This window comes from Falco cherrug, chromosome 12 (genome assembly GCF_023634085.1).
Source record: "Falco cherrug isolate bFalChe1 chromosome 12, bFalChe1.pri, whole genome shotgun sequence".
NCBI lineage: Eukaryota > Metazoa > Chordata > Aves > Falconiformes > Falconidae > Falco > Falco cherrug.
The window spans coordinates 8,200,070-8,330,245 of record NC_073708.1 but is presented as its reverse complement, the minus strand read 5'-3'; the positions used below and the strand labels follow the sequence as shown (position 1 = coordinate 8,330,245).

Below are 130,176 nucleotides of genomic sequence, written 5' to 3'. Positions count from 1 at the left end.
ATGGAATTCCTGTGATATGCCACTGGTAAGCTCAGCTGTCCGCTCCGCATGGGAGAAGGCTGAGAACAGGTATAACATTCATTATTATGTTGTTAGGTTGTTGTGATGTGCTCGTTTTTTCTTTACGAGGTTAGGGGGAGAGCTCCGAGGCAGCAGGAGAGGCGCTGGGGCTGCCTGCATGGGTGGTGGGAGGCAGCACGTGGGGCATGCAGTTCGCAGGTGGCATTTGCAACCAGTCAGGTCTAGAAACCCACTTGAATATTCAAGAACATGGGCTTTTCTGGAGTTGGTATATTGGCATTCCTGCCCCCTCAAAAGAGAAACATACTTCTCTTTATTAAGAAATAAGAGCACTTGAGAAACATCCTCAGCAGCAAAAGGCGGCTGTGGTGTAGTTGTAACTAACACGACGATGCAGCAGGAGGGCATCACTGGAACAGTTATCGACTGCAGTTCGGGCGGTGCTGGGAGCATCACCCCAGCCCCATCTCTTCTGCTTTTCCAAAGGCCCTGTGGCCTAGAAGAGGAAGAGCTGGGGAACATTCCTGCAGTGCAGACAGCGACTGCACCGGAGGCAGCTGGATCGTGCACCCCGGCTGTGCTTTTAGACCTTACAGGCTCTGTTCCATAGGCGTGCCTTTTGCTCCATCCTCTTCGAGAGTTACCAGCTGTCTCTCCACTAAGCCAATCTTTTCTTGCCCAATCAACTCAAATAACCAGCTACAACTCACCCAAGAGCTCTGTAATCCTGCTAGTTCCCCATCTACTCTGACTCCTTCTGCCCTTGGAAGAGAAGGAAGGGGGTTCACACCTACTTCATTAGGTCCCAAGCTGCTCTCTGGAGGAGCCTACGCTGGGCTGTTCTCAGGAAAGGCAAACCACACAGTCTGAAGGACAGAAGCGCGGCACACGTGTTTGTGCAGCACCTAGCACAGCAGGGCCCCGAGCAGGGTGTGCGCCTCGGGACCTCTTTGGTTTGTACAAAATGATGGACTCGTGTGGGAAAAGCAGCGAAAGGAGTGCTTTTCCACAGAGGCCATCCAGCAAAGTACATACACCGTAAATGATGCAGAGCAGCCAAAGTTTGGGGTTTTTTTTTCCTGAGAGCCACATGAATTACACCACAGCCTGAAGCTGGAGCCAAGTGCTGTGAGTAGAAATTGGTTGTTGCTTATTATGAATTTTTTGTCTTTACCTGCAGTTGTTCAGGTCTTCCAAACTTCTGCCTTTCCCCAGCCACAGACATACACACATGCAACGTACAAATGCGTGCTTAGGCCCCTGAGTAAGCTGCGATGAGGCATGTCCACATTTCCCCTTGTTTTGCGCTTTGGGCCTGGGATCTGTTGGCACAACTGTGCCATTTGGGCCAAAGACTTAAGATCTTTCCTACCACTGAAAGGGAGGTGGCACACCTGAGCTTAATTTTAGTATCTGTTCCTGTATGCATGATGTTACCCCATAATGTGTGACACACTTTGCCTCACACACCGTGTATGACCCATACTACTTTCCTGCACCTTCCTCCTCCCATCATCTCTCTGCTTTACTTCAGAAGACCCAGGTCATCCAGCTGCCAATATATCCCTCTGCCAGAGCAGCGGACTTTTCTTTTTAAAAGTTAACTCCTAGCACTCTTCCCCTTTGTTAACCCTGACGTGCCAGCTTACAGAACTCACCGTGTGCAGATGTAGAAGAAAGCCTTCCTCTTTGCTTGCTTAAAGAGACCATGAGGCTCAACTGAATGGAGTTTGCATGTGCATCTGAGAGGATCCCTTTTTCTGTCCAGATACGTGTCGTTTTGTTGTGCTGAAGGGACTCCAGCCTCAACAAGCCACTGGCCAGCAGCCCTGTGTCTCTGGGAGTACCTGCACTGGGCAGGGACTGGGAGGCTTTGCTAGAAAGCAGGGGGAAAGCATATCGCTAAAGAATACGCTCTACAAAGTTCACGTGACATGTGATGGCCCAGAATTTAATGCAGGCTAAACTGGTGGGAGTTTAGTCACTAAAGAAAACCAAGGAGTTAGCATGGCTTAGACCACCTTTGTTAAACACGCTGCCATTGCTATTAAATCTTTGTCTAGACAAGGCCGCGGGTATGGGGTGTGCTGCTGCACCCTGCTCACGCAAAGTGTTCGGTTCAAAATGATTTGAGCAAACCACATCCTCACGCCCTGGCGCTGCATGAAACTGGAATAACACTGGCGATATGAAAATAGCGTGTGAAAAGCCCAGACCTCCCACCGCACTGTAGTAATTCCTTTCAACATTCGTTCCGCTGTCCAAAATACTCACATGAAATCTCTCCCCAGAGTCACTTTACTCTGCAGTGCAGAGAGCAATTAGTTTTAACGGCATTTCAATAGGTGGCCTTACGAGGCACATGTCACCTCAGCACATGTCACCTCAGCGTGGCGATGGCGTGGGGCAGCGCTGGACGGACCCCCGGCCTCACCGCTCGCCCCGTGTCGGGGCTGGATGGGGCGGCACGGCCAGGTGCCCCAGGGCAGGGGTGCGGGGAGCCCGCCCCAGGCACTGCGCGCAGCCGGGGGACAGGGGGCCGCGCTGTGCTGGAGGGAGGGAGGGAGGGAGGGAGGCCATAACTCAGGGGCGGCACGGCTCGTTTCCACGCCGCCACCGAGGCTGAGGTGAGGGGCCGGCCTGGCCCCCGCGCCTGAGGCGCCCAGGGGCGGAAAGGGGGCGGCCGGGCGGCCCCCAGCACAGAGGTGGGCTGCGGTCCGCTCGGTGCTCGGCCGCCATCCCTGAGGGCCGGGGCGCGCCGCCGAGGGCGGGCCGTGAGGAGACTCGCCCACAGCCAAAATGGCGGCCGGCGCCGCTCGGCGGGCCGCGCCCCTCAGGCAGCACAGCGCCCGCCGGCCGCCAGGGGGCGCGCGAGGCAGGGGGCGGTGCCCGGTCCCGCCCATCGCCGGTGCCGGAAGCGGGAGCGGGCGGCCGCGCCGTGAGGGAGGGAGCGGCCGGCGGGGCCGAGGCGGCACCCCCTGCCCGGGCCGGCGGGGAGCAGGTGGGCGCCGGCCTTCCCGGGGGGCGGCGGGCACTGATGGCGGAGGCGGGCGGTGGCAAGTGGCGGGGGGCTTATGGCGGCCGTCACCGGGCGGCTGGCGGGGCTGGGAGCGGGGCGGCGGGGGCCTCCGCACCTCAGCCCTGGCGGCCCCGGGGAGCTGGGCAGGGCGCTGCCGGCGCCCGGCTGCGGGACGTTGGCGCCGCAGGGCCGGGGCGCTGCGCCCCTCCGGGCCTGGGCCGCGGCGGTGTCCGGGGCCTGGCTCGGGCCGGGTGCTGCCAGCCCGGCGGGCTGCGGCCTCCCTGGGCGCGGGTGCCCGCCCCGGGGCTGGGGTCGGGGCAGCCGGTGCCGCGTTGGTGCCTGGCGCTGAGCTGCGTGCCTGGCGCAGCCGGTGGCTCCCGGCAGCCGGTGCCTCTCGGGGCTCCCCGCGTTAACCCGTGCTCCGTGCCCCCGCCTGCTGCCCGGGTGACCGCCCTGCGGAAGGTGCCCAGCACCGCGGTTCCCGGCCCGGAGCGGCGGTTGCCTGCTGCTGCCCGCCTGCCTGCGTGCCCGGCGCTGCCCCTGCAAGGTGCCCGGCCGACGGGTGTTGGGAAACCCCATTTTGGGGGAGCAAAGCTGCCATTGCCCCTGACAGCGGCTTCCAGGAGGCTCTGTCGGCATGGGGGGTGGCAGGGCCAGCGGAAAGCTGGGAGCTGCCTCGCTCTTAGCTGTGGAGTGGTGGGGCTTAGCGTACGTGTTTCATGTGGCTGCCTTGCACGCAGAGTGTTATCGCTCCACAAAGAAGCTAAATTGAAATTCCAACACTTAATGCCGTTTATGGTAGCAAACCCAAATTGTTCTTAACTACCAGTCCCTCTGGCTTTCCCTGCTGGGCTCCTCTCCATCTCACGGTGCGCTGTGTGTTTACAGTTTATTGGAAATATGATATTAAAATGTTGTAAAGTGGGCAGCCACCTAAAACATACACCTAAGGCATACACCTTTGCAAATGCTTTTGCCTGCTGGAGTTTCAATAGCTGACATGTCTTGGAGTGCCGTGAAAAAGAAAAGAAACCAAGAGGTAGTTTTGTGAAGCTGACATGCTCCTGAAAAGTACGGCTCGTGGTTCCACGGGCTGCTGTTGCCGCTCGGTTATTCAAAGCTGCTCACTTAAGGCGCTCAGCTGCTGGTCCTGAGAGCTCCTGAGAGGCGGTTACCTGGAGTCGGGGAAGTTTGTTTGGAGCTGGCTGTCATACAGTGGCACTCAAGTAGATCGCAGTTATTTCAATGAAGCTGAGGTTACAATATTTCTGAACTGCAGGCATCTCTGAAGCTGAGTTTGTAACCGGTGAATGAATACGTACATCCATATGTATTTGGAGGAGTGGGAGACACTGGGTCACCGCAGAGACTTTCAGCTGTCATATGCACAGTCTGACTGAAAAATCATTAAAGTCGAGCTAGCAAACAAAGCAAAGCTGGAAGGAGCAGAGGATACAGATAAATGCACTGAGCTGTGCCCAAGAGGAGCAGCCGGTGCCAATGCACATGGGTGGAACATTAACTTGGGGTGAGCCAGGGCAGAGCTTCCGTGGGCCGGCTGGAGGGGAAGCCCGTCCATCTCAGGGCAGTGTGAGGCCTTCTGTGCCAAGGAGTTTACAAGAAAAGTCCTTTTTAGAAACGTGTAACTGCTGCATCATGTTTCCTTTTCACCTGTTGGCCCCTCTGTGTAGTGCTGGGAAGCTGCAGTTCAAACTTCCATGGCTTTTCCTTTATTTCTTAAAGGTCACGTTAAAGGAATTGGCATTAAAAAGGTGCAGATCCATCCCTGACACTAGAGGGGAGAGAATGATAGGAGGTTGCGTGTTCTGTGGTTAATTCAGTGTTAGATTTTAGGTGGATCAGGACACAGAAGCTTAATTTTTAAAAAAACCACAACATAATTTCAAGCTGTGGTGGTTATTGTACACTCACTTGGTATGCTCTGGAGGGTTAAGGTCTGTTCGCATCCGAGTTAAGAGCTGTAAGGTGTCCTGGTTCCCGTATCTAATGTGTTCATAGGGTTCATTCCTCCTAGCGAGAAGCACATCTGGAGTTGTAGCTACTTGTTTGTTACAGAAGAGTTGGCTAACAAAGGCAATTAAACGATGCGTGAGCAAGGATTTGTATGAAGCCTATTAGAAAGGGAGCATTCTGCTCCTTCCCGGTGCTCTTGTTGACTAGTGGGTTGTGCAGTTGGCATCTTTACATTTAATAAAAACATCAGATCATAACACATTTAAATATAGGATACTTTGGGGAAAGTGTTGGGCAATCATTTAGCTAACTAATTCTTAATTGAGGCTGTAAAAAGAAGCCAGGACACTGTTAACAGACCAGCTGTCCTTCCGAAAGGCCCCAGCGCCGCTGACCTTGGAGCTCCTGGAGGGCATGAACTAGAGACACCAGCAAGGAGCAGAACCACAGCTTTGCTGGAGCAGCCCTGTCAGGGAGCTGAGACTCCCGTGTCTTTGCCCTCCAATCCCATGTCGTTGCCCTCCTGCAGCCCCAGGTCATGGCTGGAAACAACCATCATAAAGCAGTTCTCCAGTTGCAAAACCACACTTGGGGGGTGGGCAGTTCTTTTCCCCACTTTTCCTGAAAACTGAGGTTTTGCACTCTCCTCCTTTCATTACTAAAGATCGTTCGCTAACTTCTGTATACAGACCGATATTCTGGGTCTCACCCTTAGCCTGTGATCACAAGCCTGATCCCAGAGCATATGTATGCTCTGTCAGTGTTTTCTAGAAGAGCCTCTGCAATCAGCATGTTTGTTTTACCAGTTTTGTGTGTGAGGAAGCAGCACAAAAGTCCGTGTTGGTCTCTTCCTGACAGAGGCTGTGGGAGGAAGAGCTGGCAGGCAGATGGAGTATTTGTCAGATGGAGAGAAGGCAGTCGGGGGGTGGTGATGGGGAAGCATGCCGCTGGCGGAGGTTACCTGACTGTAGCTTCACTGAAATCCTCTGCGGCTTGTGGAACAGGAATGGCTGTTTTTACGAAGGCCAGGGGCTCCTTGTGCCCTGAGGTGGTGGCAGTCACGGTTCCGAACTGCTGACCGTGCTGAATTGGAATTAAACCTCTGGAGTAGGTGTCTGCATGACTGGGGGTATTGGTGGATCCCGGTTTTGGTGGATTCTCGGTTTGGTAGCCAGTCAAAGACTAACTGTGGATGCTGTACTGTTTGTTCATCTGTGTGTCGGAACTGGTGATGACTGATGGTGATGCCGACACAGATACCAGCACACTCCTAGATCCACAGCTGGAATGCTGCTCGCCTGTTGATCTGAACCCTTTTGTGGACATTTGGTTTCCTTTACAAAAGAAATTACGGGGATTTTTTGAAGGTTCTTCATGGCTGTTCCTTGTTTTGCAGAAAATGCTCTGAAGGAGAACTGTACAGCACCTGCCGGAGCGAAATCTCTCTGGAAAAAATAATCCTTCACCCAAAGGCCTGTTTGTCATCAAGGGGGAAGCTCTACAACGGCCAGACTCTGCAAGTGATGGGCTCGGAGAACAGCGCTTTAAAGAGCTATGCACTAGAAGAGCCGTCCTTCACGCTGCCAACTGGACACACGATTTATCCGGCTGTGCTACAAGATGGCAAACTCGCTTCGGTTTTTGTCTACAAGCGAGAGAATGAAGATAAAGTTAATAAAGCTGCCAAGGTACCGTAGAGAGCGTGCCTGGGACAGACTTGTCAGAGCTGTCCCTCCTTTTTCTTGGCAGGGTAGGAATCAGTTAATGAGGGTCAAACCCTTGGGGAGTAAGGGCAGGAGAAAAGGTGGAAGTTGACCCTGGCTGCCGTGCAGGGGGGAAGAAGGGGGTCAGCAGCTGCGAAACTCATCGTGCGCCACGTGGCGCGAGTGGCGGCAGGCAGTGATGTTCAGGTAGCGATACCTGCATTACTGTGCAAAGTACTGGTCTCTTCCTGCAGGCAGAAGTCAGGGAGGTGGATCCTACCCAAAATACTATGTGTATTCTGTGTAAGACTTTGTATCTAGATGTATTATAAGAAGTTTTGCAATGAGTGAGTGTGCCCAGTGCTTGGTGAGGAGCAGGGATGGGCTGTCTAAATTCAAGCCAAAAACTTGGCTAAAAGTACAAGGCTAAGCTCTGCAGCCAAAAGAGATGCCTTGGAGGAGATTTAACGCACATCTTTGTTTCTGGAAGCACCTGAAAACCTTGCGCCACCCTTGCCTTCTGCGCTTCCTCTCTTGCACTGTGGAAGCAAATGGGATCCACCTGGTTACTGAACGTGTGAAGCCTTTGGAGATGGTCCTGGAGACGCTCTCTTCCGCAGAAGTCTGTGCAGGGATCTACGATGTGTTGCTGGCGCTCATCTTCCTCCATGACAGGGTGGGTATCACTGGCAATAGTTATCGGGCTTTGGTGGGAGCCAGATGAATGTGACAGGAGAGCGTTGTACCTGGGCTTGCCTGGATGACCGTCTCGTTCATGATTCCTCACAGACACTCACCCCACAGTTCTTTTAGGCTGAAATTGCTAAAATCATTGGCTGCTTTGTAGGAGGAAAGGTAACTGAAAACGCTGTGGGTTTTTGAAGTAAGGGAGCAGTTCTCCATTCATGAAGTGACATCTGCTTGTAGTGCTGCTTACTTTGGGGAGATGGGATTGCTTGGCCGTGGCATTTATTTACAGCTCTTGCCACGTGTCAGAGATTGGTGTCACTGCTCCCGTTTTGGCACCGTGTGTTTGTCCAGGACTGCAGTTCAATCCCAGCTCAGACTGTAGCTTTTGGGCCTTGTGTTCATAGTCAGAGGTCTCCTCTGGATTTACGGTAACACTGCAAGGGCTGTGACAATTAGAGCTTTGTCTGCTCTAAAACCCCAGCCCTTCTGCCTGATACCTGCTAGTCGCCAGCATCCCGAAAGGCCTTTAGAATTGTGTGCTTTTTCACAGCTTTTCCTCAGCTCCTCACAGCACCTAATTAACGCTGATTAAGATTTTAGGTCTTCACCTATACCCAAGTCTGTTATCCTTTTCTTTTTTTTTCTTTATGTTTTAGGGAAACCTAACGCATAACAATGTCTGTTTATCATCCGTGTTTGTAAGTGAGGATGGGCACTGGAAGCTGGGAGGAATGGAAACCGTCTGTAACTTCAATGAAGCCACCCCAGAGGTAAGTGCCAAGCGGAGTGCAGGCTCATGGCCTGCTGCAGCTGGCCATCTGTGGATGTGAATGCCCAAGTCCTTCTAGGTGTCTGAATTTACTATTAAGTGTGTTGGCTCACTTCCAGCTCTGATCTGAATCTGTGCTGTAAGGATGCCGTAACTGTACACTACAATGTCTACACAGACAGAAGCTAACTCCCCATTAGGCAAAAGGCAGCTGCTTTGCTAAGGGAGACTGCTGGCTGGAGGGTCGGTTAAGACTGAAGAGAGGGAGAAATCTTTGCTTCCTTGGACTGATTTAAAAACAAACTTGAAAAAAAAAACCAGCTTTAGTGTGACACAGGAAGATCCAGATTGAAATGAATCAATCAAGAAAATAATGTAAATGATTCCTTTGCTTCTGCTGCTGGCATCTTTGCTTGTTACTGGTATTAGCAGAAAAATTCCTGGTTTGGTTTCTGCTGCATGCTGTGCAGAGTCATTGCTGCAGCCTGGCACTGTGTCGTAAATACATACTGCCTTTTCTCGAGGAGGATCTACAAATCCTTCATGAACTGTACCGAGTGTCCCTGGTGTGTATCACCTTTCAGAAGGGATCAGGCAGACATATGCAGCTGGTGTGTGTGGTGGTGCACAACAATGCAAAGAGCACAGCAGTAAAACCGGACTGATAAAGCTCATGAAATCCTTTCCCTGTCCAGACAGATCATGCGGGATGATAGGATGGAGGACTACAAGGGATGAGCTGGCTGTGATGCCCTGAAGTTGCTTTTTGTCAGCTTGGTGCTTCACACCTGGCCCGTTTGTTGCTTCCCCCTCTGGGCAAAGCAAAGTGCAGCTTGCCCTGGGTGCCAGCTGAAGGGACCTCCTGCCACACGCTCGGCCCTGGCCGGCGAGGAGAGCCTGCTCGGGCTGCTTGGCACAGATAAGCCATTGAGGCAGTTTATGTCTCCCTTCTTCTCCTTCCAGTTCCTCTGTCATGTTAAGTCGGTACGAGACCAGTCATGCATCCCTTGTGAGGAGATGGTGAGTAACGTCACTTGCTGGAGGAACCTTGTGCTGGCAACAAAAGTGTGATGTTCAGGAAATAAATTTTCATTCACATGATTTGTTTTCTTATGCCTGAATGGGAGGAAGTGGCTATTGGGTAATATCTGAAGTTCACTCTCTTCCTTTTTGCCCCCTTCTGTCCCATCCCTGGTTTGGGAATGGTGCTGGGCACAGGGAACTGAAATTCTGAATGAGGAACGATGGGACAGCAGGTTCTCATACTATTTTTCAAACGCTTTGTGCTGCAGCTTTAATGCTTCAAAATCACCAAAGCTTTGCAAAAATTACAGAGTAGTTGCTGAGATTGCCCAGATCGCTGTGGTCACATGGTTGTGTAGCTCTTGTAACAGCCTTTTTCTCACTTGTTAGTCACCTCCCAGACATTAAGCATCCTCTGAGTTGCTTATGCTAAAGGAGTGTTCCTTCTCTCTCTAATTATCACCTGTTTCCATAGAAATGCTGACAGCTGTTGACCTGCAGTTGCTGCATGCATTCATCAGCGAATTGTTTCATCATGATGTAGTTGCTCCTTTGGGTTATAAAGTCCCTGGTGGAGGGTTTTTTTAGTATAATATTCTGTTTGTACTAGAAAGTTCTAGGGTACTTAGTGGAGCTTTGAGGCTACGAAAAGAACTGGAGAGTGTATAGGGCGGGAACAGAGACTCATGGAGACTACCAGGTATTTCATAAACTCCTGCTTTGCCAATGTTTTTGGTTTTATTTTCAGTCTGCAGATTTCAAAATTCTGCCCAACAGCTACGGACACGCGAGGGATGCCTATGCGTTTGGAACAACAGTTGAAAATCTCCTGACAGTCCTAAATGATCAGGGTGAGGAATGACACGTTTATTTTGCTATTGACAGGCCTCTGCAGCTTCTTTGTGCACGTTGAGCTGTTTGCCTTTTGTTGCAGCTGGCAGATGTGCTACGGGTTCAGTGGCCATTGTCCTTCATGTTTGCCAAGTTAAAATGCAAACCAGCTCCTCTGTATTCCCTTTTTCCTGCATTTGAACATTGTCAGATGTGGCTGGAGGTCACCAGCCCGGGTAACCCAAGCACTCCCAAATCTGCGCTGTCAGGGGTTCGCTCAGTCCTGCCCCACCAGCCGCTTCATCGGGGTTATGGGTGCAGGTGCGTGGGTGCTGTGTTCCGCGGCTGAGCAGGTCTCCTGCCTTCTAGCAGAGAGGGAGCAGGAAGCTTCTTGGAAGGACAGTAGCACTCCTTGGTGCCCCAACAGCCAAGCAGCTTATGAAGAGAAATGGAAATGCTGTTTTCCCTTCCTTTAGGGACAGTTATGAGCAATTTTGTTGTTTAACAGAGCTAAAAATTAAGTTTTGGGGAGGGTGGAGGACTCCTGAACATAGCTTGTTTGGTGTTGAGAGAGAAGGCTAACTGTAGGCGCTCTGGCTTTCAGTTTCAGTGGACATTCTCTCCAGCTTTCAGCAAACCTTGCACTGTACGCTACTAAATCCAGATCCAAAGTGTCGTCCACCACTGTCCAGCTTACTGTCTCACGAGTTCTTCAGGTAAGGAAAGGAAGATCCTGCCTCTCTTGGTATGTCTTGATACCGCTTATTTCTGTGTTGCAACTGTGTTACTTACCAGATGGGAAGTGCAGACTCCCTGCCTCTTACAGGGATCTTTGACAAAGAGACTCATAAAATTAAGCAAGCATGATCAGCCTTCCAAATGAGGTGCTGAGCTGGCAGTGCTGACAGAAGCGTGTCCCTTAGTCACACCCAGTCAGCTGGATCTCCCCCTGCTCGTGGGAGGTGGTAGGAAATGCTCTAGAAAATAAAGTCATTAGTGATACCATTGGAGCAAAGCAGGCTGCAAGACAATGCCCACAGAGCTGCGTCTGCTGTCACCTGAGTGCTTTTCTGGGTGGTGGCATTAGTGTAGGGCAGCACTTTGTTCTCCTCATTGCCCTGGTAAGGTGGTGAGAGGTGGCTGATGCCACGTTGCCTGGGGTCTTCCTCTGGCACTGCATGGGGAAGTGGTCACACCTCCACACTGGCTGTTCTTGGTCTGCCAGTGTTTGACTTGTTTCCCTCTGTCTAGTTCTCTCTGCTAAATAAAGGCAGGAATTTGCAATCTCTTAGTTGTGGGTGGTTTAAGCATCAATAAGGATCACAGTTTGATAGCATACGTTTTTGTGCTTAGGAATGATTTTCTGGAAGTTGTGAATTTTCTGAAGACCTTAACACTAAAGTCTGAGGAGGAAAAAACTGAATTTTTCAAGTAAGTGAAGAAAGTATAATCTGGAAGCTTCTTATTTCAGAAATACTTCTGCCAAACGGGACTGTGGGGGCACCTGGGAAGGCTAGTGGCCAGAGAGGTAGTTCCTCAGGCGGCAGGCTACGATTGCTTTAGCGGAACACTGTTTGCTCTGTAGTATTTTGGGCACTACAGCCAAAGTAGTGATCGCATCCAAGAGGAAATTTCACTCCTTCCTTTCCCATTTTCTTGTGAGTGGTTTGGCACTCGGGAGTAGTACCTGCTGGGCTCTGCCTCATTCACACACTCACAGCACAGGAGTGACGCTGTGCACGGCTGTGTGGGCAGCGGTGTCTGTACCTGTCACAGACCAATTGCTGTCGCTGAAGAATCAGTCAGAAACCGGACTGTGGTGACATGTGTCACTTCAGGTGTGCTTTTCTGAATCCTGTCTGCTTGCTAGCAGCTGGATTGAGCTCCTGCAGGGCCAAGAACAGAAGCTTTCCCAGAAGCACAGGGTTATGAAAAGGAAAGAATTTTTCCATTGTCCACATTCTAATTGAGTTAATGCACTTTGTGGGGCGTAATGCTGCTGTTATGAACAGAAGTTAAATTATTCAGGTTCTCTTCCCCCTCCCACTGCACCACAGCTAAGCAGGAATTATTTGAAAAGCCTTTCATGTGCTGTAGTATTGCAGTAGAGGTGGGAGCATGGCCTGTAACAGCGGCTTGAGCTTTGGTGAACAGTTCCTCACTGGAGCTGTGCCGGGGTCCTGGTTTTTTACACGAGAGCTATCTGCTTGCCCAGTTGCAAAATACTCTGAATTATCAGAGACCTATTAACGTGTTGGAAAAAAGAGTCTTTCCCTTGCCTCAGTCTTAGAAGTAGCTTTATTTTAGATGTGGGTTTGCAGAAAAAGGAAATCTAGCACCAAGCACCTGTTGAGGCTGAAATTTTTTTCCATTTAGGCAGATCTTCTAAACTGCTGAGAGTTTTTTCAATAAAACATGTTGGGTGAGTTACTCTTGTGGAACCAGCCCTGTGTGGGTAAAGCTGCTGTCTGTAGCAGATGTCTTGACTGCAGTAGTGCAGCATCTGCAGGAAAACCTATTGTCATGGCCCCCAAGAAGTGTTCTGTAAGGGAAGCTTCCGTGTAGTCATGGCATTATCCGGGCCTGAAAGAGGGAGAAGCCATAAAAGAGCCTGGATGTTCTTACAGAGCTCTTTTCCGGCCTGTTTTATACTGCTGTGGGTCACCATTGGCTGTAATACGAGTTTGATTTCACTAGCTTGACACAAAGTTGAGGAAATAAGAGGGGAAAGGGGATCTCAGCAGCAGCATTCAGAATTGTTCCCACTGTCTCTGTAACAGCAGTGTTCCTGAGGGAGGGAATGAATACTTCACTTAAAGATAAGGCAGTGTTGCCCCTTTATTAGGCTGAGAGGCTTTCACAGCATGTGCATTATTGCCCTTAGTCTCCTCCAAGCCTAGAGAAAAGCCATACCTGTTACTGCCATTTTTAAAATGAAAATCCTACAGGGAAGAGCAGTTGCACGAAATCAAACTCTGGGAGTTAAAAAATAAACCAACCCAACCCATGCTCTGTCGGCCACCTCTAAAATGTTAGATGGAAATGGCTTCAAAATGGGATTCCCTTTTTGCCCAGGGAACTTCCCTTGTGTGGTGAGTAGAACAGCCTTTTCTCAAGCAGTAGGAAAATTCATTTTCGATGCACCGGGTTGTGGGGCAAGAGGACAACTCTTTCCTGCAGTTTTGTTGCTGTAGCACTTCATGGGAGATACCAGCTCAGAGACAGTTTGATGCCACGGTCTTCATGTGCCAGCTGCAGGTGCGGTGGTGCTCCTGGATGTGCTCGTGACAACCTGTGATCTGCGTGTGGGGTTTTACAGGATGCGTCTGTGGCTCCTGTTCTGCGTTATCTTTGCCCAAAAGCCTCGGGCAGCAGCAGAGCCTTGTCCTGCTAGGCTGAGCGCACACAGCGTGAGGGGCTGCGACAGACACTGTAGGAAAGAAGGCATTCACAGCAAGAGGGGAAACTGGGATGAAGGGGAACAGTTGCAAATGCATGGAAGGCTGCCTTGTTACTAACTGCTCTCTGTTGGAACACAGATTCCTGCTGGACAGGGTGGCCGGCTTGTCAGAGGAGCTGATAGCATCGCGGCTGGTGCCTCTTCTACTCAATCAGCTCGTGTTTGCAGAACCTGTAGCTGTCAAGAGTTTTCTTCCTCATCTGCTGGGGCCAAAGAAAGGTGACCTTTAAATACCTTCTCTCGTCACAATTATTACTGACGAGTTTGGGATGAACTCAGAGTGGTCATTGCATTGAATCAAGGGAGTAGTGTTGTTTATTTAACCAGAACAAATACTGTAACATGCGGTAAAAGGGAGTTAGATGTGCTTCTCCCTTTGCAGTACTTTCCACTGCTCCGGGAGAACTAGGAATCACCTGGGCTCTTTCCCAGGTTTATGTGTCACCCTACCCTCCCACCCCAGCCTTTCCCAGTGGCTCACTGTATATCCCTCGTCTCGCTTTTCCCCTGCCCTGCTTGCCCTTTTGTCTTCTTATTCTTTTGTAAAGAGTGCTCAGTCTCTTCTCCTTCCCTCTGTAAGAGGTGCTCAGCCTGACTTGCTGGATCCCCAGCCATCTCTGTCCCTGCTGTTTGCCTCCTTTCTCTCAAAGTTCTTCCTAAATAGCTACTGGTGTTTCAGCCAAGCAATACCCGCCTTGAGGCTGTTGGACCCTTTGGTGTTCAAAGCTGTTGCTGTCGAGCAATGGACAGTGGCAGTGCTGCCTCTCCTCCCTCCCGTCTCTGACATCCCAAGCAGGCCGTGTTGGCAGGTGACAAAGAGTCAGACCTGGCAGTGGGGTGACACTGTAAATCTCAGCTGTGACTGTTTCCTGTCGAGTAGCTTTTGGGTGAGCTGTCTTGTTGTTGAGCAGCCTTTTCCCATCTTCACCTCTCTTCCCTAGAGCAAACTGGAGAAAGCCAGACCAGCTGCCTCCTGTCGCCAGCCTTGTTCCAGACGCACGTCATTCCGGTGCTGCTGAAGCTATTTGAGGTTCACGAGGAGCATGTCCGAATGGTGTTGCTGTCTCACATTCATGCCTACGCAGAACTGTTCTCTCGGGAAGAGTTGAAAAACATCATACTGCCACAGGTTAAGGACAGGAAAACAATATGCGGTATATCCTAGAATATGGGATTTCTACTGTTTGGGTTGGTTCTTAGCTTAAAGTTAGGATCTCAGAGCACTGGCCACAAACAGTTTGTAACCTCCGTTCTGTGCAAGCCCTAACCCTCACACCCCATCCTCATCTGGAGTTCTGGTTTTGTTAAACCTGATGCCATCATGCACACCACTTGGGCTGATACCCGTCACAAGAAACTGTTTCTATTTCACACCACAGCTGCCAAGAATGGAGGAGTGACTGGTCTAAGCTCAGGGTGCCCTGGCGTTATGGTCCAGCGCTCCTCAGGCACTAGGATCAGCCACCCTCTTTAGCTTGCAACACAAACTGGAAGGCTGATTTTGATGCTACAAAGTAACATCCAGTACCCACTGAGAGTTGCGGGAGATCATAGAAATGAAATGTGCTGCAATACAACATTTCAAGGGGAAAGAAGTGAAAAAGCAGAATTTTCTGCCCTTGGTAACATGATTATGTTCTTTGCATAGGTATTGCTGGGCCTTCGGGATACCAGTGACTCTATTGTTGCGATAACGCTGCACAGCTTAGCAGTTCTCGTCTCGCTGCTTGGGCCTGAAGTAGTTGTAGGTGGAGAAAGGACAAAGATTTTCAAAAGCTCCGCACCAAGCTTCATGAAGACTGCTGATCTCTCCCCAGAAGGTAAATGATATGGTCAGAGTGCTCTCGGGATTCTTGCCCCTTCTGTCCAAGCAACATAGGCAGAACCTCTTGGATGATTAATGTGTTGCTGTTGACAGGTTAATTGACAAAAAAGCTAATGTGCAGCTAACCTTCAATTCTAAATTAGCTGCTGTTAGCAGATACAGAATTGATACTAGAAGAAAAGTTTTATAAAAATATTTTACATGTAGGAAATACATGGGGAAAAATTTAAATCTCTTCTTCATTTAAGAATCTCTGTAAGCAAAGATTGTTAAATGTGTGTGTCTGGTGGAAAATCATACTGTCCTTCTAAAGGACTTATGTACTTAATCCAGATAGTTGTTTAATGTTCCCTCTGTCCCTCATGTTTTTAAAAATAGTAAATCTCATCCTCTTCCCCTAATTTCTATTCATAGATTGGAAAAAGAATACGAACTTCCCTATTTTCTCAGCTCTCAGGAGGCTTTTCAGCTAATCCAGATGAAGACAGTAGTCCCTGCACCTGCTAGATAACTTGGAACCAAGTGTACTATGGGAAAGTTTTTCTGGATATTGAAACTAAGAATGCTTATAACTGGAGGGAAGAATCTGCATTTGCTCTACTTTAGATATATAGATACCAAGTGAGATCAATTTAAGTATCAATGTTTTCTTCCTGATTATGTGTGTACTGACAGCTGCCACCCTTTATTAAAATCTGTGGATGGCTCATTGCATTATTTTTCTTTACATTATTTTAGTAGACTATAGTAAATAAATCCCTTTGGATTGCATGCCAAGGCCAGACTTATTTTTCAGAATACGTTTAAAATTAGACATGATTAACTGCTGACAAACAACAAAAAGACCACCTTTGTCCTCACTAGCGAGTGACAGCCTGCAAAAAAGTGCTAGAGGCTGAACGCGTGAGGCTTAATAAGCTGTTTGCTTAAGCCCCTAAAAGGATCTATCGAGGATGCTCTGGGGTGGGGGTGGGTTCTGTCATTAAGGGCAGACCTTTCCAATGCCACAGCCGAGGCAGGCGCAGCACTGGAGCACAGGTAAGCCACGTGGAAGCGGATGCTGTGCTGGGGTGGTGGCAACAGAGCTTTGTGCAGCCAAGGCCAATGCTGGTGAATCGCCGCCACCACTGATGGTACACTGCAACTCCCAAAAGCAAACTGAATTAGGCACTTGCCAAGCCACTGTCACTGGCTCAGGGAAACAAACCTGCCTTTTGCAGCTTCAGAGCGTGGCCCTGACTGGGGTCCCTTGACACGAGGGAGGCTGTCACACAGCCTTCGGGGTAGAGGCCTGTGTTCCTGCAAGCAGTTTTGCTCATGCCCTCGCATGAGTTTGCTTATCCTCTGAATTGCTGCGACTCTCAGTGCTGTGCTTTTGCACGAGAGGCAGGTAACAGGGAACGGGTGATGCCATGCAGTACAGAAGCTGGGATTTTGGATCCAGCCAGGTGTCACACAGCATTTTTGAAGCGTCTGTTCTGATGACAATCAGTTTGTTCATTGTGTATTTCATGAAAGAACCTATCAGCAAAACCTGACCATTTACAGTTGCCTGAACTTTGTGCTGGCAAGAGCTGCAGATGGCAGGGACAGAGGAGTGTTGTGTTATATACAGATTGAGAGGTGCAGCTGGAGGATTGCTGTGCCAGTCTTCATCCAGTATTGCTCGTCAGCGCTGTAAATAAGAACGTTCCAGTGCTGCAGGCAATTTCAACTAAGACTGTCAACACACCTTGTGGACCTGGTGTCCTTTCTTTTATCCCTGCAGACTCCCCCAGTCACGTTGTAAGCAATCAGAGAAATCAAACCTCCCTGCTCTTGAAGAACAATTCTAGTGTGTTCCCTGTCTCTGGAAATGTACCTGTCAAGAAGCTTTCTGTGCGACGAGACAATCCACTGGCTTCAAAGACAGGTAAAACTTAGCCCTGGCTCTTCCTTTTTAGAAAGCAAGTGTTCTACAAATGTGTTGCTTGAAAAGATGTTCATTTCTCCCCATGTACTGATCTGAAACCTTCACTGAACGAAGGAAGGTAACAGTGAAGGAAGGAGAGCGTGACCCTTGACTTCCTAGGGAATAGTTATTTGAGAGTCTGATAGAGGCTGCTGGCTGGCCTTGAATTTCTGTTTCCTTACAGCAGGTTCTCTGCTATGCTTCTTCACCCCTGCCACAGCCTGGTAGATCTACAGGTAGGCCTCAGGAGCTGACTCAGTTTACTTTCATGGCCTTTTTTCTGCCACCTGTAGCTTATCAGCAGTCAGCTTTTATTGCCCCAAAGTTTCGAGATTAATACCCCTCCTTTGCACGCAGAAAGGTGGCTGTGCTTTCTTAGAACAAGAGGAGCTTAGCACGGAATCATCTTTCCAGTTGGCATTACTGGCTTATTTCCATGCCAGGTGCTACCTATGATGTCAAGGAGTTTCAGGCACATGTAACACCTTTGTCTTCCACAGGTGAGCAAGACACTCAGTCTCCCTTGAATGGAATTCCTGGAAGCATTAATACACTAGGGAGCAGCAGGAACTCTTTGACTACCTCTGAAAAGCCAGCAGAGGAGTGGCCAGACTGGAGCGAGCCAGAGGAGACAGATGCTGAGAAAACTGTGAACATTCAGATTCAGCCCCGAGAGCCACGGGGCAGTGTGGGACCTCATTTTGCTGAACATGATGTTGATGAGAAGCCTTGGGATGACTTTGAGCCCAGGAGCCCTAGTCCTGAACTGTCCTCAGGAAATTGCCTCACTGTGACACAAGCTGATGCAGTTGAAATGCCAAGGCCTCTGTCAGGTACCCATCAACTGAGCAAAGAATTCAAAAGCCTCAGACTGAGTCCCCCCAAAACGTCCTGCCCTGGGAACAGCTGGAGCAAGGACAAGTGGAACCATCCAGAGCAACTCGGAGAAACTGTGCTGCCAAAACCAACCTTTAAGGAAAGGTTGAAGTCTTCACTGGAGTCTGGCCTAGGAGAAGAATTCACGATCAAAGTGAAAAGGAAACCTGTGCAAGACCCTGAGCTGGACTGGTTTGCTGACATGATCCCAGACATTAAACCTTCTTCAGCTATCTTGATTTTACCTGAAGCGAGGACAGAAGCAGTTGTTCCCAGTCACTCTGGTGTAGTATCCAGCAGAGAAGGTGCCTCCCAGAATGTGCTGTTTTCATCCAAATTTGCAGCAGCTGATGTTATTGAGGTAAGAGGCTATAGGCAGTGGGGTTTAAGTGACTGCACGCTTGAGAGGATCCTAAAGCATGTACATACCACAACACAGTTGTAGCAGCAGCTGGCTCCTTAATCAGATGGTGGGTAACCTGAGGAAGCAGCAGCAGCATACAACCGTACAGTTGAGTCTTTACCTGTGAATACAAGATGCTGAGCTTCGAATGATGCATCTTAAACCAGGCACCAGGTAATTTAGTGGGCGGTTACTACAGTACCAAGGGAGCTGTGTTAAGAAATAAGGAATGGACTCCTACACTGCTAAAGACACTGACTGAGGAGTTTTATCTCCATCTTGTAATTTATGCTGCTGTATCCTGGATGCAAGGATCCTCCACGAGGTTAGGGAGCGTCTTGCTTTGTCAAGAGAGGTAAAACAAGGCTGAATTTCTGTCTGTTGAAACAGCCCCACACACAGATGGAAGAGAGCTTTCAAGCACAGAGGATGCTCAGGACTTGGTGTTGCTCCTGGCTCTTCTGGGAAAACCTAATAGCACTGTAAATAAAGAGCCAGGAAACCAGAACCTCTGGACTACAAAGTAAAGCTTTTTGGGTGCTTTGTTTTCATGAAAGAATAGCAGAAACATTTCTCCATTTCAGAGAACTAGGAGTTCTCAAGTAAGCAGGTAAATCCCTGTAGCCCCATCACAGCGACTGCTGTGGTTTCCTAGGAGAGGAGGGAGCACTCCCAACACCACCACCTGAACACCTAACTCCATTAGGGAATAGGTGTTGATTTCAAGTTGTTTCGCTAATTCAGCCTCAAGAGTGCTAGCACAGGGGTAGCAGGTAGCATGGGGAGAGGAGCCTTGGATGTAAACTGAAGTTGTTTATTTGAAAATAAACTCTGTCATCACATCAACCCCATGAGGCAGGGGAAAAGTATCACACACTATAGTGCAGTCACGACTGTCAGTGGATGGGTGAGATCAAACTCATAGTGTTAGAATACAGCAGGACAACAGCTGTTTCCTGGGAGAAAGGAATGTAGTTTATAGCATCCAGTTCTTAATGTAAAGTGGGTTTGGGATAAACAGTTCTTGCTTTAATTTTAGTGGGTGGGAAAAACCCAACCCGCTCTCCCCAGTAGCTTGCTCTTATCTTTAAACTGTTCCCTTTTGTATTTAGAAGTTCTTTAGGACAGAAAGCTGCAAAGACGGGCACTTCTTTTTTGGTCTTATGAGGGGCTTTTAGCATACTGGATAAATGTCCTGCTCTGCCATCACAAGCCACGCAGGCTCCTGTGGCTGTGCTCAGTACAGTACACGTGCCTTAGTGCTGATAATTTTATGTCATTCTAGGCCGAGGCTGCAGGCTGGGGTGAAGAAGAGGAGTTGAACTGGGAAGATGATACTAACTGGTAATGGGACGGAAAGAGACAAAGGCAATCTGTGGTGTGTTGGATTCTGTAAGAGAAGTCGCTGCTTCCGCAATACAACAGTTAAGTACCTCAGCACTGCTTTTGCCAGAAGGCAGGCACTTGCTGCAGCAGCCAGCAAGATCCCGTGGGGCCTGAGCCCTTGCAATGGATGCTCCTTTCCAGTCTGTGCCAAAAACTGCAGGAGTGAGGCCTGCACTCGAGCAATATGCCCAGCTGTGATGTGCACCACTGCTACCGGAAAGAGGAACAGCATGATGGTGCTGACGTGCTACTGGAGGCAGAGTGGTATACGCCACTGGTCCAGAACTCATCCCTGCTCTGAAAAACTGATGACAATAAATGAAAGTCACACCGAGTTCCTTGGTTAATGTGCCTTTTTTTTTTTTCCCCAGAAAAGTAAAGCCCTTAGAAATGGCTCATTTTAACTTTGTAGCTAAGAGATGACTTTAAGATGAATGTACAGTTTACTCAACTTATTTATTTCTGTTCATATAGTTCTGTCAGTGGATGGCACAAGAGGTGCTAGGAACCATACAGTGAAGGACCACTGAACACAAACTGCTTAAGCATTCTTTCTGCTCTTAACTGTGACCAATAAAGATTATTTTTTAAAAAAGATGACCATAGTGTGGAGTAGAACCCAGCGGCAGAGGTATGTTCAGAGAACAGTACAGAGCCTTAAACTGTTATTCTTGTGTATTTTAAAATTAAGATAAAAACACCTAGTGCCTGGTCACCTGTACATGAGGGGAACAAAGGTAACTGTTACATTCACAACAGATTCAAACATCTTAGTATTCAAAACAATCTCATGACATGTTTATCACCATACAGTAGCTTAGAAGAGCAAGCTATACATCAGCAACATACAAAATGACAGCTCAGGTGCACAATAGTGTCCATTAAAATAGATCAGTCCTTCCAGCCAGTTATTAAGAAAGTATCTCACACCTCAGTTCATTTTGGCACAGAGCATCGCCCCGTGGCAGTTTTTTCTTCTCCAGTAATCACAGCTACAAAGGCATCTCTTCCCTCAGAGCAGGGAGCTGAGCTGGTTTATTGTTCTAAAACCTGTTGAGCACCTTACCGTACACTGTCTCTGAGGTCAGCTACAGCTGTATGTAGAGTCTCCAGTTTTACCGCAAGCCAAGCAGGGGGTGACCCTTTCCGGAGCAGCAGCTTCACAGCCTCCACTGCCCCCTCCATCGTGCCTACTGCTGATTTATACTCCTCCTCAGAGGGCGAGTGACACGCTTTTTTTGCCAGAGGCTGCAGATTTAAGTTAACAGGAGACATCATTTATAATGCTCTACATAAGCGATCAGTCTTCATCCAAATGCAAAAAAAAACCTTAGAAGGAAGAAGAGCTGCAAGTGACTCCCCTTGCCTTGTGAGAGTTTTGCAGCTGGCAGGCAAAACAGAGCATTCAGGTTATAATACTAAGGGCCAGGTGTGCACACAACCATGGCAGGCAGCAAGACCATCTTGAACCTCTTTAGAGACTTCCCAGAACTGACAGCAATTGAGTGGAGCCCAGATAGGTTAAAGAAGTGCACATACCTCTCCTGTTGACTCCAGTTTTCCATCCATTTTCATGAACTGTGCACTGCAGGTAAGCCTTTCTTGCTTCATGCGTTCTGTTCGTGCTTCTGTTGTCTCTTCTACTTGCCTTGTCTAGGGGGAAAGCCACAGGAGAGGTACTAAACCAAGGTAGCATTACCGGCCTTTGCAGGCTCAATTTATATGCCACAAAGGGGAGGGAGCGAGACAGGGATCTTAACATGCAGTTCAAGATTAATCTGACTTCTCGCGCACTCTTCTGAGCAGGAGACTGAAGTTATCTACAGCTTTAGTGTAGCATCACTGGCAGCTATCAGTTCTTTTGCTAATTATCTGTTTGTCAAAAACGGTTCATGCAGGTAGCCCTGCCTTAGGTTACACAATGACAACCACCTCCTCTTTCCCACTGTTTATGTTCTGCCTGAACAGCCATCTGCTCCTAAGAGAATTTTTTATAACATGCAAAAAGGGACTAAGATGCTTCGTACATGTTCATCTAGCTTTCAGAAACTGACCCAAGAGAACCAGGGAAGGAAATCACACAAACTGAATATGAAGTCACTGTCTTTTTAACAGAGAACATCTCTGCTTACAACAATATGCAATTTAATCTTTTTGTTGTTGTTCAAGAAGGGAAAAATCAGAAGTTCAGAAGTACTGGCAGAGCAACATGTACAGGAATGGCAGTTGTTAATTCTGCTGATTAAAGCAAGTAGAAAAGTTCAACCAGATCCCAGTTAACAGAACAATTAATTTTAAATTTACTTATTTAATCACCATGCAGACAACGCAGTTATAGACACAGGCCGTGTACTGCTTACTATGGATGTGTACAACATCAAGTAAGAAAGCAGTAAAATGGTTCAAACATACATACCTTAGCCAGAAAACTAACAACTTTGTTCTTAATTTCTTCAGAATTAAGGCACTGAGGAACAACATCTTCATGGCTTGTTTCCTGCCAAAAATGTTGAGTAATAGTTTAGTACATTTGTATTTACAAAGGAACAAAGTAAAAAATGTTTCTGTGACAGTCTCTTCTCTGGTGTAACCAATCCGTGCTTCATCTTCCTTCACTTCCAGCTCCATGAGCCCTCATTACAGATGCTATGGCACATCAAAAGTAATACTAAGATCCAGATGGGTTAGTGAAGAGCAGCAAACGTTTAAGACAGAAGAATTTTTGTACAACAAAAGTTAACAGAGCCAAATACAGGCATCCAGAGCTCTTCTATGCTTACCTCTGCAAAATGTGTGAATGCCTCTAATGCGTGCTGATGAATCAGCCAGGTCTGGTCAGCTAGCAGAGAAGCAAACAAACACGACAACTGGGGTACAACTTGCCTCTGAAAGAGGAACAGATATCTATCAGTTCCAAAGAGTTAGTTGTGCATATCTTACCATAATGATCAATTATTAAAGATTCACTCTAAGGTCAAGGCACAGGTTTGTGAAACAGGAGAGTGCTACTGCCCTGTCTGACAAAAACAACACCATGAGGGAGGTGACATGTTCTATTCTTTCTTCTTGGAGGTTCAAACATCAGTCCGAATAACTGGTGAGAAGCAACAAGCAAATGAATAAACCAAGCATCTGACATGCGCTCAGCAAGTCTGGATGAAAAATAAAACTGCTCTAGACCATTAACAAGTTTCCCAGATGATTAAGCCCTGGCACTCCTGTATGTATTTAATGAAATTGATCCATTAACTTTATATTTAAGTAAATAGCATATCTTGTCATCAAAAGACAAGATTATTTCACTAACGCCACAATTATATTTACCTGTGCTTCTTGTGGTATAAACACCTTTCCCATAGAAGAGAGAAAATCCACCATTGCTAGGCGAACATGATCTGGGGGATCCAACTGGAAAAGGGAAGACTGCAGTGCAAATACCTGCAGAAAACAAACTCCAGTGAAGCTCCATTGAACAGACTGCAGGTGAAAACCATCTCACCCTTAAATCTCAGGACACTGAGTTTAGAAAACTGGACTGAAAACAGGAGGGGGTATGCTACACCTTGAATAAAACTGGCTAGTATAAAGCTGCAGTGTGCATTTTAGAAAGCAATGAGCATTCTCTACAGCACATCCGTATGTCTCAATTACCTTAGAGAGTAACGGGAGTCTCAGAAGCAAAGTGCCATATACTTGGTTTAAAGACCAGGAAAGTAATCAAGGAAGAAATAAAATTAGGAACCTCCATGTGTTAAAGAGAAGGCCAGACCATGAAATAACTCATTTGAGATTTCAGTAAATCACAAAGAACTTGGTTTTCATGCAGTAAATTATTCCTAATCTGTAAGGTTTTGTTTTGTGGGTTTTTTTTTTTTTTTTACCTGAGTAATTGGTTGCGCATCTAATGCTTGGACAAAGAATTCCAAAAGGTGAAGTAGTAAACACAGTGTCTGCTGGAGACATGGCTCATCCGAGACCTTCAATAGATCACAAGATGTTAGTAACACTGCATTTTAGCTTATGGAATAACTGCTTAAGAAAGAATTTAAAGTTACAGTAGTGTTCCAAAATTCTTAGCTTAACTTCACACACCTAAAACACCACATCGTAAGCAGCAGCAAATATTAAAACAGTCATATAAATACTTCTAGGTAGTCATATTTTACAACACCCTTTTCTTTGATTTTTATTAAAAATACTTCTTATTCCTTATCTCCTTCTTCCACTCACTAATATAAGCAGCTAAAGGTTATCTGAACTATTTCTTTTCACTGATCATTTGCCAAATGTCTCCACAGAATGGCTGAGGTTGGAAGAGACTTCTGAAGGGGCACATTGTTGGCTCTTCTTCACCCCCACTCAGACTTTCTTTTTTAATCCAGAGTATGAACCATGACAATCCTTTTCTTCTTTACTGCAACTGCAGCCATGAACAGGTATACAGTCGCCAGGGCATCGTCTTACCCCCTTGTTCTCAAATACAGGAGGAAGGTTACTAGCTCTATGGGTTTTCATGTGCTAACAAGCTATGTTCTAATTAGATCACCATGAGTTTTGTTCACATGCTAATGAACATTTAAAATAAGCCACATTTGTAACTGGTATGAATCAGAATAAGGTATTTCAGACTTCTTGTTAAGCAAGTCTGAATCTGACACCAAGTAACAGAGTAAGAAGGTGCCAATATATTTAACATTCAGGAAAATTCAAACTCCACTTCCCAGAGCAGGCACCTGCCTAATACACAAACCAGCTGACAGCACATGGGAAGCACAGTTACACTGTGCTTTACACAAATGGTCCAATCCAAGTAAAACAACTTAGTAACAAACACATGATGATACAGCACCAGCCTCCCAGAGACCTCGTGCTTTCATCATTGGAGCAGCAAATTCTCTTACCTGCTTAGCCTGCAGAAAAGTCCAGAACTGACCAAGCACTTCCAAGACAGATGCCTGAAGTTCTGCCTCCAGAGTGTCATCAGCAAAACTGCATGCAGCCAACAGGACAGAAAGGGCAGTATTCTAGTAGGAAAAAATGTATTAGTAAGACCAAAAAAAATTACATTTAAAACAAACCAAACCCCCAGGCTCATATCAAACATTTAAAATGATACAAGATGGCAAGAAGCCCAATGTGCTGCATCAGCTGTACAGTACAGCTAATCCACCAGGCCACTGGCCAATAAAGCTTCCAAAGCAAGGAAACCATCCGTTACTTCTGTGAGTTTCACACAGCGCTGTAGTGAAATTACACTACATTAGCAGGCGAAAGCTGGCAGCAGATACTTCATGTGGAAGTCTCTGGTTTCTCACACTCCTTTGCCCAGGAGACCAGTGAGCATCTTTCAGATTTAATGCTGCATAAAACCAGCCAGGACTCCAAAACTTAAAAATAATTGTATGACGTAATATAAATCAGAATTTCTAAAGAAAAATACATTTACTCACCCAGAGAGCTAACAACTAGAATAACTAATAAACCACAAGACCTTTACTGACACCCTCAGACTAGAGGGTCCTAAGGTGTTGTGTACTAGGAGAAAACATTAAAATGAGAGTTCTTGCTCAGGCATATGCCAATTAAGCATGGAAAAAAGCTGCGCAACACACAGAAAAACAGAACTGAGGTGGCAGGAACAGAATCCTTATAGTTTGGAAATCCAGAGTTCACATGTTTTTTTACAAAAAGAATGACATCTCCTTTACCACAGATTGAAGCTCTCCCAGAATGCGGCTGCTATTCAGCCATCGCCTGCACTGTGCGAGCCCTGCCACACAGAGCTGACATGCCACTTGTTTCCTCAGATCAGGATTCAGGGCCTTGAGGGATAAGTGCTGCCACACAGGCAAGTTCTCCACCTCTTCTGGAAGAAACTTATGAGCAAATTCTACCTGCAAACAGAAGTTAACAAGAATTAAACAGACTGGAAGACAATTTGATAATCTGTTAGAAAGTTGAGCAACCAAAATGTACTACCAGTTACCTTTTCAAATATTACATGAGAATAAAGTTGTGTAAAACCTTTAATTTAAATAAAATAAAACTTCTTATATAAAAACCTTCTAGAACTGCTACCTCCACCATCACATATAGGACATCAGAATGACTAAGCAACTTACTCTTTCAGCTGCTTGAAGCAATGCCCCTAGCAACCAGAAGAAAGAGCTTTAGCCCCTCCAAGGGAAATAGAGAGGCACTAACAGGAAAGGATACTACTCTGTATCTGATGACATGAGAACACTGATGAACGCCAGCTGCAGATGCAAGGACAGGACATACAGTCTCAGCAAATCTGGGAGATGTGCTGTTTTCATACTTGGTCAAAAAAATGACTTCTTCACCACTTCGTAAGACCACTCTTACAAAAGGTGTATGTGCCTCTTATTTTAAAAAGCACACCTGCACAAATTGGGATCTGCTGTGACAAAGTAGCAACAAGTACAATATCAAGTACAGCAAGCAAGCACTCAACACCTTGTCATTTCTGAAGAACTGAAAGAGGGTATTTTAACACAGGCCACTGATTCAAATCTCTTCTATTAAGGACAGAAGATGCTGGTGCTATACTTGCCTGATGATCTGGAGCCATTAAGAACAGCATACGCCTCAGCAGAACACCCAAGGCAGAGACCTGGTAACAGTCACTGGGCCAAGACTTTATCTGAATTAGGATAAAATTAAAATAAAAGATAATGAATCTAATTAAATTAAGGAAAAAATCACCACTCAGCAAATGAATTCTATACAGAACGTTCCGAGAGCTGCTACGTGGGATCACAGCAGTAACAGTCTAAATAAAACAATGCAGGACATGCTGGAAATCCTCAGCATATTGTTTTGTATTTTCACAGTACTGCTATTGCTAATTATTAACCCAAACGCAGTTTGGATTTGGAAAAAAAATGAAATACCTGTCTTTGCTCATTTAGAAAGTTTGCTAGTAGGACTAGGATTAAAACTGGTGCCAAATTGCAAACATCCTTGTAGTTCTTACCAAGTGGGCGATCACAACAACGTGGTGAGCACACAGTTCAGCTGTTCCATATCTAGAATGTGAGAGATGGAAGCTTGTGAGTCTGTACTTCCTGCTCTTTTACAGACTAAATATCATAAATCTTGTCTGAGAGATGGCCATTTCCTTTAACATATTTAAACTTTATATGCACAGACACAATTTACTTGTGAGAACCATTCCAAAAACCAATTATTAAATAATAGAAAAGGTATGTCCCCCTTGCGTGCATGAATGTAAAAATAGCTAAGCCATTTCTGCTTCTAATTTTCAAACTATGCTCTATATCTGAAAAGAATCCAATTATGGGACAATTTTGTCTTTAAAAAAACTCCTCAAGGAATTATATACAACAGAACTAACTGGATCTCTGGAAATCCTGCTTGACCTGTAACAAAAAAAATCTTACCGGGCAAGGAAGCACCATGAGTCCATTGCCAGCAGAGATGTGATCATACTAGAACCCAGCACAGCATCCAGCAGAGCATACTCCTGAGGAGAAAGTATGTATGTAAATTCACGCAGAAACAGACTGCAGGCCTACTATTACTTTTACTCCACTAATTATCAAAAAACCTAGCAGGATTTTCAGCTTATCCAAATCTAAAACGTTTTAAGAACTCATTTTCACACTCTGTCTTCAGCTACACCATCAAGCAAGCAGCTACACCTTTAGTTTTGCATACTTCGATGCATACTATGTACATCCATTTCAGTGGGCTGAGAATCCTTCATTTTTCAAAACATTCCATCATGTGCATCCCTTCTTCACAAGGCAACTCTATGGGTTTGTTGTTTTTATTTTAAAAGCAATGTATTGCCAATGTCCTTGCCAGCTTTATTAGCAGTTTACTGAAAACCAAATAAAACTTGTCCCTCTTTTCGGAACACAAATTTTATCTGAAAGAGGAATGTAGCATTCAGAAAAAGAAAAACTAAATTAGAGCTATAGTTTTTGTGACTGCTCTTAATTTTACAAAGGTTAACATTTATCTAGAGGTTCTTTTGTCTATGTGCAGTAAAAAGTGAAAAACTTCTAAAACATTATATAACCTTAATCAAAGCCCTGAATACTCCTCTGAAGTAAAAAAATATACTACTTATTATTTTATGGCATGTTATTAGCTGGAATACAACAACATAATCTATTTATTTTTATGTAATTAACATATATCTATTTAATATGTATTTATTTAGTATTTAAATATTAAATGTCACTTTATTACTTCACAGTATAGACTAAAAAATCCAGGTAAATTTAATACAAGTTGAATACTGCAGAAAAGAAGGCGCTGAACTTTTATAACAACTTGAGCTCCCCTCCTCCCAAAAAGAACAAAAATTTCCAACGCCACAGAGGTTCTCAAGAACTTATATGAAGCTTTATTTTCCCCTTTCCCACAAGTGACATTTGCTTTATAATTGAACGCCAGTCATGTAACTGTATCCCAGCTCCTTTCTACAGAACTTCATACCTAAGCATCTCTTCAGAGCTAGATCATTAGAAAGAACTCCTTTTTTAAACAGTATCTATGCATCACAACAGCTGAGAAGGTGATAAGCAAAAAAAAAAATATCTTACCAGCTGAGGAAAGTGTGATGGGAGTGTGGAAGCAATGAAGGAGCACAGGTGGACACAGACATAGTGATAGAGGGTGATGGGAACTGCTGGCTGTCCTGTACTGATCACCTCTGGCAAACAAACAGGGAGAGAAAGCTCGGCAGAACATTGCTGGAAACTGAAGAAGAGAGCTGAAAACAAAGACAGGCTACAAGGGTAAAAGAAAAAAAAGAAGGTGGGGTTTGGTGGAGAAACACAGCTGGGTTACAGATTTGCAAATCCCAAATCCTGCAAGCAACATCTGAAGTACAGAATCTTTGTCTTTGACCAGAAACAATGGCAGTAACTTCAGTGCTTTTACATGAAATTTCCATTCCTATCTTCCTCTTTTACAAATTCAGGTGATTATTAAGAGAGTTTAGGCATAAAAATGCAAGACGAAGTATCAACAAATTACATACATCTCTCTCTTCCTACCATGGATGTACTCTAAATACCATTCCTTTCCTGAAAAAACAAAGACATTTATGGTTCTGTATCCTTCACTGCTGAATCACTGAACATCAGATCCTGTTTTTCACAGCACAAGGATACGAATCCATAGAGTAAGACATGTTACTATACAGTTGCAAGGGAAACCCCAGCAGCTGAGCCACTCTGTTTGCTCATATAGGCTGATTACTGTAATGAAGAGGTGAAGAACTACAAGGAAAACCTTTTTAGTACCTTTTTCCTGTGTTCCAGAGAGTTTGCACTTCTTCAGGCTGAGTGGACAGCTTGTCCATTATGGTAATCAGGATGAGACACTGGGGGAGCTGCTGCTCAGGAGGGAGACCTGTAGAAGTTTTAAAAAGTGATGCTAGTTGCCTTGGTTGTGTGTAAACTGGCTTTTAAACAAATGACAAAAGTTCCTAGTAAAACAATCAAAAAAATCACAGACAGCTGGGAAAAAAGGAACATTTCATCATGAACACTCTGTTTGAAGTGAAAAATAAATGCAATATACTGAATCAGGCAAAATCTAAAATATTCCAGTTTTACACTGTCACTGCAAGATGCTGCAAAAGAGTTACAATCTAGATGCCTTATGCATCCAGTCTCCTTGAAAGCATGGGATGTCTCAAACACTGAAAACACAAAGTTTTCTTCTAAGTGTGTTAGGATAACCACAAGGCCAGGGTATGCATACGGGAGAGAAGCAAGTCTGCTATCTCAGAATTCTGACACACTGGTCAGGGCAGAAATTGGGGAGGGGGGCGTGTTGTAACAAAAAGATGATCATTTCCCAGTTTGAAGGCATTCTACTTTTCACAGAAAATAATTTAGGAAAAAATAGCTGTCTTCCCCCCACCAACAGAAGAGCAGAAAAATTTCAGCTTACTTTGAAAGTTTGTGACAAACGTGGACTGAAATTACACAAAGCAGCAGAATTGATAGGATTTTTATTAACCAGATTGATAATGAAGTTATTGTAAGTACTTTGGAAAAGATGCATTCAACAGGAACTATTGGTTATAAAATTAATCTGAGCTAGCACACAAGTGATTATATCATAGCACTTTCAAAACAATCAGAGCCAAGCAAATCAGAATACAACTGATAGTCCATAAAGTCAAAATATCAGCCCTGATCCCTCAGACGCTTACATAGTACTATAGCAGCAGTAGCTGTATTTTAAACCCACCTAACTTTTCACTTAACACTTGCTCCATAAAAGGGCTAAAGGGAAGCAGCTGGTTGATGAGAGGGTCCAGAGCCACAAGAAAAACCCGGGATATTTCATCTCGATGAACTTCTAAGATGTTTGGAGCATAGAGACTGGGAGGAAATTTGCTAAGGGGGGCCAGAAAAAAAAAGTTACAATAGCATTCTCAGTAACGTTTTTCAAAAGAACTACAAAAAGGCAAATTCATTATTTCCTTGTTATTGTGAAATAAAAGGCTCCCCATTTTAGAGTATGTATTGTAGCCTGAGAGTTACAACTCTGCATTCACTCATTAAACTAAACACCATAATCAAGTATTTTATGAAACATTGAAAGAAAATCTTACAGGCTCATGGAAAATACATGTAAAATACATAACACACCTAAGAAGAACTACACTGAATCACAAACAAGTCAAGCAATGAAAAAACAAGAAAACACCTGTATACACAATTTGATGGTCATAAATGTGATAGCACTGATCTAACACATGACACTAATAAAAGTGTACCAAAATTTCTTTGAAGAGAAAAAAGACCCTGAGCAATAGAAGAAAAAAAGGAGTATAAAACAAAGGAATTCATTAAATGAAAACCTCTCTTACAACTTACTGACTGTAAAAATGCTTCCTACTCAAAAATCCTGCTCAGTTTTGCTGAGTGAATAAAATTTCACAACCTTCCACTTGAAAAAGATCTACAATGTAAGTAAAGTTAGAAAAGGAAACTCATAAAAAAAATCCACCTGACCTTGCAGTGAAACACGTAGTGAACTCATGTGCACATCTCACCACAGAACCTGGTTTCAATTCCAAAAGAATGACTGAAATCAGCCCTCGATTATCAAGTCCACTTTCCACTATTCTTCCCCACTGTTGCAGCAAAAACAACAAAACTTTCGAAAGAAAAACAGTCAGCCACTTGCAGACTGTTAGGCTTCACAAGCATAATGTTTAAGTGCTTGCTTACGAGAGAACCACAGAGTCCTTTCGTGAAATTTCACAAGATTATAAACACAACAGTAAAGCTATGAAAAATTTCAGAATGCTCTGTTTCTGATGCTCTCTCCCTTCAGGATAAATGTTTCTGTACTTTGTCTTAGAGATTGAAAACAATCTGTTTCAAACTGGAAGGTACACTGCTGGGTTGCTCAGTTTTAACCCTGCCTAATTGCTTCATTTCAAGGTGACTAAAGGGCAAATCCTACCTTGGGGAATTTTGACTTCAGGAACAAGAATTTTCAACTTGCATAAATAGACCCAGTGCCCAAGATAATCTGCATATTCTGCACATAAATTGTTAAGAAATGTTGACGTAAGGTATTGCAACAAAGTCAGTGGTTTGTCAATACTGGACACTCATCAAAAACGGGGTTAAGGTAATTAGTATCACACAAAAATGCCCAATTTATTAAAAATATATTTTAGTTTTCCGTACATGAAAAAAGGAAGGTAACAGCTCTAGAACAAGAATTGTATTTTTACATCTCAAAAACTAAGAATGAAGGATGGAAATGTTAAGATACTATCAATAATCAATTATTTGTACTTCACTTACCTGTATATCTGAAGAAAGAGCTGATGTAATTGAGAACACAAATCAGAGAAGAAAGAAAGAAATTCCTGCAAAAATTATTAGTTTTGAATGGTACTTTTAATATAAAATACATGATTAAGTACACTCCCTTTCCATTTTACTATACTGGTGTGCAAACTACTATACTGCAAAAATTGCTTAAGTTCTAACAATCCACAGCACAAAACAAGTGCAAAGCAAACAATAAAGAAAGTGCTCCGAAGACTAATTACACTACATGTATATATATTGTAGGTGAACTGGCTAAATTTAGAGGCATGTTTAAAAAAATTGGTAAGTACATTTGTAATAGTCAGAGAGCCACAGAAATCTGAAGTGGTCTCATACACGCTGTAAGGCTGCTTTATCATGTCACAGCGCTATTTGTTTTGTGCAGAAGAAAAAAAAAACACAACAAAAAAAATCACCCCCCTGCTTTTATCCCATGGAACACAACAGATGCAGAATGTACCATCAGTGCTATTCCTAAAGAGCAAAAGTTTTTCACATCCATTCTTAAAACGGGTAGATTTACAGCATGTCTTCTAATAATGAGAAAAAGAGAACACAGCAACAAAGTGAAAGGGCCAGGAAAAGAGCAAGAAATCAGTGTCAGAGCTAACAAGAGTAAGTGCACGGACACTTCTTCTTACTAACGCCACATCGTTTTCGGTTGCTGAAACAAGCAACTGAAACAACCTGGCAACAGGTTTCATCTGCTTAATGCTTCCAGATAGTTTCTGCTGCACTGTCTCAAGGCTGCCTGTAAAGACTGGACCCCACTCCTCAGTGACACTGCTTGTAACAGCTTATTAATGCTGTCTGCTTTTCCGTTGAATCACAGCAGTAATCCTGCTTAGGCTTCTGAGTATATACAGGTGGAAGAACTACAAGCAGGTTACGCGTGGATGTTAATTATACCACCCATACGGTATAGTTATAAATTGTTAAGATACAATGCAGTACAAAATTATTCCATTTGCAGACCAGAGGCTTTAGTTTAATACTAACATAGAATTAAAGTATTAAAACCTACCTTGGTGTAGTGTGCAAGGGAATTAGCAAAGAATCTACACAGTTTGACCGTCTTCTGGAACAGCCTGAGGTCAGCACCATCCTGCCCAAAAAAAGCAGCTCTAAAACTTCACATACAGAGTAATACAAGAAAAAAATGAAGTTAAATTGCTAACAATGTTTAAAACCTATTTCAAACTTGATTCTCTACAGACTCCACAGCTATGAGAGAAAAACTGTAAAAATCTTCAGTAGGCCTCAACATTTTTGTGGCAATATTCAGAATTGCAATGTTATCTTTTGATTGACCTTAGGATGTTGTCAGTTTAGGAAATAAAAGACATTTCCATAGAGTATGGTGGAAACTTTTTTTCAGTGCCTTGCTAAAACATCCCCAATCTAAACAAAGTTACGTTTTTTCACTTGGTTTCAAAAGGACTACATACTCTGCCTACTACAGGAAGTGAAAAAAACCCAATAAACCAAACCCAAACCACTCCAAGCAATAATACAGAACAAAGAATTTATCCTCCTCAAGTTTGATGGCAGCTTTGGGAGCTTTTTGATTCACCTGTATCTCTGACATCTTCATTTGCTCAGCCAGCTGCAAACAGGAGTGAAAAGAAAATAGAGTGTCCTTGCACAGGCCACCAAGGATGTCACTGTGTTTCAGATGGTGCTGCAGCAGAGAATGATGCTTCAGGCTTTGCCTAAAAAAGTAGGAATATAATCAGGTATTTAATTGTCAGAAGCCAGCATGCAATGAGTTAGTACAAATCCAAACAACTAATTCTTCAATTTAGGCTTTTATGTAACACTAATTGATGCAACATCAATGTACACTGAAATCAGAAATTTAGAGAACAACCCTCTTCATAGCCACAAGTAAAACACAGAGGAAAGGCAGGATGAAAGTGCAAGACAGCACAACTCAAGTCAAAAACTCTTACAAAACTGTAGGTCAGGCCTCTTAAGATTATTTATTCAGATGATGGTGTTTCAGATTTTCTTCTGCATTGTAATCCAAAAGACAAGCTTCTATTACTTTTCATGCACAATTCCTAACTACCTTCAGGGCCTTTAATACTATACTAGCTAAGTACCTAAATTAAATTTCTAAATGTACTTATCAGCTAAATAGCTAAACTGAAATCTCTAATTTCAATTTTATTTGAAACTCTGAACGTAAAGCTATTGAAACACTGGTTATTTAAGATTACAGTCTGTTTATATTACAATAAAATCCAAAGAGTTCAGTGACATACTTGACTATGAACTTCCACGTATTGGCATGAAGAGCATGGTCCATATCAGAAATGACAGCGCATATCTCCAGCACAGTGTGGATTACTACAGAGGAATTAATAACAGCAACAACTGAGTGAAGTCTGTTTCATGAGTTCACAGCTACGCTGCTCCTAGGAAAACAGCAGCAACCACAAGCACTAAGAAAATACCATCACACTAACACAGAATCAGGAAACTTGGCCGAGTGCTTAGATGCTGCCCGTTTCCTACAAACCTACACAGCATGCCCCACCCCACAGAGAAAGTTTCAGGAGAAAAACTGAAATATTTCAAGCTTTAACACAGTGCTGTCTGAAAGGCTGGTCAGGATGTCAGCATGCCCAGAACCCTGTTTTAAAAATTCAAACATACCTCTCTATAAGAAAAAAAAAAAAAAAAAAGACTGAGCAATACTAAAAAAATGTTAGATGCACATATACCTGACACCATATCTGTGACGTTATCTTCAGTAGAGGCAGAGCCCATGGAAATCATATCAAGTAGTTCCATCAGCTGCTTCTGAAGAGAGTAAGTTTCCTTGAACATAGCTTGTAGGAGGTCAGAAATCAAGTGCAGATGCCCACAGTACAATGATTCACTGTCCTGTAGGAAACAGGGAAGAAGACGTTTATAAAAACCAGTTCAGGAATCACAGTCTGATGTTTCACATGCTGAAAATACCGACAGCTTTGTCACACATTTCACTGGAAAAAAGAACAAGGCACGGACATACCTACTTCAATACACAGCCCAATCTGTAGCTTCTGCTGCTGACTCCTGTTTGCTAAACATAAAATGCTATTCACCTGCAGCTTCATCAACTAATGAAGTCTGCCTGGCTCTAGGGAGTTTAGCAGGCTTTGTGTTAGGCCTCAATATATGAGCCTAAGATCGTATTTCTGAACAAAACAGTCCAATGTTAGCAACAAAGGAAGCAGCATTCCAAATCTTAACCTTTGGATAAAGGTATGGCACCTGCATTTGACTCCTGACATGGAAAACTGATGTAAATGTTCCCATAGGAAAGACAAACTGAAAAGTGAAAATGAAGGCCAACCAAAAGCTATTGTGTCCTTATGATGAGCTTGTTTTATTTTTACTGCTCTAGAGGGAATTACTGTTGCATCTGCAAATCCAGACATGAAACCTGATAAGACATTACTCATCATAACCAACATAAACATCCTAACCTCAACTTTCAATCCACTGTGGAACTTGCATAGGAATAAAGTAAGTAGCACCATTTTGGTAACCATTTGTAGCTCTGAAAATATCGCAGCTATCAGAAGTGCACAGGTATCACAGAGAGCCTACATTCATAAACACAACGTTCAACTGATATTGATGCAAAATACAGAAATAGCGCAGTCTGGGCCTTTCACTACCCAGTCAGACAGCTGAAAATAATCTTGTACTTGGGCACTGAATAAAAAATTTAAGAACTAAATTTAAATTGAAAAAAATAATGCCACAACAGTATTACTTCAAAATACGATGTTCTTACAAAGTGAGTGTTTCCTAAAAGCCAGCCAGCGTAAGAATTTTTCTCCTTCTAACACAGCCCTACCTTGCAGTGTGTAAATGTGTTCTTTATTATATGAAGAACCGAGGATGGAAGGGTGCGGATACTCTCCAGAGGCACGCACTCTTGAAGTGTGCAGATGTATCGTACACAACCGGTCAGAGTTTCCAAGAGCTGCACCATAGTCTTAAAGCAAGAATAAACAACAACGTTTTTCACCCCTGCAATGATTTCAAAAGCCTGTTTTCTTAGATGAATTGCACCTAGATTTTTATAGCTTTTAAAGTTCACTGTTCTTTGCATATAAAGATGAATGAAGCACCATAACATATCAAGCAATTCCAGAGTTTTTCTCTGATACCATATATTTTTTGAAAGCTTCATTATTTCTTTTGACTACTCTTCTCAACTTACAAAAATTTTAAAACTCAGAATTAAGTGACTGTATAACCAGGTGCCAGGTTCACTCTTTAAGCAGGGAGAATCACAATACATTTGCATTAGGAAATTAAGCAGAATTTGAGATTTTTTTTTTTTAATTATGATTAGCATCACATGCTAGATGTTATCAAATCATTCACAAAATGTTAATTGAGTTTCAACTGCAAAGGAACATCAAATAACATTTTAGCCATCTAGTTAGTAGGTGGTAAAAATATTCTAAAAAACTTGTAATTTTAGGTAAAAATCAAAGAATAATGTAAACACTCCTTTGGCAGCTTATTTCATGGGACTTGCCTGCAGAAGATTCCTTACAGTACTGCATAACTCTGTATTCTGGCTGGTTAATCCTTTTGCCTCGGTGGATAATTCATACATCAAGTTATCAAATAACTGTAGAGTCTGTCACAACAAAACAAAACTTAAACATTTTATTTATAAACATACACATGCAAATAGTAACACTATTCTCTTAACTGCTTGCTTCCTTGGCATGGAGTCACCGGCTACTGCGATAACTCACAGGAGAAAATCATGTCTTCTAGCATTTGAATCATAAAATGTGATATATGAAGAAGCCATCTTAGGGTTTTCCCAAATTATAGACAGAAGCTATACTAGCTGCTATCTTTCCTAAAAATCTGTTAGTAAAACAAACTTCTCAGCTAATTTACTTGAAATATATATACCTCATTCTACCAAAGATTTTTTTACACATTGTTTTAAAAAGGATTTTTATTTAGTCTCAGAAAATTTGTGGTTTTGTTGAGAATGATCACTAACATTTTGAATACATTAAAAAAATGAAGTCTATGACCTACAAACAACAATAATTTAGTTGAGGTCCCTGGATATTTGACAAGTGTTACTGCTGAGACCGCAAAAGACAGTGAGGTGCTTCCAGGCACGTGCAGGATACAACATAAATAGGTATGGTACGGCAATCCTTGTTCAGCACAGGCTTGTTAGGAGCCATTTTTCTTGTAACCTCCAAGATCTGCTGCAGGACATAAAATAAGCGAAATGGAAATCAAGTGGCCATTTTTATTGGCTTCTTAAAATACACAAGCTGAGCCTTGAAACTTAGATCAGTAACTTGGCTTTGCTCTACTTCATTTAAAATGTAAACACTGAAGAATTTTCATACAACTATAGCACAAAATTCTCCATCATTTAATCAAAAAAAAAAAGAATTTATCTTAGGTCAGTATGGTCTAAAAGTTTTTCACTATATTATTAACATATTTCACAACATTTATTCATGATATCTGAGCATTGAGTTCTTCAGCATTTTTGTCCTGGGAGGCTACCTCACATAAAAATTCTCCACCATGGTCATTTCACAAAAAGCTCAATCTTCTCAAAAAGAAATAAAAACCAGTTCTACCACTGAATGGAGAAACTATTACATTGCACATTCAATCCTCTCCCCACTGTAAAGAATGGTAACAATCTCAGAAACAACCCAAAACAAAATCGATAAAACTGTTAAAGGGTAAAATTTTAATTTCAAGTATCGTACCCAAACCAATAATTATATTGTGTGACCTCAAAAAAGAATCTCTGTGTTCTAAGCAGGTTTTAGCACTGGACCAACTGAAAATTCCACATTTAATTGAAGCTGTCATACCTTTGGTAATACTTTTGAGAAAAAAGTTTCTTCCAAATCTGCAAGGCTGATATGGGGCAAAAACATTTCAGTCAGGATCCTCAGAACACCTGCAAAGCAAAGCATTTAAATGCTATAGAAGAACAATGTGTCATTATCAGAAATACGCAGCAACCTATCAGATGAAACAAAGAACTGCACCAAGCAGAAACAGATCAGGTATTTGATTTTGAAAGCAGCAACACAACATTTGCCACACATTTATTATACAAAAAATCAAGTAACAGTAACGTCTCTTACATGTATAAACCCATCAATAATATCATCACACCTGACTGACTACTCAGCTGAAGACTGAGCACAATTGTTTGCCCATGGAACTAGAACATTCCAAACTGCAAATAGTCGCACATTTAATGTGCTGGCTGGCACTAATATTCAACTTTATTACATACCAGCCTCATTTTCTTACCACTATCAAGTATTACAAGAGTTTTTCCACCTATAAGATAATGGCCAAAAAGACAATAAAATACATGATGAAAAAGAACCCTTCTTTGAAGTGTCTAATAATCAGTAGCGGGAAGGAAAAAGCAGCCTTGCATGCATAACTTCTTCATGGACTTTCTTCAAACTTATTCAACATGCAATTTGTGTAACATGCAAGGTCCAGCAAGATTGCTGATGACCATGAAACTCACAAGTTATAGCATAAGTATTTTTAAATAACACAGAATTTATAATGCAATTGCAATACAACAACCCATAGGAAGAGGCACTTCTTGGTCACTACTTACGAATATGCTCAGTCCAGTCTTCAGACTCTTGATACATAGAGTAAAAAACGTTAAAGAAACTCAAACTCATTTTGCTGTAACAGTTGCATCTTTAAAACATCTGCAGCTGTCACCGTGGCTTCTCTCTCACTGTCCCACATACGCTTCACCCATCACATGAAATAGGCAGGGATGCTTCATAACCGATGCAGGCTCATGTACCTCAGTACTCACGCCATCAGCACGAATATTTCTAGCGTATTGGTGAGTACATCTTGGGGTGGTTTTTTGATTGGTTTTATGTCGGTTTTTTGTTTTGTTTGGGGAGGAGCTACCTACAGTGCTAAATGAAAACCACTATTTTCTACCGTGAATCTTTTATTTCAATGAAGGACCGTTCTTATTTCCAGTAAAACGCCCAGCATCTAGCTTTTCTGCCCTGTGTCTGCCCCTTACAAAGACTGCACCGCTTTCCCCCCCCACGGATGTCTTCGCTCTAACTATGCAAGGCTGCAGGAGGCACGCCCCCACAACCCCCCCGCCGTTTCGGGATGCTTCCCCACAACCACCCAGCAGCCCAACCACCCGCCCAGGAAGGATATAAGAAGCCTGGGAAGAACGGTGGGCATCTCTCGGCGGCAGAGATCCCAATCCCAACCTCCCAGCTCTTGCAAGAGCAGCTCGCGATCTGTCTGGGACATAGCGCTGACTCCACACACCTCACGGGAGGACAGCGGCGGCGGGAAAAAGTTACCTCCGCAATCCCAGCAGCCCCAGCAGCCGCCCCGCCCCGCCCCTTTCCCGCCCGCGGGGGCTGCTGGGATAGCGGAAGGGGCAGCCGCTCCACGTGGGAGAAGCGGATGGTGCTGCCGGTATCCAGCAACCGGGGGTTGGTACGGGCACGAGGTGGGCTCAGCCGGGATCGGATCGCTTTGCCCGGCTTGCATGCTTCAGCTGGGGCTGTAAGGGAGGGATGCTGGGCCTTAACAGCCTCTGTGCGCTTTGGTTTGGCGTGGCTTGAAAGACTGAAGGTTGAAACGGGGAGTTTTACCGTAATAAGCAGTTCCTCTTATTTTTTCCAGTCTCTATCTACGTTACATGAGAGATGTCACTTGTCATGCAGTCTTTTCATAAATTTAAATGCTTATAAGATGGGGTTTTTCCATTTAAAATTGTATTTAAATGAATTTAACCTAAAAAAATAGGAGGCAGCGATTAGTCGGCTTGTTTGTGCTAATACTTAAAACTAATGCCTGTGCTAATACGTAGAACTTGTTTATTCTATTTCCAGAAGTAACTCACCTGGTTTGTTGGCCAAATATCTGCTATTCTACCTGCAAAGCGCTCTTCCCCATAGCAATAACTACATAAAAACATCCTCTATAAAAAACAAGAAAAAAGTTGTGTTAGTATTGCTCTTAGACGAGTGTTTCTGGCTGTAATAAATTAAACTTTTTTTTGTTTACTGTTATTCCTGAAAATGGATTTCCGATTTAATTTTTTTATTGACAAAAATGAGAACGATGAACCAGACGCTCTGGGTAAGGTGGACTTAGAGTTGCACTCACCAAAACACAAGCAAGAATCCACAGGAAAGAAGCAGCAAACTGCTGCTACTGCGGCAGGTGCCAGCCTGAAGCTGGGTGCTGATGCACAGCAAGATGAGACACCGTCAAAGTTCTTTAAAGCTGCCAAGGAGCACAGTATACCTGAAGATCCCAACAAAATATTGGAAAATAAAGTAATGGAAATTACATCAGGCTTGTATTCGGTGAATGTGTCTGTAGTGGAAACTATGTGTTTGGATGGTGTGGATGCAGAAGGCATCATATCTAAAAGTGTTTCTTCTCGCTCTGATCTCATCCCGGGAGTCTATGAAGGAGGGCTGAAGATCTGGGAATGCACCTTTGATCTCATAGACTACTTTTCCGAGGCTGAAATACAGTTTACCAACAAGGCTGTGTTGGATCTTGGCTGTGGGGCAGGACTGCTGGGAATCGTTGCTTTAAAGGGTAAAGCTGGAAAAGTCCATTTTCAGGACTACAACAGCACAGTGATTGATGAAATAACCTTGCCTAACGTGGTGGCTAATTGTACAAGCAAAGGCAGCAGGCTGGACGGTAGGGACAACAGAAGAACCAACAAGCCTCCTTCAAAGAGGCCCAGGAAAGCAGAGTGCTTGCCTGATATGCTCACCAAATGCAGATTTTTTTCTGGGGCATGGTCTGAAGTCAGCCAGCTCCTGCGAAGCAGCAACAGCTCCTTTTCAAAGTATGACATAATTCTCACATCTGAGACCATCTATAATCCCGAGTACTACAGTGCTTTGCACAATACACTGGCTGAGCTCTTGGATAAAAATGGACGCGTGTATTTGGGAAGCAAAGTACATTATTTTGGTGTTGGTGGTGGTATCTCCCTCTTTGAAACATTCATTGAAGAAAGGAATGTGTTTAGGACCAGCATAGTTAAAACAATTGATGAAGGACTACAGCGATGTATTATGGAAATAGCCTTTAAAGATTCCATTTAAAATGCAACCACCGGTCCTTCAAAAATATCAAAGACAAAATATTTTAATCCTCGCATCTCTGCTTTTTCCTCTGTTGTGTTATTCTGGTTTGACAAATTAAAGATGCTTGTTAGAAATGCTTGACAAATTCTGATGTCTGAGAACTGAAGGACTTCTGATTCTGGTTTTGCATAGAAAAATGGAGTTCTGCTTAAACCAGCATCTGTTTATGCCAAGTAATTGTCATTTATATGTATTTAAAAGTAAAGTAAGTCGCTGTCCCCAGTCCCCCTCTCACATTCTTTGGCAGTGCTAGAACCGTAAGTCACCGTAAGTAAATGAGATCATTTAACATCCCAATACAGTGCAAGCAGCGGTTCTCAAGGGTGAGAAGAGTTTTAACTGCTGCAGCAGATTTCAGAATCATCTGCGTATCTGTGTGCCCGGCTGCTTTGCCACCAGAGGGGGTTGGATTTATTACTTGGGTTCTATTCTGCTAGCAGTCTCGCAAGTCATTGTAATGTTTCCACATGTAATGCACACGACTTTTATTCATGCCTTTGAAAAAGTATACCAGAGAATATGCACTACCGTGGTCTCTGAATTTTTACATTCAGATTTTGATGTATCACTTCAGAAATTGTCAGCAAGTAACTGGGAAAAGCTATACTGGTTTTAGAAATTAGTAAAATGTTTCTGTTAGTGGCTCATATGCTATGACCCATTTTCAACACTTGCTGGGGGGGTACTATTGAATGCTCACACCTCTTAAATCTTTTCAGCAGTTTGGCTGGGCAGCAAGCATTCAGAAAAGCTGTACAAGTCACTCCTTTGTCCTAGGCTGAAGAAATTACCTTACTAAAAATGCAAACAAACCCAAAGAACGACAAAACCTGGTCCCGAGTGCTTAGCATCACCCACAATTCACACAAAAAAATCCATTGCATGTTTTGTTTAACCAAAACTGGGCAAAAAGCTATTACACAACTCCTAATGTGTGCATCAAAGCTACTGCTTATCATGCACTGCTTTATTGGGTGCCTTTGCAAAAATATAGATAGCCAACCACTGCAGTAAACTGCATGCAAGGATACTCAGTGTAGGGAGGACAATAGCCTAAGGGGATGGAAAGAAACTTCTGACAGTGGTGACCTAAGTCACTTTATTACATAAAGATCCTGTAGCTGAAGATTTTTGTCTTCACAGTGCAAGACACCCAAGTCAGAGGATTTCCCGTACTTTACAGAAGAGCCTTAACAACTACTATTGTTTCAAAAACAATTGTAAGTAGACTATTTTAAAGGGATGCTTTGGAAACTACTGAAGTTGCTCTTTTACAGGAGAGAGAGAACAAAAGCAGTCAGTTGTGTCACGGCTGTGATTGCGCTATGGAATTTTTCTGCATCAACTCTGAAACTTAGTGATGATAGCAAACTGCTGACTATAGATTGAGGAACAAAGGGAAGTTTAGCTTTGGCAGATCAATAAAGTACTGTTAACAGTTCTTTTTTGTCACAACTGAGAAGCTGAAAGCAAACTGACTACCGCTTGCCATTTTTCAAGCCTCAGTCATAAGACAAATTGTGGCTTGTACATAGTGACTGAATAGCGTGTTCTACACTTACTAGGTCTACTGCTCTTTCAGAGAATGGTACCTGAAGCAATAAGAAATGTTGACCACTATGACAGTGAATGTGGTTAGGAACAAGAATCTTAGGTATTTTTGTATGAATAAATGAAGGTGGCACTCACTGTCTTGGGTTTAATATACTACTCCTTTCCTCAGTATCCTTTTATTCTTGGATTGCTGAAATATGGCTCTGTTTTCATGCAAGTACGAAATCGGATTTTTTTGGACTTTGAAGTGAAGACTGCTAGAGAGCTACAATCTCATAGTGACTGCACACCTGCAAAACAGGAAAGCCAACAGTGTAATTAAGTTCCCGTTTCAGAATTAAAGATGCGAATAAAGGATGCTTTTCTCAGGTGAAATCAGCAAAATCAGCATTGGCTTTTCCATAATTCCAGATGAGTTCTATTCTGTTCTTGAAATTCAGCAGATGGATGCTGAGAGGGAGCAAAATTAATACATTTGGGTTTAAAGGCTGGTGGTTCTGTTGGTGTTTCAACATCAAATATTACTATTTTCCCTAATCTACATTAAGGCTTTCTCTACCTGCCAAATCATCACCACCCTGGTGACCAGTTTCCTGCTTCTCCTCATGATCTGGAATAAAAATATCTCACTCACTTGTTATACTTATGTAATTACTTAATAGCCAAAGAAATCAGCATTTCTCCAAATGACATTGCAATAGAAAATAACAGAAGTGGGAGGACCATCAAAAGTATTTTTTGATGACTCAAACCCTTACACCAGGCCCAATTTCTTGTATGAGGAAACAAAGGTAGAGATCAGCTGGTAACTCAGTTTACCAGCTTGTTCCAAATTACCACCACTCTTCTCCCCTTGACCCACCCCCTCACTTTTGGAAAGAGTCATCACAATAAGAAGTCCAGTCTAAATTATGTCTTTCCCGTAAGTATTGTGGAAAGAAAGATTAAAATCAGTCATAAAATGTCTCAGGAAACTAAATTAAAAAGCTTGTTTGTTTTAGCAGACACTATCCTTAACTGATGACTTCCCTTTGAAGACTATTTGCTAGTTTTGGGAAATGAGGCTAAAAAAAAATGGGCTTTCTGTACTGGCAATTACAGGTATTTTACTAAAGCTTAGGGGAAAAAACCCATGAGGAAAATCAGAGTGGGAAGTGGCCAATTTGCAAATTATTGACCTGTATGCTATTCTTGGTTACTAGGTACACAGACATTTCATCATGTTTTGGAATCAAAATCTTAAGAAAAATCAAACCTTCAGTCAATGTTATCACAGCATTTGAAGTGGTGCAGGCAGAAGACCAGTGCACAAGAGCATAATGAGAAGCACAAACAGCAGATGCAGAAGTGCATAGGGGTGCTGGAGAGGAAAGTCCAGGCTGCATGGTGGGGGAAGCAGGTGCCAACTAAGAGACCTGCAGCACCAGGTTCAAGAGATCCCACTCCCAGGTGATAACTGGAACTCTTCTAATGAGGAATGGGCTGAAAGGTTTGAGGACAGGAAAAGGAAATTCCTCTCTGCCCAAGCAATTAAATCAAAGACACAGAAGGGTGACATCAGATGGATAATTAGCATAATAAGGTAGTAACAATGGGATTTTTTGTGATGGAAACTGGACTAAAGCCTCTCAAATTTCACAGTTTGTACTTTAAGAGTCATATACACATTGAAAAGGAAAAGCCACTCCATACTGCCAGATAGTAGTAGATCAGTGCAGTAGGAACCACAGCAAAGGGAAGAACCAGGATTTATATGCAAATACCTCTTGAAGACTGCAGGTCAACAACGTAAGCTTAAGACCAAAAGGAACTCCCTTGAAATCCACAACAGCATTAAAGAAAGACTTGCAGGAAACATAAGTTGCAATTCTAAGAAGTAAGTTAATAAATGAAGGACAAAATCTTGCCACAACAGGAGGATGCAGGTGCTGTAAGTTAATTCAGACACTGCCTAGGTGTGCTGGGTCTGGCCAGGAGGTCGTTAACTAGAACATAATTATTGCTATAAAAAAAGGGAAAAGCATCATTATACTCATGGGGAATAAAAGAAGTACAGGAGAATCAGAGCAAAAGAAGGGTTGTCACAATTTGACAGTGCCATCAGTCTGCTAAAGGTAAGGATTTTACAAGAACACAAAAGATCTCGATCATTAGTCATGTGGAACATAAATACTGAATTTTCAATACCATGGAGTAAATCAGAGATTTAGGTGAAGAAGTGTAACAGCCAACCCTCCTCCCTTCTTCCCCAGGTTTTGTAAATCTGGTAAAGTTGGAAAGCCTAAAGAACAATACAAAATAAAGGAAAGAGAAAACACTATGGTCAAAAGACCAGGTAATAGGTTTGGTACTGTGGTGCATAAATTGATGGCAAAATCCTAAAGGTATCTACAGTAGATCAGTGAGACAGCACTGGATGAAGACAAACGGGAAGGTAAGATGTGGGAATGTTTAATTAGATGGCATGTCAAAAGGAGAGGAAGAAGGCTTAGAACCGCAGATTCTGCACAAAGGAATGATCTGAAAAATAAGATCTATCTGGGGATACTAACCATATTATGAATTACAGCAGAGTCCAGTTTCTCCAGGTTTATGGTAACGTACATAGAATACACATTCAATTTTATTTGTCAAAGTACAGCTCACAGTTTCCAGTTTTTAAATGCCTGTTTTGCTTGAAAGTAGGCAATTTATTTCTTGTCATCTGACCATGTAATTTCATAATCTGTATACACTTTTTTCAGTATCTCTACAGTCACCGAATGATCTGCTTTTCCATAGCCCTGCAAGAAAGAACAAATACTTATTAGGCACGTACAGAAATTAAGTCCACAGAACCATTCAGTTCTTGTCAACACAAATTATCCAGTTATGATTTGGTACTTTAAGTAGTTCATGTGCAAATCAAATACAGGCACTAAAAGAGTTATTCTTACAGTATCATGTTTTATTTTTCTGTTGGCGTCTTCAATTCACCCCAACGCCAAGTTGTAGAAAATAAATGAGATGGGGTCAAGTAATAGAGGATGCATTTTCCACATCATTTCTCCAGCAGAAGGCTCGTTTTAAAATGTTCCCAACCCCTTAGCCACCATATTTATTGAGTGTTCTTTTAAACCACAGAGATTTCATTGACCCACCCTAATGTATGAGTATGCAAACATCTGATCTGGCTCAGCTGAAGAAAAAAGGAATAAGCCACCACACATGAGAACATTTGAGTACTATTCTAGCCACTAAAGAAATCACAGTCTTCATGTTTTATTTATTTGCAATCTTGCCTTAGCTGGTAATGGCAGAATTTTAAGTATCTGTGGTCTTCAGCCACTGCAACTTCTAACACTGACCTAAGGCAATGTCAGATGACCCACATGATTTTTAACCCTCATTTACATCACTGATCAGTGTTGCTCTTTCACTGAAACTTAAGACAGCTGCGCTAGAAAGTGCCTTTCCTTTACTGATGTAACTGGAGTTATTATCTTGATTTCTTATTTCAGAACTACAAGTAAGTTTTTTCCTGTCAAAAAGCCTTTACTGCACAGTAGTCTAGTCTACTGATAAAACCCTGTGATTTACAGATTACTTTCTTTTTCCAGTAACATTTCACGTGAAACTTAACTTGGGAGATTGAAAAAACAGCTCAAAATTGTATTATCAAACAAAATATGTACTCTTACTCATCACTGACTCTGCCCCAAGAGGAACAGCTTATGTAAACCACCATTTAAACCATGCAGGTTAAAACTGATGCATCATAAAATACAAACTTTTTAAAAATACTAGATAATATGGTTATGTCAGAAATACCACACCCAGCATTTTTAATGGCAAATAAAGATCACACAGTAGCTGGACCAAGGCCCTGCGGCTAGAGATGCGCTATTCCTGCTCTAGCAGCAAGACTAAAAAATTCTGAGCCAAGATATGCTAACTTCCATTTCTAGTCTTGAATATAACTTAATGCTGGTATTATGCAGTGTTAAGTTATTTATTACTTTTGGTCTCCTGCCCTTAAAACTATTGTCTTTCTAATCTATCTCACAAGTGAGCCAGGCAAGTTTTCTCATTAATGTTTACACTGGGATTCAAATAGCCAAAAGCCACCATACTATAAACAAAAATCCCGGAACATCAAAGACTAAAGGATTTGAAGGAATACAAGAGATTCACTTACAGTAGAGAGCCCGAATACCCTTATTTTCTTGTCTTTGCTATTATGCTCAATTTTCCCTCCTCCAAGGCACTTGCACTCATATCCCAGCTTTTCCATCTCAGGATTTACTTTTTCAAATATATGATCTGCACAAGAAGAATGGTTAGAGACATTAGAATACACAGGAGGCACCAAATGCTCTAGAACTATTCTTTTCAGCTGTTTTCCACTCATTTTCCTCCAGTGCCCTTCTTTCACCTGTGAGAGGTTTCTCTTGCCAGACATAGAAAAGCTGTTTCATTAAAGTTCGCTAGGTCAGACTTTACTTAGTTAAACAACTCGTTCTCCTAAATGAGGTTTATCAGGGTTGGCAATGGCACCTGACAGAGGTATTGGCCCACTTTTCATATTCACACCTATAAAGGGGAAAAAAGAGGCTCCTCAGTGTCCGCTGACAGCGCCCACCGCAGGCTGGCTCCCCCTCCGCCTCACATTCACTTGGGAACCGGCAGCCACGTCCCGCACGGTTTTGTACTAAGCTATTTATTATTTTTAGTTATATGAGAGTTGCCGCCGGGGAAGGGGGCCGGCTAACGGCCGCGGGGGGCTGTCACCCCCACCCCACCCCCCAACACCCCCACCCCACCCCCCAACACCCCCACCCGCGGCCTGTCACGCACTGTGGAACTCGGCCGCCTTGGTGCCGCGGACGATATCGCGCCGCTCCTCGCCGCCCGGGCGCTGCAGGCGCACCAGGATGTACTTGAACGTGCCCTCGGGATCGATCTCCACGTCCCGCACCGCCGCCATGGCGGTGAGGTGAGGCGAAGCGGGCCGCTGCCGCGCGCGGGGGCGGGCGCTTGGCGGGAAGGCGCTGCTCGCGCCCGGGGGCGGGGCAGCAGCTGCCGCTCGTCGTGAGGGAAGCCGCCGGGCGGCATGGCCTCACAGGGGCGGAAGGGGCGCGTTACCCGTTAACATCGGCCGTCCAGGCCTCAGGGGTGACCTGGGTCATGTTTCCCTTCCTTGGCTGCCGTGCCTCCTCTCCCCCGCATCTTGGAGCTGGGGCCTTGCAGCGGGTACCTGCCATTTGGAGGGCAAGGCGTCTATACTGGGGGGGGAGGGGGGGGCGAGGAATGGAGAAGGTCGTGGAGATGCAGGTAGCTTAATGCCCCAGCGTTTTGTAGCTTACATTTTAAGTAAGAGACACAAATTTACCTCATGTTTGCCTTTATGGGTGCCACTCCAGTTGGGCAAGAATCACACATTCAGCATGAGATCACATATGTCAAGAATTACAAAGATGCACCGATTCACTGCAGATTGAATCGATGGTATTTAAAAGAAGAAAAAATTGTTTCATTGCAGTGCTGAAGTAAGAGCATGGTCTTGTATTGAGTATTAGTGCTTACTCCAAAAAGAGAGAGTCCCTACATTTTAAAGACTAGAAGTTTTTTTAAAAAACTTAATGTCTCCCAAACTAGTTTCAATATAGCTGTATCTTTTAAGTGCTATACTGTAGTTCACTTTTAACTGAACTACTTTATTCTTTTAATACGTACAAGAGTAAATCATTGTTGACATGAGTTTCTCCATCTGTAGTAGTTTTACAGTATAAAAACAGTGCTTGAACACAGTGTACTATTAGTTTTTAATGCATTACACCTTCTATAAAGAAGAGTACATATCTAAATACAGCATTTAGAGATACTTAACAAGTATAACTTTTGGATTAGAATTTGTTTTCTGATTTATTACTTCACAACTAAGTTATTTAGTAAACTATTAGCTGTCTTAAGCCTATAAAAAAGTTATTTCAGATGCTATTGTCAGTTACTTTTTTCTGGGCACAGAGCAGTACCAACATGATGAGGAAAACAACCAGAGCCCTTGTAAAGTAAACTAAATCCTTATTAGTTAAATCTTAGGAGCTGAAGGGGTGAGAAGGGCTTTAAGTAGAAACCAAGCCTACTGTCTCAGCTGTTCTGGATTTGCCAAGGCAGACAGGGAAAGTGATAAAATCTGTGTCTGGATGAGATGCCCTTTGGGATTAGGGTTCAAGCATCACTTCCTCTAAAAAAAGCTCAAAATTAATGTATTCCCTTGAGTAGGAAATTGAGTAAAGGAGGTAGGAGACCGTATGGATGAGTAAGGGGCTTCTGACAAACATCCATCAGAAGGAAGAAGTTTATGGGATCTGGCAAAAGGGACAGGACACTTAGCAGGAATATAGGGGTGTGGTCAGAATGTGTAGGGAGACAATGAGGAAGGTTGAGGCCTGTTTAGAATGAAATCTGTCAAGGACAACAAGAAGGGCTTCTTCAAGTACCTGGACAGGAAAAGTATGATTAGGGGAAATGTGGGCCTGCTGCTGAATGAGGTGGGTGCTATGGTGATAAAGGGCACAGAGAAGGCAGAGATACTGAATGCCTTCTCTGCTTCAGTCTTCACTGCTAAGACTGGCCTTCTGGTTTCCCAGACCTCGGAGGCAAGAAAGGAAGTCTGGAGAAAGGAGGACTTTCCCTTGATTGAGGAGGATCATGTTAGAGGTCACTTAAGCAAACCTGATACCCACAAATCCATGGGCCCTGATGGGATGCATCCCCAAGTGTTAAGGAAGCTGGCAGATGTTATTGTCAAGCCATTCCCCATTGTCTTTGAAAGGTTATGGAGAACAGGAGAGGTGCCTGCGGTCTGGAGAAAAGCCAGTGTTACTCTGTCTTCAAAAAGGGCGAGAAGGGGGACCCAGGCAACTACACACTGGTCAGTCACACCTCCATCCCTGGAAAGGTGATGGAACAGCTCATCCTAGAGGTCATATTGAAGCCTGTGGAGGAAAAGAAGGTCATGAAGAATAGTCAACATGGATTCACCAAGAGGAAATCGCGCCTCACCAACCTGATAGCCTTCTATGATGGAATGACTGGCAGGGTAGATGAGGAGAGAGCAGTGAGTGTTGTCTACTTTGACCTCAGCAAGGCTTTCAATACTGCTTCCCATAACATTCTCATAGGTAAGCTCAGGAAGGGTGGGTGAGATGAGTGGGCTAAGAACAAGCTGAACAGCGGAGCTCAGGGGGCTGTGATCAGCAGCGCAGAGCCTAGCTGGAGGCTTGCAGCCAGTGGTGTTCCCCAGGGTCAGCACTGGGTCCTGTCTTGTTCAACTTATTTATCAATGACCTGGATGAAGGGGCAGAGACACCTCAGCCGGGTGCCTGGGGATACGGCACCCGGAGGAGTGGCTGGAGCCCCAGGCGGCTGCGCTGCCGTTCAGCGAGACCAGGGCAGGGTGGAGAGCTGGGCGCAGAGGGACCCAGAGAAGTTCAGCCAAGGCGAGTGTGAGGTCCCGCGCCTGGCGGGGAGCAGCCCCATGCACCGGTACGTTCTGGGGGCTGGCCTGCTGGAAGGCAGCTCTGCGGGGAAGGGCCTGGGAGTGCTGGTGGGCAGCAAGTTGCCCATGGGCCAGCAGTGTGCCTGTGTGGGCCAGCAGGCCTGTGGGATCCTGGGGTGCGTGAGGAGGAGCATGGCCAGCAGGTCAAGGGAGGTGAGCCTCCCGCTCTGCTCTGCCCTGCTGAGGCCGCGCCTGGACCGCTCTGTGCAGTTCTGGGCAGCGCTCTTCACAGTTCAAGAGAGACAGGGAACTACTGGAGAGGGTCCAGCGGAGGGATATGAAGCTCAGGAGGGAACTAGAGCATCTGTCTTAGAAGGAAAGACTGGGGGAGCTGGACCTGTTTAGCCTGGAGAAGAGGAGGCTGAGCGGGGATCTTACCAATGTCTACAAAGATCTTAAGGATGAATGTCAGGAGGACAGGGCCAGGCTCTTGTTCTGTCTCTGGGTGCTGCTGAAAAGGGGCAACGGGCACAAACTGAAACACAAGAAGATCCTCCTGAATATGAGGAAGACCAGCTTCACCTTGAGGATGACAGCACTGGAACAGGCTGTCTGGAGTGGCTGTGGAGTCTCTGACTCTAGAGACATCAAAACCCTCCTGGATGCAATCCTTTGCAACCTGCTCTAGGGGAACCTTGCTTTAGCAGGGGGTTGGACTGGATGTTCTCCAGGGGTCCCTTCCATCCCTGACCATGCTGTGATTATAAAGCTGAGAGAGTCCTATGAAGCTGGGGTTGTTGCTTGAGCTTGCTTTATTCAGTTCAGTAGTAAAGGCCTGTAGGGCTATTGCAGTGTTAGTTCTTTTAAGTTTCTTTCAAGCAATCTAGAAGATCTGTTTTTGTTTTGATTGTGAATATAGCTTGTTCCTTGATTATTTTGTTTACCCATTTAGCCTAATATCTGATGTTCTTGTTTATTTCTTGTTAGAGCTATAGCATTAAGAAGGTTTTATGGAGCTTGTTTGTTTGAATGAACCTTGCCTTTTTATTTTTCACTGGAATAGGATACTTCATTTCCTTAAGCATAGAAGTCTGTTGTGTAGCTGTGGAAAACTTTATTGTGCCATTTCAGTTATGATGCACGGAAGGAACTACCAACAAACAATGGTAGCACTGATGAGCAAGGGCAAGGATGGCAAAGGAAATACTTATGCCATACCTCAGAAGCTAAACTTCAGGGGAATTTGTCCTCAGCAAGGAGAGCAGGCATCTGACATGATCCCGAGTAGGTAAGTTTGTAACTTAGTAATAAGCAAAGCAGAACTTTGTCCTGTTCTTCTCAATGCTTTCCCAAACACCCACCTTATCCAAAAGTAGCTTCTTATGCTGTGCTGAGGTATAGGAGCTTCCTGTCAGTATTTAGGCTGAAGACAAAAATCCCCTGCTGTTCGTGGTAATTGTTAGCGCGTCACTTTGTGAGCCTCAGGGGTACGAAGAGGATGGCATGGGGCAACAGGGGTCTCAAACCAGACACAGCCTGCCTCCAACAAAATTGCGTGGAGGGACTTTCCTTTTGTAATGGGCTTACTCATACCTAACTGTGGCAGTGTGTTTAGTGCTAATTTCTGAAAAATTAAGGTTTTTTTCTATTTATTTGGCCAAGTTACATCTCTTGACAGTGGTGTCCTAAAAATCATTGTTCTGAGGAGAAGCATTTGTAAATATCTCAAATTAGGAAACAGTGAATACAATGCAATGATAATTAAGATAGGATAGTGGGTATTTTCCTTGAGTAATTACAGCCAGATCATAAGGGTAAGTATAGCCAGCATGTTTTTTCCTCTTCTATGTTATATATGGGGCTTGTTTTCATTATAGTGTGCAGGTTTTGGGCTGGACCCAAATGACTATAAAGTTACACTGTTGTTGTTTATGCCCCTCCTGTCGTCAGATTGTTTTAATCCACGTGGCCTTGCAAAATTCACCTATCCTTATATTGGCTTGGGTTGTGCCAATATTGCAATCTGTGTTGCAGTGCTTTAAAATGTTGGTGTAACAACATTTGTTTGTTTGTATAACAGAATGTGTGGTTAGGCTGGATCTGGGATATGTCAGCCAATTTACTGGTTGAGCTAGTGCATTTGAACTTGGTCAAGCTTCTCTTCATACTCTAGCAATCAGAGATTAAAAAGGCAACAGGCAAGAAAAGCTGCGGTTCACGTGACGTGGTGTGATGGCTGGGTATAACTATTATAGCTACCCCAGTTCATTTTCATACAGGGATGAGATGTCCTGGTATCTGTCATACTTTTACCTTTTAAAAGTACTTCCTGCGTGTCTTGAGAGGGATAAAGCAGGTAATAATAGCCTTGTGTTCTCTACTGCATCCCTCATAAGAGGGTCCTGTGACTATGCTTTTTCCGTTTAACAACTCTGAAAATGCTAATAAATATCAACTCAATTTGAGATAGTGATAGAGATATCAGTGTTACTATGTACCTACAGGTTTGTTGAAAATAGATGGAGAACAGAGATGCTGTGAATGTTCCTGCTGAGAGAATGGGTTTATATTGGGTGTATCTGTATTGGATGAAATACCTGAGTGACAGAAGATGGCTGATAGGGGACAAATACATTAGTGCAGTCACACTTAACTGCATTTCTACTGGGCTTTGTGGTGGCATTAAGGCTGTGATATTTGTATCTTTTAAAAGTAACTTTCTAGAAAAATTTTTGTTCCCTGTTATGTGCCTCCAGCCCCTGAGAAAAATTGCTCTTTTCAGGAAGTGTATAAGGTTTCTGAGCATGCTTTTTGAATCTTTTTCCTAGAGTTTCATATTTTTTTGGCTACTGAGGTGGACAAATGGTCTTCAAATAATCTTGGAGGAGGCTTCCACTTACGAATGTAGTGCCCCCTAAAAATTAGCTCTGGAGTGTTTACTAGCTGTAAGCAGTAGCTTGACACATCAAAATACAAGCTACTTTATCTTAAGTCTTTATATCTTCTAGCCTTCCTACCATTCAGTAGCTCAAACTGCAATTCAGATTAGTACTTTCTTCTGAAAAAAAATGGAAACTGTGGCTTTAAGTACATAATTGTTTACATGAGTATGTTAAATGCTAGTTTTTCAACAAATACAGGTTCTGAATGTAGTTTAAGGAATCCAGTTATATGCCAGTGTCAAACCTAACAGCAGAGGAATGTGCTAAAGGCTTGTTATTTTTTTAAAAAAAATAATCAAATCAGTAGCTTAAATGCATTATGAGCAAAGCACAAGTGGGTGATGTAAAGGCAGCTGCATTTTCTTCCTATGTATTTACAGTCCAGCGAGAGCATGTGTAGAATATCTGCAATAAAACAGATACAATACTGTAGTTGTGTCAGGCGATAGTTTACAGATACAATACTGTAGTTGTGTCAGGCGATAGTTTCCTAGGAGTTCCTGAGGCACAGGTGCTAGCAGAGCAAGGGTGGTGGTGTTTCTTCTGAAGGATTTTCAGAGCAGTTCTGCCTAGTTATCCCTTTCTTCTGTTTGACCTGTCTTTCCCTTCTCTTCTTCCTGTGAATATACCTGACGTGGTTGTTGTAGGACTCCCATCTGCAAACTGGATTCCTAAAACCTTTGCCATAAAAGCAGAAAGGTCTTCTCTTTAAGTATCACTGAAAAAGCTTGCATGTATAAAGCAGGGCAAATCGCTGGAGGTTCTCAGGATGTGATTGGACAGGGTGCTAGATAATCTTATCTAGGCTCCCTTTCTCACAAAGGATTGGACCAGATGATCTTTTGAGGTCCCTTCCAACATGGGCTGTTCTGTGAAATTAAAGTGCTAAGATTACTGAAAAAGCAGTGAAAAATGATTTTTTGGGTTTGTTGTTTTTCAGGGGGGTGTGCTTACAAATGTGTAAATGGGCTTCCCACTTAAATGTTTTCATGCATGCAAAGATTAGATCTTCACCAAAGAGAATCCTTGTGGATAGAAGATTCATAGCTTCTCCCCCCCATTTCTCCAGATCAGTTCTGTGTAGTCAGTATCAGTATTTTTCAATCCGACTTGAGTCAGGAACCTACTTTAAACATTCAGGCAAAGCATGACATACAGCATTTCAACTCCTCTCCTGGTCTGAATGTCAGGATTCCAGCTTTGAAACAAAATTACATTTTGACTTACACTGGAATATTCAGACAGGTTGAGTACCTGAGGTGACTCCTTTCCCCTGTGCTATGTTCTGTGTTTTATAGCCTTCAGCTAAAGTCGCTAAGTGGAAATGTTTAGTACACAGTAGCTGATGGTTGCAAAGAAAACACACTGGCTTCCCTTTCAGAGCAACCCAGTAACGGAAAGGATCTGTGAAAAAGCCTGGGTTGAAAGCCTAGATGGGTTAGCCCTTGTGCATGAGGCTTACGAGATTTTCTGATGTGTAGTTAAAAGCTAAATTGGCCTTGAGTGGAATTTTTGAGAAATTGTTGTTGACTACTGACAGCTGTCACTTGTTTTATCAATTTGGATTGAAATGAAGGATGGGGAAGAGAAGATGAGGCTGTACTGCAGCTGTATATGGAGGTATCAAAGCCAGTTGTAATCAAACAAGTTCAGTAACAGAAGTCATCTGGCTGCAGAAACACAGAGTTCAGATCTGATCAGCTTATACTGCCAAAATCCAGTATCAATTTACTGTGCAGGTCTCAGACCTGCTATTTCTAGCTTGCTTTCAGTGCCCAGACTACACTAGTTTGCTTGCAAGACATCTTAAAAGGAAGAAACTGGATTGCAGTTCAAGATCAAAAGTAAATTTTTCATTTGAGAATAGGAAAAAAACCTGAGTCAGGAGTATCTTAATGTCAAAACATCCTTATATTTATTTTGCTACTTAGCCCCTGAACAGCAAATGACTAGAAAAGGAATATTAGTATTATCTAAATGTGTTAAATACATGTTGTGCTGCAGTGGAGCTCATCATGGGATTGTCTCAGGCCATTAGGCAAATCCAGGTTACTAGAATCAGGAAAAGGGAAACAATCAGTTTAAAGTCCAGCTGTATAAATTTTTCCTTTTATTGAGTTCTTTGACAGCAGAGCACAAGATGTAAGGATATGTTTGGCCCACTCTTGTATTACAGGAAAATATTAAGAAAGTATTTTTTAAATAGGTAATTTCCATTGCATGGAACTCTCAGAAGAAGGAAAATAAAATGAGGGTACTTGCTGAGCTGTACTTGCAAATTTATTTCTTTTGTCCCAGAGTGAGAGTATACCCTTGAGTTGAGCAGAAGAATGCCTAATACACTGGTGCAAATGAAATACACTGTTGTATATTGGGACTTAAGGTGGCCATCAAAGATCACAGGACTGCTTTGCTGCTTGGCCTGCTCATTGTAATAGGCTTTGAAGAAGGATTTTTCTTGAACAGCTGTTGATTAGCAGCTCCTCAGATTTGCAGAGAAGCCAGAACAAGTGCAGGATAATAACATTATCTCTCCTGGTATTAACATCTTTTGGATCTGCGTATGAATAGGCAGTTCAGAAGCTAGAGGCTTGATTTGTGCACTGAAGGTTAAGAATCTAAGCCAACCTTCAGTATGCAGGAGTGTAAAGAAGGGCTGCTGGGTCCTTTATACCTTGCTTTCATGAAAAACGCTCTCATGTGATCCCTTTTAGAAACTGAAAAAGATCTGCATGAAAACAAAGTTTTTTGATCTGCTACTTGTAGAAGTCAGTTTTATAACCTTGTTGCTTTGATGGCTAGAAACTCCCTCCTAATTTCCAGTCTACATTTATTCACAGATGATTTGTATCAGTTTGGTTTTTTGTACCAGCTTCATCCTTTTATATACAGAAAACTTCTGATCACCTCTTTACTTTCCCGATACTTATAAAGAGTGCAGGACATCCTATCTGAGCCTTCCTAGCTGCTTCCTTTTCTCCAGACTTCAACACAAATTTCTATTAGGCACCCAGGAAGATATTTCTTTAGAGGGGACCTCATGGACTATTTCTATCTTTGAACAATCTATAGAGTTTCCTACTTGGAGGTGTCATTCTCCTAGGTCCCCTTCTGAATGACCATAAATACTGTCTGCCTGTCACTGGATTGCTAGTCTTTGAAGTACTGACCACATGCTCCCCCCTAGAATCCCCTTGATCAGTGAAACTAGTCTGCTAGGTTTGTTTTCAGGGCTCTGCTGTCCTTTGGTTGTCCTTCCCTGCCCTTAGTGTCCATGCCTTACAGCGTATGTTGGGGGCAGGATGAAAGCATGGTGTGCAGGTGATGATTCCAGAGTCCCAGCTGTTGCTGTGTGGTCTGTAGAGACAAATAGTGTGAATGAGTTGTTTAACTGATCTGAGTTCATTTATGGGGAAAATGTGACATCCTGAATATAAGGGCCTTCCAGATGCAGCTGCTTTTCTCCAGAAATATCTCTGCTCCATGAATGCAAATGCATGAGTTCAAGGGTATTCTGAGTGGTGGTTTTAGGGCTGGAGATACCCAGCAGGGAAACAGTGTCTGTCCTTAGTCGTGGTGCTGGGATTGCAGCTCCCTACGAAAAAAACAGAATGAAGAAAAAAGATGGGTGGATAACATCATACTAGAAGAATTCTGGATATAGATTGAAGGAAAAAGGTAGATAATTTTTATTTCTTGAGATAGTGATCTACTACTGTTTGTGTCTGTAGGCTGGTTTAGCTAATAGCAATAATTCTTCTCTAAGAGAAGGGACATGGCATGCAGAGCAGGAAAATGAAGAGCTGCTCTCCCAAGTGCTGGTATTCAAGGAGTGCCAAGGTCAGAGAGCAGCGTCTGGTATACATAGGAACATATTTTTGTTACTCCGTGTTACTAAATTACATACCCTAGTAAGTGAGGGAAGTGCTTTTAAAAGGGCATGTACACTGTTTATTTCAGGGGGAGAAAACTGAACCCCACATTAGAGGATAGAAGCAAATCCCTAGAGCCAGTGGTTTAACTTTTAATTTGTATTTCCGATAGCTAACAGTACAACCTAAATAAGAGATGAAGAATTACAATACTGCCAATTTTGTTCTGAATTCTTTTCCCATGGCTGTAAGCATCTAAGCAAATTTATTTGCTCTCAATTTTTCTTCATAGAGAGAAAGGATCTCCTTTGACTTAACCTTTAGGTAAACCTTTGTCTTTGACTCTAGAGGGTATAAAGCAAATGCACTCCTAATTTACTTACCTTCAAGTGGGCATAAATCTGGATCTTTCATTCTATTTTGATAGTAGGGTAGCTTCTCCTCTGTAGTTTATGTACCCAGTCTAACATCATGGGGATTTTGTTGCTTAGAAGTACAAATAAACTTAACTCTTAACTGCTTCAAATAGGAATGTTGCATGCAGGCCCAGTATTATTTTATAGATGAGAAATTACAATCTCTTCACTTCCTGCTGATCTAATAACTGTTATGAAAGTAATCTTAGCTGATTATTACTCCTGTGGTCTAAATAACCAGACTCTGCTACTGATTGCAGTCATGTGTGACTACAAAGGATGAGTAAATGCCTCTTGATAAATGAGAGGGGAAAGAACCCAACTACTATGCACCAGGAAAGACAAATATAGAAGTCCACCACTAAGCCATGTCCCTAAGCACCTAAATATCCCCAGGGTTGGTGACTCAACCACTTCTCTGGACAGCCTGTTCCAGTGCTTGACCACCCTTTTGGTGAAGGGTTGTCATGGGGTGTTGTGGGGTGGGATTCATGCTTTGCATCTGAGAAAAATGACATTGTGGACTGCTTTATAGGCTCAAATATGAAAGTGTAGCAATTTCAGGGTAGGTGACAGAATCTCCCTTCCTGATGAGTCAAGATATCTAGAAGTGGCAGAAAAGCAAAATCTTCACTGGAAAGTTAAAGTGGTGTTTTCGGGCCCAGGAAATAAGGAAAGTTCTAATGATCCTGACACCGGTTAACTGGAACTGTAAAAAGCCTTGTGCTGCTGGTTTTTGTCCAGGAAATGTTAGAACTGAGCAATTTAATGGAATGGCTTTCAGTGTTATTGACGAATTTTTGTTCTTGAAACAACTACAATATGCATCAGTTGAAGTACCCTCCACTAATAATACTAAGTTAAACATGCCTGTCCTAAAAAGCAATTACTTATCCAGCTGATAGAAATAAACTTTCTTGAGAAGGGATGGTGTGGTTGTGGCGAACTTGTGGAAGAGTGTCTAGAATGCTCCTGGAAGACTACTTAATTCAAAAACTTCTCTCATGGTCTGCAGACTGAGAAAAGTCATGAGTAGTATGAATGATAGGCCTTTGCCAGCTGTTCATGGGTCAGGTTTTACTTCTCAGTGCTGTGCAGTTGTTCCTTGTACTTTGGCCTTCTGCTTTGAAGATTTCAGACATCAAGTGTTAAGGATCTCATTCTACAGAATGCTAGTACCTTTGGTGATGGACCTTTCTGCTGCTTGGTTTTATAAATGGCATCAGACAGCGATGATAGTTTCTGGGGCTTGGCTTTAAATATGAAGGTCAGTATCACCCAAAAAAGCACCTTTTAGGTATGTAATCCAAAACTTCTAGATTCTTCAGAAATGTTGCTCTCTAGTTTATGATCTGCTGCAGATAACGCTTGGAGAGTTTGTTTTCTGCTTGTTTACCAGTAAAAAAATTAAGGACTGGAATATCTGTGCTGGCCTTCTCTGAAGCTTGCTTAGCAGATATTCCTTCCTAGAGCAGCACAGCTCTGGGGGTGGGCAATTTGGGCTGAAAACTTAAGGAGAAACCCAAGAAATTACAATATTGAAGTTATCAGGTGCTGTATTTAATGGTTAAGCAATCATTGTTGAACATAGCTTTAGTTATGGAATCAAACACATTAAATACTGTGTCCATTGATGTATAAAAATTATTTACCTGAAACTGACTGAAGCACTGAAAAGAACAAACCTGAAGCTTGGAGTTCATCAACTAATGGTGAGATATATTAGTAAGGAAGTGAAGCTACTGCCCTCTTAATCCTTTCTCATAGTCTCTGCCTCATAATACTGCAATTGGAGAATGGAAGGTCATGTCAGCCCTCCGGTGCTACTGATAGTTCACATGCTATCTGACAAGTCAAAACAGTGTTTTCTAGGAACAGAGCTAGGCAGAAGCTATGCAAAGAATTTGCAAAACAAAAAACATTTCTCATGATGACCACTTTTACAGACCCAACCACCAATTTAATCTCCTAATACTGAAATTTCCTCTCACTCCTCTCATTTGCCAAATACTGTAACTGTTCTCTTCCTCAGAGCCAGAATTCCCATGTCACATCTGGGACATCTCACCTGCTGAGACTGTGGGACTATGGAACAGACCTGGGCAGTAAAATAATCGGTGCTGGGTTAGTGCACGGGTTATTATTAAGTTATTCTTTCTTACATGTACATGAAGGATGGCAAGGCTCCAAGAACTCGTCTGCCATAGTTTCCAACAGTAGAATTAGAAATAATTGAGTTCTGCGTGGGACCAGTTCCACCTGCAACTGCAGGTAGCCAGGTATGTGTGATGTTAAGAGCAGCCCTGCTTTTATCTTAAGGTGTGAGTTGTTCCCTCTGCTTCTTTGTTCTGTTTCACATTTCAATGCACTGAATCACACCTTGCCAGTGCAAGTGATCCCTGGCCTCGGGTTAGATTTTTGAATGTGTATTTTTGTCTGTATGGAGGAAATTGAGCAACATGAGTCACCTTAGAGAGTTCCCGAAATGAGAAGTGGAGATGAGATTTTTCTGGCTCCTGGGGTTTCACTCCAGACAGAGTGGAGACTGTCTTAGGCAGCCTGAAAAATTCCAGCTTCTTTGTAGCATTTCTGTTGCCTGCTTCACACTTCATGGGACACAGAGGCTGAGGGATGAGTATGTTTTTGGAAATTATCTTTTCCCTTTTAGACCTTGGGGAAAACTTGTGCCCTAAACCCTTTGTCTCTGAATTTTTAAAAAATTAGTGTTTCAAGCTCCTCTCCAAACAGGAAACACCTTCACTAGTGGCACCAGAACATCTTTTCCCCTCAAGGTTGACTAAAGCTCTTACTCTTCTACTGTGTTACTGTGGGTGAAGCTGGAGTTTTTTCCATTACTTCAACATATCAAGTAGTTTTACAGCTCTTTGCCATGGGATAATACATATCTTTTATAATATATATTAGTTATACAAATTATTTTGACATAAATACTTATGAAGTGTTTTAATTTAGGAATGATAAATATAGCTCCTAAGAGAGAAATGGAACTGGGTTACTTGGAGGTACTTAATTCTCTATTTTTGTCTGTTGACATAGAATTATAGAATGATTTAGGTTGGAAAAGACCTTTAAGATAGAGTCCAACTGTTAACCCAGCACTGCTTAAAAAGGAAGACTTAGAAATATGTAAATGCAGCTGTAGTTATATAATGTATGTAAAGAACCATTCTTTAAGAAAGGACATGGGAAATTAATCTCTGTCTCTTTCTATATGTACATACATATATGTATATATTCTGGTTACCTGAGATCCCACCATATTCTGTATTTGTCTATTTTTGTGATTTCAGCAAGTTCAACAGAGAATTCTAGATAATCTAAAATAATTTCGCACTACATCCTGTTTTCATAAAATACTGATATTGACAAATGTCTCAAACCAAGACTTAATTTCCAACAGAAAGCTAGACTACAAAACTCCTGTTCTAGTATTTCATGGCCTCCTTATTTAGAAAAATTGCCTTTGAAATTTTGTCAAGAAAAATCAATCCAACTACTACTTCTTATGCACCAAGTGAACATAAAGAATTTTTTGTCATGTGCCTTTTAAGTATTCTAAAATACCTTTGGGGCTTTAGGAGATTGTATAGACTACTTTCTTCTATCATCCTTTTCTGCAGTGGGGTGGGAATAAAACAGTTAAATGCCTTGGGTGTTTGCACGTAAGCCGTGTTTTCTGAGTGTGTGTTACTTGAATTACATGCTATTGAGTGTGTGTTGTCTGTGGAGAGCTGACAGTTCAGAAGATTAGATTCCTTGCAGTCTCTTTACTAGTCAGACAAGCATTCCTGCATGTTTCAGGGACAGGAAACAAAATGAGGATGTTCATAAGAAATAAAATCAGTAAATCTTAAACATTTTTTTTGGTTTTGTTATGAAGATAGTGCAGGGTGTCAAGATTGTATGAGATGGTCCTAGTTTATTTTCCAAAAAATAATAAAACTTTGATCTCATTCTAAATAATGTATCAAATGTGTTGCTCAGGATTTGATTGTGTTTTGTCTGCCTGTAGCTTTCTGAAATTGTGGTACTTGAGATTAGGTGCACTACACCAGATGAGATTTGGCAATGGCAGATTGGACAGAATAGTTGTAAATTTTGTCTTAAATAAAACATTCCTGTTAATATATATCAGAACAGCATTTCCTATTTTTAAAAATGATAACAAATCCTTAGCCCATATTGTATTCATGATTTGCTATAATTCCTACTTCCTTTTTTAGGATTCTCCTGCCTAGCAAGCAATTTCCCAGTTTGTTTCTATGGTGGTGTTTGGTTGAGTGTTTTTTTCTTTTTTGGTGGTGGTTTGGTTTATTTGATTAAGACCATTGTGCTTGCTTCTATTGTTTTGTCCTCATTTCTTTTGGATCACATCTCTAACTTATTCAAATCTTTGAGTCCTATATTGGTCCTTTGGAACTCTTGCAGTTCCTCAAAGCCTGGTGTCGTCTGCAAATTTTCTAAGCATTTTAGATGATAATTTGCAATCCAACTTAAATTAGCTCATGTTAGTTCAAGATAAGCCCTTGCAGGGCTCATTTGTATAGTCCTCTCAGACTGATGGTGATTTTTTGAAAACTGCCCTTTGAGTAGTGGTTACATCTCATGCATGCTCATTTTATGGTGATTTCAGTTTGCTTATAAGAATGTCTCGTGGACAGCATTGAAAAATCTTACCTACAGCAAAACATAGTGCACTATTGTTTCTTTGTTTACTCACTCAGCCTTCAAGTACAAACTAGATTGATCTGTCAAGAATAAAATCTATCATATCAATTCAGCTGTTCTTCGCAGATCAGCCTTCTGCTGATTTTTCAATTGTGGTGTGGGGGGTTTTTTTAATTTTCCAGTATGGTTCTAGTATCTTTTATAGGTGCTCATGTGGAAGGCCTGGCTTCTAATTACCTGGATCTTCCTTTCCTAGATACATACAGGCAATATTTGCTTTTTGTCAGCCCTCTGACATCGTTCCCCATACTCTAAGGTAATTACTGAGGGTTTGCATCCTTACAGTAGCTTGATTGGCTGGAACTAACCTAAATAGTCATCACTCCAGTCTTTCCATATTCTGACCTGTTTTCTTTTCCCAATGTGTAACACTATTGCAGTGAGTGTTTTTTAACTTTTCCCTGTGTAGAAAGAAATGACATTTGACATGTCCTCTGTCAATTGCTATCCTTCTTTAAATAGCAGACCTGGCCGGGTTTTGTTGTTCTTACTCCTAATGTGTTTATATAGCCTTTTCTTACCTTTTATGTCTCATAGTAGCCTATCAAATAAACCTTCCAACTAGAAAATTACTTGCTGCTAGTTAATCCTTGTTAGGCATCTCTATAAGGGAAAAGAGCTTCTCTCATCTGGAGTACATTCACTTGTAAAAAGCTGGGCTTTCACTTGTGGAAATGAAGGTCTGGAGTGTATAGGACTAAGAAGTGTTCAGCATTTCTAAAAATTTGAATTGATGTAGGTCTAACATCTCCCATTTTTCTGGCAGAGAGGAACTGGATTAGTTTTAAGGAACTGTGTCTGTGTTCAGGTAGCATAAGAGCGCACGAAACTCAGTGCAGCAGAAGAAATGAAGCTCTAATATTCTCCAAAAAAATGGTAAAGGAAGAAAAAAAGCACAAATGTGAAATAACTATGAAAAGAATAAATCAGTAACATGTAAACCAGCTAAAAGGCAAGCTGGATGGCATTTCTAGCTTGGAATTCTGCCATTCAACCTAAGTAACTGTATCAGAGGTGTTTTCCTGGAATACCTATGTAACTACTGATCTAATGAGCTTTAGCTCACAGGAATACCAGTCTTCCCAAACAACAGGGTTGAAGTTTTTAAGAGCCTTGGACTTTTAATAGTGAGATTTTTAACCTCTCAGTTGTGTGAAAATGCTTTTCAGGCTTGCTTAAAAATTGCATTTGTATGCATCTTCCATTATATTAAAAAGAGATAAAAATATGATTAGTGGATGGCAGAATTCCCTGGGAAAAACCAAAAAGAGCCCCATGTCAGTGATGCATAAGAGAATACTGCCAACAAAAACAGGCAGTCTTTTTAGGCTGGAATTTTTACAGGCATATTGCTGTTAGTCTTTGGTGTTTTGTTTTTTTTATGTGTGGTTTTTAATCTGCTGCAGACAAGAGGTCTCAGACAGCCCCTGTAAAGGAAGGCTATTGTGAACTGTGAAATAGTCTCTTCCTTCCTCCGGAGATTCCACTGGCAAAGCAATTCTGATAAAGTTTCCTCTACTCAACTTCAGAGCTTCTGCCATGACAAGATTCCACTGGCAAAGCAATTCTGATAAAGTTTCCTCTACTCAACTTCAGAGCTTCTGCCATGACAAGAATGAGCACTTACCAGTAGGAGGCTCATAAAACTGCTTGAAAAAGTGAATGTCCAGGAAAAGTTGTAGGATTTTCTGCCTCCTGGCTCCAGAGAGGATGTAAACTGTTCTGAAGTTGTCTGTAATTCTACTCTGTATACAATTATAACAGCTGATCAATGTTTTAGAAAAAATAATAAGGCTACCCTATTAAAACTCATTATCATTAGTTTGTATTAGGATAATGTTTACAGAAATTAGGCCCAGCTGCATGATGTACCTTACAGGTGCATGAAAAGTACCAGCCTCTGTTAGGAGGGTTTGCAATCTGGAGGACATGGACAGAGCAGAGTTGGCAGCCAGGAGATGTTTGCACACCCGTGGATGAGCAGCTGAGGCTAAAAAAAAAATAGCAGACCTGATCTGCTGCTGCTTGGAATTCTCTGGAGGTCTGGTGGTTCTAAGCATGGGTGGCCCAGGCCTTGGCCTGCAGGATGAGTTGATGACATAGCCAAGAGCTAACCTCAACTTCCCAGAGTTTTTTGATGGCTTGTGTTTCTAGTTTTGCTAGTTAGCACCTGCTAGAAAGTGTTCCTCTCCCTACAAATATTTAATGTGTTACGTTTAATCCTCACTATTCAGTAGCTGACTTTGACATGCTTTCTAGGACTTTGTTGCAATTTCTAGTAAACTCTGATATTTTGGTAGTAACTGAGGGTGTTTTAGAATATATTATTTTTTCTATCCTCTCTTCTGTGATGGATTCCTTTGGGCAGAGATCTATCAAAGTATGGTTACTTGACAAAAATTTTTTGTGAAAAAATTGAGGATTGATACCAGCTGAGATCTTAGCTTGGAATCCATGAGCCACTGATTTTTATTGTATAAGAACAGGCTGAGGTTCTAAAATAACAGCTCTAACATTCACTGTATAAACTAAAACTGTGCTTTACAGGTACGAAGTGGGTGCTACCCTGTGTCCTGCTATCACTGAGAACTGCTACTGATTCCCTTGCTTGTTAAGCTTCATTAAACCTCACTGATAATGGTGAATCTCTATGCCTGGAATACCAGTCTGGAAACTGGACTGTCTGGTAGAGCCCTCATAGTAAGTGCCTGCGTGGATGTGGAACAGGGGATGGGGTGACACGGCTAATTGGGGTGCAAGGGAATAATAGCACTTTGTATCAACAAGGGTTGGCAGCGCTGGGGAATGTGGGCTCTGCTACAAGCTTCTAATGTCATGTCTTTGCACAGGGTTGAGAACTGAGTTAATGTGTCTATTACTCATGTTGCCTGTTCCCTGCTTATGACCCTCAACACTACTTGTGAGACCTGTAACAGAGGTGAGAAGGTTGCTTCAGTGAGAATACCCAAAGCTACTTCTGTTCGTAGCATGGCAAATCATTGCCTTACCACTGAAGTGGCATATGTGTGAAGGTATGCATGAGGATCAAGGAGTGGAGCAGTGCAGCCAGAAGACTACTGTGCAAGGAATGGGTCATCCTCACGCTCAATGCCTTCTCCTGTGTGCAGATGCATTCCAAACAGCCTGTGACCGCTTACCAACCCACTGCAGCAAAGTGTCCATGATTACTCAGACATGTGTTGGGTACCATGGACACCATGTGACTGCTTCGTGCAGTAGTAATTGATCAGTGTATACACAATAAATGTGTGTGAATTCAGTAGGAGACTAGTGTATTGTCTTATCCACCTGAAATATTATGCACACCTGTTAAGGAATTGTAACTCTATTGAGACAAGAATATTGTAGCATATGGTCCAAGGGACTCTTCAAAGCTAAATCTACCTTCCAGGCTTTGATAAATCTGTATTATGAACAATATTCTAGAAGAGTACTAGCAGTCCTGAGGCCGGAAAACCTTACCACAAATGAGAACTCTTCACGACATTCTGTGAATCACGAGGAAAGGCTTGTCCAATGATGCAGCTTCCATCTTTTACCCAAACTTAGTTAACCAGCTATGAGCATTGGTGCCTTTCTTACTGAGATCCCCAAAAGAACCAACACTTTCTTGCTGCAAAACATCATGCTGGGTGAAAAACTGGAATCTGCTTATTCATGCAGCTAAAACTAACAGTCTTGCTCCTTCCTGATATCCTGGAATTGTGTGTTTCTGTCAGTAAAGCTATGTAATGAAGCACTTGGCAGTTTGTCAGCACAGTGTGTCTTTGAGAAGGTTGATTTGGCAAGGGGAAGCATGGGCTTAATGTGTGGGAGGGCCAGATCCGGGATTTTCCAATATTTTTTTTTTTTTTCCACACGGAATTTCCCATCTCGTGGAGGATAGGCCGGTTGAGAGAATAAAAGGCCATAGTAAAGGCAGGGGATTACACAGTCCAGACACTTGCTGAACTTAATCTTCAAGTCTGTATTCAGCAACCTAGCAACAGAAGACAGTCACTGAGAAATATTGAAGAGGACTTTTGCCACCTGGCCACCACAACTACAACCTGTGAGTATAACTGGAGTGTGGTGTTCTGTTTCATTGCTTAGCTAAAAGAACATAATAATGTTTAAAAGTATGTAGAAAAGATTGTGTAGGCAGTATTTTATATTGAATTGTAAAAAGTCAGTATTCATTCTTTACAAATGTGTTCCTTTGATCTCTCATAGCCATCTGCTTAAAAGATAAAGTGAAGAGAAAACAGTCAGAAACATGATTTTCTTGTGGTTCCCATCTCTTCTTGCTTATGGTAAGTGTGTATTTCTCTGTGTAGGAAACTAGTTGGATGGTAGTATTAGTGTGATGCTTCTGTTTGAGCTCAGAATTAAACAGAATTTTTGAACCAGACCTAATTATCTTGAGGCTAGGTTCATACAGAAGAACAGAGATTCTTCGGCAGCGGGATGTTTCCCTGCTTGCCTGTCAAATACATAATTACCTCCTGTAGTTTGCTATGAAGTCTGCAAAGCTTTGTGTGATTGGATGTAGTTTCACAGGCTGAAGTCCCTGTACTTGATGCTGATATTCCTGTTTTGAAGCTTGACAGTTGATTATTTATAAAATAATTGCCACTACTTCTTAAGCAGTTTCAGATATTGACAACTTTACAGTATTTATAGAGCTTAATATATCTTCTAGCGAGAGGGAAAAAGTCAGACACCAACTTTTTGACATCTTTTCATTCTAGGACTTACAATACTGCAGGGGGTAAATTGTTGGACATACCATTATTCAGACACAAACATGACCTACAGGGAAGCAGAGCTGTGGTGCAAAAAGAGGTATACTAACATGGTTGCCATTCAGAATAAGGAGGAAATCAGCTATCTCAATAACTTCTTACCCTTCAATCCGGGTTACTACTGGATTGGAATCAGAAAAATTAATGATGTATGGACCTGGATTGGAACTAACAAAGAACTGACAGAAGAGGCAGAAAACTGGGCTTCAGGTGAGCCAAATGGCAAAGGGAACAATGAGGACTGCGTTGAAATCTACATCAAAAGAGGGAAGGATGATGGCAAATGGAATGATGAACAGTGTGAGAAAAAGAAGGTCGCCTTGTGCTACACAGGTATGGTGCGATAAAGGCCATCTAGTGTGCCCCTATGGAGATGAGATGGTGGGTGGGATGAGTTTTTTAACCTAGTCTTATATATTAACTGTCTGACCCTGTGAACACTTGTACACTTATCCTTACAGAGCTAGGTTGGTTTTGTTCTAAGAGTTGGATTGATCTTGCTTACCTTTTAGCTCCAGGAATATTGTATGTCTTTTACGAGCAAATCACCAGACCTTCTCTATAATCAGTAGAAACACGCTCTTCCAGATGATGACTTTCATCCCACGCAAGTGGGTGTCTCAGCTAGATAAAAATTGCCCTTTTGGAGGCATCTGTTTGCTAGCTATAGATCACTGGGTCAGATTAGACATTTTGTGTAGAGGTGGCTAAGGCTACATAAAAAAAAAAAATTGCAAGTCAAATATCAAACAATTAGAGCTGTGATGAGTTAATGAAGAATGTACCTGTAGGGGATTGCTACTTACCTCATAGTATATTGTTCCTTTTGCATTTTAAATATTGCTAATATCTACCTGAGAACAAGTGGTCATGGAGTCTGCAGCCAGTAGAATCCTTTCACTGTGAGCTAGTCTGTCAAAGATGTTGATTTCTGAAATCCTTCTGTGAAATGACAGGGTAATCCTATGTATTAAACCACCTGTTTTTCTTTTGCTCTACAAAGTGCTTGTTTAGTGCCAGAAAACCTAAATAAAGTGCTGGCCAGATTTCATTAGCGGCCACTGCTGATTCTTTTATAATTTGCTGTATTTTTTCTTTTTTTTTCTTTCCTGCAGCTTCTTGCAACCCATCTCTCTGCAGTGGCCGTGGAGAATGCATAGAGACTATTAACAACCACACCTGCCATTGTAACCCTGGATTCTATGGGCCTGAATGCGAGTTTGGTAAGATTACTCCCCCCTGCTTTTCAACCAGGGCAATGCTAGCTAGTGTAGTTTGTCTGTCTTGTTGATTTACCTGCTGAGCCAGTGAGACTGACTGTGTACCTTCTTGTGTTTCTTTGAAGTTGAGAGTTGTGATCCACTAGAAAAACCTGATCATGGGAGCCTTGAGTGCAACCATCCATGGGAGAACTTCGGCTACAACTCGTCCTGCCAAGTTCAGTGTGAGGAAGGCTATGAACTGACTGCATTGGAGTCTGTATACTGTACCTCTTCTGGGGTCTGGTCTGCCCCCCTTGCAGCATGCAAAGGTGAGCTTCTCAAGCAGTGATAGGTGAGCTTTCTACATTATACACAGCTCTGTTAACTTCAGTGTTGCTCTGTTAGTAGGTACAAATTGAAGTTCTGGCCCATTCCTTTGTAATTAATTACGTGGTGAAGGTGCTATTTTATTGCAGCACACAGGTCTCTCTGTTCCTGAAAAGATGAATTGGGCAGGGTGAATGTTCTGGCCCTGGTCTAGATTTTCTTGTAGGGAAAGACATTCCCATCTCATAGTGGGGAACAGGGAATGGAGGTGATCTAGCTGTAAGACTGCTCACAACAGGCCAGTTACTCCTGGCTGCAGCAATTACTTTTTGAGGTGTTCGTCTTAGAATAAGCTACTGTTTGAAGCAAATAAAAGCATCAAACATTAATAAGCAGCAGTCAAAATGGGAAAATTTTGCATTGTAACTAGTTGATGTCATGAGGTGCAGGTGAATTTACAGCCTTGCCTTAAGAGACGGTCTTCCATTTTGAAATCTTTCCACTGCTTTCTGAAATGGCAGCACAGTAGGTCACGTAAAGATGCTTCCGTTTAGTGGTTATGTTGCTAACTTTCAGGAAAGGAAAAAAACCCCCAACTTTTGATGGTTTGTTCCAAGCTAAGCTCTGTACTCTCTTTTATGCTTTTCAGCTGTGACCTGTCCTGCCTTAGAGGTGCCTGCTCATGGTGCTGTGAACTGCTTCCATCCCTCTGTGGAGCTCACCTGGGGTACCACCTGCGAGTTCACCTGTGAAGAAGGATTTGTCCTGACAGGACCAGCCACACTGCAGTGTGGGCCTTCTGGGGCCTGGGACAGGCAGCAGCCATCCTGTGCAGGTACCTTTCCTCACTGCTGCCCACTTGAGCACTCAGGGCTGTCAGCATTGGCCCATGGAACTCCTGAGACATCTGTGCTGATTGCTGGTGATCTGTGTGTTGCAGCTGTGAGGTGTGAGGCTGTAACCTGGCCAGAAGGTGGCTTTGTGACCTGTGACCATGCCTCTGCAGATCTCTCTTATGGCTCACGTTGTGATTTCCACTGCAGCGAGGGCCACATTCTGGACGGCCCGTCCAGCATTGAGTGCACGGCACAGGGGTGGTGGTCAGAGCCAGCGCCAAAATGCAAAGGTAAGACTTTCTGGGTTGGAAATCATCAATTAAAGCTTGCAGTATCTCAAATAGTCTGAAGATACTTCCTCGTTCAAGTGTAGGCAAGGAGTAACAGTCATCCCCAGTGTGTTTATAGGACTATTCATAAGCAGATCTCAAGATGGGGATTGTTTAGCCTCTTGTGTTAGAGGAAGCAGCAGTGCAGGGTGACAAGCAACGTTCAGGAACTGTGTCACCGACACATATGTTAACAGGCTTTTGAAGTAGAGTGTTCTGACAGGAACTCTGTGTTCCCTACACCCCAGTGGGAGCCAGTGTCTCCTTATGCAGTCCACTTGTGGGTATAACCTGGAGCCAGTGTCAGGATAGCTTACGTGCTTTAGGTGCATGTGTAAGGGTTCTGTCTGCACCGTGCAACACGTGGAAGTCACTGTTTCCTGAGACGCTGTGAAGTCTGAAGGGATGTACTATGGCTCTGTAGGGGACAGCACCAGGCACAGCATGTCCTCTTGTAAGCTCAAAGAGTGTTTAACTTGACCTACTCCAAGCTAAGCTCTGTGCTGTGTCTTTTGTGCTTTTCAGCTGTGACCTGTCCTGCCTTAGAGGTGCCTGCTCATGGTGCTGTGAACTGCTCCCATCCCTCTGTGGAGCTCACCTGGGGTACCACCTGCGAGTTCACCTGTGAAGAAGGATTTGTCCTGACAGGACCAGCCACACTGCAGTGTGGGCCTTCTGGGGCCTGGGACAGGCAGCAGCCATCCTGTGCAGGTACCTTTCCTCACTGCTGCCCACTTGAGCACTCAGGGCTGTCAGCATTGGCCCATGGAACTCCTGAGACATCTGTGCTGATTGCTGTTGTGATCTGTGTGTTGCAGCTGTGAGGTGTGAGGCTGTAACCTGGCCAGAAGGTGGCTTTGTGACCTGTGACCATGCCTCTGCAGATCTCTCTTATGGCTCACGTTGTGATTTCCACTGCAGCGAGGGCCACATTCTGGACGGCCCGTCCAGCATTGAGTGCACGGCACAGGGGTGGTGGTCAGAGCCAGCGCCAAAATGCAAAGGTAAGACATACTGCTTTGGGAAATAGTTTTGCCACTGGACAGCACACTGAAATCTGTATTCCTGTAGGGTTCTGGCTCCAAACTAAGCTGTGTGCTGTCTCTCCTAATTTCAGCTGTGACTTGCCCTGCCTTAGGGCTCCTGGCTCTGTGAACTGCTCCCATTCCAAAGTCAAATGAATTTGAAAATACAATGTACATATAGTGGAAAAAACAGGGTCAAAGACAGGAAAGTCTTTAATGGCTTGTAACCATCTCTTTCTGTATTTCAGTTGTGCAGTGTGAACCGCTGAGCTCTCCTGAGAAAGGCTCTATGGATTGCTCACATGGGGCTGGGAACTTCATGTACAACACAACCTGCCACTTCAGCTGTCTAGAAGGATGGAAGCTCAATGGTTCTCATGTTCTTGCGTGCAGTCATTCAGGAAACTGGAGTGCCAGTCTGCCCACATGTGAAGGTATTTTACCTGTGCTCACAGAGAGATGGCACTGGGTTTCTAGTCAAATGAAGTATGGAAGGGTGGAGAAGGCAACACCAGCCAGTGAGTTACAGCTTCTAGTGAAGTTCCTGAATTAAAAAACCCAACAAAAGCATGGGTTTTTGAAAACAGAAGAGAGGAAAATTCCTAAAAGGTCTTGGTGAAACATGTTGATTTCTCATAAAAAAAACCCAAACCTGCAACCTGATTTTGAGTTTTGTTTGGTTTTTAGTGTTTCTCATGTTGAGCTTTTTCCATATGAGTAAAGAAAGAAAGGTTTTCTAGAGAAACAGAACTCTGTGGGGAAATCTGTGTTCATAAGTCTTTCTCAGTGGAGAAGTTTATAGATTTGTTTGGTGTGACAGTTTCTTGGGTGAGCTCAGCTAAAAGATCTCACAGAGCTCTTCTGTCAAAGGCTGTAATTTTACAGGACAGAAGTCTCAGCCTTGCCTTCCCATTCATGTCAGTTAAGGGCTTGTCAGTGTCCTCAGTGGGAACATACTTGGCCTGCCTGAAATGCTTTTGCTTGAGGTCCTAAAAGCTCAACTCCACTTTATTGGTTCTAGCAGAATTTAGATTTCTGAATAATTTCAGAAAAAAAAGAAAAAAAATTTGATCTCAACCAAATTGCTCAGAGAGGAAGACAGCACAATGGGAATTAAAATACAAACTGAAACATTAAAAATAAGATGAGCATGAATTGTCACGTGAGGCTGGAGGTTAGACAGACCCCGCTATAGCTAGCTTGTTGCCTTGCCATTTCTTTGGCAATGGGTGGGATAATTTTTAGTATGCAGCTTTTTACCTTGTGTACAAGATGTGCCCTGTCTCAGCAAGAGAAAACTTACAAGCTGCAATTCTGTTTCCTCTTGAAGAGCACAAGGAAAAGGAAGAAGTAGAGGGCTTCAAAGACCACACATGCCTCTTGATCTCACTGAAACTTTTTTATCCTTTCAGTTTCAGAACAAGTCAGCTATGTCTCTGTGGGCATAGCAGCCACAAGTGCCTCTCTGCTGTCTACGGCATCATTCCTCCTTTGGCTTGCAAGACGTTTCCAAAGAAAAGGTAAGCAATTGGACTGGGTCCACTGGTTTTATTTACCTTCCTGAAAAAATTTCAGTGGAGAAAAGACCCTGAAACCCTCCAAACCCCAATACATTGGTTTTTGAAAAAGTGAAAATTCCCATACTTACTCTCCTAAATTATTTTCAAGAAGCCTGCATACATGCCATGTTTGGCTTCAGATGAAAATTTAAAAATCAAAAATAGTAAACCTCAAATGTTTATAAAACAAGAATTAGAAGAAAAAAGCAACATTTTATTACTGCCAGGGAAAGTGAATGAGAATTTGAGATGAGGCTCATGACAACACAGTAATAACTGCCTATGAGATTTGTTGATAGATAATGGCTTTTTATCAGATATTCAGAAATGAGAGGGTTTTCAGTAGAAGAAAAAGTTTGCACGAGGGGGCTTTCATCTTGAAATGCTAATGCCTTTTCTTATTCTTCTTGCAGCAAAGAAATTTACTCCTTCTAGGTAAGTTGTGTCTCAAAAAACAGCATGAAAAACATGGCAATCACTTTTCTAAAATCCATTTGATATAAACCAGTTGTCATTGAAGTACTTCTCATTTCTGTTTTTTATAGTAGCTGCCAGAGCCTAACCATTGAAGGTAGTTTCCAAAGTGCTGGCCAGAATGTCTGATTCCAGGTGTTACAGGTAAGCACATGAGATTGCTTATCCAATTAATAGGAAAGAATTTGCAAGTACAGCTATCAGAGCTATTAATTGCAATACAATTGCTGAAATAGCAGTATGTGCTTTGGGGTACCTAATATGCATCTTGGCATTGCATGAAAGTTCCTAACAAGGCTGATGGATTTATTGCTTTAGAAATGGATTTTTAGCTCCTTAAGGATGACTGTGTTTAGCATCCTGTCCAGCTGCCTATAGTATTAGGAACACTTCTGTGTGTTTTTGCTACCTGATGCATACAAAATTCCTCTGAAATGAGAGCAAATACAGATGTATGCCAATTTTCCAACTTACAGAGGAATTTTGTTCTCTCTGCAGGAATTGAAGCCATCTTTACTTAGCTCTCAGATTTCTGGAGAATGAAACTGCATGTGAATCAACAGCTCTCCAGATGTTTTTACCTCTTGCTGACAAGATGATTGACCTTGTGTATTGTTCAGAAATTTTGAACTCAATCTGTCTGGTACTTCCATTGAAGACAAGCAGAGAGTAAAACTCTGGCCTTCTGGCAAAATACTGTCTACATTCAGTCATGTAGTTATCATAACTGGGAGCTTGCCATCTCTTGTCCAGATGGTGAGCAAATAGTAAGCTGCTGCCTAAAGAGGAGGCTGGTTTCTCCTCTGGTCTGCTCAAAGGTACCTAGGTGAGGTGAAGACATGCATTATTTCACATCACTTAGTACACTGCTGGAGACGTCTTCTCTGGAGACATATGGGTTATACTTGCAGAAACAGAGTAACTGGGATGCAAAAGTATTCATTAAATAGCTTTGAAACCATTGATCTGGTTTGTTATTGAAGTCAGTTTATTTTAAGAGGATGTCCCAGTCAATAAATATGCCTGTGGCAATGTGGGCAACTATTTGGGTTTCTGCTGCATGCCCCAGAAAGCTTAGGGACTTTAAACCTTTATTTTTTTGGTAGTAGCACTAGGAATGGTAGTGCTTATACTAGGTACTCCGGTTTCTGAATGCAGCAAGTGGATCTGAAATGATCTCATCCCTGTGGGATTATGTACTGTAATACAGGTATATACATAAATATTTAATTGTGCAGTTTTTACTGTGGATATTTCTGTGCTGTTAACTGTAAATATATTGTAAAATACTGCTTCTTGAGTAGGTCTGTGGCCATTGATCTGGGCCCAGGTAATTTTAAAATAATTCGGAAGTGTTTGTAAGGATTTCATGCCTGCATATTATTTACAAATAAAATGGAAGCCTGCGATTTGGGTGTATATATTGCAACTACGATTTATTAAGCTGTTAAAGGACTTCAAATGAGAGAGTATTTCTTAAGTTATGTTTAAGTTATGATCATAAATCAAAAATCTCTGACAGAATCTGATATGTATTGTCCTATTTTGTAACAGTATTTAATAAAATGTTTTAAATGTAACGCTCCCTTTTTGGAAACGTACATCATTTCAATGATTTACATCAGCCCTGCGGATATGGCTTCGGCAGCAGAATGTGAGGGGTTGGGGGAAGACTAAACAGCAAGGCTGTCCCTGAGTTCGCTTTCCGTGTTTTCGTAGCAGTCAAAGAACAACTAGCCAGCAGATGGCACTGACTGCCTGGGAGCCAGCTCGGCCAGGGCCGGACCCCAGACCCGCATCCCCAGGCCTGAGAGGAAGGAGGAAGGCTCGGTGATGTGTCCCAGAAAGCAGGTGCCTGGACCAGCACTGAGCTTTGGGAGAGGCATGCTCAGGAGAGGAGAACAGAAAGAGAAGCAAGTAGGTGATCCTGGTGCATAGTTAACAGAACAAACCCCGCAGCCTATGCAGGCCTTTTGCAGCCCTTTCTACTGGGAGGTTAGCTAGTGTGGGAGGCCATGGGCTAAGGGGTGAAAGCACAGCTGTGGGGATTAGCGGTGACTGCTGTCTGGGGACCTCCACTCCCACCCTGGCTTGGGCTGTAGCCAAAGACACTGCCGTGGGCTAGTGCTGGCTCGGTACCTCTGATGGCCAGACACTCCTATGGCCACCCTTCCCCAATATCACCTGCCCTAGCAAAGGAAGCTGTGCTGTGGCTTTGCATGGCTGCTGCCAGGAGCCAGCCCTTGATGATAAACCATGAGATGCATTCCTGCTCAAGAGAAGCTATCAGGCCTGTGGGCAAGGGAGTCAATTAAAAGGTGCTGTGCCACAGTGGATAGGGCCTGTTGCTGTTTATCCCAAACCAATTAAAGAACTGAGAGTGGCTGTCAGAGCTTCCCCTGCCTTGACAAGGTAGGGCCAACCGTGTGAGCAGATGCAGACCAGTAATCCTTCAGGTTCCCTGAGGGGACATAGAGATTAGCCTGAAACGCCCTGCTCTGAATCCCTGCAGGAGCTGTTGTGAGAGTTAAACCACCACATGGGTCCCCCAGTCTGTCCTTGTTGTTGTCCTCTACATGCATGGCCCTGTGGCTTCCTCTGGGGAGAGCTGCTCAGGCCAGCGTGGCTCCCACCCTGCTGCTGTGAGGGCAGCCCAGCTTCTCCTTTCCTGCCCAGAGCTGATGCTTCTAGCAGCTTTTCCTGGGACCTTACATGGGCTTTATTGCCAGAAGAGAGACTATAAGACCATCCCCTCTCTTTCTCCAGGTCTTCATCTCTTGTGATTTCTAAAGGCAGCAGGAGTGAGACCACATTTGGGTGGGATTAGTTCTCTATTTCTCCAATATATTCTCTAGGCCAGACAAAGACTCCCTGAAGGGGTTCTCCTTCCTTGCAGGGGCTTTCAGGTTACATCTATCCTCATAATTAACGTTGGTCCAGGGCACAGGCAAAACCCTACTCTGTGCTTGTCCAGGTTGCCCGATTGTTGGCCCTCTTCTGGTACTGGTTTTTCCTGCTTCAGAGTATGAATTACCAGTTTGGATGGCTTGGTGTGTCCAGGACTTTAGGATCTTCAGGGAGTCATTTTATCTGCAGTGGATGTGTCTGTTGCAGTGCCTGTGAACGCAGGTCTTCTGTTATTTGCTATCTGTATAGTTACCGTGCTGGCAAGAATGGCCATGGGAATGCTTGCTGCCGGGCTGTCATTAGTAACTCCGTTGTATCACAGCTCTATATGATGCTGTGTGATCACCAAAGGATGACAGGGTCTTTGCTGGAGGGACTTCCCTTATTTCCTGTTGTTCCGTTTCCCTGAAATTCCTTAGCTCTCCCTGGGTCTGTGGCATTGTTCAGGATGGGATCTGCGTTCTGCCTGGCATCTTATTTCGGAGTGGATGTCTGCTTGTGCCGTGACCTATGGAATCTGTGAAGGTGACATTAACTGGGAGGCACGCATGTCCTTTCACAGCTCTGCATGTTTGCTGCTTGGCAAGGGGATGGGTTTTGTGGCGTAACTTAACACATTCTTGATGAACCGAGCTACCCAGGTGGCTTGAGCTTTTTACATCTGCAGTATGACAGAAGGGGATTTAGAAACAAAATTTCACTTAAAGTTTCCAACAGACAGGTAGTGTTTGAGTTGGGGTGGGTGTTTCTGTGGCCCTTAGTGATACGAACAGCATAAGATCTGCCCAGATTTGGTTTGTGCCTTCTGTTTTCATAAGCAATTAGCCATCAAACAAGCAGTCATTTACCAGGGGCTGGCTGATGTTGCCTTCTAAAGCTCCAGTTTTTTCAGGGGTTGGACTGGACCCAGCATTTGGCCAGCAGTTCTTCACTTATGAAGATAAGTCACTGCTACAGGCTCTGGAGACTGCACATCTTTGCAGCTCCTTGCATGCTTTGCTGAGAACTGGTAGCAGGAAGTTTGAAGCAGCAATTTCCACAGGAGTTGGTGTCATGATTGAATCACCAACCTGCTCAGCTCGTGCTTTAGGAGCTGTCAGAGGATATTAGGGCCAGGAGACCAGGCTGTGACATTATGTCTGTGCAATGCAACATACTCAAGCCTCTGTGAGCAGTTTTTGTCCTGAGTCTTGTTCCTGTTTGGGTTCCCCTGGTTCTTGCAGGGGTCTGGCTCCCTTCTCTAGGCTCGAGCATGCTGCTAATGTCTGGCTGCTGGTGGGTATTTGGTGAGGGGTCTTCAGCCCATAGACCTAGAAGGAGCAAGTTGCCATGGAGAGCTCTTGGCCAGGGACAGAAAGGTCCACAAGATCACTGCTTCCTGGGAGCTGTAACTCGCATCAAATGAGAAATACAGCATGGGCTTGCCCATGGCAGCAGGAGCTTGGTGGAGGGCAGAAAAGTAGGCACCAGAGCCCAGCCTGTCATAGCATTTGCAGATTTGTGCTGTGAAGCTCCCTAGCCTGGTTTACAGCCTCTCTCATGCATACCTTTAGGAAAGAACAAGCAAAATTGCAGGTTAGATTTGACCAGTGGAGTCAAAACCTACTGGATAGTTATCACTGCTCACCTGGCACTGTTAAATCTCACCTAGAAGGGAGGCAGACTTGGCCAACGCAGTTCAGCTGTGACTCCAGTGTTGAGAAAGAAATCCACAGCCCAGAAACTGTTTCCACAGCTGATGATGGCCAATGCTTTTTCCAGCTCAGGGAAGCTGCTGCCAAGAACAGGACAGCATGCAAAAAGCACAAATGCCTCCTCAGCAAGGCAGCAGATGCCCCCGGGCAGCTGCCAGCAGGTTTTCTACCTGCCTTCCTACTTCAGGGAAGGACGTTCCCTGAAAAGCCCAACAGTTGCTTTGACTTTCAGCCTGGGCCAAGTGGGACTTTCATCAACTTCTCGCCTCGCCAGCTGCCATGAAAGCAGCTATGGCAGGTGTGAAATTGCAGGTGACTTGCTTGCTTCTGGCACTCCAGTGCTGTCATTTTGGGCTTTTGACAGCCTCTGAATGGGCAGGAAGAAGGAATCGCACTGAATCCATGCCTTCTGGAGCAGGCCTTGGGTCACAGAGTGCTTGGGTGGAAGGAACAGCGTTAAAGGGGAGACAGGAAACACTTTATTCAGGGTTTATTCCACAGGATGATTCCTGGGAAAGGAGGGGCTGCAATCAAGCAGGATGTATTCACTTTGGGATCTTGGGAAATCAAGCGCAGCTTGGCCTAAACCAAGAGGAAAATAGAGCGCAGCCCACGCTGCATGGAACAGCAACATCCCTGCTTCACCTTATCTCATGTTAGCACAAACAATCCAGATAACATAAAAATCAGACATGGTGAAATGCTGGCTTCACATGAAAAACAAAGATATCCCATGGGGAAATGATATGGTTTGAGTAGAAAGACAGTGGGGGTAGTCCTAAAAGCCCTGTCCTAAGATAGAGGGAAAGGGCTCTCTCCGGTCCTCCCTGTATTTCCTCCTCCTCCTCTATCGCCTCAGTTGGTACCAGGGCACCACAGGTCGGTCCCTGGGTGGAGGGCAGGGGATGCTGTCTGTGTCACGGGGCTGTTCCCAGACCAGACTCTGATCCGGATGGCCCCCAAAGGCTGGACTCTGATCCGGATGGCCCCTAAAGGCAGCAGAGCAAAGCTCTGCAGATGGGTTAGGAACTGCTGGGTTGTTGTCAAAGAATAGAGATCTTTGCTACTTCACAGCAAATCACTTTTGACCAACACAACCCCTGCAAACAACCAGATGTAGCAGAGGCTCTTCGACTCTGTTAAAGGCACTTGTGGAGAAAAACTCACCTGTGTCAGTAACCTCTTGCAACTCAAGGCAGAGGATTTGGCTGAAGCACTTGACCGTGATGAAGCAGTCAGCATGGAGACATGCAGGAGAGAGCAGGGAGACAGCCCACGTTCTCCACTGCTTCTCCTCCTTTCCTGGAGGGAAGAACAGCTCCATCTCTGTTTTGCAAGACCCTTCTCACTGGCCACTTGGGCTCTTCTCCCTGGCTTTTTTGGGTACAGGGCTTGGTGTAGAGGTGACAAACCCCTGCCACATGCCCTTGGAGAGACGAGTGGCAGTTTGCATTGTGCGGGCAATTGGTAAAGCCACAGTGAATTTTGCACACATGACTCAGACACGCAGAGTTTGCTCAGGCTGGTGGCTTATTTGCACTGAAGGCAGGCCAGCCATTCACCTGAATGCATTTGTCACTCTGCTCTTTTGAACCGAGGCAGCTGGATACTGCTGCTGAGGTCTGTACAGGTTGATCTGGTCCATTTTCCTTTCCCTCTATTATTCCCTCTGTCTTCAGGAGTATTCAGCACCCTGTTTAATTTGCTCTGCCTCAGTAGAGGGTTTCACTTTTGGTATAAAATCTCAGCTGATGTGCAAGGAGAAGAGCACTCAGGACATTGAAAAATCTATGCCTTTCCTAAGACTGAGTTTAAAATCTGGATTTTAAAAACACACTGGAGATAAAAAGTTTCTTGTAAAGTAACTGTAATTACTCACAAGTATCTGGCTCAGTGAAGTCATGTAAATGCTGAAAAGAAGTCGGACACAGATCACCCTTTTCTCCAGACTGCAATTCATTCAGTTTGGCTGCATTAAATTCAGAAGCAGTTCCTTTAGGTGCTGAGAAAAGTGTTTCAAATGCTGCCAGACAAAACTAATAACGTATACACGCGCGCTCACATGTCCACACACAATGGGTCAGTCAATGGTTTTGTCCTGTTGCCTTTCCTTCCTGTTTCCTTGCATACGCACAGGGTGGATTTTGGTTCTCAGCCTGTTAAATGGTGAATGACCCTTCGCAATATCCTTCCCTGTCTACCAAGTGGGAGCAAGTCTTGCAGGTCAGTGATAGGAGTTGCGATGGAGACTCCATGGACTTTTAAAGTACTTTATGTGTGTTCCTGCATGATTGGGGAAAGGGAGATGGTGGCAAACAGCAGACAGATACTCTGCTTTCATGTCAGCGTTGAAGCATGGCTCTAGAAAGTGACTCTGTCTCAGAGAAATGCACTGTGCAGGAGTGAACAATCTTGTCTTGGAGGGGTTTTGGGAACATGGACTCCCCCAGATTTTGCAATAAGCAAAGCTAACTTGGAAGGGCAGGTTTCTCCCTGAGCTTGCACCTGAGGAAAGAACTTGTCAGAGGATCTTAGGAAATAAGATTTGAGAAGCTCTGAGAAGTCATCTATTCCAGCCCCCTGTCTCAGGCTGTGAGTGAGACTGCAGGTGGAAATTGGTGCTGTGCACTGTGCACAAAAAGCAGGGGGTCTCTGAGAACCTGGCTGGTTCCCAGTGCAGTGGCACCCCACATCTTCAGGGATGCTCCAAGCAACCCTAGGGATTTGTGTGCCCAGGTCCCGGACAGCGGAGTTTATTTGGTGTCTGAATCTCTTTGGCAATTTCAGAAATCCCAGGCTGGGGCTGTTAGCTCTTCTAACACTCAGGCTGTGGTCTGGAAAAACAAGCACTTGGTTTAATTTCCCAGCACTGCTGATGGCTAAGTCTGGAAAATTCATGCCTCTACTTTGTGTCTGAAACAGAATCATAGAATTATAGAATCATTTAGGTTGGGAAAGACCTTTAAGATCATTGAGTCCAACCGTAAATCTTAACACTGCCAAGTCCTGCTAAACCATGTCCCTCAGCACCATGTCTATGCATCTTTTGAATACCTCCAGGGATGGTGGAAGGATGATGCTGAACTCCTTAGAGAAGAGCTTTCAGACCTTCCCGGGAAGAAGAGAGGACCTGTGCTAGGGAAATGACAGCATGTCCTGTTCTTATCCTCCTGCCCTCTCTATCTGCTGCCAGATACGAGGCCAAACAGGCCTTTGCTCTGCTCTGGGAGATCTGTCCTTCTGTTCCCATGTCTGGAGAGAGAAAATCTAAGCCTTTGGGGTGTTTGAATGCTATGGGAACCGGTGCAATAGGGGCCCTAAAAAAACAACAGATCAGAAAACATATGGGACCACCCCAGCTCTTAATTAACTTAATTGCTGTAGCTTCCATGAAGGTCTGCATGTTTGCCTAGTGTGATGTTTCCGGTGCAGGCAAGCACTGGTCCCTGAGATGGAGTGTAGACATGGTAATGCTATCAGCAGCCCCTTCCTTCCCACAAGGGGCACAGCAGGCCAGACCACCTCCATCAAATCCAGCTGGTGGGCCCAGGGTGCAGGTCTTTGCACCTAGACGTGTAGCCCACTCCTCCAAAGAGGTGCTGCAGGCTTCTCTGGAGAGAGTGGGGGTGAGGAATGGGTTTTGAAAGCTAACAAGGGTTATTACAGCCCAGCAGTTTGACTCGTCTGCCTGTCCACCATCAGAGGATGTTACTTGCTGATTGCTGCTGCAGGGGCAATGAGTCATTCAAGCTGCAGGTGGTCGGCTGATAAATGTATTGAGCCAGCTCACCTGCATGTTCGATGGCACAGTAAAACCACTAGATATTTATAGAAAGAAATTGCATCCTGACTGGTGAAAAGAGAACACTCTAAATGCTCTTAGGTTAAAGAGCACAACTGGGCTGTAGTCCTTTCTTCAGGACTTCAGACCGAGAGAAAGGGTAGTCAAGAATCTTTACTAACCTCTTTTGATGCTCAGACAACAGCAAGTTTTTTTCACTTTAGAGTCACTCTTCCTTCCCAAAAGTATTTGGAGAGCAAAGTCACTCCCAGTTAAACATTTGTCTTTTCATGGCACTGAATTGTAAATAAAGCTGTTGTCCTAAAAATACTACAGATACCTCAAAGTTTCCAGAGGTGCAAAGATATCCTCTAACAACAATCCTTGTGTTGTGCTGCAAACTGAAATTTGAAATTGGTTGTCCAGATGTCTGGTATGGAGCAGCCCAGCCGGCTAGCCTGCTGTTTATAAGGGAGCAGCTATTCCCACATATGTGCTTCACTCCAGCAGAGTCTGGATCCTCTCTGAAGCTCAGGGGCTGGAGACTTGAAGCACAGCAGAAGGAGCTGCCTTGAGAGGTGCAGAGATGTTAGTGATCGAGGAGGGAGAGTGTGGTATCTGATGTGGGCACATCTTGTCTAGCCAGCCAAGCCAAATTTTTATCACCTTTGGATTCACCATGCTGCCCAAAAAGCAAAACAGACATGTAGTAGTGTTGGCAATCTCTGTAGGAACCTCCTGTCTGCCAGATTCTCTCTCCCTGCCCTCCCAGCAGGTGCCAGCTGGGTTTTTGCTTTCTTTCATCCTATGATCATGTTTCATCAAAGCAAGCACAGTCAGGGGATGCAGAGCCCAAAGGCTTACTAAAATTAGGCCTGATCTTTGGTCCTGTTTGTAAGTTGTTTCTAGGTATGGTGACGTCTAACATACAAACTGGCTAAAATCAGGGTTTGCAAGTCCTAAGTGCAGCTATGTTTATATTATTGTTTGCAAAGTCCTTTGGAGCATCTGTGTGCCTGTTAGAACAGAGCAGCAGCACGCAGGCTCAGATCAAAGAGCCCCCGTGAAATAGATTTCAACATAGACAAGCAGCCTACGCTATCAAACTAGCTGACAAAGGAGGATCACGGGAGAAGCGCGGTGGCTGTGATTTTGACACAATCAAACCATGTTTGTGCAGTCCCCATGACTCATTTCTGGAGTCACATAGGTTCACTGTGGAGATCTCTGGGTCTTCTGCAAAAACAACAAATGAACAAGATGTTAAGTCCCAATTAAGTTAATGCGGCTTAGACAAATCTTTCAAGTTGAATGTAGTGGCTTGTGTTTTAGTGGACCTGGATCTTGCTAAAGCTTCTCTTCCCCCTTCCTCCCATCAGACCTACTTAAATAACAGTGGTTAGTAAGGAGGAATTATGAACAGCAGTTCAAACCCCAAAGCATGACCAGAATAGGTGTTTGGAATGGCTATACAAAATACCTTCAAAGAGGTGATGAATAGGCAGCAGAGGTAAAGATGGAGAGTGAAAAGCATGGTTTGTGCCTGTTTTTACACTTAGCTTACGTGGGTTTTTGAATGAAGAGGAAACGCTGATGTCAGGTTTCTGGTCTGGCTGATTGTGTAGCATGCCATGGAAATCATTGCCCGTCAGTAGTGCTGTCCTCACACTTGGGCTAGAAGAGCATTCATTCGGTGCTGGATCTGAAATAACAAATCATCTGAACTGTGGTCTGCTCTTTGGGCATCAAATGTGGTCAAGTTCAGGTCTTCATGAGGATCTGGATAGCCAGCGGTGCTTTGCCAGGCCTGTGCTCAACACGCCTTTGCAAAATGGGCTTCTGAATTGCATGACCCAAGGTGAAGCTGACCCCATTTTGCAGCAGCCTGAGTACCCCCATGATACTCCTCTGGTGCAGAGCTCTGTTTTCCTTTTCCGTGCTATGTGCTGTCCCCATATGCTGCAGCTTGTGAGAAGGAAGGGGATGTATGGGGTGCATCATGCCCCAGGACAGGGGTGCAACTCTGGTCTGGGATATCCCTGTGAGACTCAAAGGGATGCAAGTTCAAAATAAATAAAATGATGTGATTCTCCACTCTTCGCTCACCTGTCCTGGCAACTTCCCTCCCAGCAGCTCCCTCTCTGCCCAGGGAGACGCAGGGGAAATTCTGGTGGCAGCTCTGGCTTGGGGTAAGGGCAAGCTTCTGAAACGGGCAGCTCCTAGACCGTTAGGAACTTTATAGCCTGAACCCAATGTCTTAAACTTCACCTGAAAACAAATTGGCAATCAGGCCTAATGAACGCACTGCCAGGAAGCTTTGCAAGGCATGTTTTTGTTACGACTGTAACTGTAAAGGTCTACAGAGTCTCATTTGACGAACAGACAGCAACATTTTTTTTTTGTCCTAACAAGGTTTCCTTAGAAATGGATCCACTGCTGAATCCTGAGCCTGCCTGGCATATTCTGGGGGACATCTGGCGTAAATTCTTCATTATTAGATTACATTAGTTGCAGCAATAATCATTCACGTGGGATTATTACATCCAAGCTTGTCTCATTGCCTTTATCCTTTCACACATTGTCTTTCCTGGTTCCCCTTCAAAGGACTGTTGTGAGCTTGTGTCGGAGCAAGAAATTAACTCGTTAGTAATTTATGCATCATTTCCTCCAGCCACATGTATTTAGGGCAAGATCAATAAAATATAATAAGGAAGCGAGTGGGTATTGTCACTGTGGGGCTGAAATAATTCATTTTGTATCACTGTAAATCCTTCCCTCACATATGAAAACCTGCAGTCCTGTCTATCATTAGCTGATTTTGCTAGACTGTATCAACAAGACATTGATTCAGCTCCTTTGTGTGCTTGCAGGGTCCGTGTCCTGCTACTTCTGCTCACAGCCACACAGAGTACTCTGAGTGGAGGTTTAAAATTTTGAAAAAGCAGTGTTTCACACACAGCCTTTCTTCTGGCTCCAGTTGTGTAATTAAAGCCGTGCCACCAAACACTGGAGGTTCATTTCTGGAGTGGGTCCACGCTCTGGCAGCTGCTGTGATGTGTTAGGTCTGAGAAAGGGAAAGGGATAGCAAGAGGGATGTAAGCACCACAGCTCAGAGCACAGAACATTTTGCTGTCTGGGAGAACTGGGGAGGCAAACTTGAGTAGATCCGAGAGGTCAGTGGCAGGTTCGAGAGGACCTGGAGTCGTTGACTAGTAATCTGACTGCTGGGCAGCCCTTCCTAGGTTAAAAAAAAAAAAAAACAACAACAAAAAAACCAAGCAACAACAAAAAAAGGAGGGATTTGGATCCATCTTACCCACTGGCAGCGTAAGAATGTAAGAGAGGCAATGCTTGTGAGGAGAAGAAACAGCAGAGAGAGCACCCTGGATTTCTATGGCTCCTAAAGAGGCTTAGAGTTGATGCCACAGGGTATCTTATTTTTCCATGTCTCTTTTCTCCCCTCCTGGCTCAACTCCAGGATACCCTGCAGGGTTCCAGATCCATGAGAACTTGAATTTGAGAAATTTGTTACAATTTCAGATTAAGAATTTCCTGAAAGCGCAAGCAAAACCAACTAGCAATTCAGCACCCTTTCTAGCCCTGCCTGCCTGGACTCCCTGCAGCTGCTTCTGGTGTGGGAGATGTCCTGGCTGTTGGCACTGATGTAGAAGGGGCTGTGTGGCCCACCTTGGCTTTAGCAATGCTCTGCCTGCTGATCCAAGGGGATTACAGCAAATGCAGAGGCTCCAATTTCTGAAAGTCTCTGGAAGGAGGAGTCTTGAGATCACTCTGCACTCTGGGACCTGCGTGTTTTGTTGCTGTAAATGTGGAGAAATCTAGGAGAGGGAGGTGGTTAAAACCCCTTAGCAGGTCTGAGTCACATCCCAGAGGAATATTTTTTGTGTGGTTGTGCTGGGCCGGGCAGCACACAGTGTACACGATGGGGCAGCAAAGTCAGAACAATCTTGCCCTCCGCAACCCCTGTGATGTTGACACAGCCTGAAGGGGAGCGCAGAGGAGATGAGATCCCGAGATTATCAGTGCAGACAGGGGAGAGGAATGTTGTTTGCTTGTAACTCTTCTTCATCTGGACTGGCAAAATCCAAACACTGAGGGAAGATGCAGGCAGACGCCCATGCACGGTTGGAGAGTGTAACAGATAAGCAAGGTCAGGGACAAAGCCAGGGGCTCTAACTTCAGCACAAGAAAAACTGGTCACAGCACAGGCTGGTTGTCTTCTGAAAGCCTTTTGGAGACAAGGGTCTGTCCAGGTCACCTACAGGCTGCTAGTGACACTGCTCAGGAATGCATACAGGCCATTTCTCTCTTGTCACCTGCCCCCACCATCCTCACAGCTTCAGTGAGGCAAAAGCCAGCTTTGTCTGGTCTCCACTGTCCAGTGGTGATGTGGCTAACAGGCTAACACTACCACCTTCTTGAAGGCAAAATTTGTTATCAGATAGAGTGGAAAGGCTTGCAGATGAGAGAAAAAAGATCAACTAGCAGGGAGGAGGAGGGAAGCAGAACTGAGGCAGATGCTCAGCCAGGATGGCAGTTGTTTGCTTGGTTTCGTTCCTTCAGGAGCTGGGGTTAGAAAAGAAAGTGCTTCCAGGAGTCACTTTCTCAGCAGAGCCGCTTCGGACCAATTCCTTTGCATTGTAGGGTCTTTCTCGGGCAGGCTGTGCAGTCAGCCCTCCTGTGGCATTGCAACACCTTCTGCTTTCCAAAGAGACAGGAGCCTGGAGAGCAAACACAGGAAACCCCAGCCCCGGTCAAGGTCTGGGAGGTAAATTTGTAACTTAGGACAGATTGTGAGGATGCTGCTCTGTAATATGTAAACACTTCTCTTTTTCTCCAGCAGCCCAGCACAGCTGAGAGAGCCGATCCCAAACCTCCCTTCATGGTCGAGTCCGCTGAAGAGACAGGACGCAGGTTGGAAATGCAGCCGGGCACACAGGCTCCTTATTCCCTGGAGATGGGCTCCTTCCCTCACTTCTGTAAGTTCTTGCCCTGACCCCGTGCAAATCGGCTGTGCTGAGCAGCACTGTGGGCTCAGCTGTGGGTTGGGCAGCAGCGCGGAGGGGTGGCGGGACACCACTGTGGCCATTGCCAAGAGCTGTGGGTTGCCCAGCCTCCTGGGCACGCTGCTCCTGTAGCAATAGGGACCGACTGAACGGAGCCTTTATGGGAGTTTAATTCACGCACAGGTTTTGGAAAAGAACCGTTGTAGCACTGTGCTGTTGCAGGAGAGAAGGCTTAGTTTAGACACTGGGAAAGGAGTGCTGGGGATGTGGTGGGATGGATGGGCTGGGGAAGGAAGTGGCGGCTCTGTTCCCAAAGGTTTCTGGTCTAATTTGGGGCAGGAAGACAGGTGAGATGAGCTTGCCAGGTCTCTTCCAGACCTGTTTTCTGTGAGTCTGTGCTTTCCTCCTGCAACAGAGGGAAATGAAAGTGTTCAGGGCGTGGAAGGGGAGACTGTATTTATGGGTGAAGGCTGTGATGCCTTATACTAAAGGAGTTCTGGGAATCAGCTCATAAAGGTTAATAAAGGACAGGTGGAAGTTACATGTAAAGCTGGTCAAGAATTTTCCATGACAAGAATACTTCTAATAAGGTGTTTTTTCCAAAAACTGAAGCTCTCCCTGGATAAATATTGATTTTGTCAAATATATTAAACATATGTGTGTATATGTACAGAGAGAGAGAAAGACAGAGAATTTAGCTGGGAAAATGCTGTAATGGTCTAATTAATTTCAGATCCCTTTGAACCTGGTTTGTGTTTTGACCTGACCCAATGTGTTTCACTACCTCTGCTGCAAGTGAAGTCTTTGCAATATATGCGTAACAATATTCTGACCAAAAGGAATATATTTACTTCCCTTTATATGTTTCCAGGTCACATAAAACTTAAAACAGCAACTTCTCTTGCTGCTTTCTTAGTAAATACGTCACATATCCATATCAATATCAAGTTCAATTAGCATCAGCAGATACCCTATTTGTCTGATTCGTGTATATCAGGTAAACCAGTGGCACAACATGAATTGATCCAGTTCGACGCAAAGTAACCTTTGCACCAGGAGCTGAACCCTGGGAATTGAAACCCACTTGTCTTGGGCAGATCAGAGGGCTGGAGGGACTGCAGAGAGGGCAGGGATTGCTCCCCAAAAGCCAGGAGAGATTAACTGAGCACAAGCGGGCAGGCAGCATGCCGAGATGACAAGGTAGCAGGCAGTGGGTAAGCATTTACTGGCTCTGGCTTGGGCTTTCAGTGAAGTTGCTCTCCTCTTCTCCCTGCCTCCCTTCCCTCAGCTGCACAGTCCATGGCTGACCTTAGCACGTGCTGGCAGCCTGTGGGGCACAGCAGGGTCTGTTATCACCTACCACTGCTAATGCCTGCCCCAAAGGCATACTTGCTGATGTCCAGGACTCACAGAGCTGTTATCAGCTCTGAGCATGGCAAGGGGCTGGCAGATCCCTCCTGCGGTCTCAGCTTAGGCCACCTGTGGGGCACACAAAGAGCCTGTGGGTTTAAATCCTTCCCTTGAGCTAGGCTAAGGGGAAGGGGACTTCAGCAAAAAGCACCGTGAGAGCTAGAGACGAACTTGAAAGCATTTTGGAAAAGCCACCTAGGCTTGTGTCTGATGATAGTGCTGATGTACAGCTTTCCAAATGAACTCTGCAATTCTAGCAGAATGTCATGGCTGTAAGACATCCTTGGTACATTTCCATGTTGGCAGAACCCATGTTGTAACCAGGGTATTGAAGAATCGTTGCAATTTTTAAAAATTCTGTTTATTTATTTTTACAAGTACTCCAAACCGTCAACATACCTCAACTCTAAAGTGCTCCCAGGTTGAGGGGAGTTTAAGTCAAATTCCAGCAGTTTTGGAAGATTCCCTGGCTTTTTACTGGGGTGATTCACTTCATACATGAGAAACCACCAGCAAATGCCTGGATGCTCACTGCTGTTTCCTACAGAAACCTGGACAAATAGATGTGCATGTAAGTAATGGACAGAGAGAAAATTATGTTCTAGTCTCAGAGATCTAAAAAGCTGATCTGAGTCACAAAAGCCAGAAAGGCATCCATCCCACCAGCCTACTCCCATCCCTCAGGGTGAAGGAAGGTTACACAGATGCCCTGCCTGGTGCTCAGCCCCAGTCTCAGTTTCAGGCTTAGTCCCCAGACTCAGTTGTCTGGAAGTGATCCACAAAGGATTTGTCACCAGCTGCAGTCAACAGAGCCCCGAGTTGAAGTCTAGCGTGTGCTGCCAAAACCAGCTTGCAGGTACTCACAGGTTAGCCCTTTCCACTCTGCATCTGTCAATAATGCGAGCATCCTTCCCATCCTGACTTTTCTCAGCTGACCTTTTTAAGCGTGGTTGCAGGTTCTGCCCGATCTTCCCTTTGACAGCTCTGAAGATTCATTCCGAACTTTGCAGAGGCAATTGGTTTACGGGAGAGATCAGCAGCATTTCATGGGTGCGGGGCTGGTCTGCCTTTCTCTTCCTCCAAGACAAGCTCACGCACACTTGAAAACACTCATGGAGAGATGGGAGATGCTGCCTTGACCATAGATGAGAGGGTCCCCTTCAGACAGGGAGTCTGGAGTTCAGCTTTTGCATGAGAAAGAAATTTCTGTATTGAAATCAGGGAGCTGGGAAATCGCAGGTGGCTGAAACAACAGGAGCAAATCCTACTGCAACTTTCATGTCACTCCAGTGACCTTCTAGGGAAAAGACTTTTATTGCTGAGCCTACTCCTTCCAGTACAGAGAGGACAGTAAAAGCCCTTTAATTAGCTGATGAGAAGGAGGTTCCTCCTAGGCTAGACCTAGAGTGTTATAGCAGGTGTTATTGCAGTGATGGCAGTAGGGGCAAGGGTGGAAGAGTGGGTGTTTGTTGCAGGTGTTTTGAGTTTCCTTTTGATCTGCTTCAGCTGAAAACCCAAGATGGGCTGTCCAAAGATATTTTTTTTTATACCCAGAGGATGAGGATAGAGGGTGGTATGGAGTTCTCTTGCTGTGATCTTGCTTGCTATCTCTTTGTTCCTGCTGTAGTAGCTTGCTGGGGTGATTTAGAAGTTGAGCTGAAAATCCTCACTATGTGCCTTGTGTGATGCCTGGCTCTGCCACACTCTTCTTGTAAGTCCTTTGCTTGTCTGAGCAATATCCTACTGCCAAGTGAGTGCTACCCCTCTGGGGAGGGGTGCTGGGCTTCCCTTGGGGAAGGGACAGGATGGAGTAGTAGGGTGCTACCTCGAGGCTCATCCACACGTGTGACAATGAGGGTGGAGAGGAAGTCTCTGGGAAACTGCAATAATGCAATCAATGAGAGTAAAGCTGAATGTGCCAGTCTGGGGAGGCAGTGTGTGGGACTAGTGGTGCATTGCTGTGCCCTGCAAGCAACACGTAAGTTCTTCTCTATCTGGGCGACATGAGCTGTCTGGAAAAGGTTTCTCTATGCCATCTCCTGTGGAGGAGCATCACATATGTGTGAGCCTCAAAAAGCCAAGCAGCAGCATGGTGGCTTTGGTGTGCCAGGGTGGTAACGCCTGCTCTGTCCTTGATGTCGGTGGCTGCTGAGCACAGCTCTCCCCTCAGATGGGCCCGGCTGCCCTGTGGGTTTTCTGCAATGCTCCCGTTTACCTTCCTGTTAGGCTTTTTAACAGGAAGCCCTTGACATGATTCTGGCAGAAATTACTCTTGCCTTGGCCTGCCTCTTCTAAGCTTTCTCCAGAAACACTGTTGCATCCTGAATGAGACATTTTGGAGCCAGGTCTTGGATGGCCCGCTACCTGTGAGGGGTGCTGGAGGTGACGGCTGCGGTGTGGGGCAGCCAGGCTGCCTCCACACCCAACTGTCAGAAGTCTTATGCTGTCTGGAGTTTTACAAGGGCTTAATCTGTATTTTTTTGGCATAGCTTATATTACTGAGGTTATATATATATTTATTACTAGAATAAAGCCTCTGTTTTCAGTACTTTGAGGAAGAGAAGCATTACACTGCAAATCTAGTCAGCGAAGCTGCGTTCAGAGACCGAGAAAGGCTTGGGGGTGGATTCTCCTTTCATTGGCACTAGCCCTGCTGGGCTTGAGGGCACAAAGTCAAAGTGCACAAGGAATCTGGATCTCTTTCTAAAAACAAACAAGATCTGAGTTTGCAGTCCCTCAGCACCCTGGGGAGTACGTGGTGCGTCTACTGCAAACCCAGAGCAGATTAAACCAGCTGGACAGTTTGGCAATTTTGAGCCGCAGGCTCACTTCTTTCCCCTTGGTTCTGTCTCCTTGGGGTCCCCAGGTGAAAGGAAGGCATCAGAGCAAAGATGGGATGGGTGCTGGGGGCCACACTTGCTGGTCCTTGGCATAGGAGCGAGCCAGCAAGGTTACAGGAGGATAAGACAGCAGTGTTTTGGGAGGAAGGCTGCCTTGGTGTCTGGCTGGCCCCGGGGGCAGCAAAGGGGTTAAAGCCCAGCCGTTCTGCCCAATCAGTCTGGCTTGCCTGTAATAACCAATTAACAGAGTGTAATTGTGCAAATCCATATGTGGCAGTAATTACCAAGGAGATTAATGGATTCCTTCCTTTCTAAGTGGACCCCACCACAGCTTGCCAGTGTCCCCCCACCACCTTGAATAGGACTTGGTGCGGGGGGGGGGGGGGGGCGGGGGGGGGAAGCAGGAGCTGCTCTTCCCTGGACACTGTGATGAAGCCAAGCGGACAGGGAGGCCCCGCGGGGACTGCCCCGTGCTTGTTTAAATAACCCTTTTCATCTCCCTGCGTTTCCTTACATACAGCTCACTGCTCCCTGGCTTGGGCTCAGCCTCCCGAGGACAGTTCGTGCCCAGCTTGCCGAGCCTGGGCTGCTGCGTCCCTGCCCTCTCCATTGTCCATTCATTCCTCGCTCCCCTTTCCCCTGTTTAGCCCTAATTGCCACAGAATATCGCGTTTGTTTGCCCTCTTCTTTTGTAGCTTTGTTATTTTAGTTGCAATGGGTAATCCAGCAAACTGTTAAAGGCATACATGAGGCGACGAGGGGACAGCAGGGCGCTTGGGGCAGATTTTCAAGCCTGGCAGGTGGGGTTGCATTTGGGGGCTGGCAGCCTGCAGCTGGGCTGAGCCTGCCACAACCTTTAGGATGGGTTTTCTTAAGGATAGATATATGGCCACAGAAGCAAAGAGTGACCCTGGAACAGGTGAATACCTCCCCCTCCAAATGTTCTGGGGGGGGGGGAAACGGGGCACTGAGCCCCACTGAGGAAGCGGTTGCATTGCAGACCTGTCCCCTAGCAGGTCACCACCTGGCCAGCACAGGCTTCTCAACTGTTGCACCAGCACATCGGGCATTTGAGGTGCAAAACTGCCTGTCCCACTCGGGCCAGCCTTGCCGCTGCATCACACACGTGGGTCTGAGCCCTGCTGGCCCACGGTGCAGAGGGAACTGGGAAGAGCTCAGCCTTGTTTCTCTGCTGGGTGATGATCCTTGCCCCTGACAGATAGCTCGTGCAGAGAGTCAGCCCCTGCGGAGGGCTGTTGCGCTGGCCGGGAAGCCATCTGTCTCTGACTGCACGCACAGGGCTGCGGGTGCCCCGAGGGCAGCTGTGCTTGCTCAGCTGGGGATAGGGTGGGTGGCTGGAGAGCTAAGAGCCCTTTAGAGTCTGGGATGGGAGGGAGAGATCACATAATGTTTCATGTGAAGCATCCTTGCATCCTCGCTGCCTTCCTCATCAGGCCAAAAAAGTGATGCTGGGGTAGGAATCTGGGTCTGTGATGTATTTATTTTTACCTTCTGTGTGTAGGCTGGTACCTGGACTTGGGGTAGGCCAGAGCTGCGTGGGCTGGGTGAGAGCATCTTGTGGGTGTAAAAAGCAGCCAGACGGAGCCAGGCCAAAGGTTCATCCTGCAAATGGTAGCTGTTTAGAAGGGAGGTAGGAGCAGAGTGTGCTCAAGTGCCCTTCTCCAGCACATACCTCCCAGCAACCTCTGCCCTGAACTGTTTAGTACCTTTCACCAGTGATAACTGTGCGGGTCCAGGACCGGCTGCCCCCAAAATCTGCAGTGATATCTGCATAGACATCCCTGCAGAGCACTGGCTGGCCCTCACCTGGCTGTTCTCTGGCAGCCCTGGCCCTGTTCACTGCCACATAGTGATGGACATAAATGATCTTTTTCTTACTGCTGACTTGTTACAAAGGCCAAGAACGTGGCTGCTCTGAGGGAACAGCTGTGTGAGGTCCTCCACAGAGACATGAACAAGACTCCTCCAAGGAGGGTTACGGTTGTTGGGGAAGTTTTGGGAGATTCTTGCCTTCCGGTGGTGGGAATGCATGGAACAGTGCATCTTCCTGGAGGACCAGGAGTGGTGGAGAGCACTGATGGAGATGCTGCTTTTGGGTGTGCTTGCTTGGGGTCCTGGGACCAGCCTGCGCTGCCAGCTTTGTTTCCAGCCAGAGAGAGGCACCTGGGCAGCTCTTATGTATTGCAAGTGGGATGGTTTGGGTTTTTTTTGTCAGAGCGCTGTGTCTATTGGTGTCACCTGAGGCTCTTGACTGTTTTAGCTCTTCTGTTTCACCTGACGAAGCGTTCATCAGTATTCATTTTTCCTTGCTGCTGTGTGTCATCTTAGGTTAGAGGTTATATGTGCCAAAGTATGGCATGTAAATGTGTCTCCTGGGTCTGCTCTGCTTGTGGGATTTTGAAGTAGCCCATGTCTTGGAGGAGCAGCTTTCCTGGAAAGCTTCCCACTTGGCCCAGGTGCCCAGGGGGATCCAGAGAAGTACTTGGGGCACTGAGGGATGTCTTGCACAATTTCTGGGATGTTTGAGGTGTTGTGTCTTTGCGGCCCTGAATATTGGGCTCCACGGCTGCAGGATTTAGTCGGATAGGTATGATTTAAAAGCCTCACTAATGAAATAAGCCTGGGGAGACTGATTTGTGTGGGTGTGGCTTGACTCTTAAATGACCAATGTTCCCTGTGGAAACAACCCTTGGCCTATGCTGACTCCCAAACTGTGCTTGGGAACTATCTGGCGGAAAGTGCTAGGGACTGTGTTTACAACCAGCAGGACAGACCCTGGGACCACGCCCTGGAGTGGTGAATTTACTGGTATAGATTAGCCTTTGAGGCTGTGCTGCTGGTCTGGAAAGCTTAAGACATGAAAAGGGACTGGGGTCTAGATTTTGCAGCTGAGATATGTCTTGCTAATAGAGGAGACAGCTCTGTGTTGGGAGAATCTGCTCTGGGATCTTCAGAGCTTGCTTTAATAAACTGACTTAAGTCAGCATGCATTAGCACAGTGCCACTATGCGAGCATGTGTTCCTGTGTCCACGTCATCCCAGGCCCTTTCTCTGCTTCTGCTGTGCAGAGGATGCTCCTTCAGCTCAGAGGCTTGAAAGGACAGGGCCAGAAAGTGGTTGTGGGCAGGTGCTCGCTTCTTTCTTTCTGCTGGGAAGAGATCGGGAGGCAGGGAGCACGTATTTGACAGCGCCAGCAAATGTCATTCCACATCCCTGCAAATTCTTCACGTGCTTGCTGCTTGCTGCTGTGCTGCCTTGTCCCTGTGTGGTGTGGTCCGTGCTTCTCTTGATCCAGGGCTGTTCCTTTCTTTGGGTCACAGGGAATTTTGTCATGCTCCCATGGATTTAAATACCAGCGGATTTTCTGTTCTGTACAGAAGAGCATGTGGCTTTTGAGAGGAGAATGTTTGAAAGGCAATAGAGGGCATTGATGATGCTGTAGCTGGCTCCTTACCTGCCCCTTGGCTGCACAGGGAGGCAAAGGGTTTTAAACAGTTTTTTGAAAAAAGTTTAAATAAAAAAGTTTATTTAAACAGAGAGGAACCGATCTTGTGGGAGAACATTCCGGCTGAGTTTCATGTTGTGTTTGTTCCCCTTTGACAGCCACTGGAAGGTGGGTCCCAGGGCAAGAACAGCTGCAAGAACAGATGAGAGAGAGGTGTATCTGCCTCGGTAAGGCAAAGAGACAGCTTATTCCCCTGAACGTCAAACAGACCAGGCTGGCAGAGTCTTGAACTGGTGTTGGTTGGATCTATAAAGAGATGCTGGCAAAACAAACTTGTTGGCTTTCTGTGATGCTGAAGTCTGCATGGCTTAGGAGACAGACCCAGACTATCAAGAGTAGAGTTGTCTGAGCCACCAGTGGAGGCAGAGGCAGTGAGGGGTAAAGTGAGGTCTTTGTATCCCCCTTCTCCCAGCTTTTTATATGGCCAATTAATGAAGGGTATCTTTGGGTTTCAGCTCATCTTAAATGCATTTGGTGCTTTGTCTTTGGGCAGCAAGACTTGGTTGGGCTTTATTTCTTCCAGTTTCCATACCTAGGCTATGTCTCTGTATCTGGTATTTGTGGAGAGGCTGCATAGGCATGTCTGCAGCACAGCATTGAACAGTGTGTCTCTGGGCAAAGAGGTGGTCTGGTTTATTGTTCGGGAGGGTTTTGTGCGGGGTTGGTTTTCCCCCCCCTTGGTGACTGAGGGGGATTATAGATATGGAGGATTGCAGTGGGCAGGGTTGCTGGATGAAGAGTATTTAGAGCAATGGAAACTTGTTCCAAGACTTTCTTGAAACTCGGAGAGCCATCCCCAGGAAGATCACAGATGAGATCTTCGTGTATTAGAGAAGACAGCAAAGCATTGCAAAACCTGCCTCTCCCTCTTTCATAGAAGCACAGCTGGGTTTAGCGGTGTTTGATTTCCTTTCCTGCTCTCAGGGGACCCAATGAACAGGCTGAAATCTACTGGAAAAAAGTGTTAATGAGCCAGTGACATCTGCAGAAGTGAAGTGGAAGTGGGATTCGGGTGATCTGCCTGGCTCCTGAGGAGCTGCGAGCATCCTGTGAAAGGCACAGCAGCCCCACCATCCCCATCCCACCTCGGCTTATAGAAAATGCCTTGTTGACTGGAGCAAGGACCAAGCTACGAAGGCACCTTGCTGAGAAGTGCTGATGGAAGCTGCACCTTCGTGATATGGTAGATGTGGCTTTTGGGCCCTGGTACACAGAACTTTTGATCTGGATCATGTGACACAAAGTGTGAATCTGGTATAAATGCCACCTTCTTCAGATCTTTTTTAAATGATAGTAATGGGCCAACTTGATAAGGCAGGCTTTATCCTGGATCAGATATGCTGGATGCTAGAGAGCAGACTTAAAAGCACAGGAGAGAAAGGAGTGATTCAGTGAAAGCCAGAGCCCTTGCTATGGCATTAATGTGACAATGTGCAGTCACATGCTTGCACCTGATCGAGGAAGTGCTCAGTGGAGAAACCCCGTGTGAGCAAGCTTGAAGCTGTGGCCTTGCTGGCTCGGAGAGAGCATGGATTTTCTAACCAAAGGTTTTCATTCTAATCCAAAGGTACGTGCTGATGTCCCCTCTCCCATGGCATGATACAGAGGAGCCTGGGATGATGTGTCTTATGATGGATATACATTTTCTGGGCTTTGGGTGTGTGTGTGTGGCTGCTGTGACTGGGACCTTGGGGACTGGGCTGTGACTGGTGATGGCTACTGTGCCCTCTGTCGTGAAGGTATTGTGTGTGAAGCTGTTCCTTTTGGGTACTTCCAAGCCTTCCTCCCCTAAGAGAGGAGCAACTCGGAGCAGAAATAACCCATGTTACCTTGAACTCCAAGATATCCATGTTTGCCTGACTGGTATAAATAGACCATCTGAAGCAGCTGGATGTGATGGAGATTGACAGGTTGTCTCTGGAGTTTTGCACTTGCTGAAGCAGGAGGAAATGTAAAAGCATGAACATGGGGATGCACAGAGTGAAATAGCAAGCAAAGCCCCCAGCTGCACAGCAGGCACCTGCCATGCATGGTGTAGGTGGGAGCCCTTTGTGGCCTTGTGCAGGACAGTGCTGTAACATGTTCCCCACTCTGTGCTGAGCTCTGGTGGCCATCAACACATGCAAGGTCCAGCAGATACCTTGTGTGGCTGGGCTGTCCCTTGTCAGCTCTGTGCCACCCAGCTCAGGCCCTTGCCAAAGAGGGTAACGTAGTCTTGCTCACAGAAATCCAGATTTCCCAGCAAAAGAGAATGAAGAATGGAACAGGATCCAGGAAGGAAAGGCTTTTTGAAAGTTTTCCAGGAGTTCTGCAGAGATAGGCTGGGGGTGGGGTGTGGGGGTGTGTGTGTGTGTGTGTGTGCTGAGTTTCACTTTGGTAGTTTGTTTCTGAGGAGTCAGAGAAGCCCTGAAATCCTTAGGTTTTTGTGACTGAGGGTTTGTTGTGGGGTGGTTTTTTGAGTTCCTGTCCCTACAAGTGACAATGCAGGGTTAACCTGGTCAAGGATCCATTTTCTGTTGAACTATTTCCTCTGAGAAATGGTTGTTGTGGGAAAACAGCAAAATTGCAAGCAGTTGCATAGGCTGTATCTTCTAAGGTTTCTTGGAGAACTTTTTTCATAAGATGAGGAAATCTTGGTCTTCAGGGTGTAGTTTTCTTTGAAGGAAGGCAAACTAGCTGTTTTCAGGCATTTTACAGAAATCCCATTATATAGACAGCAGGGTTAAAGGGTGGCTTGCATTTAAATGACAATCGCTAGGTCCTCTGACACTGATTGGGAAGTTTGCTTGCAGGGTGATATCAAGGAGGTATCAAGTGAACTTTTTTTTTTTTTTTTTTTTACCTGTCATTTGAAAGTCTCTTGCAGAGCACCAAATGACACACCATGGTGGACTTTAAGAGCTGAGTGTTCATTTTCCACAAAAATCTCCTCTGGCCTTTTGGTCAGAGACATGCCTTTGGAACTGAGTGACTTTAGCACTTGCCTATAGAAATCCTGGCTTCATTTGGTGCTCATCTAACCTGGAATCCTGGTTTTATAGCCCAGTTTGCTGCCTTGCACCATGGACAAGAGAAGTCAGGTGCTTACCTTGAAGTGCGAGGAAGTGTGACTCTCCCAGTCGCAGTATTGTGGCTCCTTTTTTGTCTACAATCTTTATTCTAGCAAAGCTAAAAAGGTGGAGTGACCTGTCTGAAAGCAGGCAGGGACTCGCCAGCTCCCAAACCCTGAGCTAGCACTCTGACCAAACCATTGCTTCTCGATACATGCCCAAACCTCTATGTGATGTTAGCACAAATCTGTATTACACGCTTACTTATTCCCTTGCAAACCCAACCCGAAGCAATGGATGCTTTTGACAAAGAAATATTTTCCAGAGGGTCCAAATGGCTATTTTTTTGGACCCACCTTCCCAGGAATACTTTGCTGCATGCTTTTCCATGACGCTACCACTGCTGACCTTTCTGCTCTGGCAAGGGGGAGTCGCTGGGAAGCACATAGGCAGTGATTCTTCGCTGTTACAAAGGCCGGGATTGTTGGCAGCTTGACGCCCCAGAAAGTGTCTAATTGACTTGACTCTCTCTAGCTGGGCTCCAAATGGATTTTCTGCCTCAGGATATCTCGGCATTATAGTGGACCTGTTGTTTTTGCTCCTCGCATGATATTAAAAAGTGCATTGTTGGAGCAGAAAGCGTGAGTCAGAACGGATGTGTGGAGGGAGCTGCCTGTTGCCCTGTGAATGAGTGCCAGTGCAGAGGAGCGGAGCGAGACGGGGTCACCTGCCATCCGCGGTTAGAGGCTGAAAAGTTTCTTGGAGCATCCCAGAGAATGACCTTGGCTTGATGTATAGATGACACTTCACAGTCAGAGACAGATGGATGTAAACCTGCCCTCTGCATCTCTAATATGGAGCATTAGCGTTAAAATAGCTCCTCTTGTAATTTTGCAATGTTTGTCCACATCAATGTGTCTCCAGTGTGGGCTTGGTCCCAGGTGCCCTCTGGGCTGTACGGAGGCCTTGCTCAGGTATCTCTGTCATTGTGTCATCTGGCAGTAGCGCCTGGGAGCGTCTCACCTGCATCTGTGTCAAAATGTACTTGTGCCACCACTGGCGTCTGCCTGGGGAGGTAATTCCCTGGAGGAGTGGGCAGCTGGGCCCTGCAACCAGCAAAGCTGCTGGAGGCGCTTAGGCAGGCGTAAGAGGATTCGGTGACACCGCCGATTAGTGTCAAGGGCCTCATTATGGTGCTGGTAATTGAAGGTCTCCCAAGGTTTAAACAGACTGGGAATTATCTGCCCTCAGAGGCTGCTCTTGGCTGCATGGGACTGTGCTTTCTGCAAGGTAGGCAGAGCCCTCCCTGGAGCAGCCTGGTGCTGGGGATGGTGGCCCATGCCCTGCAGACCCTGGGGAGGGGACCCACAGCAGGTGGCAGCTATGGGGCTCAGGGAAAGATGGGGAAGGCCTGGGTAGAAGGAGAGGGTGGGCTGTGTTACTGCCGGTGTGTTTGTGGTGCTGTTTGAATATGCTGCTGCTGGTAATTGCATTAGCCCGGTGAGGCTCTGAGGCTAATTTCATTAGCTCGGTGTCTGTGGTTATTGCTTGACAAGAGACAACCGTGAGAAAGGACAGGGCTGGCTGGGGAAGGGCTGATGCAGTAGCTCCCTTCCTCTCTTTATCCAGGGAATCACAGGGGGCATTTTGCTTTTGGTAACTCTTGCCTGTCCCGGGCCAACGCCAGCCAGTGCAGCAGATAGATGAGGTTGGGCCAGTCCATCGGTTAGGCTGAAGAAACCCAATTTCAAGTCTCTGTTCTGCCACTGACTTCTTGTTTGGCCCTGAGCATGTCACCTGGTGTCCGTGTGTCCTCCCTCAGAGGCAGCAGGGAGGGGAATGGGCATTTTGGCTCCTGGGGCACTCGGCCTGGTAGCCCCTATTGCACGTCACTAGTGATGTGAAGGGAGCCCCCACTCTACTGCCAGCACTCTGTGGGCAGTGGGTTTTCTCTGGGACTCTGCAGCTCCAAAGCAGTGTGTCAGGAAGAAGATGCATGTGCAGCTGTAGGTTTATGAGGGCTGCAGCCTTTTTATTTGCGTATACTGTTGCCACATATGTTACTGTAGAATGCCCCTGCCTTTAAACAGAGATGGGATGGGGGACTGATGGGCTTCTCAATTATGTTTGGGGTTTTTCTGGTTCAATCCAATAGTGCAAGGAAAATGTATGATACTTAATCTCTAGCTTTCCTGGTTCTAGGTCAGGGTGTGATGTGATTATTCCACTTTAGGCCTTCATGAGTTTAGGGTCTGGCTCCAGAGACCAGCATCCCAAAAGGCTCGGTTGACGGAGTGGTGCTGAGAGGTCTTCCAGATGCTATTCCAATACACTGCTGAAATATCAGCTGCAGTACAATGGCTTTGGAAAGCTAATTGGGAGGTGAGCGAGTCAGGGATGTCAGCACCAGGTTAACATCTCAGCTGGCTTGAATCAGCACTGCTTTGACAAGAGTCCTGCTCTGACCGAAACTCCCCAAGGTGCAGCTGCTGGATGGCAGTGCGCAGCACTGAGTCCCATCAGGTTGTGGCGTGGAGATGGCTTTCCTTCCTAAAATAACAGTGCCAGTCATTAATAATGTCTTCTGCTTTTACATAACAAGGTGGGGGGAGACACAGACAGGAATAAAAAGCATTCAGTTTTTTGAAGTGGTGATGTGCTATTTCTAGTAGAAACCGAAGGGCTGCCTCTAAGGTCCTGCAATACTCCTCGAGAGACTGAGCTGGTTCCTGGAGTCCATCACAGACTGATCTGGGTGCAGGGCCTGGAGCCTCTCCATGCCACAAAACCCATGGTGGTCCCCTTAATGAATTGCCTGGTGCTTGCTTTGCCTGAGGAAAGGGCCTGGAAGGGTTTCCTTAGTCGCTCAGTGTGTACATGTGTTCTGCAGCACTAAGCGCTCACTAACCCAGATCTGCTAAAAATCAATAAAGTAATCCACTTACTGCTTGGGACTGCCAACCTTTTTAAGGAGCTCAGAGCTGTTTTGTCTTCTTTCCTCTCCCCTTTCTTCTCAGCTGGAAGAAAGAGGGATGGAGAAGGGGGTGCTGGCAGTGCTGGACTAAAATCAGGCTCTTTGCTCTGGGCAGATCAATAAAAATAATTCCCCACTAAAACTTCATTAGCATGGAATTAAAGCGGCTGAGATCCCGTGTGGTTGGTAAGATTTAATGGTACTACTAAATCTCAGCACGGTTGGCGCTTAAAACACAAAGCTGCTTTGTTGCTCACACCTCCCTGTCCCAGTGCTGCTGGGGCTGAACTAGCCACACAGCCGGGGCTGCTCCCACCCTGCCCCATGGCTTCTCAGCGAGGGCACAGCCCCCTTGTCCAGCCTGAGGACAAGGGACAAGTCAGGCTGGGTTGGTAGCAAGGTGCAGCTGAAGCAGGTGGAAGCAAAACTGTTGTGCGAGAGTGAATTTGTCTTGAAACAGTGGCTCAGTTCTGAGTTCTGGTGGGCACCTGGGGACTGGGGTAGGTGACCCCGGTGTATCTCTGCAGGGTGATGGACAGATGATGGGAAAGGTCTCTGGATGTTTCCCATCATGCCAAAGCTTTCCCCTGACACCAGATCAGATAAACATCCCTCTGGTAGGCTGCGTGTGGGGCTGCACAGAGTCCCTCTCTTCTGTGGAAGTCTTGGATCCTATTGAAGATGTTGTGAAAATCACTTCTTTTGGAAGCAGTTTGTTGGAGTTCTTGATTGAAAAATGTTTCTTTCAGCCTTGTCACAGAGGAAGAAAACTTACCCTGCTGAGAAATCCAATTTTCTATGCAAAGATTCTAAGAAGCCACCTTGCAGTGCTCTGGGTCTCTGCCTGCAGGGCCCTGGAGCATGCCTGGCTCTTCCCTCCTGCCCCTAGCAAGGATCCCTAGTGTGGCTGTTAGAGGGTAGCACCAGAGGCAAAGCCAGCGTTATCCTGAAATAGCAAACTTTGCCTACACGTTAGAAATCCCTGTAGTTGCCTGTGACCTAATGCCTCTTGGGTTTGGTGCAGGGTGGAGACTGTTTTGAAGGGACTCATGGGTGTGTGAGAGCATGGCCTGGTGAGTGTGGGGCAGCACCCACTGAAACAGGAGCTGTGCCTGGATGGAGTTGTGAACACTTGGAGGACTGGCCCTTGTTGAGGATGTGAGCTGGGAACGTCCTTGTTGGAGTGGTGGCAGGGGAGGACACCAGCTCAGCTCAACAGGGAGAGGGACAGGACATAGCACCACATGGTCTATAGCTAGTCCATAGTATTATAACAGCTCTGTTATACTTTTGCATTTGTTATCAAACCCTCTGGTCTCCCTTCCTCAGAGGTCAAAACTTGTAGCCTGTGAGCAGGGCATGTAAGCATGCCACTCAGCTGCCTCTCCTCCTCTGAAACAGTTCTGCAGTGCCATTAATGTTTGTACAATAAAACAAATGAGATGTGAAAACTGGCCAGACAGAAAATACAAGAGCGATCTCTTCTGTTCGTATTCTCCCTGCAAGACTGCAGTTACTTGTTCTTTTGCCTCAGTAGAACCTACTCTGAATACTGATTTTTTTTTTTTTTAATTCTTTTTTTCGAACTGTGAGAAAAACCAGTGCATATATACCTGGACTACAGCTAATGGGCTATGCAGAATGCTGATACTGTTGCCTGCAGACCTCCTTGCTCCTGACAGCAATCTGGTTATCCATTCAGTCTGCAGTGTGGAGATGCACTCCCAAATGTTAAGTTCGTATTCCCAGGTAAACTTCAAGTTCTGGAGTTGAATGTACCTGCTACCCATAAAAAGCTGTGGGTCTGTGTCATGGTGTCCTCGTGATATTGTGCATTACCAGGTCCCTGTGCATAGATGCAGAGCAGAAATGGGAGTAAGCCAAAATCATCTTTTAAAAATAATTTTAAAGTTTATTAACATGAGGGAGGGAAAAACACCCCTTCCCTTGCTTAAACTCTGTCTAGAGAGAAAAGCGTATGGCAATGTCTGAGAGCGAAGGAAGAAACAGAGCTAACAAGGGTAACCTTTCCTTCTCCTGCACACACAATACCTCGGGGCTGACAGCACCTCCGTCAGCATCCACCCGAGCTGTGGCTGGATGCTGTGAGCAGCTCTGTGCTGGCATATTGCATGCCTTCCCCTTGCAGCATGCTTAGTGCCAAAGGGCAGCATGGGCCCTTGGGTGACCTGGAGGGGGCCAAGAGCCAGCAGGCCCTTGAAGCATGCCAAACATCCTAATCTGCTGTTTTTCCCTCTTTTGTCTGGCTGCTGCATGCTCCCCATCTTGTGTGTGAAGGTGGTTTGTGGACTCCCTGGGAAGACAGAGCCCCTTACTCGCCCCATACCCCCTTTCTTTACCATGTGGTTGGCCAAAGGCAGGGCTGTAACCTACCTCCTTCTCCCACACACGCTTAAGGCAGTGCAGACCTTGGTCTCTGTGTGCCTTACAACCTCGGGCAAAATTCCTCCCTCCTCCATTCCTTCGAGGTGACTTCATCCGAGGTCACCCAGATCAGAAACCAGAAACGGTGGGCTGTGCTACTGCCTCTCCTCAAAACTGCAGTGGCTGGGTTGGGGGCTTGGCTGGGCAGGGTACTGGGGCTGCTCCCCCTTCAGAGTACCAGTCACTGGAGGAGGCAGTGCTGGAGGCTGCATGTGGCTTTGTCCCATCTGGCAACTGGCTGCTTGTTTCTGCTTATTTCTACCTGTTTCCTGCAGTAATTCAATTTATTGCCCACCCACCCTGACAACAAAGTTGTGGATGTATATAAGGGACTGTCTATGAAGCCTGCTGCATTCTGCTGCTGTGGCTGTGAATGCTTTACTGGCTGTACGTGGCATGGATTGAGCCCCCCTGGACTCTGTCCCATGTCCCCACCTTGTCCCATCCCATACAGCTTTAGCAACTGGCTAATGATGCTTTTTGGGGTGGTTTGGGTGCTTTTTTTGAGTCCTTTGGATGGGGTTGGGAGTTGAACTTGTAGCACCACTAGCCCCAGAAAGGTCCTGGTCCTCCTCAGTCCTGGCTGCTTTTCTTAGGCGTGACTGGGGGGCTGTGACTTGGTGCCAGGAGCGCAGCTGAGGCAAGGCTTGGTGCGGGATGGGAGCGTGGAGCTCCCTGCCCTGAACAGCCTGAGTCCCAAGGTGCTGGGACTGTTGCATATGTGCTCCTGCCCTGTCTATCAGCCAGCCCATCATCAGGGCACCAGCCCCTCTGGGTGGGTCCTTTGCATGTCTGGAAAACACCTCCACATGGCTGGGGCTAGTATAACTAATAAACTGCATTGAGTCTTCACTGGAGGAAAAGCAAAGCACCCCCCTCCTTCCCCACGATGCTCCTCCCCTAAACAACTTAACCTCCCCCCCTCCTCCCAATTTCTGATCTATACTGGAGCAGTCATGCATTGATCAGCGTCTTACCGGGCGATTATGCTACCCGGACGGTCCGCTGTGAATTTGCAGGGAGCCGAGACAGCTGAGCCCGGGAGCCAGCCCTGAGCGGCGGAGAACAAGAGCATGTCTCATCCCGGCGAGCAGCTGCTGCCGGCGTGAAGCAAGGATGAGGCCACTGGAGGAGGCAGCTGCCCCGGCACCCTCCGAGAGCCCCTGCTCCTGCAGAGCCATGTCCCGACCCCGGCGGCTTGTGCTGCACTCCAGGCAGCTTTGAAGTTAGAGGCGGCAGTCGTGTTTAGAAAGGCAAGAGATGAACTGAAGATTAAACATGTATGGGAATTATCCTCACTTCATTAAGTTTCCTGCGGGCTTTGGCAGTAAGTATTTTACTTGCGTTTGCAATCTGTGCCTTCTGGGTTAGGTGGAGGAACTGATTCCACGGTAGGAGTACGGGGGGTGGTGGTAAAGGGAAATTAAAAACATGTTTAACCTAGCTCGTATGGGGCTGTAACCTACGGTGCCTGTGTGCTTATGATTGAAGCTGTTCTGTGATTATCTGGGCTGTGAACTTCAGCACAGCCAAACCAAGCTGCCTGAAATTATGCAGGTGAGTCAAACCATGACTCTTTGCTCTGGAGTTTAGCATATGGCGTCTGAAGAGATGCATATATGTGTTTGCGTGTGATGCGCTGAATCTATTAATTTAAAGAATAGGGTCAAACCAAGTCAATATCTTTCCAATTGCATTTTTATTAAGTTGGAGGAAAAAATATACTTTTAAAACGTAAAACAGCCCCCAAGAAAAACTAAAGAGGGCTCTTCCCTCGGCCGGTGGCTGTCTTCTGCCCTTGTGACACAGATACCACCATAATCGTGTGAAGCTGTGTCAGATTAGCCAAATGAGGCTGCACAGTGAGGCAGTGGTCTGCGAAGGGCTGCGTCTGCGTGGCTGCGAGCTGCAATACCCCCTGCATGCCAGCCGTGAGCAAGCCGTGGCTGCAGAAACCAGAACTTGCTCTTGGGAAATGGGCTTTGCAATTACTGGGGCTTGCACGTCGTTTTTAGCTGAAGTTATTCCTCTTGTCCTAACGTGGGGGATGCAGAAAGGGAATGGGTTGAGGATCTGTAGGGTGGTCCCCAGCTGAGGCAGGGCGCGTGCAGGTTGGAGTGCTCGGCTGCCAGGGGCTGGGAGCACCCGCGTATTGGCTGCTGACAAAATATTGATGCTGCTCCAGGGAAGTTAAAGTGCATCGTTGTTTATGGATGTACAAAGTCTGTATCCCTGGAAAACTCCTCAAGTTGCTCCCAGCCCTTCAGGGTGGGTAAATGCCTCTAGGACTCGCTCTGGAGGCCCCCAGGCTGTATACATCAACCTGTTATTTTTCTGCTAGAGAAAAGGTTCGTGCAGGCGCTGGATTGCACATGGGATGTTTCTTCTATGTGTGTATTTTTGTCTCCTCCCTCTGGCACCAGATGCTCACCTCTGGTAATTCTCCAACTCCAGAAAAGTCATTGGTATTGCATCAAGTCATCCCCAAGTTTCACAAGCGTTTGACTTTCCAAAATACCTTTTTAGGCAGTTTCTGAAAAGAGACGACTCGTTGGAAGAATCTATTGCTCACTGGTGTTTTTAAGGAATAAGCAAAGGCAAGCCAAACTTTGTTCTGTTGCTGCAAGAAGAGTGAAACAATGGAAGTGTTATTTGTGTTTCATTTGAGTATTACAAATTTACAAGGAAGCAAAAGAAAAGTGACATTCAAACTGATCTTCATAGGAACCAGGCACAGCTCTCTGTAGAAACAGGGGTCCCAGCACTCTGCAGAGCTTTTGGGGGATTTCTAGGAGAGAAAATTGGTAGTAGAAGCAGAGTTATTTCTGCTCTGCCAATAAAGGTGAAGGGACGGTTCTCCAGCCCACCAACAGTTCTGTATATTGGGATTCCAACTTTCACTTAGAAGTATATTTAACTGGTGTTTTAACCTGCTTCTGATTTGCTTTAGAAAATCAGAGGTGTTTTCTGCAGGTGAACTGCTGGCACAGGTGCAAAAGCATTGGCTATATTTTGTTTGGGCTGCTTTAAAATAGCTGCTCTGGCCTGTCCTCTGCTCCCTGGACCCTACAGACCTGTGAGTTACCACTCACATCTACACTCCCCTCAAAGCTGGAGGGCTTCCATGCCCCTGAGGCAGCTTGGTGGGGCTGTGGGTGGTGTGGGGGCTGCCTTTCCTGGGGTTGTTGGGTCTGCAGAGGGATTTCTGGCTGGTTGAGAAGGCAACTGCTGCTCTGGCTAGACAGCTTTAGGGCCCATGGGCTGTGTGGGAGAACAGGCTTCAAGAGGGAAGAAGCAGGATAGGTCATGGTCACCATTGGTGGAGGGTGTGTGTGGCAGCTTCCCACAGCCATGGGGTCCTCACCACAAAGCCTATGCAGGCAATCTGCATCACCATCAGGCCTACAATATGTTCATGGTCTTTGCTACTCCTCCCTCCTCTAAAATAGCTATGTAACTGGTCCTGCTCCTGCCTGTGCTGGTACCATGAAGGGGGACATCAGGACTGCGGAAAAGGGCAGTGTCCACACTAGGCTGTCAGCTTGTTGCATTCACTGTTCTTGCACTGCATTGCTGGAGGGCAGAGTTAAGGTGATGTGGCTGCTGCTGTTTGGCATATCAAGATCTTATTGTATTCAGATTTCCTTTAGCTCTGAAATTCCAGGCTTCATTTTGAGGAGAACAGCAAAAAAAAAGCGCAACTATATTTGCTTTCTTTTTTTGCATTCAAGCAACTGTTACATATGCTTTAACTTAATTTTATCTGCATTCAAGTTAGAAATAAGGTATGTGTTTTTGGTATAAGTGTCACTTTGATCTTAAATGTCAGAATGACACCATCGAATTTGTCTGAGAACGTACATATGCAAATTGATAATAAGCACATGATTTGTGATGAGGAAAGGACAGTCAGGCTCTGAAGTGTTGCAGATGAGAGAGTAGCAGGGAAGGTGTTCAGATGAGTCACTCGTAGACATCTAAATCAGGAGATGTGCACTAAGGCAGATGGATTTGCCTTCACAGCCTGGGTTGCAGGAGCAGGGAAAGAGCTTCAAAATGTGGTTTTATCTTCCAGAAGGATGCATTTCATCCAGAGCCCAGCTCCCAGGGCAAGGAAAGATGCTGTGTTGGCTGTCCTTTCTCTCTGAGCACTCTCTGGCACCGTTGGTTGGGGACAAGAGCTAACTTGGCTCCTCCACAAAGTCTCTTTTATTAGTACTCATGTAACTTGGCCGGTGGCCACACCACCTCCGGCTGCAAGCTTGTCAGCTCTCCCAAGCAAAGCGGGGTTAGGCTGGGTCGTTTGGGGGATAGGAAGAGGAAAACCCAGGTTGTGCCTGGCTGGCTGGCACCTTTTTCACCTGTGATGGTCCCGGGTTTTGTGACCTACAGAATGCTTGTTCCCTGGGTCCCATGTCTTGCCGTGTCTGTACCTGTACATGCATATCGGAAGATGGAAGAGAGCTCTTTGACCTAGCCAAGGTGTGGGAAAATCCAGTGACTAGGCAGCTCTTGCAGCTAGGGAAATGCAGAATTTTTTCAAAAATTATGTATTTTTTAAAGCAGGAGACAGTTGCCTTCAATTACGTGGGGCAGCCATGGACCCTGCAGCCAGTGGGATCCATTCTGATGGGGGCCTGTAGCCTCTCCAGGAGTTCAAAGACCACTGTAGGAATTTGTGCACGTTTCTTCCTGGTGGATGCTGGAGATCTCGCTGTCCAGGTGGGAAATCTGCTCAGATAATCATGAAAAACCCTTCAGGCCTCAAATTCAACAGATTTATTCCTTTAGAGATGAGAAAGTTGATTCAACTCTTGTGTGTTACTGTAGTCACCAGAGGGATGTGATACCTTGTTAGGGTGAGTTAATTTAGCTTGCAGTCCTTATTTTAATTACCTGGCAAGCAGTTGCTAAAGGAGTTTTTGGTTGGTAAGATCACCACATCCACAGTTACCCTGTAATGCATGGTTCTTGTCAAAGTCATGGCAAAGCCCGCGTAGCTTCTGTGGACTCTGCTCCTTCCTTCCCTCCTCCTTAAGCCTGGCTTTCTGAAGAGGAGAGTATGTTGTTATACTGCAGGTGTGTCTTGTCCAAAGGTCCTTGTACATATTAAGCTATTGACCCACTGTCCATTTTCAGTTGAATTGGACCAGGATCTCAAAAGTAGCATCTGATGTTGAGCCTGCACCAGGGCAGGTGAAAGTCTCTTGTGCTTCCAGCACGCAGCCTCTTGTGGGCCGGGTTTTGGGTGGCCCCTGTTTGCAAGGGTGGCACAGGAGCATTACCTGGGAAGAAGCGACTCTTTCCACCACCCGGAGAGCTGAGGGGGAAGGTTTTCCTGCCCTGTTGCGGAAGCCCCTGCTCACATATGTGTCAGCACGGCTCCAAAATTTTTTGCTCTTGCGTGATGTTAGCTGTCAGGGGAAGGCTGCATTATTTATTGACTCGGAGTTGAGCAGGAAGGTGGAAACACAAAGGTTACTGGTCCTTAAAAGCAAGGCAAAACCAGTAACCTTTCTGTAGGATATTAGCCTGGCAATCTGTACTGCCTGTGGAAATCTGCTTGGACAGTTAAAAATATCACCAGAAAGGGAATAGTTTTTCATTTTAGCTCCCATGCATTAAATAAAAACTAATTCTGCAGTCATCGCAGCAAAACTATTTGTTTCTAGTTAACATGGGCTCCCTGCTACATAATCGCATCCAGTTTCAGGAGTGTTTCTCACAGGTATTTCCCCTTGAAGGTCATTCCCAAGGACGAGCTGCCTGCCAAGCTGTACCTCCCACGCACACCCGTGCTCCTCTGCTGGAATCAGCCCTTCTCTGCATGTCTCTTCCCACTTCTCGGTGCTCTCTGATCTGCAGAGGGTGAAGTATCTGCAAAGTTTTGCTAGTCGTGTATCAGGCAGGGCAACTTGCACCTTTAATTGTTCATGCCAATTAAATGAAACTTTTCTGTGTATATCTGAGGCCTCAGAAGCACAAGTGTGTTTGTCGTTATTTGAAGAGTTCCAGCTTTTGATTCTCTCTGACACTAAAAACAAAACTGTGAAGGTTGTCATCATCTCAAGGCTTGCCAGGCATCTGCAGGTCTCTGGAAGTGGGATTGCTTTAGGCCTTAGTTGCAGAAAGACCCTGGTGTTTAACACTGGTACCTTCCCTTGCAAGGCTTTGCTAGGTGTTAGGGCTGAAGGGGCATTAACCAAAACGACCTTGCAACCCATGTGGGTTAAATAGTGTATGTAGGGACTGGATGTTACTGGTCTCTGTGCATTCTCGTTCCACTTCCCACTCAAATGTAATTGGTGAGACTGGTGTTTCTGGGACTGCTGTTATTTGGGTGAGAACCAAGACAGCTTCGTTGGCTGCAGCCTGGATGCTTCTCCTCCTACTGCCTTTGCCAAGTCATTTGGGGTCACTTGCCCGCTCTTGCGGGTGGTCTTTGCATCTGCGTCTGCCCCAGCTTTACATGTGAAGTGGTCACAGCGCAGGGGTGTCCAAGCTGGTTTTATTGAGCTAGTATTGGTCCTGGACCAGCTTAGCTGCATTAGCCCAGGCTGTTTAGCATTGCTGTGGTGGACCTGGGTTTTTGTGCTTTGCAGGCACATTGTTGGACAATTACACATCTGCTGTGATGTGGGCAGTGTTCTTCTGTTCCTGATTTGAGGCTATTCATGCAAGTTTCCCATCCCTGGACTAGGATTTTGCTAGGGTAGAGATGAAACACCGGTGAAAGTGAAATATCAAAGCTTTGCGTCCTTGCTCAGCTTCAGTGGCTGATGGGTAAACATAACGCTGTTGCTTATGTCCTCAAGGGCACTGTTGTCAAAATGCAGAGAACGGAGTGCTTTTTAGGGTGGTCTTCACTATTTTTTCTCATGTCAGCAGAGTTGTCTAGTCTGACCTTAGATATGATCCTTATTCTGAATGCTAAAGCAACAGGACCGACGTTGCTTCTGTGTGCACGCTTCCAACCCATGGCTGCTCTCTGCAGTAAGTGATGTGATACATTTGTAGAGGCAGTTTGAAACAGCAAAGCACCCAGAAGCAAGTTTCTTCTTTTTAAACTTTGCTTCCTTCAAAAAGAAATCTGGAGTATATGCATTTCAGTACAAGAGAGCTTGTGGAAGGTTGATTGAGGCACAGGGTTCTCTGGACACTGCATGTTTGCAGTGGAGACATCAGAGAATCCATGCGAGGCAGTTCCCTCCTGTCCTCTCTTCCTCTTCTCTTCCAGGAGAGAAATATAAACGGTATCAGGCTTCCCTGAACCTCTCATTGGGAAACTACCTGTCCAAGCATTCCTGTAGAGGAGGGAGACAGGAGAGAGACCTAAACAGCCCCATTTGTGGATCAGAAGTAAGCTCATCTTGAATCTGGAGCAGGTGGTTAAAAGCATTAGTGAGCCCTGATGCTGGATGCGGGGGCTCAGCCAGTTTTTTCCAGCAGATGTGGAGGCCCTGGCCGGTCTAGGAGCCACACTTGGTGCTCAAAGGCAGGGGCTGTGCAAGCCGTAGAGCCCTCGCCTGCCGACACAGTGCTGCCCTCCGCTCCGCAGGGCCCCGCGCAGCTGGCTGAAACCCCGGCACTGCTTGTCACCTTGCATTACCTGACGGACAGACTCCGGGCTCACTTTGGCCTGTGTAAATGTCACCTGTGCCAAATGCCGCTAGAGAGGCTGTGGCTGGCATGCAGGACTGAGTCCTGTCTGCCCAGTCGTCCACCGCTCGGTCCCAGAGCTGCTTCCCTGCTGCGGAGCAGTTCCTCGCTGGTCCCGCTCAACTGGCGTGTTGACATTTCTGTTTGTCCCCCAAATGAGAGGGGGAAATACCTTGAGGAAAACCAAGCCATCCCTGCAAGCCCACGACCTTACTGGTTTCTTGCTATTGGGAGGTGAGGGACACAGACCATCAGTATTTTCCTGCAGATCATTTAGTTTAATAATTTGATTAATTCAATATATTGAATTTGAATTAAATAATTCAAATTGAAAAATCATGAATCAGACTTGCAGTCTGCTGTTTTCATTGCTCAAGCCACCCTGGCTCCTTTGGACTGAAACAACTTTGAGGGTACTTAGCTTAGCAATAAGTAACCCCAGTGTTGAGGATGCTTTGGCATGGCTTTTACTGCACGCCTTTTGCCAGTCATGCAAATTGTTCCTCGTACAAGCTGAAAACCTGGTAGCAGTCACATATTATATCCCTCTCAGAGCAGTCCAGCCTGAAAATGAGAAGCTCAGTATGGAGGGGCTGGAAGTCAGAGTTCGGACAGCCTTGCAGGAGTGCTTTGCTTTGACTGGGTTTTTTGGGGGAGTTTTTTGCTTGGTCTGTTTGTTTCTCCTTTTCTAAATGGGGTTTGTATTACAGTTTATAACAGATGGATGAAATCATTCATTGGTAAATGGAAAGTTAACACTGATGGGTTTGTCACAGCCTTGGCAGGACAGTGTGGCCAGACACTGTGGAAACAAACCTGTTAACTCTGACTTGTGTCATCAGGCTCTGGCAGTAGGTATTTTCATTTATCCATCCATCCCTACCAGCAAACACTCCTTCATGCATTCGTGCTTCCTCTTTGGTGTCTCGTTGCTGGGGTAAGAGAGGTAGGTACAAGCCCTCCAGGCTTCCTGGCTTCAACCTTTGATCCTATCCTGGGGGCCAGGAGATTCCCCTGGCCTTAGCCCTTGAACAGTCGCCTCTTGGCATGGACACGAGCACACTGTGGGGCTTGTCCTGGCATGCAGTCCCCTCTGAAAGCCTTGCTTGCAGTGGGTTCTTATGAAACTTGGTGCTTTTCTAATGGAGAAACTTCAATATGACAGCATTTCTGTAAGGTCTGGTGTAAATGCAAACAGTTAAATAACTCTCTGAGGAGTCTTTTCTTACTAGTTTAAATCTTCTGCATGATACTTTCAAAACGTGCCCTTTTCTGTGTTAATGGAAGAGGATGAAGAATCGTTCTTTTCCTTAGCTGTCCTGGTGTGATAGATTTCTGCCCAGTCTCTTCTTCAGTGGCTTATTTTCTGAGCTGAAGAATCCTCAAAGGCAATGATGTTTCTCTAATTGTTTAAAGAGGCATAAACCAAATTTCTTTATAAGTCTGCGCTAGAGATGCTGGGGAGGGCTGCATGCTGTGGTACCAGACTACTTGCAGGTGATGAAAAATGCATTTGCTTGTCTCTGAAGCCAATAATGGTACAAGTCAGGATGGTCCTTTTAAGTCCCAGGAAACAACGGAGGTGCCTCTGTGAGATGAGCACTTAGGTCAGACGAGGGCCAGGCAAACAGCATATCTTCTGCCCCCTGCTAAAGGCTGTCCTGGCGGCTCTCTCTGGGGTGAAAGGCTTTTGCGCTTGGAAGCCATTACAAGGTAGGGATTTTGCTGTCTACTAACAGAAAATGGGCTGTGTGTCTGTGATGGTGGCAGGGGGACGTAGGGTGACTGTCTCTAGCAGCAGGCAGAAGCCCTGGCTCTGCCTTCAGACCGCCTTGCTGCCTCCAAGGCTTCTGCTGTTGTCATTGAGCTGGCTGCCTCTTGCTGCACATCGCTTCCCACTGGGAGAATTGATCCAAAAAGCCAAAGCAAGAATTGACAAAGACCTTTTCTCCCCCTCCCTCTGCAGAATTAAGTCTGAAGTGGGTTGATAACGGCGGATCGAGTCCTCCTTGACTCTGACAAATGTCTTTAATGTTATTCAGCAAGCTGACCTTTTCCTGTCTTTATTGTGCATCTTCCCTTTGAATCAGATTTGATTGTTACTTCAGGTAAAATAACAAACACTGTCAGGTAAATAACTTTGCAATAATGTTAAAAGGAAGAAAGAAAGAAACAAACAAAACACCAAAGTGCTGCAATGGGAACAAGCATCCTCTGTGCCAGCCATGGAAAACCAACCATGTGACCTTCCCACAGAACATCTTTCCTTTGCTACTCCAGGGAATGTTCTCCTGTGTTGAAAAACCAGCAGAGAAACGATGGTTCATTGAAATGTTAATGACAGTTAATGCTAACTGGGGTTGGTAAACTCTAGGGGAGGGAGGAAAGGTCATATAAATCCTTAAAATACAGCTAGATACATGACCCATTGGGACTAGTGGGCATTTGATGCCCAGATACCCTCTGAATAATTGAGATTGGTCTTATAGGAGACAGCGTTTAGGCCTTGGGTGAGGTGTTCAGCCTCAGAAACTGCCCTGAAGTGGCCGTGTTTGAGGTTATATGGCTTTTCTCTGCCACCTCTTCCCCGGTGGTGTTCTGCAGCAGATTGGATCTTGTGGGGCTGCTGTAAGGCTCAGTTTGGCAATGTACACTGGAGCTATTCGCCGTGGGGGGAGGAAGCCCTCTTTCCTTGTGGCTGTGAGGCTGTGCCCAGGCATGTCTGTGTGGCCACAATCTCTGTTCTGTCTCGTACTAAGTGAGGAAAAGTGATGGACGAAATATTTTGTGGGTGCCTTGTCCCATAATCTGTGTTGCTAGCATGTCATGGGCAGTTTCTGTCCTGCATTGCTCCAGCCCTTCCTGAAGATGCTGGCATCAAGTTCTGAGAGCTGGAGGAGCATGTGAAATAGCACGGTGGAGAGATAAGTGGGTGGGAAGGGAAAGAGCTGAGCCAGGGGAAGAGGAGCCTGCTGAGCCATCACAGGGAGCAAATGTGCTTCATGAGATACGGGCAGCATTTAGGGTTTCCAGCCTGGTCGGTGGGGATTTCATGGTTTCAGATGCGAGCTGTCTCTAGAGCCGGCTTGGACAAAAGAAATGGGGCCTCAGGGAATAGTTTAGAGAAAACCAGCAGCAGGCAGGTAGGGGTGCCTTCTTCCAAGTCAGCTGAGGCACTGCAGCAGTGAAAGAAGACTTGACTATGAACTGTTATCTTCATAATATGTTTTGTTGCTGTATGTAACTATTTCCCATAGTGTAATCAACATTTTGCTCGTTCCCTTTTTAACATAAGGCATGTTTGCTGGTTGGCGTTGAGCCTTGGCCAGCATCTAAGCTGACACGACCAAGGCTGGGCAGCTGACTGCTGTACAGCTGGCCTCGCTCATAGTGTATTTAATCGTTCTGTTTCTCCCTGTAGATTCCCCTGTCCACGCCAGCTCCACATCTGTGAGCCTGTCGTCAAGCCTTTCCACAGGAAATTCAGTGGACGGACACCACAACTACCTCGAGGCCCCTGCAAACGCCTCCCGGGCACTGCCGTCCCCCATGAACGCCATTGGGTCTCCGGTGAACGCGCTGGGCTCGCCGTACAGAGTCATCGCGTCCTCCATCGGCTCGCACCCTGTCTCTCTGTCCTCAGCCCCAGGCATGAATTTTGTGACACACGCCAGTCCGCAGGTAGGGAGACGTGCACACTTGTTTCGCTACACTCTGTGGTGTTCAGACTGGGCAAAGCCCCAAAATTTGAGGCAGTGGGTTGCATGGTGGGGAGTCTGGTGTGTTTTGGCCACTTAAGGAGATCAGCTGTAAAGAACAATTTCCAGCCTGTGAGTCTCTCCACATAAATGTCCCTGGCTGTATGTATTTCAAAATACCCTGCACGATAAGGGGAGAGAGCTAATTTCCAGGTCTGTCTTCACCACGGGTACAGTCCAGTTCCCCTCCACTGCATCTATTGTAGTGTGTGTAATTACTGTACATGGAAATAATCAGGATAGCCAAGGGGTGAAGCATGTGAAGCATTCCCCTTCTTCCTGCAAAAGGATATCTGCTTTGTTTCATTATTTGGAAAGGAGACAGACTTTCTAGAGAGAGAGACAGATGTTAATGCTAAATGCTAGCCATGTACTGTGTTGCATATAGACTTTGCCTGAAGACAAATTAAGCACTACTTTCCTTACTGCCTGAGCTCACTCAGGTGCTGAGGTTTCCCCTCCAGACAGGGGTGAGACCCAGGTGTTAGGATTGATGCCTCCCCAGAGCCATGGATGAGCTGGGAGCCTCCCAAGGTGGCTCTGTGGAGCAGGGGTGGGGACACGCTGCCCTAAAAACCTAGCACCCCCTCCAGCATGGCTGGGACCAAGGTGGCAGCGTGGAATTTTGATAGTATGCTGAAATGTTCTGGGAATCCAGATCTAAGCAGGAATTCTACCTTTTATTAACAAGGCTTCGCATTTTATTTGTGGGACCCGAAGGTAAGGAAGGCTGAAGAGCCTCATGGCTTTCACTGAGGACCCAGCGAGGGGATGGTCCCTGAGCCCTCTCTGCCCCATACCCTGCTGCCACTCCACCATCTGTCTGAAGCTCTTCCTAGCGCCTGCCCACTAAGGCTGGGAGAGGATGGTATGGGGAGGCCCCTGAAGAGCTCTGAGAGAGAAGAAGGGTGACTTGACAGGTTTGCCTTACCTTTCACCAGCACCCTCAACTCCAGCGTGGGTCTTGGCTGTCTGCAGTGGGCATCCTTCCTCCCCTCGTACCACCCAACTGTTCCCCATCAACCTCACGATATTTGTACCCATGGCATCCAGGGCAGGTACTTTGTGGTGGTGGAGCTGGTGGCAGCATTTGCTGGATGGAAGCCTCCCCTTTGGGGTTCGGGATGCTCTGGGAAGTGGTTTTCCCAATTTGGGCACTGCGCCAAGTTCCCAGCTCTGAGGAGTGGGTTTCATTTCTGTTGCCTTTAATGCAAGGAGACAGCTGGGCCTTGGGGATTTGGCAGGAAGGCAGTTAATGGGTTTGGGTTCAAGCAGTTGTCCCAGATATCGTACATGATTGCACTTAACCTGCAGGAGTCAAGCTCTGAGGACACTGATGGCTAAAACTGCCCCATTTCCCTCCCCCTCCACTCCATGAACCCTCTCTCCCTATTACTGTCTCAAAGTGCAGCCGGAGAGAAAGAAAAGATGGTACCTGAGTTTTAAACCATAAAAAGTTCCTTCTGGCTCAGCATCTTGCCAAGAAGAAGTTTTCAGGGTAAAAAAGGTAGCCACCTTGTTTTAAAAAAAGGGCTCTTGTGGGAGGAAGGGGTTGGTTTCTCCTTTCCTTGGGCCAAGTTCAGATTTTGAAGCATTAGGAATTAGGATTTACAGCTGCCACTGCCTGGTCTGGGTCTCTGCTGGGGAGAGCAAATCTCTGTTCTTCTGGGCAGTTTTTGCCTATGCACTTTTATTTTCTAGTAGGGCAAAATCCCTGTCTCCTAGAGTGGTAATTTTTGCTGGAAAATTTGTATTTTCAATGTCACAAGACCTTTGAAGCTTTGAAAATGAAGGGACAGTGGGGAGGGAAGATGAAAACAGGCTGCCCCTTTTTCTTTTTCTAATGACAGGTCCAGAAATCCCAATGGGATGAACCCTACTTGTTCTCTGCTGAAATCCCTTGTGGAAATTATTATACTTTTTCATGGGAAATGAACCATTTCTTGGAGCAAATGGAGAACTTGCAACAGCATGCATGAAATCTAGTGGTTTAAATGTTATGGAGACTCTAACAAAGGCTGTAGCTGGATTTTCATCGAAAAATCTTGTTTTCTGTCCCTTCTTCTGCCCTCTTGCTGTGAAGAACTTTAGCCAAAAAATTGGGGTGACTTAAAAGCAAGGTTAATGATAAAGAAACCATACCCATCCCTCAAAGCATGGCAATGGGAAAGGTGACGTGATAGTGGTTTTACAGAGGCATTGCTCTGCCCAGACTGCTTTTGACAAAACGTGCTCCATGGCCCTTAATCCTCACTGCCCTGCCGACAACAGCTCGAAAGCAAATAGCAATAAAACAAAGCCCTGGGCAACATCAGGCTTTGGTCTCTAATCGATGTCGGTTTGTAACCTTTAACGTGCCGCAGCCATGAGCAGCTCCCAGGGATCTCAGCTGGGGACTCTGGGCCATTTGCCTGTGTCTCGCTGCATCTGATTTTTAGATGCTCAGCCTGCTCCCTGTTTTGTTTAATCTGGCAACCCCACATCTGCTCCATTCTCCAGCCTGTGACAGTGTTTGGGAGCTGAAGTCCCGGGGAGTGACCATGTTTTCAAGTGTTTATGCAGATTTGCATATCACGAGGCAGGGAAGCTAATGCACTTAAAGCTTTTTTTTCTTATTTATTACTTTTTTAAAAAACGTCATTACAGCTTCCCTAGCCATGCAGCAATGCAGGTTTAATTGCAACAAATCACCTGGCTGCAAAGGTCTTTCTTACTAAGCTGTTAGTGGCTGAGGCAGCAAGCAGCCAGTGATCGGCATGGTCTAATGAAGCGGGCAGGATCCCACCAGCCTTGTCGCTTGGAGGCTGTAACTGAGCAGCTGAGGGTTGCTGCCTGCCCTTTTCCAGTTCTGCTTAGTCCTGGCTTTGGTTAAAGCATCAGGACAGGGTGAGAGGCAATATCTGCTACCAAGCATCTGCTTAAACCGCTCCAGCTGGATTCACCAGAGGATGTCTGTCTGCCCATGGCAGCCCCGTGGAGTTGCTGGAGATAAGCTTGTGGGACGAGCCCAGCAGGAGCAGCAAGGGAGAGGTCAGCTCAGTTTGGGGATGGTTTCATTGAGGTATGAATCTCAACCCTTTAACCTGTCTTGTGGCTTCTGCAGCTCAATGTCCTGAACAATGTCAGCAGCTCAGAGGATGTCAAGCCCTTGCCAGGTCTCCCAGGGATTGGGAACATGAATTATCCATCTACAAGCCCAGGATCCTTAGCCAAACACATCTGTGCCATCTGTGGGGACAGGTCCTCAGGTAGGAAGTTTTCTTTCTTGGGGAAGGCTTTGTGCAATGAAAGCTCCCCTGATGCTGTGAGGCAAGGCTCGTGCAGGAGTGAACGCTGGAGGCTTGCTGGAGCCATGCGGGCGTCGCAGGGTTTGTAGCTGGGTCTGGCTTACCCAAGGGCAGGCTGTATGTTTTGCAGGTGAGTTGCACTGTGTCCAAAAGACAGCAAACCTAAAAGCTGTGCTCTTCTCCCTCACGTGTGTAATCTCATTTTAGGTTTTGTCCCTGTTTATCAAAGGTAAATAGACCAAAATCACTGTGTTCTCATTTACCTGTGCTCTGTGTTAGCTGGGCTTTGGCTGTGCCTGTGTTTTCTCTCCTACCCCAAAGACTGCAGCCTGGCTGGTGCCTTGCATACCCCCTTCATATCAGTGTACCCCATTTGCTATGTATGGCTTTTCTACACTTGAACTGCAGCTAAGATGTGGCTTCACATCCTTCCCCTGGGATGTGGTCCCTCCTTATCACAGGAAAGCAGTGGTCCTATGGTTTGACTGCTGCTGGTCGCTGTTCAAGCAAAGAGCCGCTAAAGCCAAGTCAGGCTGGCTAAGATGATACCCTGCAGCCAGTTTTTTCACCTTTGGGGTTGGTTCAAGCTCCTTCATGCTGGAGGGGAGGGCAGATACCTGCCTGCCCATTGATGGCCTCCCCTGGCCTCCCCAGGGAAGCACTATGGGGTGTACAGCTGTGAGGGCTGCAAAGGCTTCTTCAAGAGGACAATCCGGAAGGACCTGATCTACACCTGCCGTGACAACAAGGACTGCCTCATAGACAAGCGCCAACGCAACCGCTGCCAGTACTGCCGCTATCAGAAGTGCCTCGCCATGGGGATGAAGAGGGAAGGTACGTGTGGGCTGGTGGACAGAATGGGCTTAGAAATTTTCCTTGCATTCATTAGGGTAATTCTGGCTCTTGGTGGCCCTCCAAGGCTGGAACATTCCAAAACCCCACACTGACAGATTCAGAGTGTTTTTGACCTCATTTCGGAAAGGAAATAAGAATCATAGAAACGTTTAGGTTGGGAAAGACCTTTAAGATCATCTAGTCCAACTGTTAACTGAGCACTGCCAAGTCCACCACTAAGCCATGTCCCAAACCACCACGTCTGTGTGTCTTTTAAACACCCCCAGGGATGGTGACTCAACCGCTTCCCTGGGCAGCCTGTCCCAGTGCTTGACCACCCTTTTGGTGAAGAAATTTTTCCTAATAAGAAAGAGGGACTAAAAAGAAAAGAGGGTGATGGGGAAGCTACTACACTATGTTTTTCCTCCCATCCCACCTAAACGCTCATACTGGTGACTATGGAATCTATTAACTGATTTTTGACACAAGCTTGCCCTTAGTTAGCGACCCTTAATGGCCTGGACCCCTTGGACCCCTGTAAACCTCTGCTGTGGACAGCACCTGGCAGTAACGAGTCCTGCAGCCTGCTTGTCTCCTGTGTGAAGAGCAACCTCCTCTTTCATTTTTAGTTTGCTTCAATTGTCACTACCTAATTCTCACACTGGAAGATTAGGGCGAATGATTTATTGCTATCTCCTATTTTATAGTTCTCTGGCATTTCCACTGTTAACCTTGCTATTTGAGATGAGCGCTGGTACAGCTTGCATTCTGTGGTGTCCTTGTGCTGCAGGAGAGAGCTGTATGGGAACAGTCCATGCACCCTCTTCCATACTCCACATGCACTCACTGCATCCCCCAAAGGACTGTGTTTCTGGCCCAAAGCACCGAAGCTGTTGATCCAGAGCAAGGATCTAACTTGAGGTGATTTGACTTAGAGGGATTTTGCACTGACTTGAAGGAAGCCTCCAAGAGCTGCTAAGGGTGACAAGTCTGTGGTGGGTCCTGCAGCCCTGCCTCTCTCCCACCCAAATCTGGAGAGTACAAACTCTCTGTAAAAGCCACCAAGTGAGTCTCTGCTGCAGGGAAAGCAAGCCCAAGGGCACGAGCGTTTGTCCACCTCTGCTCTCTGCAGCTAGTTGCTCCGTCCTCGGTGGAGCAAGGACTGCTGAGCTGGATAGTCTCCCAGATCACACTGACAGATGCGAGGTCAGGTAGTAACAACTAGGACAGCATTTAAGATGCTTTTTTCCAAGATAAAATAACTGTGCAGCCTCTGGGGTTGAATGTTAGCAGGCTGTGTAGCTGTCCCTTTTGGAGGCCGTGCTGTCCCCCTGAGGAGCATGAGGCTGCTCTGTGCAGGGCAGAGCCTGGGGAAGCAGTGTAACACTGGGCACCGGCTGAGCCTCATCCTGTTCCCTGTAGCATCATCAGGGCTGTGTTGCCTCAACTACTTAGGGCAGCGGGGGGCTGTGAAATGCCAAGCTTGAATCAAAAACCTAATCCCAGGCACAGTTCTCCCTTCCAGCTGGGTGCAAAGTGGTTCAGAGGACCAGGGCATCAACGCAACTTCCCTTTGCAGAGTGTGAAAATTTAAACCCCAGGATCTTGGTGGATCCTGCAGGGATTTGGCTGCAATAACCACAGGGGCTTTCCAGGAGCTGCAGAAACTGGAGACAGTCTGCAGCTTTAACAAGGAGTCTTGTATGAGTTTGGGGGCTGAGTGATGGGATTGGTCTTTCCTTGGCATGTTCTTCCTCCCACTAAGCTTTTGATGACTTTAGAAACACTTCCCTGGCTTATTCCTGTCCGTCACCCTGAAAAGGACAAATGCTCCCCCCAGCTGGCTGGCACATATGTGCATCCCTTGTTGCCCTCCCTCGCCAGTGCCAGACTGGATGCCCCACTGAGCCCTCTTCTTGGGTGCTGCCAGTTCCCAGCAGCTGGGCAGTGCTGGGAAGCACATCCTCTCAGCTGGGAGAAATGCAGGGAAGCACTGAGCATTGCAAAGTGATCATGAGCCTTAGTGCTGAGGCACCTCCCGTGGTTTGGCCCTTCCTCTGAAAGCACACTAACGTAAGGGTGAGACAGGGCTGATGTAAGGGCTTGTTTCCTGACACTGCTACAAACAGAAGAGCTGTGAAGACAAACGGAGAAAAATAATCTCCTAACCCAAGTATCTGACCTAAAAGCTTGTCACACTCTTCTACCAGCAGCACTTACCTAACTGAGAAAATGGGGATCAAATTCTCCCCCAGGCTGGCTGTGAGCTTGCTGAGCTGGTCCCTTCCTTGAGGTCCCCTGGTGTTTATGCAGGTCCGCTCTCCTCTTAAAGGACTTTTTATCGCTTGGCCTTGGTGGCTTTCTCTCTCCTCTGGGTGCTGACTGCCTGGTGCTCAGCTAACGGGGTGGGATGCCATTAAGCTGTTGAATGGTGAAGCACCAACGTCTGTGTGGCAGGGGCCAGCTTCTCACCCACTGAACCTTTCATTTCAGGTGTATAGATGCCTACAGCTTGGTACAGGCTGTTCTCTGAGACCAGGCCAGCTGCCTACCTGTCCCTCACGGGTTACTGGGTGCTTTGGGTCCCTGCCTGTTGCAGTATGCTCACCCAGGGGAGAGATGGTAGCACAACTGTAGTTTTGGGGCATTTCTCCCCAGCAATGAGCTAAACAGATATGACACCTGCTGGTCACTTTTTTAAGAAAAAAAATTAAGCAGGATTTTCTTATTTCCCTTTAAGATTTCTCCAACAAAAATGTGCACCCAGAACTTCTATTGTACAAGCCTTGTGCTCATGTCCTACACTGACCTGTCCTACACTGACCTGTCCTCCACACACCCAGCGGCCCTGGGGGTTAATAGCTGAGATCTGGAGAGAGTTTCAGTGATTCTGTTCCTCCAGTCAGTAGATATTTTGGAAAACGTGCAGAGATGGGAGGAGAGAGTGAAGGCATCGGGGCATTTGGAGGTGCTAGGATCTGCTTTCTAGTGGGGAGGGTTGGGAAGAGAGGTGGTGGAGGGAGAGGTGACACCAGGGCTGAGCCAGGCTGGGTAAGCTTTTGCTCAGAAAAGAGGTAGAGAGTGTGTGTATCCAACTGGAGATGAGGGACTGTCTAGCTCTGCTGCTGGATGCTCTGACCACTGCGGGACTGTTCGAAGCACTCTGTGAGCACAGCAAACCACTGTCTGGGTGCTGGGTCTCTCCTGTCTCCTCCAGCATCTAGTGACAGCTGAGTCCAGGCTGCCACCTGGAGGTATCAACTCCTCTTTCCTTTATTCCAGAGCTTCGCACCTTGGAAATCCCAACCTTTTGTCAAATGTGGAGGCTGCTGGTCTAAAGCACCCCCAAAGTGGTGGACATAGATCTGAAACATCCATTTATTTGCTGTTCTGCCTCTCCTGAGTGGGTTTCTTGTCCCTGCTTCCAGAGGAAAGGGGCCCCACTGCGACCGAGTGTTGCTGTGCATGTAAAGAGTGACATTTCTGTCCCGCAGCTGTACAGGAGGAGAGGCAGAGGAGCAGGGAGCGGAGCGAGCATGAGGCTGAGTCCACAAGCAGTGGCAGCGAGGACATGCCCGTGGAGAGGATCCTGGAAGCTGAGCTGGCAGTTGAACCCAAGACGGAGGCGTACAGCGACATGAACACGGAGAGCTCGGTAAGGAGCACTAATATCACTTGCATCTAGAGATGAGAGCCTTAGAGGTGCGATTTGAAAAGGCAAACCTCGCATGAAGGGCTAGCATTTTGTAAGGGGTTTTTGCTTTGCACTGCCTAAAAATCACCACAATTTTCTTTTGAAGCTACTCTGAACAACAACTAGAAAACTACCTATACGTTATTTTCCTAGTATTTTTTTTCCAGTTCCCTTTGGTTTCAGTGAGTAGATAGGGCAGTAGCTGGATGCCAGAAGAGTCTGAGCCCTGTGCTGGCTTCTACAGTTGCACATACGTGGGCACTGCTTGTCTGTCCCAGTGACCAAGACTGGAATGGAGCTGAACACAGCAAGTTTACTGCTGTGGTTTGGATAAAACTGCTGTTCATGCCTGTTCAGTTTGATGGGGTTTAGCTATGCCCTGGGGAGCAGGTCTACAGCCTACCATGCAGGAGTTGCTTTGCAAGGAACAGCAAGTAAACAGAAAAGTCTAGCAACCAGCTGATTTGGCTGGGTGTAGAGGGGGAGTAGTAGGAATAAATATCTTCTCTTCCTAACGGTACACAGCGGAGATTACTGGCAACTTGATTTTACTTGTGGGCTCTGAGTATCATCACCTTGATCTGATACTGTGTGCAGTGCAGACAGTGATTATACAAGGTTTTTGATTGCTAAATTTTCATCTTTTCCTCTGCTCTTTTTCTTTTTATATCTCTTTTAATTAGACTAATGACCCTGTCACCAACATATGCCATGCAGCTGACAAGCAGCTCTTCACACTTGTTGAGTGGGCCAAGCGAATCCCCCACTTCTCCGACCTGACGTTGGAAGACCAAGTCATTCTCCTCCGGGCAGGTAACATCCCCCACCTGTGGCCACTGGGGCTATTCCTGGTACCCCTGTCCCCTCTCTGAGCCGTGTGCCATGGCAGTCAGGCAGGATGGTGAATGCAAAATCCTGAGCTGATCCATCCCCACTGTCACAGGGTGAGCAACCCATCCTGAGCCATGATGAGCGGTTGGCAGCGGCTGTGGATGGGGCAGTGGAATCTTCTGTTTGTTCCTGTCTTAATGGAGATGTGTAGGAGGGCAGGAAGAGAGTGAATAAATGTGTCCAGTTAATGCAGTTCCTATGGCTGTAGAGCTTACTATGTGTGCAGCACATTAGTGTGTAACATGTAAAATGATGTAAAGGGGTTGCTAATGCAAGGAATATGGGTTTTTAGGAGGAAAACCCAGCATGTTCTCTTCCCCCACCCCCTTTTATTTTGTTCCCCATTTGAGTCTTTTTCTGCACCTTCCTTGCTACTGGTCAGGGTTTGCAATCCCTTGCAGTGTTGGCAAGGGTGCAGTTGATACCTGGGGTTCCATCTCTCCTGTGAGCTGAGTCTGAAGCCAGCAGGGAGAAACCAGCTCTCCCGCTTCATGCAGGACTGATACTCTGCTGAACTACCTCTTGTGTCCTGCACATCTCCTCTTGCAGGCTGGAATGAGCTGCTCATCGCCTCTTTTTCCCATCGCTCTGTGTCAGTGCAAGATGGCATCCTTCTGGCCACAGGCTTGCACGTGCACCGCAGCAGCGCTCACAGTGCTGGTGTGGGCTCCATCTTTGACAGGTATGTGGCCTGGTTTTGCCATGCCCTGGTAGAGGTGGCCAGGCTAGCTCTGTCTTTCCCCTCTAAACTGGAAACATGTCCTTAGTGAGAACTAGAGCAAATACATGGTGATTTGGGACAGAACTACCTTCAAATGAGGAGGGGATGCTTGACTGGCTTAAAAACTGAGAATGAGATGAAAGCACCTTGGAAAGGGGTTTGCTGCAGCAGCAGATCATTTGTTGGGTGTGCAGGGGGAGGAATGATTCTCTGCCTTCTCTCGAGAGTTTGCTGTAACTGGATCTCAAGCTAATACCAATCAGCAAGAGCTTTAGCAGGCAAAGCCTTAAACCCCAACTTTGCCATGTAATGACTGCACAGGTACTGTCCGTGCCATGCCTGCTCCCTGCCTGTCAGGACACTGCGTTCCCACTCTACCACAACTGGTGTGTGTAAAGGCAGTGCCTGTGTTTTGCATAGTGAAATATGGAGAAAACCTCATGCAGTCTTCCTCAACTGAATGCAAAATCTTTTAGTGCAAACAGAGCACCCAGGCCGTGTGCTGAGCGTAGTAAGAATGGGAGCAAATTTGATGCTCAGGTCCCTGGATGCTGCTGATAGACATAAAAAAGAGCAGAGTGTCATGGCTGTCCCTCAAAGCTGCCTCTTCCTGCAGAGATGAATTGGGGGTATTCCCAGTGCCTGTCTCGAATGTTTTTCAGCCCCCAGCCTTGCTGTCTGTACCTGTTTCTGATTGTCTGCCCACCCATGTCCCTCACATGCAGGGTTTTGACAGAGCTGGTGTCCAAAATGAAAGACATGCAGATGGATAAGTCAGAGCTGGGGTGCCTGCGAGCCATTGTCCTGTTTAACCCAGGTAAGTCTGAGATGCCAGACAGTCCCAGGTGACATGCATGTCCTCAGGGCCATGGCAGGTCACAGGCAGGAGTGCAGTGGCAGTAAGCATCAGGATTGCAGACGGATTCGTCCCACTCCCTGGGTGCATGATTAAAGAGAGCCAGAGTCCTTTCCCACCTGTGCACACAGTCATTCTGCTGGTAGTGGAAAGGTCCCTTCTGCAGTGATTTCTTCCCTACCTGTATGTTCTCCCTCAACCAGATGCTAAGGGTTTGTCTAGCCCCTCCGAAGTGGAATCGCTGAGGGAGAAGGTCTACGCCACACTGGAAGCCTACACGAAGCAGAAGTACCCCGAGCAGCCAGGGCGGTGAGTGTCCCGAAGCGAGGCAGACAAGGTGGTGTAATAATAATAATAAACCCCTGACTTTAAAGAGGAGACTGAGGCTGGGGTGTCAGTGCTAGCTCTGCCTGAAGCACCCTCAAAGCCAAGGGCAGGCTACCAGCCAAAGGTGCCTGAGCAGCCCAGCTCCCGCAGGCTGGCCCGTCCTCTTGGTGCCCCAATCCTGGGCCAGAGCCTTTAGGGTGCTGGCGAGCTGCAATTTTCGTGCTTTTCAATCCAATCCCACCCTCTGCTGGCCGAGCTCTCGAAATGCCGGCAGCTGGATCCATCCCCATCGCTGCCAGCCAAGTGATGCGCCCACATCTTCTGCCATCGTTGGCTCTGGATGTGACCGCAGAGGGCTGCGAGCGGGGCGTGGGGAGGGGGAGGCAGCCTGCCTGCTGCGCCCCTTGCACCCCTCGGAACAGGGGGCAGTGGCTGGCAGGGGCACTGCTGAGGGGTTGTGCACCCTCTTGGGAGGCTGGGGACTTCTGAAGACTCTTTCAAGAAAGATTGAAATGGCACCATGGAGATGTAAGTCACTTGTAAAGTTCTAGTCTTGGAGAGAGAACCTGGATGTATCTCTTTAAAACTTAAAAAAAAAAAAAAAAAAAGGCTAAATTTTGTTTTGAAAAAATACGTATTCCCTCTGCACATGCAGAGAGAAACACTTACTTTGAAAGCATAAGAGAATCCATACATAAATAAATAAAGATCTCCCCGAGGCATTTCTGGGGAGAATTTGGGTTTTGCCCTCCTGAGCCCCTGACACAGGCTCAGAAACACGGGAGAGGGTGGCCAGTGCCTCCTGCCTGTCTCTGACTCTGCTCTCTTCCAGGTTTGCCAAACTCCTTCTGCGCCTGCCAGCGCTGCGGTCCATCGGGCTGAAGTGCCTGGAGCACCTCTTCTTCTTCAAGCTGATTGGGGACACCCCTATCGACACATTCCTCATGGAGATGCTGGAGACACCCCTGCAGGTCACTTGAGGGTCTGGCCCTCTCTGGCCAGCCCCTGGTCCCCTTGTGCCCCCACACAGCCTCCCACCCCTCTGCTCTGAGTCTGTGAGAGCTCAAGAGATGTCCTTCACCCTCCGCTCCTCCTCCATGGGATTGTCGTGGTTTTGTACAGCTGTAAATCGCCCCCTCTAACCCTCCCTGGCTTGGCTGTTGGGGGTCACAGATCCCCTGACCAGCTAACCATTCCCCTGTACAGATAATTGCTTTAAATTATTTTTTCACTCTCAATAAAAGCCAACAAAAGAAATAAAATAATATAATGAGAGGCACTGATTGGAGCTGACAGAGCAGTGTCCTCTTTTGCTGTGGTTACAAGTCTGGTTTGGGATGGGGCTGAGGAACCCTCCTGAGACTCCTGGGCAGCCCAGATCAGGGCAGGAACATCGCTTGGGATGTCACTGCTTGTGCTGGCGGGCAGTCCTCTGGCCAAGAGAGGACAGGTATTGCTGCTCTGTGCACCTGCTAAGAGAAGACCTGGAGAAACTTGCTGCTTTGAAACAGGAGAATTCATTCCGCTATCTTAAAAAGAAACTCATGGACTCTTTGAATTCATTGAATTTTTAAAGTGATTTTAAAAGTGACTTTTTTCATGTGCTTTTCCTTTTCTAAGCTAGTCCAGCCACTGAGGGAAGAACTGAAGTGCTTCATTTTGGTCCAGGTAGAGTATTTTGGGGTCACCCAAACCTGGCGTGCTGATGGATAATTTTAATTTTTCTGCAATGTCATGGATCCTGTTCTCAGGCTTTTTGTCTTTTCTCCATATTTTTGCGCTGGAAACAGGTTCTTCAGCCCCAAATTTATAATCTCATACCTCCACAAGTGAAACCTGCAGAGAGAGAAAGCACAAGACGCTCTAACAAACCTGCCTCAAAGGTCTGCCTGGTGTTTCCCCTGCTCAAATGGCACTGCTGGAGCTTCCCATCACAACCCAGCTAACCAGAGTCAAACGAGTTAAAGACGTTAATTTGTTCAATATGTGGAGCTTATCCTGGTGGGAAAATGTCCTCCCAGGAACCCAGCGAAATTGTCTGTATTATTATTCATAAAACAGGTGTAGTGTTAAGTGATCTGCCCCTTCTGACCCTCTCAGCAGACAGTGCGGTGAGATGCAGCCGTGCTTCGTCTGTCCGCATGACAGATTGCAATGCTGCTGCTCAGTGACTCCGGGAAGTTCGAGGGGAAAGGAGTAGCGACAACAGGAAAGAAAGAAGGATAAAAATGAAACATTTTGTTAAACTCCCACACAGGGACATGATTCTCCAATATTTCATTGTGAGAAGGAAAAAGAGACTCAAAAGAGCAGACGAGAAAAGAAACCCCCAAAATTATGAAAATTCTAACTTGTTTGTTTGTTTCTGGTGACACTGGAGAGAAAAAAAATATCAGGGAGCATTTAAAAAGATGTGAAAAACAGTGACCAAGGGGATATTTTTAGTAGAAAAGGTAATTTTCCATTAAAAGGAAAGTGTTTAAAGACAAAAAAATACTCAACCTGCTCATTGTAAAACATTTGCTAGAGTTTGAGATGCTGCACAGAGACTATGCTGGGATGGTACCCATGCCATGCTGCTGGGTAGGCAAAGTAAGAGGTTACCTCCAGCCTGGGCTGCTGCAGGCTTCCCCCTCTAGGAGCTGTGGTGCCAGCTAGCTGGATTTGGTTTCTTTTCTGATTATAAAGCCCTGAGTTTATCTTGACTTCCCTGCTCTCTGGTTTGATGGTTTAAATCGAGGAGGTTTGTTGGCATTAGCAGGCTTAGCAGAGAAGGGCAGAGCTGGTGCTACTGTCTGAAGATACATCATGTGGCATTAGTGTTTTTTATTAAAATATATAGAGGAAAACTCGAGGGTCTTTGTGCCTGCAGCAGAAGTCTGGCTGAGATGATGCGTGGGTGCTGTTTTGGAGCCCTGTGGCACTCGGTGGTAACTCAGAGTGTGCGTTAGCTCCGGGGTGAGCTGCTGCAGCACAGCGGGCTGAGCCAGCTGGAGAGGACGGGATGCTTCCATACCAATAGTGCTGTCTCTCTCAGGAGCTCATGGGCTGTCCTCGGCACGCAGTTGTTGCAGCTGTCGTCAGAAGTATTTACATGGAGCTGCAAGGTTGGAGCTTAATTTGGCCAAGCCATCCAAAAGGGCTTTGGGCCATGCTCAACCCTCTCTGATAGGTGTTTAATGTGGACGGTGTAATACCTCTTGGTGACTTAATTTGAGTCTATGATGAAGGATTCAGAGTCCCTGATATTCCATATTGGCAGAACAGCTATCACATGGGCAGCAGAGAAAAATAAAACTGGACAGAAGAGTGGGACCCAGTGCGTAGCCCAGATGGCCCAGCACATGCCACTGCAAGTAAGAGTTTGCTAAGTTCTATGAGCAATCTTGACTCTCTTGATGCTGATCTTGATCCACTGCCTGTGAGCGAATCCAGACTATTGCCTGCAATAGAAACAGTCACTTTTTGAAGTTGGAAGTGATGGGATGTGATAACCTGGACTGGGGCAGGAAGTCTCAAAGTGGCCATTGGTGGCTTCTGGACACCCCTACTCTTAACAGTCTACCTTGAGACCATGGGAAGGTGGTCTTGGGGTTCTGGGCCATGAGGTCTCTGGGCTGTGCTTTGAGCAGGTCTTGTCCTCTTTCTCCAGATGACTAGTGGGGTTTTTTGAAAAAGTTTTGTGCTTGGTGATCTGCTTAACTGACACCGCACCACACACTCCCCCACCCCACCCCTGGTGCGGCAGTGAGACCTTGAGACGCAGTGTGGCTTCTGTAAATGAGATTGCAAACTTGTCTGAGAGTGTCACTAGCAGACACCTGCCCTATGCAGGGGAAAGAAATCATTGAGGGCCTGAGGTTTGATGTGATCTCCTGGATTTGGTCCTAACCCTTGGGTTCCTCATTCATGTTGTGGTCTTCTAGACAATGGTGTCAAAATACTGCCCAAGAGCATTTCTTCCCCTAGCCTTGCAATGCACGGAGGTGAGTCTCTATGGAGAACCTGAGGAGCAAATCCTACAGCAGTTACTACTAACTTGTGTGGTTTTCCTTCAGGATGAATTGCTGCAGAAGAACAGCAGCTTGGCACGGCTGGAGCTTACCTGATCTGCAGCCCTACAAAGACCTAATTTTCAGAAAGTAGTAGAAATCACTGTCATGGATAAGCTAAAGAAAACTATCCTTGCACATGTATTCAGCCAGCTTGTGTGGTGTTACAGCTGCAGAAAGAATTAAAAAAGCAGCACTGGAGAACTCAAAACTCAAGAAATACTGAAGTTTAAGTCACTTCCAGTGCAGTCATTTTTCCTGGCAGGCTACGTCGTGATGGTGCCTTCAAAAATCCAAGGTACTGGCCACTTCTCAGGCATGCCAGGGTTCAGCTACCTACCCTTCATACTGAAACCTGGCTCCTCCTAATCTATGAATTTTGCTTTTGCCAGGTTCCAGTTGCTGGGTCTTGCCACCATTTCATCTGAAGATCCAGTCATCAGTTTCCCCATGAAAACCCTTGTAGCCTCAAATTAAGCTCTGACTTTCTTTCCTTTACTCTGGGAATAACAAATAAACCAGGCTCTGGGAATGACTGGTGCAAGGCAAAGTGTCATATTCTCTTTCCCACCATGCATCACATCTCATGAGCTTTCTGAGTCAGCAGCAGGACCCCTCCACCATGGACAAGGCTTGTTTTAGTGCTCAGGCCAAACATTTCAAAGCATTTATTAATTCTGAGCTTCTCACTCTGTAGCACTCTGTGGAGGGGACTTAAAAAAATAGTGGGTTTAGCCACTTATGATGAGAACCTTGGAAAATGAAAAAAAACCTTAAACTCCATTGCTTGTGCTAAGCTGGATTTGTTTATCACCTAGAAATCAAGCCAGGGTATTTTCCTGCCCTGCCTTCATTTGGGTTCTGTAGTGGTTACTTCAGTTTCTACTGAAGTTCAACAACAGCAGTTCTGGTTTGGGAATTAAAAAAATAAATCCCAAGCTATAAAGGTTTGAGCCGGTTTGCATTCAGTTCAGCTCTGGGCTCCCTTCTGAATTTAGTGATTCAAGGGCATGTCCGTTATAGCAGAGATGACTTTCAGGCACTGATGGCATGACTGAACTGAGTGCTGCCACCACTAGTCTTTCCTCGAGGACCTGATGTCTGGGCTGGGCCCTGGGCTGCCTTCATCATCACACCTGAGCTCCCCTGAGATGCTCTCTTGGCTGCTTGGTTTCTCTGCTCGTCCCCTCTCTGTCCCTCCCAGCTCTCTGCTGCCGCACCAAATGCCCAGGTGGGAAGTTGTGGAGGCTGCGCTGAATTGGTACCTCCTGGAGCACCAGAGAGCACAGGGAGGAAGAGAAGGAATTACACTGATTAGGAGGCATGTGGGGCTCCCAGAGCTGATGGCGGCAGTGGGAAGCAGTACCTGTATCCTCTTTCAGGGGATGATGGCTTTTATCTCAGGGTGAAGTACATCGGGGTGGAAAACATGATACAAAGGCAGAGAAGCCCTGATAAAGCTGCAGGCATTCGTTAGCATTAGTGGACAAGGACCAGCCTATACCTATGCAAGGCCAGTGGCTGCCACCCCATACCTCTCTTGCCTCTCTCCCTATGCCCTCTGTGCAATTAGCTCTGCCTGAGAACAGGCTTGGTTTGGGGGATTTCAGCGGTAAAGGGAGAGGATTTTGTCACCCCAGGGATATTTGACAGCATTGTGGCTGTGGGCTGGTTTCTGGCTTGCCTCCCTACCGGGGCTGGCCAGCCCAGCTGGGTGTGCAGCAGCTGATGCCTATAAAGGGCTCTGAGGGTGGCAGGAAGGGGAGGGTGGTGTGTTTTTAGGGGGGTGAGTGGTGTAGAGGGATGTCTCTGGGTGGTGGGCAAGGCTTGTCTTCTGGGTCAAGTTGGCTTCAGGCATTAGGC

General features: G+C 45.7%; 6 protein-coding genes across 12 annotated transcripts; 4 read left to right on the top strand and 2 right to left on the bottom strand.

Moving 5' to 3' along the window:
- The first annotated feature begins 2,907 nt into the window (after positions 1–2,907).
- SCYL3 (SCY1 like pseudokinase 3) lies at positions 2,908–20,265 on the top strand. The gene is made up of 14 exons (XM_055724364.1): positions 2,908–3,022; positions 6,411–6,702; positions 7,208–7,393; positions 8,064–8,177; positions 9,140–9,196; positions 9,948–10,050; positions 10,635–10,746; positions 11,384–11,461; positions 13,570–13,709; positions 14,432–14,619; positions 15,139–15,310; positions 17,084–17,227; positions 17,767–18,503; positions 19,831–20,265. Exons 2-14 carry the CDS (start codon positions 6,538–6,540, stop codon positions 19,891–19,893), a joined length of 2,259 nt encoding a protein of 752 aa, XP_055580339.1. The 5' UTR covers positions 2,908–3,022; positions 6,411–6,537; the 3' UTR covers positions 19,894–20,265.
- A 323-nt stretch (positions 20,266–20,588) lies between these two features.
- On the bottom strand, positions 20,589–39,218 carry FIRRM (FIGNL1 interacting regulator of recombination and mitosis). Its single transcript, XM_055724366.1, has 24 exons — positions 39,038–39,218; positions 38,457–38,496; positions 37,681–37,769; positions 36,348–36,452; positions 35,655–35,795; positions 34,528–34,690; positions 34,066–34,150; positions 33,372–33,510; positions 32,823–32,903; positions 31,769–31,833; positions 30,192–30,340; positions 29,234–29,342; positions 28,529–28,715; positions 27,356–27,438; positions 26,929–26,980; positions 26,502–26,595; positions 25,640–25,821; positions 24,833–24,955; positions 23,813–23,908; positions 23,256–23,369; positions 22,712–22,816; positions 22,348–22,428; positions 21,471–21,584; positions 20,589–21,179 (listed from the first exon to the last, which is right to left on the bottom strand). Exons 1-24 carry the CDS (start codon positions 39,134–39,136, stop codon positions 20,994–20,996), a joined length of 2,682 nt encoding a protein of 893 aa, XP_055580341.1. The 5' UTR covers positions 39,137–39,218; the 3' UTR covers positions 20,589–20,993.
- A 24-nt stretch (positions 39,219–39,242) lies between these two features.
- Positions 39,243–43,200, top strand: METTL18 (methyltransferase 18, RPL3 N3-histidine). 3 transcript variants are annotated; one of them, XM_027800657.2, is made up of 2 exons: positions 39,243–39,328; positions 39,727–43,200. In XM_027800657.2, the coding sequence occupies exon 2, from the start codon at positions 39,916–39,918 to the stop codon at positions 40,966–40,968; it is 1,053 nt and encodes a 350-aa protein (XP_027656458.1). In that variant the 5' UTR covers positions 39,243–39,328; positions 39,727–39,915; the 3' UTR covers positions 40,969–43,200. The 3 variants fall into 3 exon arrangements, with proteins under 3 accessions (XP_027656458.1, XP_005435943.1, XP_027656459.1); XM_005435886.4 differs by having other exon boundaries at positions 39,251–39,324; XM_027800658.2 differs by having other exon boundaries at positions 39,254–39,307.
- A 1,938-nt stretch (positions 43,201–45,138) lies between these two features.
- LOC129737167 (14 kDa phosphohistidine phosphatase-like) lies at positions 45,139–47,594 on the bottom strand. Its single transcript, XM_055724365.1, has 3 exons — positions 47,401–47,594; positions 46,742–46,866; positions 45,139–45,347 (listed from the first exon to the last, which is right to left on the bottom strand). Exons 1-3 carry the CDS (start codon positions 47,528–47,530, stop codon positions 45,255–45,257), a joined length of 348 nt encoding a protein of 115 aa, XP_055580340.1. The 5' UTR covers positions 47,531–47,594; the 3' UTR covers positions 45,139–45,254.
- Positions 47,595–64,577: 16,983 nt separating this feature from the next.
- Positions 64,578–74,439, top strand: SELE (selectin E). 2 transcript variants are annotated; one of them, XM_055724856.1, is made up of 14 exons: positions 64,578–66,098; positions 66,260–66,339; positions 66,778–67,164; positions 67,947–68,054; positions 68,177–68,362; positions 69,010–69,195; positions 69,301–69,486; positions 70,051–70,236; positions 70,344–70,529; positions 70,799–70,984; positions 71,963–72,070; positions 72,523–72,544; positions 72,655–72,727; positions 74,303–74,439. In XM_055724856.1, the coding sequence occupies exons 2-13, from the start codon at positions 66,303–66,305 to the stop codon at positions 72,710–72,712; spliced, it is 1,836 nt and encodes a 611-aa protein (XP_055580831.1). In that variant the 5' UTR covers positions 64,578–66,098; positions 66,260–66,302; the 3' UTR covers positions 72,713–72,727; positions 74,303–74,439. The 2 variants fall into 2 exon arrangements, with proteins under 2 accessions (XP_055580831.1, XP_014132781.2); XM_014277306.3 differs by lacking the exon at positions 74,303–74,439 and adding an exon at positions 73,082–74,163 and having other exon boundaries at positions 64,579–66,098.
- RXRG (retinoid X receptor gamma) lies at positions 74,372–125,549 on the top strand. Of its 4 annotated transcripts, XM_014277322.3 has the most exons (11): positions 74,372–74,500; positions 85,827–85,962; positions 113,315–113,574; positions 116,755–116,899; positions 117,593–117,772; positions 121,267–121,427; positions 122,150–122,279; positions 122,907–123,039; positions 123,804–123,895; positions 124,138–124,243; positions 125,094–125,549. In XM_014277322.3, the coding sequence occupies exons 1-11, from the start codon at positions 74,417–74,419 to the stop codon at positions 125,239–125,241; spliced, it is 1,575 nt and encodes a 524-aa protein (XP_014132797.3). In that variant the 5' UTR covers positions 74,372–74,416; the 3' UTR covers positions 125,242–125,549. The 4 variants fall into 4 exon arrangements, with proteins under 4 accessions (XP_014132797.3, XP_055580832.1, XP_027656430.1 ...); XM_055724857.1 differs by lacking the exons at positions 74,372–74,500; positions 85,827–85,962 and adding an exon at positions 89,094–89,110; XM_027800629.2 differs by lacking the exons at positions 74,372–74,500; positions 85,827–85,962 and adding an exon at positions 97,991–98,105.
- Positions 125,550–130,176: the final 4,627 nt, after the last annotated feature.

Excerpts from the sequence above, each read along its gene's own strand:
- SCYL3 (XM_055724364.1), top strand. The coding sequence starts at position 6,538 with ATGGGCTCGGAGAACAGCGCTTTAAAGAGCTATGCACTAGAAGAGCCG. Across the intron at positions 13,710-14,431 it reads TCTGCTGGGGCCAAAGAAAG|AGCAAACTGGAGAAAGCCAG; the intron begins GTGACCTTTAAA and ends TCTCTTCCCTAG. Across the intron at positions 14,620-15,138 it reads AAAACATCATACTGCCACAG|GTATTGCTGGGCCTTCGGGA; the intron begins GTTAAGGACAGG and ends TTCTTTGCATAG.
- FIRRM (XM_055724366.1), bottom strand. The coding sequence starts at position 39,136 with ATGTCCCAGACAGATCGCGAGCTGCTCTTGCAAGAGCTGGGAGGTTGG. Across the intron at positions 36,453-37,680 it reads TCTCAAAAGTATTACCAAAG|ACTCTACAGTTATTTGATAA; the intron begins GTATGACAGCTT and ends TTGTTGTGACAG. Across the intron at positions 26,596-26,928 it reads TTGTTGTGATCGCCCACTTG|ATAAAGTCTTGGCCCAGTGA; the intron begins GTAAGAACTACA and ends ATCCTAATTCAG.
- METTL18 (XM_027800657.2), top strand. The coding sequence starts at position 39,916 with ATGGATTTCCGATTTAATTTTTTTATTGACAAAAATGAGAACGATGAA.
- LOC129737167 (XM_055724365.1), bottom strand. The coding sequence starts at position 47,530 with ATGGCGGCGGTGCGGGACGTGGAGATCGATCCCGAGGGCACGTTCAAG. Across the intron at positions 46,867-47,400 it reads CAAGGCGGCCGAGTTCCACA|ATCATATATTTGAAAAAGTA; the intron begins GTGCGTGACAGG and ends CTTCTTGTGCAG. Across the intron at positions 45,348-46,741 it reads GGGTATTCGGGCTCTCTACT|GGCTATGGAAAAGCAGATCA; the intron begins GTAAGTGAATCT and ends TCTTTCTTGCAG.
- RXRG (XM_014277322.3), top strand. The coding sequence starts at position 74,417 with ATGTGTCCCAGAAAGCAGGTGCCTGGACCAGCACTGAGCTTTGGGAGA. Across the intron at positions 117,773-121,266 it reads CATGGGGATGAAGAGGGAAG|CTGTACAGGAGGAGAGGCAG; the intron begins GTACGTGTGGGC and ends TCTGTCCCGCAG. Across the intron at positions 121,428-122,149 it reads ACATGAACACGGAGAGCTCG|ACTAATGACCCTGTCACCAA; the intron begins GTAAGGAGCACT and ends TCTTTTAATTAG.
- SELE (XM_055724856.1), top strand. The coding sequence starts at position 66,303 with ATGATTTTCTTGTGGTTCCCATCTCTTCTTGCTTATG. Across the intron at positions 66,340-66,777 it reads CCCATCTCTTCTTGCTTATG|GACTTACAATACTGCAGGGG; the intron begins GTAAGTGTGTAT and ends TTTTCATTCTAG. Across the intron at positions 68,363-69,009 it reads CCCCCTTGCAGCATGCAAAG|CTGTGACCTGTCCTGCCTTA; the intron begins GTGAGCTTCTCA and ends TATGCTTTTCAG.